Genomic DNA, 126,874 nt, shown 5'->3' with positions numbered 1-126,874 from the left:
CGGAAGTGAAGCGGTGTGCTTAACCGATACACCACCGAGGCCGTTGACATATAGTTGTAGCACAGTTGTAGTAACTAAAAGTACTGTATTATATTTATTTAGACTGTATTTACGACCAATGTGTGTGGCCAGTGATGACTTACGCCACACAGACGTGGTCGCTAACTATGGGCCTCATGAATAAGCTTAGAGTCATTCAGAGGGCAATACCGAGGGCTATGCTCGGAGTTTCTCTCCGTAATCGAATCAGAAATTGGGAGATCCGCTAAAGAACTAGAGTGACCGATATAACCCCAAGAATTGCGAAACTGAAGTGGCAATAAAAAGCACATAGCTCGTAGGACAGATGGCCGTTGGGGCAGTAAAGTCCTCGAGTGGCGACCGCGGACCGTAAGATGCAGCGTGCGAAAGCCTCCAGCAAGATGGACCGACGATCTGATCAAGATAGCTGGAAGGCGTTGGATGCGAGCAGCGCAGGACCTATCGTCGTGGAAATCTTTAGGAGTGGCTTTTGTACAGCAGTGGACGACTTCCGGGCTGAGATGGATCACCATCTCAGCCCGGAAGTCGTCATCATCATCGTCATCATCATCATCATCACCACCATCAGGTGATGATTATGATGATGATGATGATGATGATGACTATATTTGTTTAAGACTAATAATTATATATTCTTTATTATAATAAGACTAGCTATTCCCGCGACTTCGTCCGCGTGGAATTTAACTTTAATTTTCTAAAATAAAAGTAGCCTAAATTACTCCTTATTACATCAGCTACCTGCCAAAAAAGTCCCGTCAAAATCGGTCCAGCCACTTCAGAGATTAGCCGGAACAAACAGATAGACAGACAGACAAACTTTGTAAAAAATGTTATCTTGGTGTATGTACCGTATTTATATTCATTTGCATGTAGTAAAAAACGGTTATTTCAATATTACAAACAGACGCTCCAATTATATTTATATGTATAGATGTATAGATTATATATTCGAGGATATAACATAATTACTTCTAAATGGAACTCATAGAGAATCAAATAGCATATAATCTGCTATATTTCCTTGTAGTTCATTACCCAATCTCGGACATCAGAGTATGGGATCCATACAACACACGTGGAGATAATGTCACGTAACTTAAATAATCAATAAGAAGTATGTTTTGGGAATTCCCACGATAACGGAATAACACGAGTAACTGCACGCACAGTCGGACATCACTATACTACTTTACTTTACTATTTAAATTTTACAGTTTTTTATATTCTGTTAATGGTTGAGTTGAAGAGTTCTAAATTGCTTCTCAATTGTTTAGTTTGAGAATAAAGAGCACTTTTTGCTGTGACATAGTTTAGTTACTTGTTCTCTTGAATCTGTTGTTTATTTAAACTAAGGACCAGTCTAAAATCCCATTACTAACAATCCCCTTCTTAATAAAAATGCTATTAGTTTTGTAATTATTAAGTTGTAATTATTTTTTATTATTTTGGAACAGAAAATAAGACTCTTTAAGGTAAGGAAGTGCTCCCTAAAAGTTACTTTAGATCATAGATAATATAATATTACATCTTAGACTATTAGCATAGATTCTTTGTAACAAATCACTAGTATACTATAAAACTACACTACACAGTATATAGATGTGTCTCTTCTCAATAATGATTTTAACATCTTATCACGCTTGGATTTTAATAATAATAATAATAAAGGCTAGGCCCGCGTGATGGTGCACCCGCCTGCGCTAACGGTTTACGCTGGCGGGCACCAGTAGACGGTGATAAGGTGAACAGGTCAGGTCAGTTGGTGAATAGCACATTGTGACAAATTCACCAAGAATTTATCATGATGGTTTCTAGGGGAACCGCATGGAGGTCAATCTGATATGGTGCATTGCTGGTAATAGGGTCATTAGTCCATGTTACTAACAATCCCCATCCCCTTTGTTTGGACGTATTACCCCGTAAAAAGGGAGATTAAAATTCAAAATATCTTTATTCATGTAGGTCTATTACAGACTCTAATGATATGTCAAATCTACCATCAGTTCGGAATGATTTCGAGATAAGAAGAACTGACAAGAAACTCAGCTCGTATTTTTTTTTAATATTGTACATATTTACAATAATACTATTTTAATTAAATTCAAATTTGGGAGAATAGAGTGACCACCAGTATATGCTATATAAAAAAAAATCAAAAAATCTAATCAGTGTTCGCAACCTGAACAGACCAGTCCCCACAAGCAGCACCCGTTCACGAGTATGACGGATGAGATATATAATATATATATATATAAAATAATAATAATAATACACCATCAGGGCTGTTATCGATGTAAGGATAGTCAAAGATATCAATTATCGACATCGTGGTGAACGTGACACCTGACATGCCCACATTTCGCAAATATATTAGATTCCAACGTACCAAAGGGCAACCGTGCCTCAGGTTCATTTATGATTTGTTATCGGTGTTTCATTCACAGGAGAGTCAGTTATAAATAAATCCATGCCATTTTTTGATGCTCATCAGATTTGAACTCCTAGCCGTTTGAATAATATTTTAAGGAAAGTGTTACATACATTCGTATGTGTGGTTATAACGGCAGAAGGCCGAAAAAGAGATGGATGGACTGTGTGAAAGATGTTACTCCCTTTATTACCAATAAAGGGAGTAAATAACAATAACCAAGAGACTGCGAACTGGGATGAATGGAAGAGAAAAACACATTACTTCGACACTATATAAATGGGTAAAAAAGCAGATAATGATGAGATTTAAACTCGTGATTAAAATTTTAATAGAGGTAGTCTTACTTAATAAAGCACTTGTCCAAAACACTCATTTAAATAATTTACGAAATATTTCTTTATGTATAAAGATTACGTGTCACGTTGTTTGTCCGCGATGGACTCCTAAACTACTGAACCGATTCCAAATTTGATTTGCACATTGTGTGCAATTTGATCCAACTTGAAAGATAGGATAGCTTACATCTCAATTTATAGTCGCAATATTATTTTCTTCAAGAACCATAGCCACAGCAAGGCGTGGCCAGGTCTGCTAGTTGCAGGTCTAATAGATAGATAGATAAATTCTTTATTCACAATTACAGACACATAACATACATGAGATACAGAAAAACACGAATTAATAAAAGAAATGTAGGTGGCTTTATGTGCCGCAAAAGTGAAAAGGCAGCCAACTCAGCATAATGCTACAGATAACTTTGCAGATCTGATATTCTGTTGGCTCCTTACTTATACTGTACTTATTACTATAATACAAATGTTTGATGTAACATAATATATATTGTTAATCTTATAAGTTTGTATCTATAATGTGAACAATATGACACGTTATCGTCGTTTCACGTGAAAAAATTATCGAGACTCAGCTTATTGATAACGAAAATGGGTTCAGGTGTGGTCACTATCAGTGGTCCGATTGGGAAAATTAAAAACTGTTGCAATAAACTACAAGTAGGTAGAGCAGTGGTGCGCAACCGCAAAACAAAAATTTTCCGGGTCGCCAAACTTAAAGAACTTTATATAACACTAGCTTTAGCCTGCGGCTTCGCTCGCGTTAATTTATCCCCTTAGGTGTGGAATTTATCTAATTCCTTTCTTAGGGGATACCTACGTCATAGTAGCTTTATGCATACAGCGTCATAACATCTACCTGCATGCCAAGTTTCAGCCCTATCTGTCCAGTGGTTTGGGCTGTGCGTTGAAAGATCACTACGTCAGTCAGTCACCTTTGAGTTATATATATTTAGATAAAAAAATCTTTAAAAAAACATTGAATTCTTATGAGTAAATGTATAAATGTATTTTTTTATTTAATGGCATGGCAAGAAACCGTGAGTTTGATTCCATGGAAAATGGGCTGGGTGCTGGTATGGGATGCAACCTGTTCAGACACGCTGGCCCCATCCCATATACATGGAACCAACAACAGAGCTGGTGGGCTTGTGAAGCGGCCGAAAAAGAAAAAGGCTCTGAATATGATATTGTCCCATTCGGTGTCGAGACTCTTGGTCCGTAAGGTCCTAGCGCAGTAAGGATTTTTAAGGAAATAGCAAAAAGGTTGGTCGACATCACAGAAGACGGCTACATCGGACAAAGAATTAGTAGAAGGGACTCCTTTTAATAATATATTTTAGTTATTATATTATATTTTTAAGGTTTTTAGAAAATCATTTATTCAAATGAATGATTTTCTAAAAACCTTAAAAAATTAATATATTTGTACTTATATGCATAAATAAAACCATCGTTTCACAAAATTGTGTGTTGTGTGTAATAAATGGAAATTTCAGAAATAGTTACATTTTAACCACATTGATTATTTAAAAAAAAACTCTACTGTCTACTCAGGGGTCGCGACAAATTAAAAAAAAATGAGGGTCGCATATGAAGATAGCTTGCGCACCACTGACGTAGAGAATAACCGCACCTTCAATAATATCAGTAAGTTTCAATGCCAAAATGTAATTTGAACTCGACTTGAGTCATGTACCCACCTACCTAACGTGATTAGTACACAAGTAAACTGACGTGTATATACCTATGTACCTACTATACTTAAATTAACTTAAAAACTAGCAAAATCATTTACTAATTGAACAAAGTGTTGTATTAATACAACTCATTGTTCGGATTTCACCATCATGAACTCGGATGATCGCGCGTTCGATTCCTTGCACGGCACAAACATTTATTCATGAGAATGATTGTTAGTATCGGTCTAAATGTTTTCTATGTATAATATACATATATATATTAGCTAGCTTAACTGGGGTCTAGATGGCACTGTGTGAGTTGTAAAAAAAAATCACCATCGTACTACCAGTCAGAAACTAAAATACCATCCTGATCATCTGTATGAATGGCGGTCCTCCACCATCCTGTTCTAGAAACTTTTTGCCACGCACGTCCACATTGTGGAATCACCTTCCAGTAATGTTATTTTCGAATCGATACAATTATAACCTTCAACAAAGAACTTACTCCTTCATATATCGGCAACGCACTTCCTTAAAATATCGGCAACGCAACTGCAATTCCCCTGGTGTTGCGGGTGCTCATGGGCGGAGGTAATCATTTAACATCAGGTCAGCCGCAAGCTCCTTTAGTACCCTGTGATTTAACACATGGACCTTGTCAGTCACGGTTGATTGACACTGGAATACTCCAATTGGGGGTCAGTCAACAGTTTCTAATACTGAGTACCTACTTCAAATTACCATTTCTCACAAAAATGCATCAAAAATAAATTAAATATTTACGTAACTTGTTAAATATACTCAACTTAAAATCAAAGATTATTTTTAATGTTATGAAAAAACTTGTTGACGGTGTTTTAATGTTGATGTGTTAAAAAACACTTGTGATATCATCATAATGATGATTGATGATGCTGTAACATATGTTCTAGTAAATAAAGCCACAACAATTAACTATTTTTTTTTTATTTTTGAAAATCTTTATTTCTCTTCGATTCATTTTATACGTCTGCACAAATTGTCTTGTTCTCCGAAGGAACGCTTACAAGTCCTGATATTTACAGACAAACACCACAGGAACGGGGTATCAGAGAAATCCGCTTCCCCCAAATTAAAAAAAATAATATAAACATCATATAATTCCTCATTAAAAACTTCTTAGAGTTTTTTAAGAGGCATAGAGGCACTAACACCTTTAAGATAAATACAAAATAAAACAGAAGATACGTAGTGTGTAGGTACAAAACTGTGTATGTTGTGACGTGGTCGAGTGGAATGAGTAGTCATGCTCACTAAAATGTCCAGACATGTGGCGGCGTGGTGGGCCGGGTCATTGGGCTCCCTAAAATATGGTCGAGCGCAATGATGGCTGGCTCATCCGTCATACTTGTGAACGAGTGCTGCTTGTAAGGACTGGTCTGCTCTTATCACTACGACTGATTTAATCTTATTGTGTTTTTATATTTGAGCCTAAATAAATTAGTGCTAGTTGGTAGTTTGTATTCACACGTTTCGACTTGTAAAATGTGAATTTACAAGGATTGTTTAAAAGAGCAACACACAAGTTTCTTGCTTATTCTTCTTGTGATGAGACAGATTTCCGAATAAGCGGTAGATTTAAAAAAATGTTGACTATTCAAAAGTGCTTAAATTAAGTTTATTTGAATAAATAATTTTCTATTCTATTCTACAAATGGCGGTCTTATCGTTTAAGAGATCTCTTTTAGAATAGAGTAGAATCTAATAACATAAGTATTACCTTGCCGTAACACAGTTTCAACTGGCAAGGGAGATATTTGCCTTACATATTATATTTAAAAACGAGCTGTACTCGCGACTTCGTCAGCGTGGAATTATTTAAAATAAAATATTTTTTCTAAAATAAAATAGTCTAAGTTACTTTTATTACATTAGCTACCTGCCAAGAAAAGTCACGTCAAAATCGGTCCAGCCATTTCAGAGATTAGCCGGAACAAACTGACATACAAAATTTGAAAAAAATGTTATTTTGGTGTATGTACCGTATTTATATTCATATGCGTGTAGTAAAAAATGGTTATTACAATATTACAAACATACACTCCAATTTTATTTAGGTATACGTATAGATTCTGTATACAGTCACTATTAAACATTATTAACATAAGTTATACATTCGTGTATACTTGATTAGTTTTTTTTAATTACGACCCATTTTTTATAATGGAATAGATGCACCCGCCTGTGTTACGAATTTACGCTGGCGGGGTACAAGAGGAAGAACATAAGATAGGGATGCAGTCAGGTCAGTTGGCTCGTCTTGACAAATGGGTATTTACCACGATGGGTTCCAGGGGAAAACGCGTTGAGGTCAACCTAACATGATACATTGCTAGCAATGTACCATGTATATATAAGGTGTACCATAAAAAATAAATATATATATAATATAAACCTTCCTCTAGAATCACCTTATCTATTAAAAATTCGCTTCAAAATCCGTTGCGTAGTTTTAAAGATTTAAGCATACATAGGGACAGACAGCGACAGCGACTTTGTTTTATACTATGTACTGACGATAAATAATCTATGTCTAATAATGCAAAATTGGGTTTTCTTCACATAGTTGCTAGAGAAAATACTATAATACTTGTTATAGCATGCAATTGCTATAACTAAGTATATTGCTTTATGTTAAGTCAATTTTAGACATGTATTTGTTTATAGCGCACGATAAAGAGATAAGGATACACCGCTCTACATTTTATCGCGAGCTATCGCAAACATAACATATAGCTAGTAATTTTGGCTCTATGTCTGTACATTTTTTGGTAAAAACAAGAATACATTGCGTATTCATGATTTTTATTTTTCAAAATGGAATGTAATGTTTCTTTTTTAAATTTTCTTTTTCGAATAATTATAGTTATTTGCGCTAGTAAGTCATTATTTATGTACTAAAATGACATAAAGCTGTAGTATGTAAAAATCGAAATTATATTATTATATATATATATCGGTCTCCAGCATTAACTCTAATTAAAAACGTAAAACGAGCAACCACTTGTTAAACATTTCAATGTTTTGAATATCTGGAATTTAACTAAAGTAAGTTAACTTTATGAACATTGTGTTCATTAATCAAAAGTTTGGCGCAGCGTCTCTCCGCCCTCTTGTCTGCGTCGTCCACCCACCCTCTCTCTGCCCTTTCTATGTTGTACGTACCTAGAATAGATCGATATATGTTTTAGGTCTTCCTTAATACCCCAGTAATAAATGGCAACACTGAAGCAAAAGGGTCAATATTTGACAAAAATGACAAATGGCTGAACTATCTGTCACTTTCGGTACGACTACAGGAATAAACAAGCGATAAACATAAATTATTATATTTATTTAATAATAATGGATATCATATGTAGATTATGTTGTTCCACAAAATTTGTAAATAATGATATTTTTGACGAACAGAACGCTTTATACTTGAAAATGTCGTTATATTTGCCGATTAAGGTATTGTTGACTGTAATAAATCACATTTTGTTATTTTAACCTATACACGACTGAATTGTAAAAAATTTACATTGTTTGCAGGTGTTAAAAAATGATCGACTGCCTCAGAAGATATGTGATAAGTGCAGTTGTAAAGTGAATGATATTTACCAATTCTGTAACGAAACTATTGAAGTTCAGAATCGGTAAGTATAATCGTATAATGTTTGGAATATTTGGTTTGGAGTTAAGTTTACTGATCTTCCAACATCTAGTTCAAAGAAGCTTATATATCTCTTATATATCTCTCTCAGCTAATGTCTTATATGGCGTAGATAAATAGATTTCATGAACTTTTAATCTCTCTGTAAATTGTGTATAATGAACTGTATCGGGTTACCACTGTTATTGAACAATAACACTATATATCTTGAAGAAAACACCTAGGTTGCTGTGGACAGATGGTTAAATACTGACTCACAATAACTTGTAAATCTGTGTTAATTATATCACTGGTAACAGACAATAATGTAGATCTATAATGAACTAAGCATGTGAATATGGAACAACAAACTGTATTTGACTGGATTCAGTTCAACATAACATTTGATGTTATTTATCCTTCATGTTATGATTGAAGGTTTATTTTATAGACAGTGGTGTATTTAGGTAACCAAGAGCCCTGGGGCAAATAAAAAAATGCTGAGCAGTGGGGCTCTACAATACAGTTTTATTAAATGGCATATATCACTATCCATCAAATTGACAACACTGCCAATGCACAGAAAGAATTTAGGGGAATTCTGAAGGTATAACTTTTGATTTCTCTCAATTGAGTTGCCATGATTAAAGTCGGGAGAAATTAACAAAATTTCAGTTCAATCGAGGTGTAGATATTATATGTATATTTTTTTAACATCTGAGTTTGGTTCAATGATATTTAAGAATATATTTTGACATTTATTTAATTTGTAAGTGATTAATTTCTCAGTCAATATGAAGTCAGCCTGGACATGTGAGGAGTATAAACTTAATAGTATTTTTAATAATTTCAGGTTACATGCAATGTTACCACAGCTGCTGCCACCCAACACACATAGCGAGAACTCAATTGACCTCACTTTAATAAAACACAACAGCGGCTCACCCCCTCCGCCCGCATACTGTGAACAGAGTACACAGACTGATGACAAGGATAATACAGACACAAATGCAGCTCCTGCAGTCGATCACACTGAGGGTATAGTCAAGGTGAAAGATGAACCAAAACCTCCCTCTCCATCGCCTGTTAAAATAGAAGATTTCAGTACAGAATCAGACAATTATAATGATATTTCCAATGAAGTGCCTGATGTAGCATCCGATAATAGCGATGATATGTCATTAATCAATTTAAAGAGAAAGAAAAAAGGTAAGAATTCTCAAATAAATGGTCAGGTTACAGAAAAAAAGGGGAGGAAAAAGAAACCTAAACAAAAAGATTGGGAGATGCTTATTAATGTGTTGCCTCAGGAGACTGCAGTAGCAGTGATGGATAAGAATAACGAGTCAATGAAATTAAATGTCAAGAAGGAAAATGAGGATGAGGACATCCAAGTTTCACTATTAGTGGAACGGGCATCTGCCGAATTGAAAGTTTACAATTGCTGCATATGCTTCTTGCAGTTTTACAGCCGAAGCGAAATGTTGCAACATTATAGGTAAATATAGAGATCTATTAGAATATATGTAAGTTAGACTATTTTTCCGATTTACCCTCATCTTGGCCATTGTTTATGTAGAGTAAAGTACATGTACCTATGAAATTAAAGCCAATATAATACAATAAAAAAGAAGAAATTTATTAAATTGAAAGTCCTAAAAGCAGAATAAAAATGTATTTTACAGGATGAGGATATTTTGGGGACCTATGAAATGTTTGTTTTTCAGTATTAATCTATACATCTCTATATATAAATAAAATGGAAGTGTCTGTTTGTAATATTGACCATTTTGACACATCATATGAATATAAATATGGTACATACACCAAAATAACATTTTTTACAATTTTTTCCTGTATTTCTGTCTGTCTATTCCGGCTAATCTCTGAAATGGTTGGACCTATTTTGACTGTTATTTTAGAAAAATTCCATTATTTTAGAAACAGAAACTTCATCTGCATGAAATTTAACTTTAAATTTCATGCAGATGAAGTCGCGGGTACGGCTAATCCATAATAATAGTTGTCACTGTCATTTGTTACTAACATTAAATAAGAAAAAGATTATTTGTAAATGAAAGAAATCACGATATTAAATTTTCAAATCATAGTTTTCTGTTTCTTGAAATAGTTTGCTCCTATTTACATCTAAGAATAGTTGGTATATATATAAATATATAAGTGTGTGGTTAAACGGTGGTCGGTTTGTGGCAGGCAGCACGTGACGGAGGCGGAGAGTTGGGCGGACGCTCCACCGGCGCCGCCGCCGCCCGACCAGGACCCGCTGCGGTGCGTGCGCTGCAGGAAGGTACACACCGACACTCACCGGTTATGGTTATTAATCTACCTACACGTGGAGAAGGCGACCGTTAGGAATTTCAACTGGACTAGTAACCCCATTGATGTCTGACATGGATTACTACCTTCTGTGCTGGTCGACCTCCACTCGGTTACCTTGGAAACCATCATGATTTTTCCAGGCCATCAATTTCAATAGCATGCATCAAATTCATCAAATATGACATACTAAATTTGACAGAAAACATCGTGTATAGAGAAAGATAGAAACTATATGTACTGATTTACTGAAGTACAGAATGAGAAACGTATGCGTGTGTGTGATGCTGCAGGTGCTATATACCGATATATCAAAGTAACGCCCGTAGTAGTACAGAATGAGAGCCGCGTGGGTGTGTGGTGCTGCAGGTGCTGGAGCGCGGCGAGTGGGCGGCGCACTGGCGGCGGCACTGGGAGCGCGACCGGCGCCCGTACCGCTGCGCCGTCTGCGAGAAGACCTTCCGCGACCCCCACCAGATACTCAAGCACGGTCAGTATATACTCGCACCTCTACCACACGTGTACAGCTGCCGGAGCGCGACCGGCGTAAAAAACTATCTATTCAAAAGAGCAACACACAAGTTTCTCACTCATTTTCTTGCGATGAATCTGCGTTCCGAATGAGTGGTAGAATCAAAATATGACTATTCAAAAGTGCTTGTATTGAGTTTATTTGAATAAAGATTATTTCTTTCTATATTTAGTACCAAAAAGATATCAAAACTATCAAAAAACTTTCCAATTCACCTGATGTTACTGGTCCTCATGGACGATAGTACATATCATCAGGCGTGTACCAATCTCAGATGTTCCTTATACTATAAAATATTTATGAAATTGTACAATTAATTGATACTAGTATAGCAATATATAAAAAGCATCATTTTATATTACTTACATAAGTCATCACCGTTTTTTTTATTAGGAATAAGAAATTGAGGTTTAATTTTTTCTAGAAACAAACATGTTATGTTATAGGTCTCACTCACAAGATGGGCGAAGATGGTGCGGACATTATACAGCCTCTCACTAAGAGATTCATCTGTGACCTGTGTCCGGAAGGTTTTGTATATATGAAGTAAGTATATGTAAATAATTAGGCCAAAACCAAACCAAAATGACTGTTAATTTATATTCGTGATTCCAGCGAAAAAAACTAAATGATTCGAGAGATGGCCATAGGTGGCAAGTTGGATTCATAATGTACAGCAAAATGAGCACGTCAAACGTTGCTTTCACTACAACATCGACAACCCACAATATCTCTGATTACGCCATCCGTGATAACACTCCGTATGTGACTGTACGTTTGTTTGTTTATATATTAGAGTTAAGAGAAATAATGTCACCATAATTACATGAGAATCGGCAAACGTAGCGTAGGACGCTCCGCAGGCAGGCCGAGCGTCCTACGCTAGGAGCGACGACATAGATAGGGTCGCGGGTAACCGGAAGAGGGAGGGTGTGGTGTTGTGTGCCGTAGACAGCTGCTGTCGCACCGCCTGCGCGCGCACCCGGAGGCGGCGGGGCGGGCGCTGTCGCTGCGGTGCCGGGAGTGCGCGCGTCAGTTCGCGCACCTCAACTCGCTGCGGCGCCACCAGCGCGCGCACTCCGGCGAGCGGAACTTCCTCTGCAACGTCTGCGGCAAGGCGCTCACCTCGCGCGAGCATCTCAAGTTCCACATCCGCATACACACCGGCTACAAGCCCAACGTCTGCAAGTCAGTACCCTGCTCCTGCCCCCCTCCCCCGCGCTCTCTCTCTCTATCTCTCTCTCTCTCTCTTTCATGGACTACCACTACCGTCGCCATTCCAGAGAACTAAGACGTTATCCATTTTATCCTGTAATTTCGAAAAGCCGATAGATTCCCCGTCTAATTCAAACGGGGATCGATATTACGACAGCCTGAGCCGAGATTCGAACCCCCTAGCGGTGCCCTCAGACTAAAGTCGTATCCGTCAGGCGGGAGTTATCCTTCAGCCGTTCCATAAGTCCTTCCTTTGGTTTAGAATGCCATCTGCACTCGCCCCCTATCGTCCGCTGAAGCTGTAAAGACCAACAACATTAGAGTAGTCCGAAAAAAGAGTAATCTTATATATAAAATTCTCGCATCACAATATTTGTTACCATACTCCTGCGAAACAGCTTGACCGATTTTTATTAAATTTTATATGCATATTCAGTAGGTCTAAGAATCGACTACTATCTATTTTTCATACCCCTAAATGATAAGGATCACCCCTAACATTTTATTTTTATTTTTCCATCAATTTTTTTTATTATTTTATAATGTGACATTAAAAAATACATACCTACCATTACATACTTTAATAGCAGTTTTAATTTATAAGGCAAAATATTTACGGGGTCAGTTAGTAGTAAATTAATTAATTAAAAAAAATTACCATTAATGTATAGTTTTTTTTCTGTTGACCGTGAATATACATTTCATAGTAAGATGCACCTTTACTTCAATAAAAATTATTTAAATTATTTCTATATTGCTATGTAAGCTATGTAAGAGAGCAGTGGAAGAGAATGACATACTGCGCCAACCCCAAATAATGGGATAATAATAATAATAATAATCTCAGGACAATTCACACAGCGCCATCTAGACCCAAGTTAAGCTAGCTAAAGCTTGTGTTATGGGTACTAGATAACTGATACAAATACATAGACATACATATTATATATAGAAAACGACCGATACAAACAATCATACTCAAATACAAATGTTTGTACCGTGCGATAAAAAGGCCGCTGGACCACCGAGGCAATGAAGGCATTGATGATGATGATTGCTATGTAAGCTATAGTAAAACCAATGTATGTGTGCAGGACGTGCGGCAAGGGATTCGTGAAGAAGTGCAACCTGACGCTGCACGAGCGCGTCCACTCGGGGGAGAAGCCGCACGTGTGCTCGCACTGCGGCAAGGCCTTCAGCCAGCGCTCCACGCTCGTCATACACGAACGGTACGTTATGTACATGTATTCACTCGCACGTCAAATTAAAAAATCGTTTAATCGTGAAACGTGTAGGACATTTTAGCCACTTATGAACGTATTTTTTTTTATATTATAATTTTTCCCTACCGTCCAGTTCAGTATATAGATCCAATTGAGAAGAACTGGCAAGAAACTCAATTTAATATATTTTTCTTTAAAAGCCAGTTTATTTACAATGTATATTTATATAGGTGTTTGTGACGATATTACACTTCCACCATACATTTTTTTTATGTTTGGGTGGGTGGTGTAATGTGTTTACGCTCGGTCTTACCGCATCTATAAATGAAATTAAATGACCTAGGATGCAGTGCTCTTACCCAGAAGAAATCTATTCATGATAGACTTGAAGAATCCAGAGTTGTATTTCTCTGGGAACACGAAATCTGGGAGTGTGTTCCACTCATGAGTATGATTGTTTGTATTGATCTGGGGTGTTTTCCATGTATAACATAACACCCCTACATAATTCACACAGCAACATCTAGTCCGAAGCTAAGCAGAGCTCGTGTTATTAGTACTAGACAACTAATATTATTACATAGATATTTTTTAAATACCTACTTAATAAATCTACATAGAAAAGACGCGGTGTACAGGACTCCTTACATTTGGGCCGCTGGCTGGTACGACTATTACTTATTTTTAAATATTTATATTTTATATCGGTTGCTATGGTTTTGTTATTGATTCCCTTTTTACTATTCCTTGTATTGCTCTTGCTTTCATATAGTTTGTTACGACATATATTTTTATAATATACTATCCTTTTACATATTGCATCTTTAATTACCACCATCGTTGGCTGCACCGACCCCAGCGCCCTATATACAGTCCCACACACGCGGAACAATGCAAACAAACATACTCATGAATGTAAATTGTTTGTACGGTACAAGGAATCGACCCTTGATAATACCGAATTGAATCTGCTAAACCGCTAGACTATCGAGACCGTGGACGTCTATGTATATTTTGTATGTATTAAAAAAAAAGTATTTCTATCAATTATTCAATACCCATAAAACAACTTTTACTTACCTTGGGCCTACATGGCGCTGTGTGAATTCTCCAGTTATTATTTGTGGCTTAAAGTGATATTTAGCTTCAAAACTACTATGAAATTATGCATGTTACTTATGTGTCTATCTATACACACAAATTTGTTATTATTTCAATTTATACCAAAAACTTTGTGTAGATATTTACGTATACTAACGTATTTGTAATAACGTACAATAAAATTAGTAAATCGAAACATTCAATAGATTTATCAAAATATTTAATACGAATATTTATTATTTTTTAATGATACTGATTTTGGTTATCACTAGACTGGTTAGTAACCTTTGTTTACCTTTTATGTTAGTCCTAATGGAACGGAGTATTCCTCATTTCGATTACCAGATTAATAATTAATTATAGTATGAATAAATGATTTAATTATGTGTAATATTATTGGGTATGATATAATAACGATTTATACATTGTTAGCAATGAGATTTTCAAATCCCATTCAAAATAATTCCAAATATCTTTATTTATATTTACCTTCCTCTCTGCTCGGCTTACTCTATTATTACAATATATATAAAAGCATTATGTTGTTTTATTTTAATTTTTTTTTTAATCTTTATTCATGTAGGTACTATTACAGACTCTTATGATAAGTCAAATCTACTGTCAGTTCGGAATGATTTCGAGATGAGAAGAACTGACAAGAAACTCAGCTCGTATTCTTGTCAAATTAATATTATACATGTTTACAGATTTACAGATTATAATATTACAGATTAATTTTTAAATTAAAACTTGGGAGAATAGAGTGACCATTCTTAACAGTTCCTGTGTGTGTGTGTGTGTGTGTGTGTCAGGTACCACAGCGGCGCGCGTCCGTACGTGTGCGGTCTGTGCGGACGCGGGTTCGTGGCCAAAGGACTGCTCTCCATGCACCTCAAGACCACCTGCATCTAGCACGCGGCCCGACGCGCACAGGTGACGTACCTTATCACCACCTAACTACACTAGGGTGACCTCCACGGGGTTCCCCTTGGAAACCAGCGTGATAAATTCATGGTGAATTTACCACGATGAGCTAAATCACCTGACCTCATCTTCATATTAGTGTATTTACCTCGGTTAACTAACCGGACCTTATGCTCATCTTATCATCCACCACTGGTGCCAGCGTAAACCGTTAGCGCGGCGGGTGCACCATTCCATTATTATCCATAAGACCTCATGGTCTAGCGGTTTAGCAACCCGCTTAGCTATCGATGGTTGCAGCTCTATTCCTTATACGATAAACCAGTCCTGGATTTATATATATAGGCCATATAGGCCGCAGCCTAGGGTCGGCAGATTCAATGGAATTAGAGAAAATTATTATTTTAGAAAGGTATACATGGAGAGGCGGTAATAACGTGGCCTACACTCATCTATACATATAAATAAAATTGGTGTGTCTGTTTGTGATATTGAAATTACCGTTTCTTACTACATGCATATTTATAAATACGGTACATACACCAAAATAACATTTTTTATAATTTTTGTCTGTCTGTCTGTTTGTTCCGGCTAATCTCTGAAACGGCTGGACCGATTTTGACGGGACTTTTTTGGTAGCTGATGTAATAAGGAGTAACTTAGTCTACTTTTATTTTAGAAAGTTTCCGGAACAGCCAGTATGAAATAAAATCTTATGTATATTATGTTATGTTTGCAGATAGCCCGCAACGACGGCTACCGTTTGTTACGCCCACACACACAGACTGAACTAGTTACGTGATATATACACTCGTGTGTCCTCACAAATTGACAAATGTGATATAATGATAGATACTAATAATGCGGACGGAGCCAGAACATCTACCTAGTGTAGTGTACACCGTGGTTACTGAACCGTTTCACTAATAATGACATCTGTACAACTATAATGGTACTAAGAGGCATCTTACACTATCATATGCAATGTCCGATTGATATTGTAAAAAATTTGTTTTACTTATGTCAATACTACTAGTTTAAATATTTTTATGACTTCTGAATGTAATTGAAACAATTGTCAACGTATAATGATGGAAACATAGTAAGTTTATTAATTTTCCGTATGTCATATATGTAGTTTTAAAATGGATATCTGATAAAAGATACGAAATTATGCTCCGTAATTAAAAAATAAAACTATCAGACTAAGGTTCTTGAATAAAATAATATTGCGACTATAAATTGAGATGTAAGCTATCCTATCTTTCAAGTTGGATCAAATTGCACACAATGTGCTAATCAAATTTGCAGTCGGTTCAGTAATTTAGGAGTACATCGCGGACAGAAAACATGACACGTAATTTTTATATATAAAGATAAACAAAATTACACTGCTTTTATTGCTTTAACTGAGCAGTTTCATTGTTGTATTTTTAAAATTATAGGTAGGTTTTAATGAGATCAATTTTTTAAATGCAGATGTATTAAGATGATAGTGTAATGTGTCCTTAAGTTGTCGCCGTCTTGGGTACAAGTTTTGACTATTGTATTGTGCCTTATATTCATAAAATCAGTAAATTTAAGGTCACTAAAATGTCCAGACTTGTGGCGGCGTGGTGGGCCGGGTCATTGGGTTCCCTAAAATATGGTCGAGCGCAGTGATGGCTGGGTCATCCGTCATACTGGTGAACGGGTGCTGCTTGTAGGGACTGATCTGCTCTAATCATTATTACTGATTTCCTCTTATTAATTGTTTAACCAATTGTTGTGTATTCAATATTATTTCTATTTGATTATTTAATTGAATTAGTGCTAATCGGTGGTTTGTATTCACACACTTCAACTGAAATTGTAAAGTAAGAATAAAATTATCTAAAAGAGCAGCACACAAGTTTCTTGCTCGTTCTCCTTGTGATGAGACAGCTTTCCGAATGAGCGGTAGATTAAAAAAAATGTGATGACTATTCAAAAGTTCTTCAATGTAAGTTTATTTGTATAAATTATTTTCTATTCTATTCTATTCTATTCTAATGTGTCTCACGAGAATCTGATCCTAGGCCGCAGTTCGCCAGCCGGGACTTCAACCAATCACAATTCAACCCTCTCACGCACTTACACCAATCGACATCGCGCCTTAAAGTTTGAATGCCGATCCGAACAAAGTTATAATCTCGGTCATGACCGAGAATCTCGGCTACAATTAGCCGAGAACCGAGATAAGTTGGATTTGTAGCCGAGAATGCCGAGACCGAGATCTCGGTCGAGCCTTAGTAAATATATTTATTGATTTTATGAATATAAGGCACAAATAAAAAGCGTCAAGTTACTGTTACATAACCACGCTTTAGGGGTCGTCCATTAATCACGTGATCTTTTCTTAGCATTTTTTAACCCCCTACCCCTTGGTGAGACGCAGTGAGGTTAAGGACAATCCCCCCATCCCCCAACATCACGTGTATTTTTAGTGCCAGCAAAGAATCTTAATTTTTTTTTAATGTTATCCTTGAATACAGGTATAAACTGTAATTCTATTTTATTATGAAGTTAAGGTGGTCCTTAACTTCATAATAAAATAGAATTATGAATGATAAAAATGTCTAGACTAGCTTGCAGGTTGTTTTTGATTGAATAGAAAAAATAAATACAAGTGATATCTTACTACACTCCCAAGGGGGAGGCCCTTGTGATATTTTCGTGATTTTTGTCACCCCCTTTCAACCCACATGATTAATGGACAATCCCTTACTGTTATCATTCATAATAAATACGTAATGTTGATTAAAGATATTGTACAACCCTCTGGACTCTACTACAGCGTCCTCTGGTGATAATAAATAAAACAACGAGCGATGATGGATTGTTGAACTAAAAAAGGGGTTTATTTTACAAAATGGCGTACATATATACACAGTAATAGAACGAAACCATATCGCCGTCTACTTTTAACACAGCGCCATCTAGTATGTACCTCGAGTACTAAAGTTTTTATATAAATTAACAAACTTATACAGATATGTAGGGGATCAAATTGAACAGACTTATACAAAGCAAGAAAAGTTTAGGCGAGTGTGTCCACGCTATGTAGTGTTCGATCTGTCCCTGGGGAATGAAATTTGTTGTAGTTTTTTTTATTTCTGTATAGGTAAACCGAAAAAGACCAGTGGGCTAATTATGTAACTTCGTTTGCAACGATTTTCGTATGTAACGTAGTCAAAATGACGTCATCTGTCAATAATGCGATTATATTGACCCCATTTGACGCCGTCAACTAGCATTGCAACGTAAACGCAACTTTACATATCGATAAAAATTATTGCTACAGGTACACGGAGAAAATATATTCGGGGAAGTATTGATGATACAATGAATGCATAAACAAGAATGTAAAATTAAAAAAACTAACTTCAAATACAAATCATTACATAGTATAAAACAAAGTCGCTGTCGCTGTCTGTCCGTCCCAATGTATGCTTAAATCTTTAAAACTACGCAATGGATTTTGAAGCGGTTTTTTAAATAGATAGAGTGATTCAAGAGGGAGGTTTACATGTATGTATGTATAATACATGTTCACACCCGTGCGAAGCCAGGGCTAGTTTTTTTATAAAACATAAAATATAATATCAACATTTTGCTATAGAGTATAATCATCATATTGATTCATTTCTATTGCAATGATCTCCGATATAGTGGATTCAATGCGAGCGAAGCCCCCGGTAAAAGCTAGTATAAAATAATTGTATTAAAATAACAAAATGTTTAGACTATTGCTCGTTATATGCACGGAATATAATACATTTTTATACACAATTGATCTCTCCGGGGTTATCTTATAGACATGTTGTTTTTAAATGATATTTTGTTAAATTCACTACGCGTTGACTGGACACAGATAACGTTCACGTAAGAGTGCTCATTGCCGACCTGCATTATCTGGCAATTAATAAAAATTAAAAAAATAATATGCCCAAAAATTATATAAAAAAGTACTACTACTTCAGTCCGAAGGCACTTGTAATACTGTCAAATTAAATAGAAAAAGATATTTACGCTGAAAATACTAGATGAATAAAAATAAAAAAAAAATTACCAAAAAATATTTCAAAAAGTAGTACAGTCCGTAGCCACTTGTAATACTGTCAAATTAAATAGAATAAAACGTTTACTTTGGAAATTCTAGATGAATAAAAATAAAAAAAAATCATCCTCGGCTTCCTCCTTATCCCATTTATTTGTGGTCTGCAAAATATGTTTCTCTCTTCCATTCATCTCTGTTCTCAGTCATCTTGTTATTTACTCCCTTTCTCACCATATCATCTTTCACACAGTCCATCCATCTCTTGTTCGGTCTTCCTCTACCCTTATAACCATTCACATTCATATGTAACACCGTCCTTAGGATATGATCTTCATTCCTACGCATTACATGCCCATATCATAATAAAAAAAATATATAGGCCTATATATTTACTACTAAATATATATACTATATTTACTATCAAATACAATAGAAAAAGATGTTTTTCGTTGGAAATTCTAGAAGAGAACGGAATAAATCTTTATTGCTGTCTGGGTTAATTAATTACTATTAAAACTGGTTTTCTACAATAATAATAATCTCAGGACATCTCACACAGCGCCATCTAGACCCAAGTTAAGCTAGCTAAAGCTTGTGTTATGGGTACTAGACAACTGATACAAATACATATTGTTTTCGTAAATATATGCATATCATAGATAGAAAACACCCAGACCGATACAAACAAACTTATGAATATCTAATCTAATAATCGTGCGAGTAATCGAATCCGCGACCATCGGACGTAAATCGGTGTGCTAAAGCTACACCACCGAGGTCGTCAAAATTATATTATTCGTGTTGAGACCAAGTTAATAATAAAAATAACTAGCTAGAAGCCAGGTGGGTACCCGGCTTCGCACGGGTTTACATTTTATTTATTTATTTATTTAACTTTAATGCACACAATAAAATATATAGTACAGTACATTTGGCGGACTTAACACCATGCGGCATTTTCTACCAGTCAACCATAGGTGGTGCAGAGAATACATGTATTATACATATAAACCATCCTCTTGAATCACTCTATCTATTAAAAAAACCTCTTCAAAATCACTTGAGTAGTTTTAAAGATTTAATTATACATAGGGACAGACAGACGACAGCGACTTTATTTTATACTATGTAATGTTGTATATTAAACACGAAAGTTTAAACATAAGTAACTCTACAATAAGGTCCAACTGATGCCCACCAGAAGGTGATAATTGTACTAAATTCATTACAGTAATAATTTCTATCCTTACAGAAAGATCTAGAAGGATGGATCGCATGTCCTTGGACGGGAGGCGACATTTGAATGTAATATGTATAGAGTATATTTAGTATTATTTGGACTTGTTCGTAGCAAACGTGTATGTATATACAAAGTGCCTCCACATGTGATAGATACGTTTTAATTTATTTGTCCTATTAATTGTGACCGCGTCCGCGCCGCATATGATTTTAAACTGTATAATAAACGTATTAGTGTATATAATGTAATGGAATGTTTACTTTTGTGACACGGTTCAATAATATTGACAATTTTACTGGATGTTTCATTTATTGTGCTCCCCTCCACAGTTCCCGTCTTCATCTTGTATACAGCATCTCTGCAACTTAAGATCAACTCAAGATCATTTTTCATTAAAGATGTGACTGCCACTTATGATAGTAAAAATAATATCACTATCCGAAATGGTAGGGCCATTTCGGATAGTTACTTCAGTTGAGAACTGGTGACATGAACTCGTAGTTTAAAATGTAAAATAAATTTAATATTATTATTATTATTTATTTATTTTAGACAACTAGGTCCATATAAATACCTTATAGACTAACATATATATGTAATAATATTTTAAAACATATATTGAATTGTCTCTATGGTCACGGCACGGAAGACGGCAATCTGCCACGGTAGCGCAGGTACACCACACCCTACGCCCAGTAGTCCTCCTTCATGAAGGTGGGCAGCATAGTGGTAGGGACCCGGACCACAAACGCCTTGAAACTCGCGTTGTGACTGGACTCCAGCTGCCTCACCCTCAATGTCAGGTTATTCTTGGTCCCTATTATAATAAATTAGCTGTGCCCGCGACTTCTTTCGCAAGGAATTTCATCCCCTATGTTATTTCACCCCCTTAAGGGTAAAATTCGTACAAACTTTGAATGTCATATAAAATATAAGTTTCAAGCTTCTAGCTTTAAAAATAACGATACTTCCATAGAACGTTGCATCTCTCCTTTCAACCCCTTACAACCCTTTCTTCGCATTAAACAGTAGCCTATGTCCTTTCTCAGGGTCTAGATTATCTGTATACCAAATTTTATTTAAATCGGTGCAGTAGTTTCGGCGTGAAAGCGAGACAGACAGAGTTACTTTCGCATATATAATATTAGTAAGGATCTCGCACAAGCTGATATCAAAATGCATATGTTCATTATAGCTGAATGGTAATATCATTGCTATTATATGATCAACAATGTCCTGCTCCTTAGTGGCGTAATGTAGAAAATATATTTTACTATGCAAGTAATTTTTTATAGGAGTGAGGTGTACCAGCGAGTCTCTACAATCTTCTATAAGATCTTGGCCTGTCTATAACTGCAGCAAATTCTATACTAGAATGTTTATCTAGAGCTGCACTAGCATGCTCCCTGACTTGTCTGGTCAGGGTAAGAAACACGAGCGGTGAAGGTGAGTGTTGACGTATGTCGGTAAGGGGCCTCTTAGACCGGACCACCCGGGTCACAAATCCCGGAACTGCATGGAGTTTCCCTTCTGCCACAGGATGGACCCGGACACCATGAATCCATGGCATGCTAAGAACTGGCGGCAAGGCGATTGTTAGTAATGTGGTCTAATAACCTCATTGCTATCAATGTACCATATCAGGTTGATCTCCACGTGGTTCACCCTGGAAACCATCATGATAAATTTTCAAATTCACCACGATGTCTAACTGACCTGATCTCATGCTCATCTTATCATCCTCCACTGGTGCCACGCCAGCGTAAACCGTTAGCGCAGACCGGTGCGCCATTCCATGAATTCATAAAAAAAAAAAGCTAAGAAGTTTCTATCTATTTTTAATCTTGCTGTTACTGACCAGTAGTTGTGGTCATAGACCCACATGTAAAAGTACTGAAATGAACGATGGTGAATTAAAATACATGTATTATATTATTACTGTGTACACTAATAAGGCTTATATGCGAATGTGTCCACATTTCAACCATATTTGAATCCAAAATGACGTGGAATGGCAGTAATTGGTACGGCGCCCTCAAGGTATACACTTGAAAATGATGCAGTAACCACTTCCAATAATTTGTAGGCTTGCAAAAATCGGGAGTTCGAATCTGACCGAAAAAGATATCAAACTGATTCCGGTGACAAAATACGCTGGTGGCGCATCAATGAATGATTTTAAAACGAGCGTGAAGTCAGCACAGGATATCGTGGCAAAAACATTCAAAATTAACCACTATAGTTTCAAAGGGGGTTCACCTTTGAAACTAGGCGTGGAGGTCGACCTGATTGGGGATATTTCTAGCGACGAGGTAATAGGCAATCACCCGGGGGCTCGCGTAACAACCAAAGCAAACTTTAAACAACCACTGTGTCAGTGGTTGTTTAAAGTTTGCTTTGGTTGACATTTTGCCTAGGGGCAAGTTGCAAAAACTTCCAGATATAAGCATTTTAACGCAAATTAACAAAATTACCAACACTATTTTTCTATTTGACTATTTCAAAGTCAATACAGTGAAAAAAATAACAAATAACATCTTTTATATATTTATATTTTTGTAAAATTAGCTTTAAATATTTTTAGCTAATATATTTTTAATTTAGTTAAGAAATTTTTCAAAAAACAACAACTTACAATACAATTTTTAAAATGGAATTTGAGTTTTTGCATTTAGACTACTGTTGCAAACTAGGGCACCGCAGGTCTAACTTTAGACCATAGACGAATCACGGTTTAGACACACAGTTTACTTCGTTTTGTAATAAGGAATACTTTGGTCAATGGTTTATTAATAGTGCTTAACCAGGTTTATCTTTTTGTAATAAGACAGTAGAGTACGAGGGCATTTCTCTTGCGACTATTAAATTAACTGCGGCGTCCGTCTGTGTCGCAGTTTAACAGCTGGTTGAAACAAACGTGTGACCTGCCTTCAGTATAACCCTGCCAAAATGAGACTGCATCAATTGCGAACAAACTATATGTAGTGGAGGTGTATTTGAACAGTTGATTGGCGTTGACGAGCGAGGTCGAATGTTAGTCAAATATCTAACAGAGAGACGGTAGTGTGGTGTCGCGAGCGGAGTCACTTGTACGTACGTTCCGTTTTGTTTGTGGGGTGCGGTGCTCGGTTTCGGATCCCGATCATTTATATAGAGTCAACCTTGACGTTGTTTTGACGCGTTTGTGTCCAAACACAATGTAAGTAAATATTTGTTCAACTTAATAGTAAAGAAAATAATAATATTGTGATATTTAATTAATTAAAGTAGTTTTACATATGTAAACATTAATATAGTACTTAAATGATTTTAGTAGTAACTTCATCGTCTATACATATATATTTTCTTTTAAAAATTTATTATTTTTAATATTAAGATATCTATAACATAGTAGTGCTCGTGTAAAAACGAGTATGTACAACGCATGTTCGTTATAGGTACAACGCGATGTAAATTAACATGAGTGTAAACAGATCGACAGTAAATTCTACTAATATCTACATAAAATTATTATTTATTATTTACAATGGATATAAAAATAATAAACAAAACTGAATTAAATAACCTTACCTACAGCTGATCAGAATCCTTTGCACAGAACAGAAGATTTTTATGTATGTACATACGTATTATTTTGGTTATCACTTTAAATTAGGCGGGAGGAGAGCGTGATTGGCATTTGTTATTTTTATTAATTTTAATTTATTTTCAAAACAAAAAAAAAGTAAGAAAGAAAGAAATAATCTTTATTCAAATAAACTCATTACAAGCACTTTTGAATAGTCATATTTTGATTCTACCACTCATTCGGAACGCAGATTCATCACAAGAAGAATGAGCAGGAAACTTGTGTGTTAGTCTTACAAATTAATCGGTATTATTGTTTAACCTGTGTATTCTTAATCATTACATTGTATAAAACAAAGTCGCTGTCCACCCATATGTATGCTTAAATCTTTAAAACTACGCAACGGATTTTGAAGCGGTTTTTAATAGATAGAGTGATTCAAGAGGAATGTTTATCTGTATAATACATATACCCGGCCAAAGCCGGGGCGAGTTGCTAGTTATATTATAAAAGCGAAAGTTTGATAGTATAGATGGATGTTTGTTGCTCTTTCACTCAAAACTACTGAACAGATTGTTATGAAACTTTACAGTAATATAGACACCGCGGGCATAGCTAAAGTGCCTAAATAAGCAATTACCTACGCAGGTCATGAATGTAATAGACACCTCTGTCCAGGAAAAGAATACAAAACATCGTACAAACAGCATTTGGACCATTACGTTTTGAGTATGTGTTGTGAACAGGTAAATTACAGTATAATGCTATACAGATTATGTAGATAACGTATTATGTCAGGATATTCATCATTAGAATTTAATGACGGCTGACAGTGATCATCATTATTATTATTATTATTAGGGTTATTACGATATAATAATATTTTAAGACAATTCACACAGCGCCATCTAGTCCCAAGCTAAGTAGAGCTTGTGTTATGGATACTAGACAACTGATATAAATACATGGATACATTTTTTTTTGTAAATAAATACATATTATACATAGAAAACACCCAGATCGATACAAACAATCATACTCATGAATACAAAATATTTGTACCGTGCGAGGAATCGAACCCACGACCATCGGGTAGTAAAGCAGTGTGCTAAACCACTAGACCACTGAGGCTGTCAAATATGTGCCTACACTTGTAATATTTCTGTTGACACTTGAAAACCTTTCATTAGTTTACGTCGCCACTAACATAGAATAGAATAGAATAGAATAGAAGCGTAGATTTAAGTTAAGTGTAAAATCAGTCTACGTCCCGACCACGCGACGACTGTACGCGTTATAAATAAGCCTTGTAGGATACTACCAATAAACTTAATAATGTACAATAAATGGTACAATTATTTCACCTGTATACTCACTACTGTATACATACTACAATAAATAATATATTATGTAGCGACACCTCATCACAACATATATAACGCTACAGTGATGAGGATAACCACCGCGCCACAGATATATACTCTAAGTATAATATGTATTTATTTAAAAAAACTGCATCCATATATCTATAACAGTTGTCTAGTACCCATAACACAAGCTCTGCTTAGCTTGGGACTAGATGGCGCTGTGTGAATTGTCTTGAGATTATTATTATTATTATATTACAATTTTCATGTATTGAGGATCATTACATAGTATAAAACAAAGTCGCTGTCGCTGTCTGTCCGTCCGTAAGTATGTTTATTATTTTGAAGTAATTTAGCAGGCAATTTTATTCTATATTTATACACACTATTAATATTTATATATTTATTTATATTTCCAAATTATGAAACTTATCAGAGACGAATTTTACTTATTAAAAAAACCAGACAGCAACCAGAGAGCATCACTCTACATTCTACATATATCAAACATAGACTAATAAAGTTGCCATATAAATAAATGTGTGGATTGCTTTCTCAGCAATGTTTAAAACTACGCAATGGATTTTGAGGCTTTTTTTTAATAGATAGAGTGATTCAAGAGGAATGTTTATATGTACACCCGGGCGAAACCGGGGAGAGTAGCTAGTCATGGTATATAACAAAGTCGCTGTCGCTGTCTGTCCGTCTCTATGTATGCTTAAATCTTTACAACTACACAACGGATTTTGAAACGGTTTTTTTAATAGATAGAGTGATTCAAGAGGAAGGTTTATATGTATAATAGATGTACACCCGGGCGAAGCCGGGCGGGGTAGCTAGTATACAATAATTTGTACGCTTGCGGAGTACCTGTAGAAGATGAGGTAATTAGGATGCAGAATAAGTAATAATAATAATAAAAATCTCAGGACAGTACACACAGCGTCATCTTGACCCAAGTTAAGATAGCTAAAGCTTGTGTTACTGGTACTAGATAACTGACATACAAACAAACACATGATACATTTTTTATTGCAAATACATACATAATATACACAAACAACACATCCAAAACGATAAAAAATTTATAGTGAATACAAATGGTCGTACAGTTCCCCCTCCGATCGATCCCCCGTCCAATTCAAACGGGGATCGAAATCGACGGCCTGAGCCAAGGTTCGAACCCCTAGCGGTGCCCTCAGACTAAAGTCGTATCCTTCAGGCAGGAGTTGGCCTTCAGCCGCTCCATAAGTCCTTCCTTTGGTTTGGAGTGCCATCTGCACTCGCCCCCTAACATCCGGAGAAGCTGAAAAGGCCAGCTGCGGCCAACTGCATTAGAGTAGTCCTCAAAAAAAAAAAGGTTGTACTGTGTGAGGAATCGAACCCCCAACCCTCGGAAGTAAGACGATGCGCTAACCGCTAGACCACCGAGGTCTCCTAATTTCTAATTCATGTGTAATAATTCACGATGTTAATTTATTTATATGTTACTTGAATATTTTTCCACGAGTCGTAAGTGGCAGGTGTCTGCAACTGTTGTTATCAACGAAGGTCTCAGCCCAACAACAATTACTTATGTAATGTTATCAGTAGGTATCTGTTACGTACGTACCTACACTGTTATGTAGTCTGTACTATTACTAGATAACTATTTATATTTATTGTTTGATAACATTCAATCCACGACTTAAGGCTGCACGTCCCCGATCACTCTCCGCACAAAACGTGGTACTATGAAGTTTATCTATATGTACAGATGTACACATCTCTACATATAAATAAAATTGGAGTGACTGTTTGTAATATTGAAATTACTGTTTTTTACTACATGCATATGAATATAAATACGGTACATACACCAAAATAACATTTTTTTACAATTTTTATTTTGTCTGGACCGATTTTGCCAGGCAGGCTATATTTGGCAGGTAGCTGATGTAATAAGGAATAACTTAGGCTAGTTTTATTTTGGAATAATATAATATGTTGCAAAATTCCTCACGGCCGAAGTCGCGGGTACAGCTAATCTATAAATAAATTAAAAACTTATGACATATTACCACAGATAACATAATATTCTTAGCAATCGTGCATTCCATTAGTTGTACAGTCAGGGGATTTCAAATTTCAACACACATTTTAGAAAAATAAAGTTAAATTCCACGCGGACGCAGCCGTTGGTACAACTAGTCTACAATAAATTATTAAACACTATGACATTTTGTCTACATGATAAGGCAATATCGACGTTTTGCATTATTCAGAGTTTCTTTAAAGTTTGTTTTAGAAATATACGTAACTCAAAATAACTTCTCAAAATGTACCTTCAGCTCATTCGTGTGAATAATCCAAAATATTGATTTTCACCAAAAAAAAAGTACATTTAGTTCATTCGTATTCAATCCAAGACAATATAAGAATATGAAACAATATACAAAACATTGGAATTATACTGAATTTTTAGAATAACAATTAAAAAAAAAACTTTATATTTATTGTAATAACAGTGTAAGCCGAATAGAGCGAAAGGTAAATATTTATGCTAAATTTTCTATTGAAAGTATTACTATCGCGTTTGGTGAGGAGAGACACAAGGTCTCTGAATAGAGATAGAAGGAATACTGTATAATATCTCCTCCGATCGATCCCCCGTCCAATTCAAACAAGGATCGAAATTATGACGGCCTGACTAGAGCTTCGAACCCCTAGCGGTGCCCTCAGACTAAAGTCATATCCGTCAGGTGGAAGTTGACCTTCAGCCGCTCTATTCAGTCCTTCATTTAGTTTGGAGTGCCATCTACACACGTCCCCTATCGTCCGTTGAAGCTGTAAAGGCCAACTGCGGGTTTTAGAGTAATCTGAAAAAAAAAATGAATATCTACATCGTGATAGTATTGAGTGGACACACTCCTCTTAAGGGCTCTAATTAGACTTAGGCCTTCTGATGTTTGTCGCGTGTTGATGACACTAGTTTCCTGAATTCAATAAAGGGCAAACGCAGAAGCGTATTGGCCTTGGCGGGGCCCCGTATAAAAATTTGTTTGGGGTAGAAACGTAAAAGTTTCTCACAAAAGAAGAAAAATGTATAATTTAAAAAAAAATATGCATCGTTTTCAAAAGTTATCTTTCTATCACTTTTTCCAAAACTTTTACAAACAATTCAACTTAAAATACACTCTCCTAGGGTAGGGGTACTCTTCCCGGTCGATGCAAAATTTTTCTTCTCCGCTCACTTTCGGAACCTGGTCCCTCGTCTTATGGCAGCCGCCGGCGCTCTTATCTGGCTGCTGCCAAACGTGAAGGGCCCGGGAGAAGGTCCCCACCGCCTATACCTCGACGTGATGCGGTCCATGGCTCTGTACGGGGCCCCCATCGCCGGGGTGGTCTTGAGGGAGGCAGCCCTCCAATCCAATGGCCCCGAAGGTGAGTGCGTGTGGTTTTTGGTGAGTAAGTCTCACACACCGCCCCGCGCTCCCACCGGCGGGGTGACGGTCTTTTGAAGATATTCTATATGTAAAAAAAAGGATAGAGAAAAAAGGTAGGAGTATTCACCTCCTCTTGTAGGATTGCGGGTAGTAACTGGATGAGAAGGGCTGAAGATCGTGCATTAGGAGAGGCCTATGTCCAGCAGTGGACTGCAATTATCTAATTTAATTTTTACTTACCCACGTTGGGGCCCCGTGGGCCGAGGGCCCCGTATACTTGATACGGCAGATACGATGGTAAATACGTCCCCGGGCAAACAGCAAATAATACTAATGATTTCATTGCTGGTAGTGTATTGACGACCTCGGTGGTCTAGCGGTCTAGCACACCGCTTTACGTTCGCGGGTTCGATTCCTCGCACGGCACACACATTTGTATTCATGAAGTATGATTGTTTGTATCCGTCTGGGTGTTTTCTATGTATAATGTGTATGTATTTACGAAAAAAAATCTATGTATTTTTATCAGTTGTCTAGTACCTATAACACAAGCTTCAGCTAGCTTAACTTGGGTCCAGATGGCGCTGTGTGAATTCCATTCAAAGGGGGAACGCTGCCAGTATCGGAACCTTGTCTAAAGGGACTTCTTTTAATAATATATTTTAGTTATTACATTATATTTTTTAAGGTTTTCAATTTTAGGTTCTTAGTTGTACAATTAAGTTATGTAAATAAAAATTCAATAAATAATTATGTTGATATTAATTTAAAAAAAAAAATATATTCACCGCCAATATAATAAAGAATCAGTCTCGTAAGTGTCGTGTCATTATAGCATCCTAGTTATCAGTTGTGCATTATAATTCAATACATACAATACAATCCATCCTTACAAACTTTCTCGTTAATAATGTTAATAGTCTAAAAACAAAACTACTTTTTTTTAAATTCCATGGCAATTGGATGAGCCGTTAAGTCCAAAGGTAACAAACAAACTAACACATTTATAATACCACTAACATATAGTAAGAGCATTACTGTAATGCTCTTACTATATGTTACTAATATATTACTAACTAGCTGTACTCACGACTTCGTCCGCGTGGAATTTAACTATATTTTTATCAATTATAAGTAGCCTAAATTACTCCTTATTAAATCAGCTATCTGCCAATAAAAATCCCGTCAAAATCGGTCCAGCCTTTACAGAGATTAGCCTGAACAGACAGACAGACACAAAAATTGTAAAAAATGTTATTTTGGTGTATGTACCGTAGTTATATTCATATGAATGTAGTAAAAAACGGTTATTTCAATGTTATAAACCAACACTCCAGTTTTATTTATATGTATAGATGTATGTATTTACCATAAGTGAGTAGATATTAAATCAGTGATGAGTGTGATTAGTTCAGGAGCTCAGCATAACAACCAGATACGTTATCATATTTACGAGCAGGAACCACTTTTTGGACGCAGCTTGTTGTTGTGCGTACGATCCGTAAACACATAGATTACAATTGTTATATATATATATATATATATGTATATATGCTAGCTGTCCCGGCAAAACAACGTTTGCCATATAAATTTAAATCGCTATTAAAAAATAGGGGTTGGAGATAGAATTTCGGTTGTATTTTTTTATAATGAAACATAATAAAAAAAAAATTCCCAATAAATTTAAAAATAACGTTAGGGGTGGACAACCCTTATCACTTAGGGGTATGAAAAATAGATAGTAGCCGATTATCAGACCTACGGAATATGCATATAAAATTTAATAAAAATCGGTCGAGCCGTTTCAGGGGAGTATGGTAACTAACATTGTGACACGAGAATTTTATATATGTATAACTAGCTGTCCCGGCAAACGTTGTTTTGCCATATAAATTAATAACGCTATAAAAAAATAGGGGTTGATGACAGAAGGGTGAAAATTTAGGATTGTATGTATTTTTGTATGTTGTATCATAAAAAAATAGAAAGTAAAAATTTTGTTTAAAAAATAAAATAAAAATTTAGGGGTGGACGACCCCTAACATTTAGGGGGATGAAAAATAGATGTTGGCCGATTCTCAGACCTACTCAATACGCTCACAAAATTTAATGAGAATCAGTCAAGCCATTTCGGAGGAGTATGGGAACGAAAACTGTGACACGAGAATTTTATATATAAGATATATATCATGCAGGTCATTATACATTTATTTAAATTATATATTTAATTATAAACAAAAATAGCAATCGCCAAACTGAATCAATATTAATTACAGCTGTCGAAATGATATCTTACATAGCATACAATAAAGTCGCTTACCGCTAGCAATAGATAGAGTGATGCAAGAGGAAGGTTTATATGTATAATATATGTACACCCGGGCGAAGTCGGGATGGATAGCTAGTTAAAATGAATACGAAGGAAATCTTAGAACGAAAGCGATATTTCTGAATGGTGTTGGTATATAGATAGTGACAATAGTCCTGAACTATCCGAGCAGAACCGACAGTGGTCTAGTATCTAGTCCAGGCCAATGTAATATGATTTGTTACCCCATAATCTTGACACAGTATAAAAAGAAGTCACTTCCGATGTCTGTTTGCTTATGTCTTTTAGACTACTCAACGGATTTTAATGCAGTTTTTAGCAATAGATAGAGTGATTCAAGATGAAGGTTTATATGTATAATAGATGCGTGTAATAGTATAGAACAAGCCGAGAAATTCAAAGATTTATAGTCGCGAAGCCAGAACGAGTTGCTAGTCATCATTACATAGTATAAAACAAAGTCGCAATGGCTGTCTGTCCGTCCCTATATATGCTTAAATCTTTAAAACTACGCAATGGATTTGAAGCGGTTTTTTTAATAGATAGAGCTATTCTAGAGGAAGGTTTATATATATAATACATGTACACCCGGGCGAAGTCCGGGCGAGTAGCTAGTAATATATAAAGTCCTTACAAATTTTATAAATTCTTTCACGTATATGAAACTCCACTATGAATGAGCAACATGGTTTTGAATTTTGTTAAAAAAAATTGAGTGCGATCAATTGAATCCGTGTGAAACCGGGACGAGTCGTTAGTATTCTCTCCAAGTGTCAGAATTTGTTGTCTCTATTGTGAGTCTTTTATATAATTTTACTAGCTACTCGGCCCGGCTTCGCCCGGGTATACATGTATTATATATATAAACCTTCCTCTTGAATCACTCTATCATCATCATCATCTGCTTCTTCCTTATCCCATTTATTTGGGGTCGGCGTAATATATTTTTCGCTTCCATTCATCCCTGTTCGCAGTCATCGCGTTATTTACTTCCTTTCTTACCATATCATCTTTCACACAGTCCATCCATCTCTTTTTAGGCCTTCCTCTGCCCTTATAACCATCCACATTCATTTGTAACATCTTTCTTAAAATATTATCCTCGTTCCTACGCATTACATGTCCATACCATGATAGACGATTACTCTTCAACCTCTCTGATACCGGTGCCACTTTCATACTTCCTCTAATCTATTAATTCTTTATCTTATCCATTCATTGAATCACTCTATCTATTACAAAAATACGCTTTAAAATCCGTTGCGTAGTTTTAAAGATTTAAGCATACATAGGGACGGACAGACAGCGACAGCGACTTCGTTTTATACTATGTAGTGATGACTATTGTATTATAACGTTATTCGGTTATATCGAAGAGATAAAATAGTATGTAGGTACTGATATTTATCTTGTGTGTCGCCTGACATTTCTAACATTTGCGACTCGGTAAATGAATGTCAATTGGGCGATATTGGTGTTAAACAGCGGCTCCATCGAAACATACACGCCGCGATGTACAGACGGACAGTCTCGTATTGATCTATTGACGTTTTTTTTTCGGACTACTCTAATTCTGTTGGCCGCAACGTTTACAGCTTCACCGGACGATAGGGAGCGAGTGCAGATGACACTCCAAACCAAAGGACGGACTTATGGAGCGGCTGAAGGCCAACTCCCGCCTGACGGATACGAGTTTAGTGTGAGGGCAGTTCTTAGGGGTTCGAACCTCGGCTTAGGCTGTCGTAATATCGATCCCCGTTTGAATTGGACGGGAGATCGATCGGAGGGGGCTATTGATGTGACGGGACAATGTATATAGCAACTGTAACACATATGGTCTGTTTACGATACAAACACTGATTAGACTATTGCTTTAGCAATATCATATGCTGGTGGTCACTCTATTCTCCCAAATTTGAATTTAAAAATGAATCTGTGTTATTGTCTATGTCTAACATAAATCTCGTTTATGAACAACTATTGCCATGCCTGCTCGTCATTCAAATAATCAATTCAGATCAAAAATTTATTCATGTAGGACATTTTAGCCGCTTATGAATGTTAAGTTTTTTATATTAATTTATTTTTGAATACAGGATATTCTCATGAACGAAATCTGACTATGTATAGATTCTTTATTCAATACAAGCTACTCGTACCGGCTTCGCACGGGTCTACCTGTATTATACATATAAACCTTCCTCTTGAATAACTCTATCTATTAAAAAAACCGCTTCAAAATCCGTTGCGTACTTTTAAAGATTTAAGCATACATAGGGACGGACAGACAGCGACAGCGACTTTGTTTTATACTGTAAAATAATGATTATATTATATAATTCCAGGTAACTATTATTTGATACACTACCCTACTTTGTAAAATATATAGAAGATTTCATCGCGACACGACCACGACTTATATATTTTTTATTAGAGCTGAAAAATAAGAGTTACTGAACCGATTTAAATGAAATTTGGTACGCAGATAGTGTAGTAAAGAAATATTATTATTATTTCGATTATTAACTTAGACATTCTAAGTGTGTCGTGTTAGCGATGAAATCTTATAGTTTCGTTGATTATTTAAAGTGTTTCCACTCAGTAGTTTTCCCATGACGCGAGCATAGATTGTATACGAGTCAATGAATTCGGTCAATGAATATTTATATTTTTATTGGTGATCGATATAGACAGATTCATTTGATCTTAAAGATCATTAAGTCTCCCTCTCTACCTTGTAGTCTCGGGGGAATATATATTATTTCTTTTGGCTGACTTATCTAATGTTTTATGGGCATATTTTTTAAACCAACATATAATATATGTTATATATTGTATGTTTATGTACATTGTATTGGTGGTAGTATACTATTGTTGACAGTATATTGTAATATTTATGTGTAATTATTAATTATTTATAGTTACTCTATGACCTCTTTTAGAATTATTATTTGCACAATAGCTGTTCCCGCGACTTCGTCCGCGTGGTATTTAACTTTATTTTTCTAAAACAAAAGTAGTCTAAATTACGATTATTAATCAGCTACCTACCAAAAAAATCCCGTCAAAATCGGTCCAGCCATTTCATAGATTAGCCGGAACAAACAGACAGACAGACAAAAATTGTAAAAAATGTTATTTTGGTGTATATATACCTTATTTATATTCATATGCATGGAGTAAAATCGGTTATTTCAATATTACAAACAGACACTCCAATTGTATTACATGGATAAACGAATATAAAAACTGCTAGTGACTCTCATTGTAGGTCTAACATAAAATAATTAGTTATAATTTTTGTAATATGTTGTATGATGGTTTTGTATGCGCCAAATAAAGTCACGTCGTGCCGTCTGCACAAAATCAGTAATTCATTCTACGGTAATTGAGTAAGATTTTATAATAAACTGCCAGAATCTGCACTAAATCTGACAGAGAGGCAATTCAAATCTTACATTAAACAATTTTTGTGTAAAAAAGCCTATTACAGGATAGACGAATTCATAGATGACATATCAAGTAAATATAATTATTTACTATACTTACTTATAAACTAATGTTTATTAGCATACAACGTTATAATTTAATTTTCTCATTGCTTTCTTCATTTAATTATTTTAGAAATAAATGAAAGCGTAGCGGTTTTTGTATTAATTGTCGCATGCATTCTTATGTAAAATGTGAATACTATAACTATGTAATATTATGTTATCTGTGCTATAACTATCAGATGGCAATTGTGAGTAGGTATGACGTAGTCTAGTGTTTTGAGTAGTCATGCTCACTAAAATGTCCAGACATGTGGCGGCGTGGTGGGCCGGGTCATTGGGCACCCTAAAATATGGTCGAGCGCAGTGATGATTGGCTCATCCGTCATACTCATGAACGGGTGCTGCTTGTAGGGACTGGTCTGTTCTGATCACTATGACTGATTTCCTCTTATTAATTGTTTAACCAGTTGGTTATATATTCAATATTTTTTCTATTTGAGTACTTAATTAAATTAGTGCTAATTGGAGGTTTGTATTCACACACTTAAACTTAAAAATGTAAAGTAATAATAAAATTATTTAAAAGAGCAACACGCAAGTATCTCGCTCGTTCTTCTTGTGATGAGACAGCTTTCCGAATGTGCGGTAGATTAAAAAAATGTAATGACTATTCAAAAGTGCTTCAATATAAGTTTATTTTAATAAATGATTTTCTATTCTATTCTTAAATATATTTTTCTTTTTTCTTTTCTTTTCAGTTTAGAATTTTCTTTAATGTGAAATGAAGAATTTTATTATTACCTATAAAATATTGTAGTTTAATAACTCTAGTATTTTCTATAACAAGCGAATCAATTTACAGTTATTGTCGGGACAATTGCAATCAATTGGAGAGTTCACGATATAGATTTCAATAAGAATCATCAAAAATAGGTCAGTTGACGGAGCGGAGATCGCTTGTAACAGTAGCCATGATCTGAGTAAATACTATGATATAGATATACATGTTAGAGATGTGTCAACTCGAGCTACTAACTCGAGTTGCACATAATTCGAGTTAACTCGAGTTGAATTCTGCCAACTCGAGTTGGATGTATTCAACTGGTAAATAAATGAATCAAGTGAAAGAGCGAGAGCATGATACTGTCATCGAACTGACAATGACATGAAATTTTCCGATCATTTCATATCATACAATTTTCACTCGTCACAAATATTTCACTATTGATTTGAGGTTGTTATCATTTTTATTTCGCATATTCGTCCGATTATGTTAAGATTAAAATGATTATGAGTTCTATAAGTCCTTCTGCGGCTTTAAAGTGCCATTTTTACTCGCCACCTATAAGAACGGTGAAGCTTTCAAGGCTAGCTGCGCCCAAAAACATTAGAATTGTACGAAATAATAAAAAAAGTTTTTTATTAGAATTTCAACTGGAGTTAACTCGAGTCGTGTTTATTACAAGTTAGCACATCTCTAATACATATACATATATATGATATTGTTTGTAACGCCATGGCGCCGGGGCTGTTTACCGTGGGCTTCCTCGCACGAATAAGTGTTTTTGTAGGAAATTCAGAAAATCTTCTCATAGTGGATGCATATTGTCTACGTAAGATAACAATGCTATCTATATTTGAAACTAGCTTTTGCCCGCGGCTTCGCTCGCGTTAATTTATCCCCTTAGGAGTGGAATTTATCAAAATCCTTTCTTAGGGGATGCCTACGTCATAATAGATTTATACATACAAAGTCTTTCATCCCATCAAGTTTCATACAAACTTTCATTCCCTATTTTATCCCTTTGGAGGTAGAATTAATAAAAATCTTTTCTTAGCGGATGCCTACGTCATGACATCTACCTGCATGCCAAATTTCAGCCCGATCCGTCCAGTGGTTTGGGCTGTGCGTTGATAGATCACTATGTCAGTCACCTTTGAGTTATATATATTTAGATAGATAGATATTGTTTTTAACACCACGGCGCCGTTTACCGTCGTCTTCCTCGCACAATAAGTTTTGTGTTTTTGTAGGAAATTCAGATAATCTCATCATGTCTGTCTGTCATCTTAAAGTTGTTTTTTCAACTTATTAGTTTCACTGACTTTATTATTTCCTATTAACATATTGACTTCAGCTGCGATTTGATACAGCAGAAGTTTTCGTGGGGCTAATTGTGTTTCACTCGGTGTTTATTATATACTTTTCATTTAATGTTAGAGGTAGACACCTATATAAATACCTATGCATTGTAAATAAACTGGCTTTACAAAAAAAGTAATTCAATTGAGTTTCTTGCCAGTTCTTCTCAATTGGATCTATATATCGAACTGGACGGTAGGGAAAAAAATTATAATGTGAAAACTTGACGTTCATTAGCGGCTAAAATATCCTACATGAATAAATGATTTTTGAATTTTGATTTTTACTAGCTGTTCCCGCGACTTCGTCCGCGTGGAATTTAACTTTATTTTTCTAAAATAAAAGTACAATATAAATTGTAAGACTATACAATACAATAATAAATTGTAAGACTTTTCAAAGAAATAACGAAAAGGTTAGTCGACATCACAGAAGACCGAAGAGCTGGCAGCTACCTTGGACAAAGAATTAGTCCAGCCATTCAAAGAGGGAACGCTACCAGTATCTTTGGAACCTTGCCCAAAGGGAGGGGTCCCTTTTTTAATAATATATTTCAGTTATTATATTATATTTTTAAGGTTTTTAGTTGTACAATTAAGTTATGTAAACAAAAATTTATTTAAAATGCTTATACCTATGTCATAAATAGAGATTATGTTATAAAGTTATATATTATGTGATAAATATTTATAGGTACAGATATAAAGCTCACACGTAGTGCTATGATGGGAGCTTCGATTGATGTGTACGCATTTTGGCAGTAAACACATAACTCCTGGTGTGTACTCCATATAGTCTCGATAATTGGACTGACCACGCAGGAGGCACTGTGGGTGTGGCTGTGATCACATTTGTATAGTCGCCCTGTGTCTGCAAGCAAGAGAACTTTAGGTCGCACAATACTGTCTTTACCATAAGGGCACACGGGGCCCGTGCCCAGGGCCCCCATTCTCAGGCCCCCCCCCGAAGGACTGACAATATTTCTCCCACATATATTCTCAAAAGATTTTTGTTTGTGTTTCGGGCACAATGCACCTTTTTTACAAATCAGCAATGTTCTTATACGGTCGAGCGCAGTGATGTGATGTGAGTGCTGCTTGTAGGGACTGGTCTGCTCTTATCACTACGACTGATTTAATCTTATTGTGTATTTATATTTGAGCCTAAATAAATTAGTGCTGGTTGGTAGTTTGTATTCACGTTTCGACTTGTAAATGTGAACTTACAAAGATTTTAAAAGAGCAACACACAAGTTTCTTGCTTATTCTTCTTGTGATGAGACAACTTTCCGAATAAGCGGTAGATTTAAAAAAAAATTGTTCACTATTCAAAAGTGCTTAAAATAAGTTTATTTGGATAAATTATTTTCTATTCTATTCTATTCTATGCCTCTGAAGCTATATGAGTATTTTTTTACTTTCCAAAAGGACCCCGTATTCTTGTATGCTCAAGGGCCCCAGCCTAGTTTAAGTCGGCGGTGAGGTAGGTTCAGATCCGGCTCGAAGGACCATTTATTGTAGGGGCCTTTGTTGCGGCGCAGTACATTTGTATTTGGAATTCGATCCTACCACTTTATAAGCAGGATCTAATAATTGCATAGAAATTATACTAAGTAGTTCAGTCCGTATGTATTTTGTATTTAGACTATTTTTATAAATTACTTTGCTGTAAAATAGTTTTTTATATAATATACGGAAAATATAATCATGAAACTATTCCTGTGAAAAAATTGATATCACGGAAAATAATAATAATTATTTTTTCTTATATTTTTACTTGAAGAATGTTATAATATACCTATCTCATAATATTCTGTAAGTAAATACATCTATACACAAAAATAAAATTGGAGTGTCTGTTTGTAATATTGAAATAACCGTTTTTTACTACATGCATATGAATATAAATAACCATAATAACATTTTTACAATTTTTGTCTGTCTGTCTGTTCCGGCTAATCTCTGAAATGGCTGAACCGATTTTGACGGGACTTTTTGCCAGTTAGCTGATGTAATAAGGAGTAACTTAGGCTACTTTTATTTTAGAAAAATAAAGTTAAATTCCAGGAGTAAGTTGCGGGTACAGCTAGAAAGATTATTCTATATATATTAGTTCACTCGATTTTTATTGTGTTAAGGCTCTGTTTAGCGCAGACATGTGAGTGCTAAAGATGATACGATGAATGTATTGCAAATAGAAGTAATTACATTAACACCCTACTGTCATTCCGATACTGTGAGGTTATTGATCCGACGTGAAATATTCGTTCCAACTGTACCTACTAAGAAAACTGTACAATTGATGTATGAACTTCGCACTGCTTGTACAGTTCTCTACGCGTTATGATTGTGTGATGAATAAATTCAAGATTGCAGAAAAACTATGGCTTCTCATGTATTTAAATTAAATTGATATACAGGGAGCGTCGTAGCATAGTGTTTTTATATATTTATTATTCCAATATTACAAACAGACACTCCAATTTTATATATATGTATAGATTTTAATTGACGATAATGGAGTGGTGCACCAACCTGCGCTAACGGTTTATGCTGGCGGAGCACCAGTGGAGAATGATAAGATGAGCATGAGGGTTAGTTAGCCCATCAAATGCACCAAGAATTTATCACGTTGGTTTCCAGGGGGAACCGCGTGGAGGTCAACCTGACATGGTACATTGCTAGCAATAACATCATCAGTCCACATTACTAACAACCCACTTTCCCCCCACTCTAGTGGTTTAGTTTGGGTAAATGTTGAGAGTTCAAATGTAGATGACACAAACAATACTGTACATAAATGTATATTTTTAATACTTCGGTTATTAAAACAGCAAACTAAATTCATAGTTGGCTGTCATATTAGATTCAAATTCAATATCAATAATCATTTATTCATGTAGGACATTTTAGCCGTATATGAACGTAATTTTTTATATTACAACTTTTTCCCTACCGTCCAGTTCAGTATATAGATCCAATTGAGAAGAACTGGCAAGTAACTCAATTGAATATTTTGTTTATTTTTTTATTTACAATGTATATTTACATAAGTATCTATGTCTAACATTAAATGAAAATCCTGTGCATGAACAACTATTGCCATGCACGCTCGTCATTCAAGTAATCTTTTAGTGAGTATTGGGCTTTGCCCAATAAATATGATGTTTTGAATTTATTTAAGGGTACATTCAGTATATCCTTATGTATCTTATTGTAAATTTTTATACCTATTCCCATAAAAGACCTGTTGTGGACTTCATAGTGGACTCAATAGCTTCCTTTCATGTATAAAGAACCGACATATAAATATATATATTCATACATATACAATATTATCCACCACAAGACCTATCGACTTTTTCTAAACGTTACTTGGGGACAGCAAGTTTATCTTTAAATCTAGTATTAATAACAACGATCTTAACCATCTTAGAAGTTTGGAGCGGGAGGAGAAAGGTCACCTTGCCCAGTTCCTGGCTCGTCAGTTGACCGCGGAGTATGGAAGTGAGCTGGAATATTTATCATATTGTATGTAGTATTCCGCGAGGTTATCTATATGTTAAACGGTGATATATTAATATATATCAGTTGACCCCACGTACAAACAAAAAATATCGATATTTTATTTTATACTAAACGTGTACTGAACTGTTTTTATTCTGTAAATGTATAATAGTTATATCAGACAACAAGGAGGTGTATCTATATCTATACTGCTGATCTGAGTAATGGAGTGAATGGAATCTTATTCACTTTGTAATTTAATTTAATGAATATTATTTTTGAATAGAATAGAATAGAAAATCATTTATTCAAATAAACTTACATTGAAGCACTTTTGAATAGTCATCACATTTTTACTTCTGCTTGTTAAATAGGCCGGCCATTTTATTACTGATTATTATGTCTGTTTGTTTGGTTACCACATTTACCTAAGCTAGATTATACAGATTTACCTAATTATAATCTATACATATAAATAAAATTGTAAAAAATGTTATTTTGGTGTATGTACCGTATTTATATTCATATGCATGTAGTAAAAAACGGTTATTTCAATATTACAAACAGACACTCCAATTTTATTTATATGTACAGATTATGTTATCTGTGCTACAAGTAAACTATAGTTGAACGTATTTTACAAGTACAGCGTCGTGATTTTTTTTATAACGATGATGGCAATTGAGCATACGGCCCGTCCGTTGGTAAACGATTACCGGACCGTACTGTCGTCCATTCTTAATGTTTTTAATCAATTGAATCCTAACAAACTGCGTGCTAGACCCGTACCTTGAAATAACCAGTTTTTACGTTTGTACGTTGTTGTAAACACAACGATTGCGTCCGTACAGGGACAGATGGTCAGTAAAGATTAATTATTGTTTTTTTATAAATTAGATTAGATTAGTAAAAGTTGATTAAACCGTTGGTTTAATCAACTTTTACTTTTTTCGTAATATTATGTATTTTTTTTCTGTTTTTCCCCTCGTTGTCATATTTTTCTATCCTTTTCCCTTTTTCTTGACATCTAAATCTAAGACATATTATTCTATGGCTCGTTCGTTTTTAACAGGTATAGAAGTTAATACCATTGACTTTTGGCATCTGCGTTTCTTATTAGTTTTTGAAGCAGCCATAGTTGGTATTGGCCATATTGCGTATGGCGAAATGGTAACTGTTGCTGAAGATAAATTACCCATCTCTTGTACGTTAGACTGTATAGAGGTCGATAGTACTTGGCAGGTATGTTCTGTCATAGAAGAAGGAGCTGGTGTACATAATGAAGGCATATTAGTATGGCTGCTATGGCTGGCATCAAATTTTGTAGCAAACTGTGAAATATTACCTTTTTATTAGGTTTAAAGCGGATAACTTATCCGCTTTGCCCAAAACGTGTATTTCTAAGCATACCTACTTTTCCTAACATTTAAATACAGGCTCAATATAATATTAATATCACAAATAATACTATAAAACATTGTTAATCTGCAAAACAAAATCATTCCTGGGTTGGCTAACAGTAAAAACAAATGAAATGAGAACAAGCCTGATCGAAAACCTCAACGATGGAAATGCAACTGCCCTGCGTTTTACAAAAAATATATGTGCAAACATATTATTGGATTAGTCATACACTTAAAGCTGGCCCCCCTCGCCCCACAAGCAAAATGTGCTTATCGGCCAGAAATTTTATTAAAATATATTGATACTACCTGTGGAAATTAAGATCCTTGGGGGAGGCATATCTCTAGTTAAGTAGTAGCAATTTTATGAAATTATCTAGTGACATCACATGATTTATTGGTGATCTCTTTCAATTAGTTTACTTCAATACTTATTAGAACCATTTGTAATATTATGTTATCTGTGTTAGAACAAACCTATTATAATACATACAAAAACATTTATTTGCTACTAGACCCTATATCTCCATGGTTTTAGTTGATTTATTATGAAATTGATTTTAGATTGTTTACCTTTTGATTGATACCCTTTTTTATCGTATAGTTTTACTGCCTTGTCGCCCTTCAACAAGTCACACATCTAACAAAGTCAGTTGCTGTCCTCTCAAATAAATGAGACAAAGGATAGTTATATAATTAGTGTAATTAGTCAGTGGGGGTAGAGGATTGTCAGTAGTGTGGATTGACGACCTCATTGTTACCAATGTACCAATGTAATATATGTTTGTGAAGTTGACCTCCACGCGGTTCATCCTGGAAATCATCACGATAAATTCCTAGTGAATTTGTCAGGATGGGCTAACTGACCTGACCTTTTGCTCATCCTAGAGCCAATGGTGGATCATTGGCTCTCCACCAGCGTAAAACGTTAGCGCAGACGGGTGGACCATTTGCTTTATATATATAATTCTCGTGTCACAATGTTAGTAACGATACTCTTCCAAAAACGGATTGTCCGATTTTTATAAAATTTTATATGCATATTCAGTAGGTTTGAGAATCGGCTACTATCTTTTTTTTATACCCCTAAGTGTTAAGGTGTTATTTTTATGGACAACTTTTTATTTTTATAATATAGCATTAAAACACATACGACCCTAAAATTTTCACCCTTCTGCCAACCAACACTTATTTTTTAATATTATTATTAGTATTTAAATTTATATATTAAGACAACGTGTGTACACATTAAAATAAACTGTCATGTGGACAGGCCAGGTTTTTAAAAATATGTTAAAAATGTGTATACTTTTGAATATAGTGTTCCAGACACTTTGACAAAAAGATTCACAGTTAAATGTAATGAAATATTAATTTATTGAAATACTGTTATCAGCAGAGGCATGTCTGCAGCAGTGGACAGCGCGCTGGACACGGCGGGACTCTCGCGGACATCGGACACCTCACTCAATGGCCTCGACACGCAGCCAGGTGCCAGCGACGGCAACTGGGAGCAACATTTCCTACCACCACCACTTAGATTAGATGACCATGTCAGGGCACAGAAGGTTCGTAAGTTATTAAGTCTAAACAATTGTATTTTGATTCCAATTACGTATTTATATTTTTTTTTATAGACGGTCTTGGTTGTCTATTTTAACACATCGCCGTACTTCCGATGGTCGCGGGTTCGATTCCTCGCACAGCGCAAACATTTGTATTCATGAGTATGATTGTTTGTATCGGTCTGGGTGTTTTCTATTCGTAATTACATACGTATAATATTATACTGTACAAAAAACGATGTATTTGTATCAGTTGTCTAGTACCCATAACACAAGCTTTACTTGGGTCTAGGTGGCCCCGAGTGAATTGTCCTGAGATTATTATTATTATTATATGTATACATCTGCCAAATTCGCATTTGCCGCCCCCAAAACTTGCCCAAACCAAGCATTAATGATGTTGTCCTCTCATCCAGTAATATAACTTGATTAAAAAGTTTAAATTAATTGAAAATAACTCGAGACGAAACATTTATGTCAATCAAACACATTGCTAGCTTGCATTCAAATAACTCAAGACTCATTGGTAGAGATGTGTCAACTCGAGTTGTGCTTAATTCGAGTTAATTCGAGTTGAATTCTCTCAACTCGAGTTGGAAGAAATGCCGGCTTTTAAGATACAATCCCTTGTTTGGGACATTTTCGAATCGCCAGTGAATGGACGTGTAAAATGTAAGAAATGATCGGATACATTTTAAATTAAAAAAAACTGTTCTTTACAGGTAACTCGAGTTACCTGAATTTCAACTCGTGTTAACTCGAGTCATGTTTATTACGAGTTAGCACATCTCTACTCAAACGCATTGTTCAATGATCACACAGGCCTGTCCGCAATACATCTAACAGTTAATTAAAGTCATCAGTCCAATCAATTCGCGTACATCGCTAAATTGTTATGGATAGCACTCTGATTGATGACTGACAAGCAATGTGCCGTGTCCTCGTTCTCTGTTCTGCGCTTAAACCATACTCAAAGTACGATAAATAGAGCACAATGGACGAAGAAGTGCCCCTCTTCGATCGATTCCCCGTCCAATTCAAACGAGGATCAAAGTTACGACGGCCTGAACCAAGGTTCGAACCCCTAGCGGTGCTCTCACACTAAGGTCGTATCCGTCAGGTGGGAGTTGGCCTTCAGCCGCTCCATAAGTCCTTCCTTTGGTTTGGAGTGCCATCTGCACTCGCCCCCTATCGTTCGGTGAAGCTGTAAAGGCCAGCTGCGGCCAACAGCATTAGAGCAGTCCGAAAAACGAAACCTATTGGCTCTTGACTGTTATCAACAATTTATCTCCCTAGTACTAGATATTACTAGCTGCCCCACTGTTTCACCCGCGTTTTCAAAAATATCTTTTGTTGTAAATTTTACGTAGCGAATAGTACGTACGTAGCAACTTTAGTGTTGGGTTGCAGATCGAGTCCCGTCTGTCGGAGCTGGTGTTATCTGGAGCGACGCTGCGCCGCATCTCGCAGGTGTTCGAGCAGGAGATGGAGCGCGGCCTGAGGGGGGAGCCCTCCAGCTTGCAGATGGAGAACACATACGTGCCAGAACTACCCAACGGCACAGGCAAGTGCTCTTTCATCAAACAAACTATTTTACCATCCCAGGACATTTGTGGGATTGTTGCGCTCCGCAAATCGTTTCAGTTTTGCCATATTCTAACTGGTTTGTTCTGACCCACCTATTCATCGGAAATATTTGCTTCTTGTTGCTAGAAAAAATATATGATTTTTTTATTTTGTATATTTGTTACTATTAATATATGATTATAATAGTGGATAAGACATTAATTTAAAATTATGACATTATAGATTATTTAATTTTAATATATTCAATATTTGCATGCCCGTAAATTGGGGCAATTAAACAATTGCCAATAATATTATTACCTGGACATTTTACAGAATATCTAACTGTATAATACGATAATAAATTTCATTTCATTTAATTGCGTATAATATGAAAAATTTTACGTTCATATACGACTAAAATGTCCTACATGAATAAATTATTTTTGAATTTGATCTAATGATTATTTTTTCGTGTAATAATATACATAATTTTTTTTACACTTTCCATCATCCACGTCGCATAAAAACCGTTAAATCATTCAACGTTTAAGTTAATAGACTTAAAACTGATATATCTACTCATTACAGTTAAAATATATTATGACCGAATTATTTGGGGCATGCATTTTCAATAGTGTTATAAAATAAAAAAAAAGTTTAATATATGTATAGTTAATATATGTATATAATACATGTTAGATAGCTAGTAAATTAGCTATCTAACATGTATTATATACATATATAAACCTTCCTCTTGAATCACTCTATCGATTAAAAAAACCGCTTCAAAATCCGTTGCGTAGTTTTATAGATTTAAGCATACATACGGACAGACAGCGACAGCGACTTTGTTTTATACTATGTAATGATTGATATTATTAACATACGGACAAATATTTGGTGACTTTTGTTATTCCCCTTGGTGGGCTTGTGTAGACACAATGGTGGAATTGAACGATGGGTTGACTTTCAGGCATGCTTTTGACATTGGCCTGGCACTGTTGCCACTGTTGATGTTTTCTTGTTATGTATCATCATCTTGTTATGTATATGTATCTTTTAAAGTGATCACAATATTTACTGGTACTATAATGATCTGACCACAACCACTTTGTATTGCAGAAGAAGGCCTGTTCCTGGCGCTGGACCTGGGCGGCACCAACTTCCGCGTCCTGCTTCTGGAATTACAGAAAGGGCAGCTGGTGCGGGAAGATGTCCAACATTACAAGATTAGGTAATTATATACATAAAGGAATACTTACTTAGCATCCCGTTACACTTGTGTTTACGCGCGTTATTAAACCTCGATTACTCTCTCATTAACTTCCAATAGATGGCGTTAATTGTTTATATTGTAACTAATAAAAATATGGTGGATTGTGAAACTGAGAGTGAGAGTGTTTGAAAATAAAAGAGTTTTAGTGGCAAAAGATCGACAAAGAAACATTAAATATCGTTTTTTTTATACTACTATGGTGGCAAACAAGCATACGGCCCATCGGATGGTAAATAGTTCCGTCGATGGCATCCGCTGCGATTGTAAAAACCGTAATATAAAATTCCTTCTTGAAAAACCCCATGCTGTAGTCTCGTGGTATAATCGGTAGAACACACAAAGCGAAGTGAAGGCTCGCCTCAAACTAAGCTACCAGCTACCAAAAAAAGGTATATGATCTCTCTTAGAATCATTATTTGCACACTAGCTGGCCGTAGGCGTCATGTCGGACAATTCCTCAGAACACAGTCCGTTGTATAATCGGTAGAACACACAAAGCAAAGCGAAGTCTCGCCTCAAACTAAGCTACCAGCTACCTGCCAAAAAAAGTCCCGTCAAAATCGGTCCAGCTATTTCAGAGATTAACCGGAACAAACATACAGACAGAGAGATACAAATTGTAAAAAATGTTATTTTGGTGTATGTACCGTATATATATCCATATGCATGTAGTAAAAAACGGTTATTTCAATATTACAAACAGATACTACAATTTTATTTATATGTACAGATGTATAAATTTCTATTGTACAATAAAGTATTATATACAGATAAACAAACCTTCAATATATATATTGCAGCTCAGCGCTGCGACTAGGACCTGGCGAGGACTTGTTCAACTACCTTGCAGACTGCGTGCACGACTTCGTGCGGTCAGTGGGGATGGAGAATGAAGCTCTATCGTTAGGTATGTAACTTTTTAATTATCATCACCATAATCATTCATCATCATCTATAGGAAAAACTATTATTGGGAGACTTTATATGTACAACGTAATAGAACCGGAGACAAGGTTTGTTAGAATTATTGTATGTTTGTCTGTACTTTCTAATTTGATTTGTTACTTCACAACCTCGAGGACGTAGCTGAAAATCAGTATTTTATTCCTTGAGTGATTCTCCACACTGAGCTATGAGCCATTTTGTATTGCTGTGGCACATACATGTAGGTTTACCCATCTTCTATCGCATTGGTTTAAATTATCTGTGTAATATATTATTTGTAACTAGGTGTACACGCGACTTCGTCCGCGTGGAATTTAACTTTATTTTTCTAAAATAATAGTAGCCTAAGTTATTCCTTATTACATCAGCTACCTACCAAATAAAAGTTCCATCAAAATCGGTCCAGCGATTTTAGAGAAAAATTGTAAAAAATGTTATTATTTTGGTGTATGTACCGTATTTATATTCATATGAATATAGTAAAAAACGGTTATTTCAATATTACAAACAGACACTCCAATTTTATTTATATGTATAGATGTATAGATTAAGCCTACATGTTGGTATTGGTATGTAATATTATATTATCTGTGGTAATATACAAATAAAATATCTTCCTTTCTTTCTAATTCAATAGTGTCACTTACTGATCAATGTTCAATATCACTTGCAGGTTTCACATTCTCGTTTCCCATGCGGCAGCACTCGATCTCATCCGGGGAGCTGATCACCTGGACGAAGAGCTTCAAGTGCAGCGGCATGGAGGGCGTGGACGTGGCGGGGCTGCTGCAGCGCTGCCTGCACGCGCGCGGCCTCCGCGTCACCGTCAGGGTGCTCCTCAATGACACCACCGGCACCATGATGGCCGGCGCACACATCAACCCTAATGTCGGGGTGTGTAATTCTTACTCAATTCACCCACTAAAACTTGGTTTTTTTATATAGATGATATGGGGTTGCATTTTTACTTTGTAGTCTACCGCGGACCCTTAAGGCCCCCTTTGGGCCGCCGGGTACGTAAGTTCATTACCCGGACATACTGCTGGTACTGTTGGACCACCCCAGCGTCGATCTTTTTCACCTCAGAGGTGAAGTCGACTACATGACGTAGCCGGTAGAAGGAGTGGTGGGGCATTTTAGGGATAAAGGTAGCCAGGTCGCCGAGCCGGCTAGTGCCGCCACCCTGTCGCGAATGACGCGTTTCCACGATGGAGAGAATGTCGCGCGACAGTCTCTCCATCGGACTGATCTTATCCACGGAATGGTGCACCTACTTGCGCTAACAGTATATATGCCTTTGCGTTAGTTATAGACGATTTATGGCGTGATGGTCCGTGAACAGCTCTTTTCGTGGCTAACAAATAAAACACAAGAGAATTTATTGGCAGTAGTCCGTATTGAGCCGTCTAGATGCCTTCCGTCTCTTGTCAGCAAGTCTTTGAAGCCAGACATCATCGTAAACTTTTCGTTCTTCCATTACACGTTTACACTAACCTGTTCTATTGATTGAGCTTTTCCCAGCTAACGGTATAGGTCATATATATTAGCCCAACATCTAAAACTCTTCTTGCATTATCACTGCACTAGTTATCAGCTGTCACAGCGGAAATAAGAATAATAAACAATATTGTAACAACCTCGATGGTCCAGCAGTTCAGCTTACCGCCTTACATCCGATGGTCGCGGATTCCTCGCACGATACAAATTTTTGTATGATTGTTTGTATCTGTCTGGCGGTATTCTATGTATATTATGTATGTATTTATGAAAAAATATATTTATGTATTTCTATCAGCCTAGTACTTATAAAACAAGTTCTGCTTAGCTTGGGACTAGAAGGCACTGTGTGAATCCTGGATAATAAAATTAACTGACTAACTATTCTGTGTGTGTGTGCAGATCGGCGTGATCCTGGGCACGGGGTCGAACGGGTGCTACATGGAGCGCGCGGCGCGCGTGCGGCACTGGGAGGGGCAGGGGGGGCAGGGGGTGCAGGCGCGCGCGCAGGACGTGTGCGTGGACATCGAGTGGGGCGCCTTCGGAGACAACGGCTGCCTGGACTTCATCCGCACCGACATCGACCGCGAGGTGGACCGCCACTCGCTGCTCGCCACCTCCTTCACGTACGACACCACACACTACTCTACCAGGAGCGGATCTACCTGAGGGCTTTTTGGGCTGCAGCCCAGGGCACCGAGGATACAAAGGGCCCCCAGTCCCTACTGAAACGATTTTTAGAATATATGTGTTAAAAACATATCCTAAGATTGGTAACCCGGAGATCAATCGACCCATGCAAGTGCGCGTCTATCGAAAGAAACGGAGAATTTCTGGTCGCTTGTTTTTGGTCGGTGTATTATTTTAGTTGAGAAATATATTTAGGTAGAGCCCTTAAGTAAATTTAGCCCAGGGCGCCACAAATTCACGATCCGCCCCTGTACTGTCCTCGTTAGTAATGGGGAATAATGTGGCTGCATGGCTAGCAATATTTCATGCCGGGCCTTCTTAATAACTGCCTTCAAACGACACATTCTTACACGTGCAATCACGAGCGCGCCTGATTTAGTGCGAGAGAGCCAGCGCGCGGAATCGTATGTGATTGCATTTTACTCTTTAGTGATCACTCCTGTTTTAAAATTTTAATGTTTATTCCACAGATTTTAATTTCTTTTCTAAAGACACCTTTAATTTTATAAATTATCAATAACTCTGTATATTTATGTAATATTTAATTATTAAAACAAGTTGCTAAAGCACGCACGATTGATGAACGCGGTAATGCGCAAGCGCACTCTTTCTCGTTCTCTTTGTCCCTCTCTATTTAACAAACACATTCTCTCCTGTGTGTATGCGTGTCGTGTAAAGGCAACTAATGTATGATGTGCTGACTTTATCCAGTCATTACCCACTGGTACCCCGCCGGTGCTTACTGTTAGTGCAGGCGGGTGCACCATTCCATATTGATTAATACAAACAAAACTCGTTGTATTATTACGATAAGAAATTCCCGTCACTGTTATAATACAATAATAATTATCTCAGACACAAAAGTAATTCAAAAAATACTGTTATAAATTGTGGGAAGCTAGTATCTGAAAGAGATGTAACCTTTAATACAGATTACCAGGCCCCAACCGATTTATATGAATATAGATTTAAAAAATTTTATCAAAGTTCTACTGTTAAAAAGTCACCTTTTCTGCATATTTAACTGTGTCTAATATAGTAATCTGAATGAACCTCACGTACAAGCTTCTGTGCAATATTTGTAGTACCTTATAGTATGCATATAGAGTTTTATTTTATGTAAAGTAGTGCGCGTCACCTATAAATTAACTCAGCCTTCATAAAGATTGTGTTCGCGTCGGCAGGGAAAATTAGGTATCTGCTTCGAAATGGGTACCATTTCGAGAAGAGAGAAGATATCAGGCTACATCTTCATGTCCAATAAGTGAAAGTTACCAATTGCTAATAGACTGTCATATGCAAAATCAATTGAGTGGGGTAGGTTTAATCAATGTTAAGTCTGAAGGCATTAAAATTTTCATTTCACCGATGTGCCTATGGACCGTAGATAATTTAAAATTTATATTAATTACAATGTTAAGTCTGAAGGCATTAAAATTTTCATTTCACCGATGTGCCTATGGACCGTAGATAATTTAAAATTTATATTAATATATTCATTATTAAAACACTAAAATTCTAATTCAATTGAAATTCAGAATATCTTTATTCATGTAGGTCTATTAGAGACTCTTATGATATGTCAAATCTACCGTCAGTTCGGAATGATTTCGAGATGAGAACTGACAAGAAACTCAGCTCGTATTCTTTTCAAATAAATGTACATGTTTACAATAATACAGATTCATTTAAATTCAAATTTGGGACTTACTAATTAATAAAATGTACCTATGATTACACTCGCAGCGCTTTCTCGGCCCGAACACCAATCTTGATAGTTCAGTCTTATACTTATTACACATATGGTCGTATAAAGTTGTCAGATTTTTTCAGCCTATAAGGGGCAAACTTATAGGCATTTTTTTTGCCTATTTAAGCAATAGACAAAAAAATACGGGAATTTAGATTTTTACCTGGGACAAATAAAAAACAAAATTATATAGTGACATTCTTTATTTTTTTATATATTTTTCTGAGGAGCAAGTCAGCTTTAACATATTTTTATTGGTTTTAACATATTTTTAAAAATCAATACAATTATAATCGTAACTAAAAACGGCCATCAGCTCGCTTTTTGTTAATTAGTGGTACGGACGTTACGTTCGTGAGTATTTTTGTCTAGCATAAAACAATCGATTTAATACTAAATAACGGAGCACGGTTCGAATACGGGACAGAGCCAGTCCCGCCGGGACATTTTAAACTGAGCCTAAAATACGGAACCTCCCGGGAAATACAGGACGTCTGAATAGTACAGTGCTAGTTGTATAGTACAGTGTTGTGTTGTGTTAATGAACAGTTTCGAGAAGTACATCGGCGGCAAGTACCTGGGCGACGTGCTGCGCTGCTCGCTGGCGGCGCTGGCCCGCGAGGGACTGTTCCCCGCCGTTCCTCCGCCGGGCTCTCTGCTCACCGAACATCTCAGCCTCTTTGAAGAGTCAGTATTATGTTTTCTCTATCACAATTAGTTACACACAATAACAACACACTTTTTAAAAGGATAACATCCAACTTTTGCAGCGAGTTGACCACGCTGGTATTTAACCATGTGGTGTCACGTTAGAGGACAGGGGTTTAGTAGAAAAGAATAGTATAGAATAGAAAATCATTTATTATTATTATTAAACATAAACTTAATTTAAGCACTTTTGAATAGTCATAATATTTTTATTAATCTACCGCTCATTCGGAAAGCTTTCTCATCGCATGAAGAACGAGCAAGAAACTTATGTGTTGCTCTTTTAAATAATCCTTGTAAGTTCACATTTTTCAAGTCGAAACGTGTGAATACAAACTACCAACTAGCACTAATTTATTAGGGTCAAATATAAATACACAATAAGATTAAATCAGTCGTAGTGACAAGAGCAGACCAGTCCCTACAAGCAGCACTCGTTCACGAGTATGACGGACTGTAAAAATAAAAAATAAATATGGGGAATTAAATCTATTTTATTTCATAATACTTTAAATGGAGTAACCAGACATAAAAGTCCTGATTTTGGAATTCGGTTCTGGGAACGGGCACCATATGTAGTAATCGGAGCTTTTACTGGCCTGAGACCAGATGGAGCACAAGTGTAGGAGTTCACCAGTTCTCCGGGATCTCCGCCTCTCTTGTTACTTTTACATTCAGCCGCTTCCCCTGCCACTCGCGCTGCCGGAAATATTGCCGGGCGACGACTGAGCGAGAGGGCGGAATGTAAAAACACGCTGCCACTGACAAACCGACAATCGAGGGAGCGCCGGGCAGCGCGAGTGGCAGCGACAATGGCATGGGAAGTGTTTCCACTCGTGTTTACACTCTCGCGCTGCTCACTTCCCTGCTGTCTGCTGCCTGCTTCACTTCAAGGGGAATGTGCATGTTATTAACTCATGCCCCACTATTAGTTAATAGTGGTACTAGGACCTGTATTTGACCTGTATGTAATCGATTATGTAACCTTCGAGACAGTATATTCCTTGCTATAGGCTATCAATGCATCTGTAGTAACCATGCTTGGTGGTTATATAAGGGCAGAGGAAGGCCGAAAAAGAGATGGATGGACTGTGTTAAATGATATGGTTAGAAAAGGAGTAAATACTGAGATGAATGGAAGAGAAAAATATATTACGTCAAGCCCAAATAAAGGGGATAAGGAGGAAGCTGAGGATAACGAGTCGCAGTAATAACCACTTAGAGCAGTTTTATCTATACATATAAATAAAATTGGAGTGTCTGTTTGTAATATTGAAATAACCGTGTTTTACTACATGCATGCGAATATAAAACGGTACATACACCAAAATAACATTTTTTACAGATTTTGTCTGTCTGTCTAATCTCTGAATGGCTGGGCCGATTTTGAAGGGACTTTTATTGGCAGGTAGTGGTATTCTAGAAAAGTAAAGTTAAATTCCACGTGGACGAAGTCGTGAGTACAGCTAGTTTGTTTGTAAGTAAAGTGTCTGTATTCTGGTTCTTGACGTGTGGTGTGTCTTCTGTGTGCAGCGAGGCGTGCTCGGGTCGCTGGTCGCGCACGCTGCACGTGCTGCGGGCGGAGTGCGGCGCGGGGGAGGGGGCCGCGGCGCAGGGGCGGGGGCAGGGGGCGGCCGTGGGGGAGGAGGACGCGCGCGTCGCGCAACACGTGGCGCAGCTCATCTCGAACCGCGCCGCACAACTCGCCTCCGTCTGTGAGTACCCCAACTGTCCTCCCTGATCACGTGATTACTTCCTGGTGACACTACCACTATGTTCGGACAGACCTGACTTACAGAGGACAAAGGCCTAAGCAACCGCGCCTAACGCGCCTAGAGCTCGTAATCTTTAAAACAACCAAACGCAAAATATGAGAGGATTGAAAAATAGGCCAGGAATTACTATGATGCCTAGGACCCAATTTGGCCATCACCACTACTTCATTCTTATGTATTCTTCCTCCATTGGCACTCTACCAGTTAATATTGTTAGCACTGGAATACATTAAGGAAGTACTATGTTGTTTCCGGTTGAAATAATAATTTTAGAACAATTTACACAGCGCCATCTAAATCCAAGTTAAGCTAGCTAAAGCTTGTGTTATAGGTAGGTAGGTAGAAAACACCCAGACCGATTCAAACCATCATAACTATGAATACAAATATTTGTGCCGTGCGAGGAATCGAACCCGCGACCTTCGGAAGTAAGGCGGTGTGCTAAAACGCTAGCCCATCGTGGCCGTCAAATGATATGTCAGTAGAATTACTGGGTGTGGGTGCGTAAAACCTAAGCTGTCATGAAAGGTCTCTGTGGACTGATCCTCCGCTCCCGGGTCTCCGGCAATAGGCGTTTCGTTGGGATACCTTAAAGTTTTTAGTGAGTAGGAGTCCCGAAGTACCCGCTTTCCACCCCCGGGGTGGGGGAGGGGTCATGAAGGTATTTCTCTATGTAAAAAAAAGGTCCCATGTGCATCATTGAATCATAAAGTGAACAAATTTCTACATGTTAACGATTTTAACTGTCCTTAGCCAAGAGAGAAATAACACATTATTTTCTAATATTGATTATTATTATATATATTGTATAAGTGTGTTTGTTCCATACAGGTATATCGGTACTGATCCGGCGCATGGACCGGCCCGTGGTGGGGGTGGCGGTGGACGGCTCCGTGTTCAAGTGCCACCCCCGCATCCGCCCCCTCATGGACAAGTACATCGCGCTGCTCACTCCGCAACACAAGGTAAGCCTCATCAAACACACCACACAAACAAACAAACAAACAAGCGCACAGGACACGTGGAACCTCTACCGAATGTATTTAATCAAAATAGTTCTTAATTCGCGGAAGTCAATTTCACTACTCGATGGATTTATTTTATTTTGTTTAATTCCGCTACAATTAGCATGTCTGAGACCACAAATATTCAGTGCGGAAACTTCACTACCGTTACGACCTTCACTAATGGTGATCAAATCCCGACAGTTATTGAGTCTACATCCATATTGCGACACCTGTTTTACCACTGAATGAGGCCTGATGGTGCGTTGAATACAGTTCTGATATAGCTTGGAAGCCAAGTGTTGACTCTTCGGCGACAAAACCGCGACTCTGCCGAATGTTCACCAGGGGCATCAGGGCTAAATACATACAGGGCGTTACAGCCAGCTGACTATATTTTATCTGAAATGTACAGATTTACCCATCTGTTAATAGCAATTTACAACTGTTTACAAGTTTACAAGGATGCTGCTCCACAATTCATACTAGGAACCGCAGCTGATTTTCAGTAGGCCATCTTAGAAGTTTTGGACTGTGAAAATATTGGTCATCTTGAACTGTTCCTGGCTCGCGAGCCATTATTACTAAGTAACTGTAGCATGTAAATGTTGGATTTCTACCGATATAGAACCAAAATGTAGCTATAAAATGACTGTAAGTGTGATATAAATCAAACAATGGACAGAACTAAATGTAAAAGTAAATACTTATAATGTGAAGATACGTGTACAAACGGTTGTAAGACAAAAAAGACAAAAATGACTATAATATATGACAATTCTATAAAGAAAATACATTCAAAATTGATAGAAAAATAAAGATATAAAAATGTGCAAAGAGTTTGCAACAGTAACCAGTAACCGGAACTGCTCCAGATGTGACGACGCCAAGCGCATGCGATTATTTCGTAGGCGTTGGACGTCATTAATAAGTCGTAATGGCGAAATATTATAGAACAGCCGATTTACGAAGTGACAAACTTCTCGAATGGGTTGCAAAATTCCATTCAAGACGATTGTCACTTCCTAACTCGGATCTGATAGGGATATTCAGTGGAGATACAGCAGTAAATACAATTTATTCCTGATTTCACACACACAGTCGCACGCACTAGTAACGCATAACTGTTTCTTAGCAACAAGAACATTACTTTTAAATGTGATCGATTATACTTTTACTACACAATCAATATGCCTTATGGTATCTGTATGTAATATTATCATATCAGACACTTTAACCATTGTGGATAATTTAGACTTGAATCTTTGTGTGTGTCCTCAGTTCGTACTGATGCCAGCTGAAGACGGTAGTGGCAAGGGATCAGCACTGACGGCGGCGATTGCAGCGCGGGTTGCAGCCACCAGCTCCTTGTAGCGACCACGCCGCCTCGCTACCAACACAACCGTCTGTTGTGACTTGTACATAGGTTAGAGTAGCTTCAATATGCATCATGACTAGGACACTCACTGGACACTGCAAATTGAATAAACACATGGCAAACTTGGGCCTGTGCACAACAAATATCTGGAGATTTTGCCAAGCTGAAGAGCAAACGCCACACATCATCCTATGTGGTTGTAGCCCACTCATGTATAAACGAAATATCTACTTTGGAAAGTTTATACTCTATCCTGAGGAGATAAAAACCATCGCTCCTAAGAATATCCTTCAATTCTTGTCCCTGAGAGGTCTAGGTAACGAACTCAAAAAAGGACGAGCACAATAGATCTAGGTCGCAGTGCTACAGGTCTAAGTACCTAAAAATAGCCCAAACCCTTCCATAAAAAAATTAAGTAGCTTATTACGCGAATATATTAAATAGAGTGAGAATAACAGAAGAAATAGAGATGGAATGAGAAATGTTGTGGAGGGCAACCTCTTGTATATGGCGTCTATTTAAAAAGAATGTTGTAGACGTTGTTGTATATTGTTTAACCTGAGCATAGTTGGGACGAGCCACTAGTGTATAAGTTTTTTTTTCGGACTACTCTAATGCTGTTGGCCGCAGCTGGCCTTTACAGCTTCACCGGACCCTATGCAGATGGCCCTACAAATCAAAGGAAGGACTTATAGAGCGGCTGAAGGCCAACTCCCGCCTGACGTATACAACATTAGTCTGAGGGCACCACTAGGGGTTCGAACCTCTGCTCAGGCCGTCGTAACATCGGTCCCCGTTTGAATCGGACGGGAGATCGATCGGAGGGGACTAGTGTATAGGTATAGATAACAGAACTAAGGGGCTTCATCATAATATATTAGTTACGATTGGTTGAACATATGTATTTGGTAGGTAGCAAATATATAAAGAGTTGTGACAAAGATGAAATATCATTAGAATGAACATTGTCGATTCTCGTTTATGAATATTAATAAACATGATAAAAAATAATGAGATTTATATTCGACTAGCTGAACATGCGACTTCGTCCACGTGGACTGTAACTTTATATTTCTAAAATAAAAGTAGCGTAAGTTACTCCGTATTACATCAGCTACCTGCCAAAAAATGTCCCGTTAAAATTGGTCCAGCCATTTCAGAGATTAGCCGGAACAAACAGACAGACAGACAAAAATTGTAAAAAATGATATTTTGATGTTTGTACCGTATTTATATTCATATATCGTGCGATTCGTAAAACAACGTTTATTATTAGTAACGGTTATATCAATATTACAAACAGACACTCTTATTTTATATGTATAGATATACAGGATATACTTATTATAAGATGTGATAAGTGATAACCGCTCAATTTGTAATGTAATTGTTTTGCACGAGAGTGAGAATGTTTTAAGTGTAATTTTTGTTCTTTCATCACATCATGATTTATGTTATATTGTGTTTTAATATTAAGTTCGTTTTTTAATAATATTTTTTAATTGGCCGGTATGAATTTTGATATTATTTAAATTATTAACCGGGCCTTAACACGAATAATTTTATGGCAAATAAATACCTTTATTTACCAAAAGATTATTTCGTTGAACAATCTTGTGACGGTAGATGAAAAAAACTACTGTCACCTGCCTACAATGACAGCTGTTGCTTCAGTCAGCTCGTAACCACGGCTAGTGCAACCTAGTCGAAACGTCGAGAGAGGTAAAATACCTTTTTTGCCATAAAATTATTCGTGTTATAACCCGGTTAATAATTCAAATAATGTATATTAAACACGAAAGTTTAAAAATAACCGTTTCGATATTGTATTTAAGTAATGTAATATTAATTATATAAATTCATATTTATGTGATATTTAGAAGTATACTTAGATGTATTTAGCATATCGTTCGTGAACAACACAGGGTTATGTTTAGGACGTCGCCGTTAAATATTATAGGGTTAGTCTATTTACCTCAAGTGTGTTAATTCATTTTTTTAATACACCCAGTGGCGTAGCTATCTTGGGGCTAGGCGGGGTAGTGCCCCGGGGTCTTCTCAGCTCAGAAGGCCCTCGAACCCTTACCAAAAAATAGCGATTGAACTGAACTTTTCAAAATTGCTCCCATTTTCAAAATAAATATGACAGGTTGCAACCCGATTTTAATGATGGCAACTCAGTTGAGAGAAATTCGAAAGTTACACCTTCGGAGTTCCCCTGAATTCTTTCTGTGGGTTGGCAGTGTTGCCAGTTTGACGAATAATGTATGACGTAAAGATATATAATGACGAATTTTAATAAACATTTTCAGCAGTGGCCCCATTTTTTTATTTGACCCAGGGCCCGTGGTTACCTAACTACGCCACTGAATACACCTAATCTGTTTGTTAACTTCGAGATCACAGGCTACAACTACGATTTATGTTAATGGTTTTAAAGACATATCATTAGGAAATTGTAGTTTTTGTTGTATAGGACTTACATATAATTATAATCCTTTTCTTTTTACCAGCATCCCCGAGAAAGAGTTCCCTTAGGGGTCCCTTAATCGTACTCGTAGAGTATGAAAAACACCCCCTTAATAATCGTAATAAAACTCGTAGAGTATGAAAAATACTTACGGGGTCCCTTAATCGTACAGTATGAAACACTGTCCTAGATCATTGTTGATTTGCATTGTAGATATACATATAATACTGTGCCATAAATTAGTCGTGTATTTGCCAGATATTTTACGACATATTTTGCCTATATGATATTACGAATTAGCTAAGCAGATTATATACACTATTTTTGATACTAGGTAGTACAAATCATTAAAAAAGAATAAACCGCCAATGTCTAATCGGATTTGTGCAAATGCTGTGATTAGATTTAGTTTAATGATAATATTATAATAATAATTATAGTTATTAAAATTTATTAGAATATATGATTATCTATCTATCTATATATGACTGTCAAAAATTAATATATAAACATGTACATATTTAGTAAGTAGATACGAGAGAACTGTGTGCGAGCAGACAAAACCCGACAGGAGTTTTGCAGGATAGTTTATTATAATAATGTAAAATTTGAAAAATAAAGTTTTTTATCTATCTATCTATCTATTTATTGTATTATTATGAACATACATACATACGTGCGCAAACACTCGGGACCGTTTGTCATCTTGACGACTTCAATGTTTATTTGATGATTGCAACAAAACCTATCATTCAAATTGATAATAATACTCTCAGGACAATTCACACACATCCACGCCATCTAGACCCAAGTTAAGCTAGCTTAAGCTTGTGTTATGGGTATTAGATAACTGATACAAATACATAAATTTCGTTTGTAAATAAATACATATTGAACATAAAAAACACCCAGAACGATAAAAATAATCATACTTATGAATACAAATGTTTGTGCCGTGCGGAGAATCGAACCCGCAACCATCGAAAGTAAGGCGCTGTGCTAAACTGCTGGACCACCGAGGTCGTCAAATTATACTATTTATATCTATATTGTACCGCAAATGTATACGAATATTCCTGATAACATACAAACTGACACTAATATAATTTGCATTTATTATGTTAGTAATTTGGTATTAGGGCTGTGATATACACTGTCACTGAATCAGCGAGGCAAATATAAGCCTGTTATAAACTGTATGCATTTAAACAAAAGTTCAGCCACTCGGCTAGTTGTAACTCTATGTATTCAAATTCAAATTCAAAAATAATTTATTCATGTAGGAAATTTTAGCCGCTTATGAACTTTTTATATGATATTGTTTTCCCTACCGTCCAGTTGAGTATATAGATCCAATTGAGAAGAACTAGACCAATTATGAATGTCAAATATACAAATTAAAAAATAATTTATTCATGTAGGACATTTTAGTTGCTAATGAACGTCAAATTTTTTATAATATTTTTCTCAACCGTCCAGTTCAGTAAACTCAATTGATTACTTTTTTTAAGCCAGTTTATTTACAATGTATATTTATATATGTGTCTATGTCTAACATTAAATGAAAATCCCGTGCATGAACTATTGCCGTGCACGCTCGTCTATATGTCGTACCATTGTTTTGATGTAATGTTCATTTTTATGTGCAATATTAATTAAATAATGTTTATATAGTGTCTATATAACGTTATATTACTGATTGTTATGATAACATAATACTATTTATTAATTATATTTACCAACTTTGTACAAACTTTACTGATATACATATATGTTATTATTTTAAATAAATATGTTAATTAAATTGTTTTATAAAACATACGTTTTTTATTTACAATATCTCATCACATGTTCATTAATTAGAGTAAGTGACTGCAATAATTAATCATCGTAATCGGCCATTGTGGCTTTATTATTGTTCCACTTGTAGTATAATCTGTAAACACTGTAAACATTACTCTGTGGCTGATCAAGACTCTCTTAGTCATATTTACTTTACTCTTTGCTCTTACCTTAACGGCGAGGATGTCGATTAGTATACGGTCAGACTGATGGTAAGTAAATAAAAACATGAAGTTAATATAAAATATTTTAATACCAAGCATTATAACTAATGTAATAATAACAAGTAATACTTAAAATAATATATTTTGTCTAAAATGTATAAAATTAACTATAACATTGTAGGATTGCTGTTTGCTTTCCTCTCTCGTAGTACGAGTACATCATTTAAATATATAAAACATTCCTTAGGTTAATTAATATATAAATATTTCTAGGTTGTTTTTAATACAGACATATAATTAGACTATTACCACTATTACTAAGGTAGGTATCAAACCTATGTACCTCACATTCTAAGTATATAAGGTACAAAGAATTGTCTGAAATAAATAAATAAACGCCTACATATACATAGTAGGTAAATGTACATAACTAGTTGCACAGATAACATAATATTATCTATTTATTTATATATATATAATTTTTTTTTATAGAAATTTATATTTTAAATATTTTGCTCTATATTTATATATCTTTTTTTGACATTTCTCATTTATATTAGTGCACCGTCCACAATCTTTCTCTGCACCACTCATAAGTATATAAGGTAGATAACGCCGCAAGGTGTTAAGTCCGCCATATGTACACATTGTTTATGTGCATTAAAGTTATATAAATAAAAAAATATAACATAGCAGTAGTTATTAGTGTATTAGCACTATTAGTAACTCATTTTGTTTAATTGACTATTGTTTTTTAATTAAATAGGACCAAAAGTATTAATAAATAACTATATATTTGTATACAAGGAGGTTAAGTTAAAGTTATAGATATTATTATATATATTTTTGCAAATATATAATATAATATGTTTTTTTAACACTAAATCTACGATTATAAAATAATTAATTTTAATTTAATACAACAATACAATGTTCCTATCACAAGTATAATAAGTAATAATAAAAAAATAACTAAATTAATATATTTTTTTTATAATTGTTTTTACTGTATGTAATAAAATAGTTTCAAAGTATAAAATTATTCTAAATTAGACATAAATCATATTTACATATCGATATTCTATAATTATATATCTAGATTGGTGTATAACATTTTATACATGGCTGTCTATCAAGGACATATGTGTCAGGTGTCAGGCCAATAAACACATATTACTTATAGAATGTCATGCCAAGTTTATATGGAGAGTAGGGGAGAGATTATTCAGATACGCTATTCCATGATCATCAGAAGATAAAATCTTGTATGTGATTATAATAGCAGTATGCAGTCGTTTATTAACTTAACATACTGGTAACATTTTAAATATTATTAGGTAAGACATTGCAACTCAAATAACAAAATTATAATACATTATATGCTCCTTAAATGTGATAAATTCCTAAATTATAATATAGCTAGTGACACTGTGATGTAAGTTGAACTAAGAACAACAATAAAATGTTGCCACATTGATTTATATTTCATGAATGGTACGCTTAGTATGATGAATGTATTGAATTTTACGAGTGATCCTTTAATTTTCTGACTTACAAAGCTTTACACAGATTTCGGTTACATGTATGAACATGTCACGATCACTGACTTGTAATCATGGAGCATGTATGGGCATCATTTATAATGTAAAGAAATTTTGTAGGCATACATAGATTTTTTTAAATTACTTTATTAAAAAAACACTCAGGTTTCGTATAGCTATTTTATAATTTTACAAGCTACTCGCCCCGTCTTCGCACAGGTGTACATGTATAATATAAATAAACCTTCCTCTTGAATCACTCTATCTATTAAAAAAACTTATTCAAAATCCGTTGCATAGTTTTAAAGATTTAAGCATACATAGGGACGGATAGACAGCGACAGCGACTTTGTTTTATACTATAATATGTAACGATTATATGGAATACGTTTTGGTTCCTCGTAGTACCATTTAATTCAGATCATACGTCCACCACGCGGCAATGTTTGAGAATTATTGTCTCTACCTATTGGTAATCAGTAGATTCTGAACTGGGATCAGCAGTACGACGAGTCATCCTCTGTGGCGCGGTGGCCGTTCACGAAACCTCCACCTTCTCCCGGACTTTCCGCAGGATATTCTGCAGCTCTGAAGACGTAGTGGTCTTGTACTGAAATAATTCATTGGTCTTTATGGCATTTTACCGAAAATTATATATACATTAGTTGGGTCAAATATTTGACACACATTTGATTTGACACGTTGAAACACATTTAATTTAGTCAATGAATGTATAGCATCAACTAAGAAATCCAGGCCTCGTCAATGAAATGGTCGGGAGCCAGGGGCGTAACTACCGCCGTATCTGATATAAATGCCAATATAGGGGCCCCCGGAGGGGGCAATGGCGTTTTCTCAATTTTTTTTATTTCGCAAATGACAAAAGTAAAAAAAAGCAATTTCTTTTTTACCTGTATCTACTATAAATGATTTAATAAATCAGTTTGCCGAAAAAAGGCGAGGAGAGTGTATATTTAATTTGAATTGTTTGTAAAGATTTTGGAAAAAGTGACAGACAGATAATTATGATGAACAAATATTTCTTTTGTGAGAAATCTTTACCTTTCGTAAGGGCTTCCAAACAAATTTTTATACGGTGCCCCGCCAGGGCACGCTACACTTCTATCGGAGCCATGTAGATATAGATTGTGTGAAATAAATGTAAAAGGGTTTGTATACAAATTATATTTAGTCATAAAATATTTCACTCTTTCAATAAATATTATAAATATGAACATATTAAAAAGATCGATTGGTTGACGATATCTGATTGTGCATACTAAACATAGGTACCTGTACTAATCCGGATCTAATGATCCGCACAAAATTAATATATAATCATATTAATTGCCTAAATAAGATAAGATTTTTTATGATTTATCTATATAATTCGGGTTATCTATGTATAATTATTGTCGTGTTTTGGTCTGTACGGTAAAATGGAGAGTGTAGCTTGTTTCTCAGGAGTGATAATGCATAAAAATATATGATAATGCATTCAGCATCAGCAATTCTCAGCACAGAATTAATGCTAGATGGATAAGTGGCGGCAGGTACGGCGACGACGTGTGGCTCACTTGTTCTCCTTAAACTTAAGGGAAAATTTACAACACCATGATCCAGCCTGCTGTTTTTTTTTTCGGACTACTCTAATGCTGTTGGCCGCAGCTGGCCTTTACAGCTTCACCGGACGATAGGGGCGAGTGCCGATGGCACTCCAAACCAAAGGAAGGACTTATGGAGCGGCTGAAGGCCAACTCCCGCCTGACGGATACGACATTAGTCTGAGGGCACCGCCAGGGGTTCGAACCTCAGCTCAGGCCGTCGTAACATCGGTCCCCGTTTGAATTGGACGGGGGATCGATCGGAGGGGTCCTGCTGTCTAGAATAGATCAGAGTGCTGGCCCGTAAATGTGACGGATGAAAGACGACTGCATCCAACTTCAATGCGAATCGTATGGATGTGTGGCGTGACACGAATGGATGAGATCATTTTGTTTACGTTTATCATATTTGCACCGACAACAATTATTCTCTGCACCACCTATGGTTGACTGGTAGAAAATGCCGCATGCTGTTAAGTCCGCCAAATGTACTGTACTATATATTGTATTGTGTGCATTAAAGTTAAATAAATCAAAAATAAATAAATAAATAAGATATAGAATGAATACATTAGAGGAAGTATGAAAGTGGCGCCGGTGTCGGAGTGGTTGAAGAGTAATCGTCTGTCGTGGTGTGGACATGTGATGCGTAGGAATGTAGATAATATATTAAAGAAATTATTACATATGAATGTGGATGGACTGCATGAAAGATTATATAGCGAGAGAGGAATAACATATTACGTCGGCCCGAAATATATTGGATAAGAAGTAGGGGCGTGGGCCGACGGGCGTCCTCACCGTGCTGTCCACTCACCCCGGAGACGTTCCGCTGCACCAGGATCTGGCTGTAGAGGCGCTTGCCCTCGTCGGTGCCGAGCACGGCCTCCAGCTGCGACCGACTGTACGAGAACAGCTGGAACCCGGGCACACGCAGTTTGCGCTGCGCCAGCTGACTGAAGCCTTTCGCTTCCAGCCATTCTCCTACTTCTTGCGGGTTCGATTTCTGTGGATACATTTTTACCATGAAGTTTACATAGAAGTATGTTTGGCTTTACGTGACAGTCAATCTACGATCCATAATTACTTAATTTTAAATATTGGCTTCCTTAAAATGGAATAAATCGAGTGCAGATTACAATACACCTTCTAAAAGTCATTCTTAGTGTCCTGTTCTATTTATCTAACACTAGCTGACCCGCGCAACTTCGTCTGCATTTCGTTTTCCTATCTTTTGCGATATTTTTCATTGTAGCTCTGCTCCCATTGGTCGTAGCATAATGTTATATAGCTTGAAGCCTTCCTCGACAAATGGACTATCCAACACAAAAAGATTTTTTCAATTCGAGCCAGTAGTTCCTGAGATCAGCGCGTTCAAATAAACAAACTTAAAGCTTTATAATACTAGTATGGATGATTATGTTTCAAACTGTTTTCTTGTTCAATTCTACACTAACTAAGAGTTTACAATTTACATATTCCCATTTAAGAAGAGAGGAAGACCTAAACAGTTCTCACCTGGTGAATGAAGATGTCCGGCGTCTTCTTGATGAAGTCGAGCTTGTTCTTCCTCTGCTGTATCTGTGGCAGCACAATTTTCAACTCATCGTTCAGGTCGCTGTTGGTACTCATTACCGATTTCCTCGCTGCGGCAAACAAGCAATAACGTATTTTAAACAAACATGTCATGACGCAGTAAGAGTGGAATGTGACATCACTGTTTTTGATCTCCGCGTTGTCTTCTGACTACGATAAAATTTAATTTATAATATTTCTTTCACGTAGGACCTTTCGTTCACTTGTGTGTTTTAAGTCATATTTTTTTTAACATTATCCCTACCGTCCAGTTAGAACAATAAAGAATAGAGTTATAAAGAATTAATACACCAATGAAAGAAAAATACTAGAAATACAACACTATAATAACCGACTATACTGGACAGCTTCTACAGACTTCTTTTGTTATGTGAAGATATGTGGGAGATGATAAATAAGTAACTAAGTTGTGGTTACGATTTAAGGTAGGCTCTACATCTGGGGTACAATCGCAGATATGCATCCAGAGATTTATAGATAACTAACTGTTCCTGCGACTAAAAATAAAGTTAAATTCCACGCGTACGAGGAATTTAACTTTATTTTTCTAAAATAAAATTAAACTAAATTACTCCTTATTATATCAGCTACTTGCCAAAAAAGTCACGTCAAAATTGGTCCTGCCATTTCAGAGATTACCCGGAACAAACAGACAGGCAGACAAAAATTGAGAGAAATGTTATTTTGGTGTACCGTATTTGTATTCAAATGAATGTAGTTAAAAACAGTTATTTCAATATTACAAACAGACACTCCAATTTTTTATTTATATGTATAGATGTATAGACTATCTAACCCGTGCAACTTCGTCTGCATTCCATTTCCCCACCCTTTGCAATATGTTTCTCTACAGCTCCGCTCCTATTGGTCGTAGCGTAATGTTATATAGCTCAAAGCCTTCCTCGACAAATGGACTATCCAACACAAAAATAATTTGTCAATTCAAACAGTAGTTTCTGAGATTTGCGCGTTGAAACAACCAAATAAGCTCTTTAGTATTATAATATTGGTCTAGATTATGGCGGGTACTTACATTTGAGCGTGTCACTCTTGGCGGAGGCTGCGACGGGTGCGGCGAGGGCGGGCACGGGGGGCGGGGGCGGGGGCGGCGGCGGCGGGGGAGGCGGCGACGCCTTCTCTGTAAACACACCACCAACACGCACGTGTCAACACTGATTCACATCGCCTGATAGGTGACGTTGTCTAATTAATTATTAGAACATTACTATTATTCAACTGCATCCCAACAGGAGAGGCATCTGGAACACGACTATATATTGTGTGATAACATAGTTCAAAATGAGACCGATTCTGATGACTCTTTATCTCTCTCATTGAAATTGGTTTTGTCTTAATATATATTTTTTTAATAATTAATAAAACTAATAATATTAAATCATATATTATTCATACACTTGATGTTAATAATAATAACACAAGAATGTTAGCAACAAACTCACCATGTGGTCAGCAACAGCATGATGACGTCACAACACAGCACACACACACACACATCGAAGCGAAGCACACAACACACCCATAGGAAACCAATAAGTTACACACCGACGAACATTATTATTAATCAATTGCGTCTGTACATATAATGGAAATTTGATTTATAATTGTATATTAATGTTTCTAAATTTATAGAAAATCCCGTTAAAAAACATCCCAATAAAAATGTTATAATTGTTTATACACCGCGGTGTTTGTTTTCTAAATTGTTTATTTTTATTTTTGTTTGTTATTAATTTAATAATGGTACGTTGTATCACTACACAGTATAAAACAAAGTCGCTGTCGCTGTCTGTTCGTCCTTATGTATGCTTAAATCTTTAAAACTACGCCACGGATTTTGAAGCGGTTTTTTTAATAGATAGAGTGATTCAAGAGGAAGATTTACATGTATAATACAGGTACACCCGTGCGAAGCCGGGGCGGGTAGGTAGTATTGAATATAAGTAAATATGAGGAGAAACAATCGTCCCGCATTCCGGCATTTATCAAAATTATGAAATATTGCGGCAGCTATTATCTATATAACCATTTGTTAAATATAAAATAATCTTTACGATCCCTACGTGTGTGTTTTTTAATGAAAATATGAAGATGTTTTAATAAACTTTTCTAAATTGTTGAAGTCGGTTTTAGATAAATAATTGTTATATATATTTTTTGTAACAAATCGGAGGCCCGGCCTGCGGCTATGGTTGGGGACGCAAGAGTGACAAACAAATCAACAATAGACATTTTGATGAAACTATTTAATGTATAAAAATATTCTACAATATAAACACGAGCACTATTCATTTGTGGGCGGAGTGGGTGCGCTCGTGTCCTTCAGCAGAGACAAACACGCACATTGGCGGCCTCTAGGGGCCTCTAGCGACCACTAGTAGAGTCTAACGGCCTCTAGCAGCGCCTAGTAGAGTCTAGTTACGTGTATCGTGCGTGCTTGTGTCGGCGTCACAACACAGTCCACCCACTCCGATAATATAATATAATTATATATTAAATTTATATATTCTGAACTATACTCAATATAATTCACATAAACATACGAGTATATCCATTACACATCTTCATATTATATTAGGTATTAAAATATTTAAATGACAACAATGTTCCATCGTGACGTGATCTAACTATAAACCTCTGCTTGTACCTAACTAATGCAGACTGCCTGCTATTTGTAAATGGCGTACAGATCTATCTAACAATAATTTATTTCATAACATATATATTTCATAGTCGTTATAGAATTAAATTAAATCAGACTTGGAATACAATTGTTGTAACATACAGATGTTGTTCGGAGAGGAATCTATACTAAATAGACCTTGGCAACGTGAGAAGATAAAGAATTGAGCATAATTTCACATTAAGATGTTAACAAAGTATGGACGGTATCAAATGATCGATGCACACATATGACATTGTCACAATTAACAACAATCGGTGACATGACATCTCACAAACGCTACATTTAATGACACACACACACACACAGAGCGCGGCGCGGCCCACACACACAGAGTGTAGTGCGGCCGCACACACAGAGCACAGTATTCGGTCAACATTCAATATTTTTGGTAAATATTCTCAGTTATTTTGTAATTGTTCGTGTAATAGTAATCCTCTAGACAGGAGTATAGTTTAGTTGATATACAAATGAATAGAGTATCGAGATTCTCTCCTGAGATTCCAGTCTATAGAAAAGAGTACGTATTATAACTCAGTAGTTTTGTACTGAAATTAGTTTGCTTAGAAGTAAACATAAACAATTGAGCGATGCGCTGTATGTCTACCTCTGTTACACTATGTTCTAAACTGTTTTTAAGATTATCTTCATATAAAACATTGTATGTGGTGTTATGTTCCAGTCACACGTGTACTATAGTCTGTTTTTTAATCCCGGAGAATTAATTGACAGGTGTGAATGTCAAATTTTCAAATAATGTTACCACCCATAGCGGGGTAGTGATAAGTGGTAAATGTACCTGCGATACAGATTTGTTTAATCGGAAACTTTTATTATAACATATTATTAGTATTAGTTTTTAAGCTTTAAACGACGTTTCCAAAACAAATTTTTAAATTTACGTACAATATACTAGTGTTTACATTACTATCTTCGTATACACTATAAAAATACATTTTTGTCGTTTTGCGTACAAATAGTAATTTTTAAAGTATTAAGCTACAAATCAACATTTTTTTCTTTTAAACAGCTAAATAATTTGAATAGGTGTTTGTTTTATGACATATGACACTAAAAAACGTCCCATGTTTTACAAAAACGGCAGTTAAATAAACACCCACACATTATTTCTGAAGAACCTATAAAAATGGATCATTAATATAACTTTCCGATAGTGCCACAGCCCTATTTAAAAAATGCGAAATCCTGGCAACGTCGGAAACGCCAAAGTTGTCTCCGGGATTAAAAAACAGACTAAACGGATTGTGTGACGGCGTGTGTGAGCGCATTTCTACGTCACGTGTACAACAGAGTTAGGCCGTTATAAATATCTAATTACAACAGCGGACATAAATTATGACTACACATTGCGTATTAACGTGAGGCGCGTGAAATAAGCACTTTGGTAGGGGGCTGTACGGTCGAGGGGCGAGGGGCGAGGGGCGAGGCGGAGGGCGCGGGGGGCAGGGGGGGCTGCCTCCGTCCTGAACCCTACAGCTACGTCCGTTGGCACATTACTACATGAAAGACCGGTAGACCGAGGTTTTATTGATGTAATTCTAAAGTCTTATCTGTTTATTATTTCTGCTTATTTGAGGGTTTTATTATAAAAGTTGTGGTTAATGGTACAAGAGTTATGAAGCACTTACGTATGTAGGTAATGCCTGCAATGTTCATAATAGTTAATTTACGTATATTATATAATACGGGTTTACTTAGTCTAAAAAACAGTTCAGTTAGAGGTCTCAACGTTGACTTTGTCACAAGTGACAGAAGGTAATAATATACTGTCCCCCATGTCAGGTAATGTGCAAACGGCTAAGATATATTTCTGAGAATCCCATCGATTATGGTGAAGGTAACAGTGAAGACGACACCGCCTAAAAGTATCTGAACTCGCCCTTTTTACCGAGCCGCTCGCGGCGTACCCAGTCGGCGCCCCCTCCCCCTCCCCCGCCCCCACCCCCGCCGCCCCGCTCCCTGTCCCCGCCCCCTCCCCTGTCCCCGGCCCTGTCCCCGCCCCTGTCCCCGCCGCCCCCGGACCCGGCTCTACCCGTCGCACCTGTAGGACTGCTGCCACCGGAGCCTCGGCCGCCGTTATCCTATAACAAACGAAGTCATTTCTTATCCAATCAAGGAAATTCTTCGTGAAAAATGTAGTAATCAAATTGAATCTAATAGTTAATTTATATTTAATAAAATTTCCGATTACAATGAGATGATGAGTGATGATCTATCTTTCATCAGCTGTGTCAGTTAACGCCCGAAATCAATAACGTTTAAGACATTAAGACATTTATTGTAGTCTTTATCTTGCATTTACCACAGATGGTTTGCAACGAGTGTAAAGCGAGTGCAGATGGCACTCCAAACCAAAGGAAGGACTTATGGAGCGGCTGAAGGCCAACTCCCGCCTGACGGATACGACTTTAGTCTGAGGGCACCGCTAGGGGTTCAAACCTCGGCTCAGGTCGTCGTAATATCGATCCCCGTTTGAATTGGACGGGGGATCGATCGGAGAGTATGCCTGTAATGGCGTTTATAAATAATCGTCGCCGCCACCATGCGGCGGGCCGGAGTCCGTACCGTGTGCGTGTAGTGGTTGTGGTGCGCGTGGTGCGTGTAGATGGGGTTGGGGTAGAGGTGCGGCGAGGCTGGCGGCGGGTGCGCGGCCGCCACGATCGTGTGCGGCACGTGCGCCGCAACGCCGCGGCGGTTGCGGGCCTTCCACCACTTGCGGGAGTCGTCCAGGACCTGCGCGCGCACACCACATTGTGTGTAACGTGTCCCTCAACACTGGTGGGAGTAGCATCAGTGAGAGCAATATGTACAGTTGATACGATAACCTGTCCAATAGTCATAAGGCTATATGTATATTTATCTCGTTGAAGTATTTACAAATGATATACATACAAGAAAACGGTCTCGGTGGTCTAACACACTGCTTTACTTCCGATAGTCGCGGGTTCGACTTCCCGCTAGGTGTATACATTTGTATTCATGAGTGCGATTGCTTGTATCGGTCTGGATGTTTTCCATGTATTAAAAAAACTCTGTATTTGTATCACTTACCTAGTATCTAGAACAAAAGCTCTGCTTACCATGGAACTAGAATAAGCTGTGGTTCAAGGTTAAAAAAAATCTGAACCAATTTTGATGATTCCATATTTTATAAAATAAATTAAGTATTGAGTTCGTTGGCAATCCATTTAGCTTTCTACTGTCCGTGTGTGTATACTAAACAACCCGTAGCACTTGCTCTGCTTCACATAAAACAGAGGAAACTCTCACTGGAAATAAGTTTATATTTTATTTCTGATATTAGCGCGTTCTCGTTCAGCATCCATAAAATAAAGTATCGGCTCAATGGTAAAGAAGAATTGTTTAGATTTAGTGTGTTGTGTGTTGTGTGGACCTCGAGGTACTCCCCGCGCGCGACGGTGAGCTCCTTGTCGTTGTTGGCGGTGCGCGGGTAGGTCACGACCACCACGCGGCCGCCCCGCGCCGCCACGCTGCGCGCCCACGCCTCGCCCGCCTCGTCTGACGACACAAACCACATTATTTACTGTTATCAATAACAACATTCGTACAAAATCATAAAAATATCAGCTATCTGCCAAAAAAAGTCCCGGTCGGTCCAGCCATTTCAGAGTTTAGCCGGAACAAACAGACAGACAGACAAAAATTGTAAAAAAAAATATTTTGATATATGTACGATATTTATATGCATATGCATGTAGTAGAAAACGGTTGTTTCAATATTACAAACAGACACTCCAATTTTATTTATATGTATAGATGTATAGATTAGTGTTAGCATTTTGACCTTATGGTCACTTCTCTAACTTTAACCCGTCCCACGTTTCGTCACTGAAGTAATCACTGAACTATTTGGCTGTGATAGAGAGAATGTAATTAATAGTTTTTAGATAGTAGTAGGGGGCTCACCGTCGTCGCGGTCGCCGCGGTAGGGCTCCCGGTCCGGGGAGGACGCCGCCGACCCGGAGTCTTCGTGACCCACCACTCTTTGATTCCTACAACACAGACATGTGTTTGTTTAGATGTTGTGTTTAGAAAGACATGGCCGTGGAACACAAGTCTTATTGGCCAGAAATAAAATTATCTGAAGAATAAGATATGACAGGGTATTTATTCTGTATGTATGTATATAAGATAAGAAGATTTCCTCCTCTGATGATGCTGATCACTAATTGTTTGAATATATGGATTTATTTCAAAACGTTATTCTTCTGCTCTGATAATATTAATGTTTTTGGTAGTCTTACAGAAAGAAAATATTAGCTATAATTTATTGAACATCTATGACGACCTCGGTGGTCTAGCGGTCTAGCACATCGCTTTGGTGATCGCGGGTTCGATTCCTCGCACGGCACAAACATTTGTATTCATGAGTATGATTGTTTGTATCGGTTTGCGTGTTTTTTATGAATAATAAAACAGTTATTTAGTACTCATAACACAAGCTTTAGCTAGCTTAACTTGGGTCTAGATGGCGCCGCCTGAATTGTCCTGAGATTATTATTATTATTATCTATGCAAAGAAATCAATGGGCTATTATTATTAATAATTATGTTCTGTGATATATTAATGTGAGCACACATATAAGACATGGCGGCAGTGCACGGTACCTGGTGTAGGGGGCGTACTGCTCCCCGTACATGTCGGGCTCGTCCCGGTCGTAGGCGTAGGCCGCGGGCCCGGCGGGCCCCGCCGCGCCCCCGTGCGCCCCGTGCGCCCCGCCCCCCGCGGGCCCCGCGGGCCCCGCGCGCTCCCCGCCCCGCTCCAGGCCGGCCGCGGGCCCGCCGGCGTCGCTGCGCCGCGGGGACGGCCTGACGTCACACACACACACACACACATAGACACACAAAACGAGCAAACGACCACAATAAACATGACATTACTCACAGATTACACTCACAGACGATGCACCACTACTAAACTACATGACGTGACGCGACAGCACTCGCTACACCATTTTTCCCTCTATCTTATTTTTATTCATAAAAATGTAAATCGTCTAATACATTTTAGCTAACTTGTGATTTTCTTATGAATTCTTTTATAAATTTGAAAGTAGGTGAGGTAAAGAACAAACAATGTAATAAATAGAATATGTTTGAAAACAAAATTACATTACGCATTAATTATAATTAATGTTACCATCTGTAGCGGGTAGTGGTGTACCTGCGATACCAATCTGTTTAATCGGAATTTAACAAATAGTTAAATAGTTTTAAAGCTTTAATGAGGTTTCCACGATAGTATTTTTAATTTTACGAATATATACATACTAGTGTTTGCATTACTGTCGTCGTATTACACAGCATAAAAATACATTTTGTCGTTTCCGAACAAATAGTAATTTTTACAGTATTAAGCTACAAACCAACATTTTTGTTGTTCCAAACAGCAAAATATTTTAATTAGGTATTTGTTTTATGATACATGTCACTATAAAAAGGTAAATTTAAAGCAGACCATGATACTGTTGTTCTATTTTGTGCTTGAAATTAAGAAGCAAAATACTTAAATTGCATCTATTCGGATGTTATAAAATGTTTGATTTAAATAAAATAATATAATAATATGTCTCTGTATTACGTACTATGTAGGTACGTAATCAATTGATGAATTTCAAATGAATACCTATGTTTATCCAGTGATAATTAATAAAAAGAGTTTATTGTAATTAAATACAATACGAACATATAATATTTCATTAAATTCATATCAATTGGAGTTGATTACAGTGAACAGACATCTACCTGTCCAACTATATCTGACATTCACAACTAACCCAATTAGATATCAGTGTTAAGTATTACAAAGTATTGGTTCAAAGTACTCAAGTCTGCAGCTGGCACTTCATTGATAAAAATCCTTATTTAAGATAGATTAAAAATTTTGGAACAACTGTTTGAGAGCTACCCATAAACAGATCGTTTAAATTTGTAATTATAACTGTATATTATATATATAAAATAGCAAAATTATCTTGCATAATGATGCATGTTATATTTAGTAGTTGTTTTGTTAATGTGCCGTTATCTTGGAACACACTTTCCATTTCCCATGGGAACACTCACGTATCTACCGCTGTTGGCGACAGACCTCTATTTATGGCTCTCTCTTATTTTGAACCATGTTTTTTATTTACCATTGTGGACTTGTATATTTTTCTATTGCTATTTTAAATGTGTCTACTAAATATCCTTCATGAAGGAGGACTCTTGGCCGAAGGGTGTGGTGTCGCCGTCTGCCGTGGCAGATTGCCGTCGACAGTGCCTTGACCACACAGTCAATATCAATATAATAGTTTTAAAATATTATTACATATGTATGTTACTCTGTCAGGTATTTATAATATGGGTCATGTAGCCTGAATTAAATAAATAATATATATATATTGCCCTAAGACTGGTAAGTTATTTATTTATTTTACCCTACTACCTGCCCGTGCCAGTCGTATTAACGACCCTTTCAAATGATTAAATATATGTCACAGTCACAAAAGCACAATAACAAAGTACCAACAAAAAAATAATAATGATGTGAATGTAGTGTGGTGTGAACTGACCGTCTGAGGGGCTGGTCGTCCACCTGGTAGTCAGGCGACCAGCCGTCCATGAACACGGGCTGGTACGGAGGGATCACCGTCTTCCATTGCTCCCTGCAAACAAGGAAACAAAGGACATTCGTGAATATATTACATCATTGTATAATGGAATATTTCAGTTACTAATGCAAGTTAGTATTCACTCAAATCTGAATTTAAAACTGAATCTGTATTATTGTAAACATGTACAATATTAATTTGAAAAGAATACGCTGAGTTTGTTGTCAGTTCTTCTCATCTCGAGATCATTCCGAACTGACGGTAGAATTGATACATCATAAGAGTCTGCATGAATAAAGATATTATGAATTTTTGAACTGAACTATAATATTGGTGTTTCGCAAACAGTTCCATATTGATTATTTGTAGTATTAATGTTTTATCTTATCTTTTTAATTAAATTTTATGAATACATAATATAAAATAGTGTCGTATAAAATAAATATGTTATCTGACACACGCCTGTTTGAGGTTTGTTAAGTTTACAACACTCAAGTGTACTAGGCCTACTATCTGTGTCATAACATACTAGTGTGTGCTCGTTTCCTCACTCGTTACAATGTTGTATTCCAAAAACTAATAGTCGAAATAGATTTGTCAGCATTATGAATTTTAAATCTTTACAAAAACATTACTATCATTTACTTTTTATCTTTAATTTTGTAATAACCTTTTTTTACAAAAGAAAATGTTTGATACGACATTTGAATTTTAAGATAGACTGGCAGTTGTTGTAAAACCTATGTAATTATCATAAAACGAATTAGTAAGTTTAGTTAAACGGCATTTAGGTAAAAGCAGTTTGTTATTTTTACATTAGTACAACATATACGTAACGTATAACGCTACCTCTTTTAAAACTGTTAATATTTTCCAGGCATTAGTGATATTTTCGGAAATGTATTGAGAAGCAACTTTGAGGAACATTTGATTCCTGTTTTTGCAAAAACAGGGAACATATTCCATAAATGTAAGTTTATGTATATGCATGTGCAATTATAAATAAATAAATAAATTGAACGAATGACTCTGTTTTGCAAAATAAATACTGTACTTATATTAGCTGCTTTACCCCATAACAACTACCATACCACATAATGCTAAAGAAATAGCTAAAGTAAATAAGTTTAATCGTGGCCACGTCGGTTAATGTCTAATTCTGCTTACAGCATATGCGACAGAACTAAGTCGACTCGCAAATTCAGAAATATTTTTGCTATTGCAACATGAAATCTAATGTGATACTTAGAAAAACATAGCATCGTCAATAATATTTATAAGTATCATCGGCAAGCAGAACTATGTCAGCTATCTTTTCTACTCTGTAAGTAATGTAATTTATGTGAACTAACAATAAAATTGGACCTAAAATAGAGCCCTGAGTAACACCCATTTTAATATTAGTTCATTCAATCGTCCGAATAAGATTTCATCGTGATAATGGCTTCATTACTAATATCGTAATGAATAATCTATAAGTTTCGTCATCAATGTAAATTCTGAGACCGGTCCCAACAGTGTAATGGTGTACCTGGGAATGAGCCAGGCGTCCCCGAGCGAGTGCCAGAGCTCGGTCTCCTTGCTGGTGACGCAGTTGGCGAGGAGGTTGAGCGCGTCGCGGGAGAGCAGCGGCTGCACCACGCGCGCCGGCAGCCGGCCGTCCGCCGCGTCCTGCGCCGCGTCCACGATCAGCGCCAGCGGCGTGAACAGGAAGTGCACCAGCTCCGGCGCGTTCGGGTCGTGGATGTGCGCGCGCAGCCGCGCCAGCAGGTTGAACGACAGCTTGAACTTCTGCAGCACGTCCACGAAGTCGCGCTCGGGCGGCGGCCGCGTGCGCAGCGCCAGCATGCCCTCCCCGGCGCCGGCTCCCCCTCCCCCTCCCCCGCCCCCTCCCCCGCCGCCGCCCGAGGACCTCTTGCCGCCGCGCGAGCGCCGCCGCCGCTCCAGCTCGCGGGACGCGGCCGCCGCGTGCTGCAGCCGCGCGATGAACTTCTCGATGTCGTCGAAGCAGCGGTTGAGGATGGCGATGTCCTGCTCGTACAGCCGCTCGGAGCCCGTCGACGACGCGTCGTCCCGGTCCGCGCCCGCCCCGCGCCCGCCGCCCAGCTGCGCCGACATTTGCTGCGGACGAACGGTTGCGTTTCATAGTTAGCGGTCCCTCCCCGTGACCCCACGCCGGGCCCCGTCGTACCGAGCCCCGTCGTACCGAGCCCCGTCGTACCGTGCCCCGTGGTACCGAGCACCGGACGCGGCGATACGGCCGGTGACTGCGGAGTAGCAAACATTGATAACGCGGTACTCCGCGACGGCTCACAACAAACAGATTTAATCGGGCCAAGTATATCTATTTATAAATTAGTAGATTATATCTTTGAAAGTTAACTTTAATCGACAAGAAAACGACGAGCGCGATTAATTAATGAAAATAATATAAAGATGTACAGAATTATGTGCGAGTTCATATTTTGTCTACGAGATCGGCGGTGTCACCGCACTTATATAATTCACGACACGACTGCATCGATATGTATGCGTATACAAATGCACTTTGGTACGTGACCGCGTGAGTAGGACGCGTGTGGGTGTAACTCACGTGGAGCACGGCCTCCCATTGCTGGCGCGTGTACGTGTGGTAGAGCCTGGGGACCGGTGGTATGATGGGCATGGTGCCGCACCTCGAACTACACTCGACTGAGCGACGGGCGGCGCTGCGGCCGGACCGCCGCCGCTATCTCGCCACTAATCTTTATCGAGCTGATTACTACTATCTCATTTATTATAATTACCATACGGCCCTAATATTGAAACTGAATAACATAAAATTTTATGACTTGGCTGAATTCTAACCTCAAATAGGGGTAGTAATATATAATAATATAGAGGTGGTTATAACATGGTCTAGAAGAGAACGAGGCTCGTCGCTCGATAAGTATGGCGGCGAGCGGCGAGCGGAACGGTAGCGGCGGAGGAATGTGTTTGTTTTTATCAGATGCAAGATAAACTAGCGATATGTAGGCTTACTGCTATCAATTATTGATTTCTGCACTATACATATTTTGGAGATCACGTCATGTTTGTTTCACGAACCTTGAATACGTATTACTAAAACCGAATCTAATCGCCACTTGTAACAGTTCTGGCATTACAAGGTTCAGGAGGCTCAATAAATATCTTTAACTAGATCATCGTGAAGGTGATATTGGTATGAGGTGCCAAAGCACATTACACGCAATATTTATCTGTCACTGTAATATCCACTTCTAACTTCTAAAAAGAACTACTCTACAGCTCAGGGTATCCATTTCAAAGTGTCTAAAAAGAACAGGTTGGGTGAACTAGTCAAAAAAGTTACATCTTATGAATATTGTTTGGTATTAAAGTGGCGTTGTTTTGAACTCAAACAGTGAACGTTATTTCCAGAGGTAGGTTTCTAATGTACGTATCACTAATCGCTAGTAACGTATAAAACACTCTACTTTTAGTGATTTTCGTTCCTATGAGGTGTCAACATGCCTACAAATTTTAATCATGATGTTGTCGTATTGATTTATGAAGGTGGAACACAACCTTTATAAGTTGTGGTGTTAATTTCGCGCATACATACTGACGGACAGCTGTACGTCAAACTGTTTCCGCTGCCTATTACTATACTTATCTTTAGTACTGTATAAAACGGTTGTTGTTTACTTTATTGCTTTAGAATTGTAACTTATGAATCACTGTGAAGATACTACAGAAAGAAAAGCGACAAATAGTTCTCACCTGCCTGCGGGGTCTGTCCATCTCGGTCTCTCTTTCTCTTTCCCTCTCCCTTTCGCGATCTATGATGAAGTCGCGGCTGGCGTCGCTGGCGACACTGTTCCCAATGCCCCTGCACGTCACAGACACAATGTTTACATAGAAAATAATTGTCAAATGCTTATATATTGCTTAACTCTAATAGTTCCGTTGAATTATTTCACTGAACATCATAATCGCAAAACGTGTGCCTATCAAGTATAGAAAACAGATCACTTGCAACATGAATATATCCTCTGAGAGAGACGATACTATTGACTGTTAATAGAGGGAATACGTCGCTACATTATCGCTGATAAGTAATCTTACCAGGAGTACGCGGAGACGGGCGGGTTAAAGATCCGGTGGATATATATCATGAGCGAGCGACATCTCACGCCACACTACGAGAGCAGACGTACAGTACAGTACGACCCAGCATCGTGCACTCAACATGCACGATAAGATTACCGTTGTAGATAGAGTACCACATGTCCTACTTTATCTTATATGTCGATCGTCTCTCGAGTTATTTCGTAATACAGTGCAGGTGTATTGAAGTGATTGATATCTACATTCATTGTACACAAAGTTGGCGAAAAACTCACATTTAAATTCATATTCAAAAATATTTTTTTATATTATAATGTTTTCCCTGCCGTCAAGTCAGTATACAGATCCAATTGAGAAGAACTGGCAAGAAACTCAATAGATTTACTTTTTTTTATTTACAATGTATATTAATATATGTGTCTATGTCTAATATTAAATGAAAATCAACTGCATGAACAACTATTGCCACGCACGCTCGTCATTCAAGTAATCGTTTGGTGAGTAGGCTTTGCTCCATAAATATGATTTAACAGATGTTTTGAATTTATTTAAGGGTAATTCCAGTATATTCTTTGGACTACGAACGATAAATATAATCATTTTATAAGAACGCCTCGACACTACTTAAATGTTATAAATTAGCTTGCCTACATATTAATTACTAATGTGATCGATATGATTAGACGTAATTAATGTTCCTTTGTACTATATATACTTGTAAATATATTTGATAAAAATAAAAATGTAAATCTGAGATTACTACGGGACTGAGCTGTAGGCTACCTACAACAAACAGTAACAGCGTTACCAGGATGTGGAGACAGGTTGGCGGGAACGACTCTTTATATTAAAAGTCACAGAGATATAATGACGGCGTTACGGAGAAGGAAATGATCGTCGGGTAGTGGTCACGTTCATTTCAGGACCTTTGACAAGGTCTAAAGTACAGAGGTCTCCGACTGGAGTGGTCTGGACCACGGTGTGGAGGACTAGCTGAAGCGATAGATTCAAATACTGCTCTATCATGTACATTAGTAGACGAACATTACGTGAGCGACAGTATTATTGTCCATAAATATAGTACATATATAGTAATAGATTATGTAATAAATGCACAGATAACCAGAAAATATGTTAATTCTCAAGATTTACAGAACAGATGCAAGGGTAGTTAAAATGCGTTTTATTGCGTAGTTTGTTGGTAAATTAAACTTCTGATATTCTGTTCTAGTAGCAATATTTGACGGAGATATTCAGTGGATTATATACAGCAGCAAATATAATTTATTCTCGATCTGATTCAGTTACGTGCACGTTACATATCAACTTTTACTTAGCAAGTTTTTGTTCTAAAATCAATGTGCCTAATAATATTTACGTAAAGGTAACGGTAACACTACTGTAGACTTATTGAGTTCATTTGTCAATTGTCTGATATATACTTATTGTGACAAAGGGACGGCCGGCACACGGGTAACGTAGGACCTTGGTTTTTGAGGTTGTCGGATGTCAGAGTGGGGAGGGTCTCACTTGAGCGCGTTGAGTTCCTCGACCAGGGTCTGCGCGCCGACGTCGTGGCACTGGAATATGTGGAGCTCACGTCGCGGCGGCTGGGCGTCGGCGGGGTGCGGCGCGGGGCCCGGCGGCGGGGAGGGGGCGGGCGCGCCCACCACGAACGCCAGCACGTTGTTGTACAGCTCCGCCGGCTCCGGGGACGTGAACGCGGTCGGGGAGTGAACCCACGACGCGGGGAACCGCTCCATTATTGACTGCAACCAACACACACACCTCATCATCATCATCTCAGCCCGGATGACGTCCACTGACTGACGACACACACACACCGTCACAGATTACCCACCACAGCGCCATCCTAGTCCCAAGCTAAGCAGAGCTATGGGTACTAGACGACTGATATGAATACATAGATACATTTTATACATACATAGAAAACATCCAGACCGATACAAACAGTCATACATGTGGGGCAACTCAGTAGAAATGCATAGGGCATTTAAGATACAAGAGAACTGCATCAGATCTCTCTGTTGTGCCAAGACCCGGGATAGTTGTAAGTCATTATGCAGCCTATATATAATATATATATATATATAATATGTATCACATATCCCGTTTTATTATTATTATTATTAGAAACATTTGTACCGTACGAGAAATCAAACCTGCGACCGTCGGAAGTATGACCAAAGACGCGGTATATCTTATATCATACATCAAATTATTCAGAATACAATTAAATTTAATTTACTTTGAATAAATGTATAAAAATTCGATTTTATTCTTCGCACGGTACAAACATTTGTATTCATGAGTATGATTGTTTGTGTCGGTCTTGATGTTTTCTATGTATAATATGTATGTAATAATATATACATAAAAAATATCTGATATAAATACATCAGTTGGCTAATACACATAACAGAAACTCTGCTTAGCTTGAGACTAGAGGGCACTGTATGAATTGTTTATTAACATATCCACTAATATTATATATATGTCTAACATATTCAACATATTGAAATTTGAAATCCCCTGACTGTACAACTAATGGAATGCACGATCGCTAAGTAATATGTCATAAGTTTTTAATTTATTTATAGATTAGCTGTACCCGCGACTTCGGCCGTGAGGAATTTTGCATCATTACTTTATTTTTCTGAAATAAAAGTAAACTAAGTTACTCCTTGTTACATCAGCTACCTATCAACAAAAGTCCAGTCAAAATCGGTCCAGCCACTTCAGAGATTAGTCGGAACAAACAGATAGACAGACAAAAAATGTTGTTTTGATTTATGTACCGTATTTATATTCATATACATGTAGTAAAAACCGGTTATTTCAATATTACAAACAGACAGTCTAATTTAATTTATATGTACAGATATATCAAAACATTCTTTAGTATCTTATTATAAAACTTAAACTACATTCCCTTAAAAGCATTATTAACTTTAGCAAACAATACTTGAGAAAAGCAAGATTATATTCGTGTCTAGTTTTAATTAATTTTATCGTAATATAAACTGTAATATTATTATAAACGTACCCCGGTCTCGTAATCCATGACTAGCACCCACTGTCCGTCCAAACACAGCTGCATTTTCTGACTCCATATTCCTGAAATACGACGTAGTTTAGTAAAGTTAATTCAATGTCTAATTAAACAGAAGGATCAGCAACATTTTTTTTTATAGTACGATGGTGGCAATCAAGCACACGGCCCATCTGATGGTAAATGGTTACCGTAGCCTATGAACGCCTGAAACACCAGGGGTGCCACGTGCGCGTTGCCGACCCTTAAGAAACTTTAATATTCAAGAAGGGTTGAAGCTCTGCCTCCAACATTATTTTTTTCTTGATTTCAGGAGCTATGTGGATGGACCACAGTGCTAATTATGGGTACTCGTTGTAAAAAACTTTTGTACACCTACATTTATTGAATCTGTTCTCGTTTTGGTTCGTATGTTGCACTGTTTCCATTCCAAGAGGCTACTCTTCTTTGGGCCGTTGTGTGTGTAGAGTCAAGGCTACTAGAGGAGCCAGCCAACTTCCTCCCAGAAGCGCAGAACCCATCTGGTCTTTTTTTGGTTTACAGGTGGAAAGTCATAAATGTTGTGTCGTCTATAGACATGAATAACATTGTGTGAAGCACAGCAGAAGAACCAGATACGAAATAAGAAAAGAACGATCAAAATCGGTACGGTATCGACATTCCATAAAAATTTAGTTCGAAACAAAAAAATACAGTCTCATTGAGAATGTCCTTCTTATTTTGAAGTACAAGAGAAACGCTAAACAGCACATGTAGTTGTGAGTTCTGAGGGTGGTACTGACCGTTAGTTTTCTCCAACTGTAGCAGCCTCCGCATGCCGTCTGCGGGGTACACGATGCCCGTCTCCCTGGTGACCGTGAAGGTGGCCAGGTGTTCGAGGACGTAGGCGGCGCGGTCGCCGCCGCCCCCCGGGCCCCCCGCCCCGCCCCCCCGCAGCCCCGCTATCTCCTCGAACTCGTCGAGCGCGCGCTGTGCGCTGCGCGACGTGCCGCTGCCCGCGCTCCGCAGCGCCATCTTGCTACCGCGAATGTCACTCGCACACATCCATCACCATCGGATATCTTCTTATTGGTCGTGACTGTCTGGTTATCTGAAATAGACAATACAAATACGCGTTAAATTGTATAACAAGTAACTGTACGTTTATTCTATAAGAGCTATTTTAGGCCAGGAAATAGTGATGCATTTACGAAGCTGATCTAAGGTGAACAACCGGTGGTGATGCGGTAAGAATACAATATGTTTCAGCTGTTACGTTCAACAACAGTCGACTGAGAGAGCATACTATAATACACTAAATGACAAAAAGAAACTCTTAACAAATCTTTGTAGTAAAATAATTGGCTAACTTCTTAACAGTAGTCTATATTTGTACATATAATAATATGTGTATATGTTTTAATGAATGATAATGGAATGATGCTCCTGTCTGCGCTAACGCTGGCGGGGCTCCAGTGGAGGATAATAACATGAACATGAGGCCAGGTCAGTTAGCCTATCGTGACAAATTCGCTAGGATTTATCATGAAGATTTCCAGAAAGAACCACTTGCAAGTCAAACTGATATGGTACATAAGGTATTAGCAATTAGGTCATCAGTCCACTTTACTAACAATCTCCTCTCCCTTCCTAGGCTAATATTATATATTGTTATGGTCGTTATGATAACAACAAGTTACGTGGAGAGATCTCAGCGCTTCGCTTTCTTTGCTTACTGTTATGAAAACAAGGAATGTATTGTTACTTAACACACCGGGCGTTACAAAACGTATAAAACAATAGGAAAGGTAAAATTTTGTGAAGTGAATTTACGCAGTGGCGTTCAGGCAGACATATTAGAGTTACGTTATAAGGAATAAAAAAATTACAATAAGATACCAAAGAATATACTGGAATTACCCTTACATAAATTCAAAACATCTGTTAAATCATATTTACTGAGCAAAGCCTAACACACTAAACGATTACTTGATTGACGAGCGTGCATGGCAATAGTTGTTCATGCATAATGTTAGACATAGACACCTATATACATTGTAAAAAAGTATACTTTAAAAAAAAGTAATTGAATTGAGTTTCTTGCCAGTTCTTCTCAATTGTATCTATATACTGAACTGGACGGTAGGGAAAATATTATAATATAAAAAAAATACGTTCATAAGCGGCTAAAATGTCCTACAAGAATAAATGATTTCTGAATTTGAATTTGAAACGTAGTTATGTGATACCGGACGTGGTGCCGACAGCGATCAGTGCGAAACTTCGTGCCACTAGCACGTGGACGTGCCGCGCATCACAACCACCACCCGCCGACCAGTGGCAGGGGGGGGGGGGGGGGGACACTGGCGACCACACCACGGACACTGTCACCGAGTGGACGCGACGCCATCTTTACTACATCACATTCATTGACACGTCACAGTCGGTGTGGTTTTTATTTAGTAGTCGATCAGTATATATATATATAATAGGAGACCCGTCCACGCGTGGCTGTCTTAAAATAATATTGCGTCAATAAATTGACGTCATTTACTTGAGATGTAAGCTATCCTATCTTTCAAGTTGGATCAAATTTCACACAATGTTCAAATCAAATTTGCAATCGGTTCAGTAGTTTAGGAGTCCATCGCGGACAAACAACGTGACACGTAATTTTTATTTGTAACGATTGTACATCGTGATTCTGTCATGTAGTCGTCTCACAATTTAATTTTAAACTTAATGATAATCATCCTTTTTAAACTACATCATGGCCTTCAAAAGTAAGGACCCTTACTATTTGGGTCTGACTCTCGCAGGTACCGTCTATATACGACTGAAACAACAGGGATGTTGTAGATCATGCACTGTCTCATGGCGGAGCAGTGGCGTACATACGTGAGGCGAGTACAGAATGTTAATGAGGTAAGAGCTGCGCGTAAGGACAAATAGAATGATAATCGGCACTCTCTGCTTTCTTTAAATATGCCAGCGTAGCGGGTTCTGTGTTGATTGCCGCATGCATCCTCATGTAAAGTGCGAATACTGTAACTACCATATAGTAATTTTAAGTAGCTGTGACGAGGTCGAGTGGAATGAGTAGTCATGCTCACTAAAATGTCCAGACGTGTGGCGGCGTCATGGGCCGGGTCATGAGGATCGCTAAAATAAAGGCGATGGCTGGCTCATCCGTCATACTCGTGAACGCGTGCTGCTTGTAGGGACTGTTCTGCTCTTATCACTACGACTGATTTAATCTAATTGTGTTTTTATATTTGACCCTAACATATTAGTACTGGTTGGTAGTTTGTATTCACAAGTTACGACTTGAAAAATGTGAACTTACGAGGATTATTTAAAAGAGCAACACACAAGTCTCTTGCTCGTTCTTCTTGTGATGAGGCTTTCCGAATGAGCGGTAGATTAAAAAAAAATGTTATGACTATTAAAAAGTGTTTAAATTATTTTTTTTTAAATAAAATATTTTCTATTCTGGCTAGTCCGTGAGGCGCTGCCGTGAAGATAAATAGAGGACGTGGTAGTGGTGCGGTCTTTATAAATGTATGTACGACATATGCATGCCACTAGGGCCGCCTGACAAACCACTTTCGTATCTTCCAACTGCGGAACTGGTTTGTTGGGACTACACTGACGCGAGCGCCGCGCCGCGCCGCCACACCAACTATTATACATTGGAATGTATTTTCATTAATACACTTATTATTATCTATTACAGTTTAGAAATTATCAAAAATGTTCTCGTTTTTCAATTCAACACACAAGTTTCTTACTCATTCTTCTTGTGATGAGTCTGCATTCTGAATGAGAGGTAGAATAAAAAAAATGTGACTATTCAAAAATGCTTATATTAAGTTTATTTCAATAAAGATTATTTCTATTTCAAATGTATTTTGCGCGAGTTAAATGATTACATCGTCAAATACGATTGAATGAAAAAAAGGAAAATATTGTAGTATAACTATTTATGACTGGAGAATATGTAGTATAACTATTTATGACTGGAAAAATGTATATAATGGTAAGATGGTAGACAGTGAAGAGATATCATATATAATTTTGTTTTTATACTTTGGATTATAGAATACAAGAAAACTTCAAATATATTAATATAAAAACAGTTTCTTAAAAGAAAAAATGAGCGGATAAATATATGTCTATAATAGTAGTAGTGGGAGCCCGCGCGGCGCCGGCGCCGGCGGTGTTCACTTGTAGGGTTTAGATGCTTGGTATAATATGTTATCTGTGCTGGCCACACAGCGCCGCTTGTTTTATTTTTATTGCATTGCTTGGAAAAAAATAACAAAATGAAGTCTTACTACCTATTTATGTTGTTTGTAATATACTTCTGAGGCAATAAAGAGTAAGTAAATAAACAAATAATAAAATAAATTCATTAAAACATTGATTGATTTTGTTAATTATTTCTCAACCAAGTTTGTTATATTTTATATCTCATATATGCCCTGTCCTTGTTGTCAGTACTTATACATAGTATTTGCATTTTCTGTACTTATAATAAATCTATAGAGAGGTCAATTCTGTACATGAAGTATATTTCCAAAACAACTATCATGCCAAAAATGCAATCAGTAAAATTTTTGTATGTCTGTCTGTATGTTCGTTATAGAAACAAAAACTACTCGACGGATTTTAACGAAATTTGTTACAATGGTATTCTTCATACTCCTGGGCAGGTTATAGTATACTTTTCATCACGCTACGATCAATAGGAGCAGAGCAGTGAAGGGAAATGTTAGGGCAACACATCAAAACCACTGAACCGTGAGGAAGGACATGGGCTACTTATTTTACGAAAATCAACGGAACGACAGACGAAGTCGCAGGCAACAGCTAGTTTTTTAATATAACAATATAGTACTTGTGATGGCAGTTCATTACAAAGGTTCTTTTGTAATAATATTTAATTTGTTTCACCGTATTCTTAAGATATATCTTTCTAATACACGCTACGTTTCAAATTGCGTATTTCACCGCGGTGTTAATATCCTCCCACGGCCCGCGTGCCCCCCGCCCCCCGCCCCCCGCGCCCCCCTCACCACCAAACAAACACCACACGAATATAGAACGGCATGGTGCGAGCTGTGAGTGTGTGTGTGTGTGTGTGTGTGTGAGTCATGTGTGCCAGCCAACACTACGCACGAGTACAGGCACGGCCGCCTTATCACAAAACAATTACACTATCGCGAACACCAGAGATATTTTTTTCTAAATATTCTGATGGACAGAGTTGACATAAAAAAAATTGATTATTTAATTGAATTAGTGCTAATTGGTAGTTTGTATTCACACACTTAAACTTAAAATGTAAAATAATAATAAAATTATTTAAAAGAGCAACACACAAGTTTCTTGCTCGTACACACAATATCGCGCATTCAACCGGACGCCTGCGCGCGCGTCCGGGCGCTCCACACCGGCGCCCCCGGGCGCCCCTCCGATCGATCCCCCGTCCAATTCAAACGGGGATCGATATTACGACGGCCTGAACCAAGGTTCGAACCCCTAGTGGTGCCCTCAGACTAAAGTCGTATCCGTCGGGCAGGAGTTGGCCTTCAGCCGCTCCATAAGTCCTTCCTTTGGTTTGGAGTGCCATCTGCACTCGCCCCCTATCGTCCGGTGAAGCTGTAAAGGCCAGCTGCAGCCAACAGCATTAGAGTAGACCGAAAAAACAAATTCTTGCTCGTTCTTATTGTGATGTAATGATTATTTTATGTTTATTTTTAATTATGGTAAAATAAGTTTAATTATATATACATTTTATTTACTCTTTTTTTTCGTTTGTTGTTTATATTGTATTTTTAACATTGCACTGAATAAAATATTTTTCTTTCTTTCTTTCTTTCTTCTTGTGATGAGATTAAGTTTCCAAATGAGCGGTAGATTAAAAAAAATGTGATGACTATTCAAAGGTATTATTTGAATAAATGATTTTCTATTCTATTTTATTCTTACGGTTACGACTTTAGTTTACGACACAATCCTCTTGTTGTTATACCATCAAGTCGTGTATATGTGTGTGTGTATGTGTAATGTGTATGTATAGTATCATTTGCTATTTATAAATTGTACGCACAAGATATATATTTACTGTTATAACAAAACATAAGATTACTTATTTTTTTTTTGTTCTGTCTATTTTGCCACATTTGCAATGATTTTGACAATTCCTTATACAAATATGTTTTCACTGTTTCGTTTAGATTGGTGTTTGGGTAAAGAAACAAATACAAAGACACACGACCATATCGTAAATTACTGATCTAGGAAACATTGTGGTTTTATCGCGACCAAAATTTCGATGAATATAATTTTCTTCTGTATTATATTATCTGTATACAGCGGAACTGCTTGCATCGAATGTCAATCAGCCTACGTTCACCCATAAAAAAAAATTTGTAATACTTTTTTTTTTGTGGATAAATGAATTTTCTGAATTTATTAATTATTCACAGGCATATGTAAAATATTTTTGAAACTCTTTATAATATTATATAAAAATGCAATAATAATATAACAAGAATAGAAATAGAAATAATCTTTATTCAAATAAACTCATTACAAGCACTTTTGAATAGTCATATTTGATTCTACCACTCATTCGGAATGCAGATTCATCACAAGTAGAATGAGCAAGAAACTTGTGTGTTGCTCTTTTTAATAGATGTTTTTTTATGTAAATAATTACAGTATAACAAGTAAGAGGCATGCGTTAATCAACATAGAAATCGCTACGCACTCATTATTAGTGTTATAATAAAAAGTACAAAATAATTTGGGAATACCCAGCCACACAGGGTGTTAACATCATTTAATCAGGTCGCGCGCGAGTGATCCGATCCGTTCCTGTTAAAGACATCAACGCGAACCACTGCGCCTCGAGTATTGTTTACGGGAAGAAATCATTACGAGTAAGTATTGTGTGAGTTCATAGTTCCTTGTTTCATATAATACATATAATACATATTATGAAAGTACTAACTCTTTTTTTTAAATAAAAAGTATCCCATGTTCATTCTAATACCTCCAAAAACATGTGTACATTACATTTATAATATTACTAGCCACCCACCCCGGCTTTGCACGGGTGTACATGTATTATACATATAAACCTTCCTCTTGAATTACTCTATCTATTAAAGAAACAGCTTCAAAATCCGTTGCGTAGTTTTAAAGATTTAAGCATACATAAGGACAGACAGCGAAAGCGACTTTGTTTTATACTATGTAAGGATGAAGAATTAAGGATTCATGCGAATATATTGAAACAATAAAATATTAAATTAATGAAATATGTAGAAAAATCAGCTTTGTATACCTATATAAGTATTGAAACGTTCGAGTGAATATATATTATTTTATTTTATATACATTCGTTAGTTATATACGTACGTATATAAATATTTCTTTTTAATTCAAATATAATATTGTGATTTTGCATGTTTTTAACATAGATACATATTGTGTGTACAGACAGTACATGTAGAAACGGGGGGGGGGGGGGGACACACCGCAAACACCTGATACCATGCATGACTCATGACATATATTTTATAAGATACGAGATCGTACAGATTATACGAGCGTCGCGGTGGGTACCGTAGGGAGGTGGCCTGTTTCAATTAACGATCTATCTGATGGTAGGTGGCAAAAGTCGCGTCGCCGAAGCTGGTAAAGTAAATGCATTTAGATTTCACAGAGTTATCCGATTTTGAAGACTGATGATTTCTTTCAGGTGTAGTAGTATTTAGAAATATAAATAAAATTGAAGTGTCTGTTTGTAATAGAAATAACCGTTTTTTACTAAATGCATATGACTATAAAAATACAGTAGGTACATACACCAAAATAACATTTCTTACAATTTTTGTTTCTTGGTTCCGTATAATCTCTGAAATGGCTGGACCGATTTTGACGGGGCTTTTATTGGCAGATAGCTGTTGTAATAAGGAGTAATTTAGGCTATTTTTTTTAAAGAAAATTAAGTTAAATTCCCCGTGGACGAAGTCGCGGGAACAGCTGGTATAAAATAATTTTGATGAACATGAGGTCAGGTCAGTTAGCCTATATATTATGATCTCCATGGAGAACCACGTGGACGTCTACCTGACATGGCACATTATTAGCAAATAGGTCATCAGTCCAGCCAGTCAGTTTACTGACTCCCCTCTAAAATAATTTTAACAAGTTTCTAATTTTATTTTAATGAACGTATATGTACGAGTACATATTTTAATTACGTACACATTAATATGTTGTAAACTACGCTTGATTAACTACAAAATACCTCAAAATAACGTTAACTACAATTATATGCGAGTGTAGTGTTCCGCTGGATATTTATTGAGTGTTACATAATTACAGGAAAGTATTAACTCATTACAAGTAGCAGTATTGTGATCGGGGTCGGCATTTGAAATCTACTGCTACAATTAAATTAAATCGGTGCCTTTTATTTTTAAGTAAAAATAAAAATCTCATTATATACTAGCTGTTCCCGCGACTTCGTCCGCGTGAAATTTAACATTATTTTACTAAAATAAAAGATTTTTTCTAAAATAAAAGTTGCCTAATTTACTCCTTATTAGATCAGCTACATGCCAAAAAAAGTCTCGTCAAAATCGGTCCAGCCATTTCAGAGATTAGCCGAAACAAACAGACAAAAATTATAAAAAATGTTATTTTGGTGTATGTACCATATTTATATTCATATTCATATAGTATAAACCGGTTATTTCAATATTACAAACAGACACTCCAATTTTATTTATATGTATAGATGTATATACATATATATATTCAAGTATTCAAGTACGGAATCCTTGCGGTGTGACCTTACTTGTAAGTACATACCTCTCAATTGATGCTACAACGGCAGCGCACTCATAGCTATCTAAATAATATTTGACGGCCTCAGTACTCTAGCGGTTTAGCACACTTCCGATGGTCGCGGGTTCGATTCCTCGCACGGCACAAACAAAACGATTGTTTGTATCGGTTTGGGTGTTTTCTATATATAATATGTATGTATTTACAAAAATATCTATGTGTATGTATCAGGTATCTAGTACCTATAACACAAGCTTTAGCTATCTTAACTTGGGTCTAGATGGCGTTGTGTGAATTGTCCTGAGATTATTATTATTATATTATTATTAATTAATTAATTGATTTAATATTAATAATTAAATAACTAATGTTCTAAATACAGTTTCAACACATATGTGACTTGTGTAACACTCCCGCTGCACACAGCATCCACTCATCTCATCGGCACATTCTCAGAGCGCGGCACGATTATGTTAAAATGATTACATTACTAGTTTTTACCCAAGAGTTGTTGCGTGCGTACACGGACAATATTTACTTTTATTAACTGTGGGATAAAAAGGTGTCTCCGTCCATACTAAATGCTGGCGTGTACCAAACCATAATACAACAGATAGCGAAGTCATTCGTGTCTCTTACACGAAGCAACAAATGAGTAGGAAGAGAAGGGCCCAGTACCGTACCTTGGGAGAGGCCTATGTCCAGCAGTGGACTGAAGCGGGCTGATGATTTTCCTCCTCATTGTAATAACAATATCTATATTGCAACATTACTTTATTTTTCTAAAATAAATGTAGCCTTACTAAGTTACTCCTTATTACATCAGCTACCTGCCAAAACAAGTCCCGTCAAAATCGGTCCAGCCATTCCAAAGATTAACCGGAACAAACAAACAGACAGACAGACCAAAATTGTAAAAAATGTTATTTTGGTGTATGTATCGTATTTATATTCATATGCATGTAATAAAAAAACGGTTATTTCAATATTACAAACTGACACTTTAATTTTATTTACATGTATCGATTGAATGTGATGATAGTTGCAAATTAAAATAAATAATTATATATTTTAATGATTGTGACAGTACAGTACTGTAGCAACAGAGACTGTACACAGGTAAGGTATATTAGTAAGTATGTAGGTAATTATTGTAATCTATATGCAGCTACAGATAATACATGACACAGGGCAGGATTAGCGAGATGATATGATTCTGTAATCGTTAAAACTAACGTCACTCAATTACTGTTAAATATGATTCACTTTTAATGACTGCAAAGGAAAATATATGTAATACACACCTACCAGCACCCGCTCTAATATTTATTATATATAAAGACAGTATGCAGTTATTAGCAATAGATATATGGTGAAGATTTCAATATATATAATATACACATATTATATTACATAGAAGCCGAGGGCACAGTTACTTACTAATAAGTTATAGTTAAAACTAATTTTGTTACTAAATTTAGACAAATAACAAATTAGAAAAAAAATATATAACAATAAGATTAAAGTACCTACGATTACATTGAGGCTGTTTCGGAGCAGACGGACACAAATGCAAATAATACAATGATATCACTTGTTTGCTCGCTGACAATTATCACAATCGCAATCTCTAATATTGAGACATAACATAAACATAAGGATTACACACTCGTATGCGTCCTGTAACCTGACACAAATTAACATTCTATTTCACAATAAATACTATTTTCTATATAATAAATATATAAATATCGAAGTGTGGAAACTTTATATAATAATAAAGTTTCCACACTTCGATATTTATAATACTTTTTGTATTATCCATATTTATTCGTTACATCAAGTTCTATATTGAATAAATGCTAGTGTCGAAGCTCACACTCTGTGTATTATATCTACATAAATGGATCACTGTAGTTTTACCTCGAGATTTATTTTCTTCCGTTTGCATCTATGATTTCTTCCCCCACTTCCCCTAATCGTCTGTTACGAAATCCTGAGGTCACGTAGACCCCACCAACACGAGGAACGTGGAATGGAAACACACTTTTATTCCATCACACGGCGACGTCCAATTTTATATTGATTGTAATAAAATTAAACTTTTTTTATCGTATTTAAATTAATATTTTAATAAATGCATCAACGTATTTCCGTCTATTGTAATTAGCAATATTTTTATCGTATCGAGCAAATATCTTATCAGATATGTAATCGCTGCTTGAGAAACATATTTTACATTCGCTGACGAATACTTACCTGCAAGTAGGTGCTCGTTATCAGTAATAATAATGATAATCTCAGGACATCTCACACAGCGCCATCTAGACCCAGGTTAAGCCATCTATAGCTTGTGTTATGGGTACTAGACAACTGATACATATACATCGATACATATTTTTTCGTAAATAATATACATACATATTATACCATAGAAAATACCCAGACCGATATAAACAATCATACTCATGAATACAAATGTTTGTGCCGTGCGAGGAATCGAACCCGTGACCATCGGTCGTAAGGCGGTGTGTTAAACCACTAGACCACCGAGGTCGTGAAATCAATTAAATACTAGTTCTAATACGTACCTACTACACCACTATGTACTTGGGTTGCTTTCCTGTTGTTTAATATTCTCACTCGTACACCAGAGTGGAATGCGTCCACTTCTAATGACTGTGAATAGCATACCAACAAACTGGTTTAATTATCATATTGATACCTATATATTTATAATCAGCTCATTACGATTTAGTATCTATTTTATTTTACAAAAAGGAAAGTAAGAAATAAAATAATAGCTCCAGAGAGAACTGTGCGTGTACACTGTATAGTGTTGTATGGGAGGTGCGGGGCGCTGTACGTGATCCTATCACACAATATTGGTAGACTAGGGTTGCCAAGCCCAAATTAAAAAAACCAGAATTGAAAGTTCAATAAACAAGGAGTATACAGTTTAAAAACTGAACGCAGTATCACGCAGTGTGGCAAAATTAAAGTAATTAATATAATCAGGTATCTAATAAGAATATTTGATATATACAGATATACACAGTTGACAATCAGTAATTAAGAGGCGCGCATATCTTAAAAACCCAGCACGCTGACAAACAACTATTCAGGACTTGCCAGGACACTTCAAGAACTAGGACAGGTCCTGGGAAAACAGGACGGTTGGCAACTCTACGGTAGACGGCAGTTCGATGCACAGTTCTAGTACTATTTAAGATATTGGTTTTAGATTCGATCCCTTCTAGAGCGTTCTCTTAAGGACCTTAGCACACAGCCTCGCCTTACGATGGGCGCGGGTTCGATACAAATGATACAATGCGAACATTATTCCTGATCATGACGGTTAGCGTTTGTCAAAAACATATTTGATTTATTTGAGTTAGTCGGCTACTACTTATTGGTTAACTAAATGGGGCTCTGGTCATGTATGAATCTAGAACCTTCTCGGACATCTAAGTATATTTTACTTTTTATTTACATAATTATTTGAAATTTTAAAAATATTCCAGCCATTTCAGAGATTAGCCGGAACACACAGACAGACAGATAAAAATTGTAAAAATGACGACATCGGTGGTCTAGCGGTCTAGCACATCGCTTTACGTCCGATGGTCGCGGATTCGATTCCTCGCACGGCACAAACATTTGTATTCATGAGTATGACTGTTTGTATCGGTCTGGGTGTTTTCTATGTCTAAAATATATGTGTTTACGAAAAAAAAATCTATGTATTAGTATCAGTTGTCTAGTACTCATAACACAAACTTTAGCTAGCTTAACATGGGTCTAGATGGCGCTGTGTTTGTGAATTGTCCTGAGATTATTATTATTAATGTTATTTTGGTGTATGTACCGTATTTATATTCATATGCTTACTTAGTAAAAAACTGTTATTTCAATATTACAAACAGACACTACAAGTTTATTTATATGTATGTATAGAGTATATTAAAATAAAACACTAGTAAAAGAGAAAGTGGTATCATTTATATAACATTTATGCTGATGGGGTAATTATTTAATTCAATTATTTATGTTCAGCATATCGATCGTAATGATTGTATACGTCATATCATAGTACTATAGTGATTGATCGAGCTAACAAAGTAAATTTATTAATATATAGTATTTAATATAGTACAATACTTGATAACTCCTAAACTGTGTGATTATTTTATGTGTCTAAATACAATTAACAATATCTGTCTTAGGATCTGTACCTATACTGAACTGGACGGTAGGGAAAAAATTGTAATATAAAAAAATACGTTCATAAGCAGGACGGGGAAAATTTTGGGGCACTTGATACGACACGACGAACTAATTGATAACATTATCGAAGGAAAAATACATGGAAAGAGAGGAAGCGGAAGACCGAGACACAGCTACATCAAGCAAGTTAAAGAAACAGTTGGAGTGGTGTCGTACCAACAGCTACAAAGACTGATAGGAGATCGTGGGAGGTGGCGGGAGCTCCACCGACAAGAGCACAGCTCTTAAATTATGAATGAATGAATGAAGCGGCTAAAATGTCCTACATGAATAAATGATTTTTGATTTTGAATTTGAATTTGAATTTAATTTGACAGCCAACTATTAATTTAGTTTGTTATTTTAATAACCGAAGTATTAAAAATATACATTTATGTACAGTATTGTTTGTGTCATCTACATTTGAACTAAGGAGTAACTTAGGCTACTTTTATATTAGAAAAAACAAGTTAAATTCCACGCGGACGAAGTCGCGGGTGCAGCTAGTACATATATATATATAAACATATGTATAGGTAAATAACAATGTGTGTTCAGTACTGTACCGGGTAGGTACGGAAAATCACGGATATTGATGATTAATAAATAAATTGATATTGATTACAAATATGTGTACAATTACAGTACAGTACATGTGGTATGCGATCGGTGATTATCACTGATAAATATTATATCTCACTAAATGCGAGGTCGTGATTTACATAGCGCGGCCGCAACAAACACAAACATCTACATATATATATATACATTTGATACAATATTTAAAGTGATACTACATATTCAAACTACATACATATAATATTAATATTTCGTTATGACTGCCTATCAAATAATATCAAATCAAATCAAATCATGCAAAATACAGTGCTTATAGGTGTATACAATATTAAATATAATATCCAGTGTATTTTTAAATATGATTATAATCTAATCTTATACATATGTATATAAAATCCTCGTTTCACAATGTTTGTTATCATACTCCTCCGAAACGGCTTGACCGATTTTTATGAAATTTTTTATTCATATTTAGTAGGTCTGAGAATTGGCTACTATCTATTTTTCATACCCCTAAGTGATAAGGGTTGTTCAACCCTAACATTATATTTGAATGTTTTGGTAATTTTTTTATAATGTGGCTTTATAATGTGTTCTATCACCAACCCCTATTTTTTATTAGCGATTTTAATTTATATGGTAAAACAATGATTGCTGAGTCAGCTAGTTTTTATATGTTATTATACTCATGTGATTCCAATTAGTCAATAATTATATTATTATTGTCATATATAATTATTATAGGATATGCATTAAATTACTAAGTTCAATCAATTCTTCGACACTATTTTTAACAGTGTACCAATAATCTGGTTAACAAAGACTGGTAGATATATTCATTGTACACACATACAAACAAACAACTTTTGAATTTATTTATTAAAAAAACAATAAGTATAATAAGATATAGAATTTACGTAACATTTTTTTATTGTTTCGCTGAATATGACCTGAACATTCGTATTGTTGAGTATTTTTAAATCTGTTTGTTTGTTTGTAAACTAAAATTTTAGGCGAGTAACAAAATCAATTAGAATTAGATACTACTCTGTATGTATACTGAATTATATTATAGCAAATAGTTCTGAATGTCTGTTTGTTACTCAATCATGTTCAAATGTAGGTTTGTATAAAAACTTTATATACATTTTATGGTAATGAGTAGCGGTGAAACCGCGGATAACAGCTAGCTATATCTAATTATAAATACTTGAAACGATTTGATAGGCCGGTTATCAAACGGATACACACACGTTAGGTATTATGTAGTCATACAAATTTATATAGTATGATTCATGCACATGGAAATTTTAGTTAAAGAAATAATAAGACATACATACAAGTGTTGTTTTGATTTGATGTCGCGTGATGGAGCTGGTCACAGGTCAGAGTGGCCCGGTTACTTGGTCAGATGGTCAGGGTCAGGGTTATGGTTTTTTTTAGTGGATGATGATGGAATGGTGCTCCCGCCTGCGCTAACGGTTTACGCTGGCGGGGCACCAGTGGAGGATGATAAGATGAGCATGAGGTCAGGTTATTTGGCTCGTCATGACAAATTGACCAGGAATTGATCACGTTGGTTTCCAGGGGGAACCGCGTGGAGGTCAAGGTGACATGGTACATTGCTAGCAATAAGATCATCAGACCACATTACTAACAATCATCTTTCAAGAAGAGATATTTAGAAAAAAATATTAAAAGAGACCAGTTTTGTATTAGTTATATATGATTACGACGGTACTACCATGTTATCAGTGGTATATATATATATATATATATACCTTCAGCACGCGGCACACTGCGCTATTAATGACACGTTTGCAATAACGACAAAAATAAACCCGCGGCGGCCCTGCACCATGGAATGTTGGTGGTGGTTGAGGCTACCCCCCCCCCCTCCCCCCGGGGGGACAGGGGTTTGATAGTAATGTGCATTAATGATGTTATTGCTAGCAATGTGTGGTCAGGTTGACCTCCACACGGCTCACCCTGGAAACCAACCCCCTCCCCCCTCCCCCTCCCTCCACCGCGGCGTGACGTCGCCGTAGGCGTCAAATCGCGCAATAGTAATTACCGCCGGCTGGAATGTGATCCGACAACGCAATGGCGGAATACATTCCGAACGGTTACGACGCGACGAGACGAGACGAGACGCAACGCCCGCGACGTGAATACATGGCAGCTAATGAGGTTCACGTGGCCGTCCGACCTCCTCTACCTGTAGCACGCCGCGCCGGCCGCGCCGGCCGCGGGGCACCACTGTACACAGCACGCACTATAGATTTACTATTCACACATACTTCATATAAATTAACATATCCCAATAAGATTTTGTCACGACCAGAACTGAATTCCAATACTTTTCTACTGCGTTCAGACACATTTATAAAATATCTTACTGATACATATTACAAACACGAAAGTTTGTGACTATGGATGGATGGATGTTTGTTATTCTTTCACGCAAAAACTACTCAACGGATTTTGATGAAACTTTACAGTCATATAGCTTATGCAACTGAACAACACATAGATTATATTTTTTATTGAAATTTTCCGCGGGTGAAACCGCGAGCACAGCTAGTATTTTTACGTGAATGAGTAACAAACTTTCATGTTTATAATAATACTAGCTACTCGCCCCGGCTTCGCCCGGGTGTACATGTATTATATATATAAATCTTTTTCTTGAATCACTCTATTATAAGAACCCGCTCCAAAATCCGTTGCGTAGTTTTAAAGATTTAAACATACATAGGGACGAACAGACAACGACAGCGACTTTGTTTTATACTATGTAATGATTAAGATTTACTTATAGTGACGATTTGAAACCTATATTCGTAATTTTAATGTACAAGATTGTAATCAGTAATCAGGCTTCGTGGTGTTGAGATGTATGAACTCTGAGTAGTGGGTGAGGCGAGCATGAGTGGAATGTTAAACACACAAACAACATGTGTGTTGTGTATATATGTATATATCAATAAAATTAAAAAGAGTCTCTGTTTATAATATTGAAATAACCGTTTTCATGTAGCAAACATGCATAAGAATATAAATACGGTACATACCACTAAAATAATATTTTTTACAATTATTCCGGGTAATCTCTGAAATGGTTGGACCGATTTTGACGGGGCTTTTTATGGCAGATAGCTGATGTAATAAGGAGTAACTTAGGCTACTTTTATTTTAGAAAAATAACGTTAAATTCCACGCGGCCGACGTGTACGTAACGTAAGTAATTATTTAGTTTACAGCCGCCTACTTGAGATCAGTTTGTTCTAAAACCACATCACATCAGTGACATAACGTGCCTACATATGTATTTACGTTACGTTCAGGTCACACACCAGGTCAACTGTTGTGTCTAGATCACAATGTTTCGTCCTTATTCTTACTAATAATGTGAGAGTAACTCTGTCTATCTGTCTGTCTCGCTTTCACCCAAAACTACTGTACCGATATAAATGAAATTTGATCCACAGATAGTCTAAATCTTGAGAAAGGACATAGGCTACTTCTTGAAGCGAAAAAAGGGTTGTAAGGCTTTGAAAGCGGAGATGAAAAATTGTCTGGAAGCATCGTTAATTTTAGAAGATAGAAAATTATTTTTTGTTCTCTAGCAACACACAAGTTTCTTGCTCGTTCTTCTTGTGATGAGACAGCTTTCCAAACGAGCAGTAGATAAAAAAAATTGTATGACTATTCAAAAGTGCTTAAATTTAGTTCATTTGAATAAATGATTTTGTATTCTATTCTGTCTTTCATTGGATACATTACAAAAAGGTACAGGTGATGTAATTAAATAGTTATGAGGAAGCTCTATTGTGTGTACCCGCAGCCTCCAGACACTGTCCCTGCGTTCCAAGTATAGTTACTAAGCAAGCTATAGGTATACCAAGCAGCTGTAAAGTGTGGGCTTCGTTTTTAGATTAGTATGTTATCTAAGTTAATTTATAATGTCGCTCACCAGTCACCACACGCTTATCTATACATATTTATAGGTCTCGTGTTAAAAATTGCAATAACTATTTTTAGCTACATAAGTACCGTGTATTTCCTCATAACTCATAACAGTCACAAATCTGACGTCTGCCTTTCAGTTACTGATGGTTAGGTCATTACTAATGATATATTTTTGTTGATTTGGGTATTTTATGTTATCTTTACATCTATACATATAAATAAAATTGGAGTGTCTGTTTGTAATATTGAAATAACCGTTTTTTACTATATGCATATGAAATAAATACAGTACATACACCAAAATAACATTTTTTATAATTATGACTGTCTGTTTGTTTCGGCTAATCTCTGAGAATGGACCGATTTTGACGGGACTTTTTTTGGCAGGTAGCTGATGTAATAAAGAGTAATTTAAAATACTTTTATTTTAGAAAAATAAAGTTAAATTCAACGCAGACGAAGTTGCGGGAACAGCTAGTGTTATATATTAACTTATTGTTACCAGTTATAATTATGCTGAATCATAACAATTATAATTAGAGAAGTAATGCGGGGCTACAAGTGTTGGGAAGCTGCGTCTGTCTACTAGGTGATCCACACTGTTAAATAGAAGCGATCCACTCCACATCATTAAAGAAAGCCAAACATAATCAATTACAACTATCTTCAAAAAAATATTCAACAGTTTCAGCTGTGAGATATATCAAGTTTGTGTGCATGTACCATTTCTGGTGTAGAACATCTGACTGATTGCTGTGATGTCAGAATTATTGAACAGTGTCATCAAATGTGGATCGTTTTGCTCAGTATCTATATACGAGCATCGTCCTGATTTATAGAATTTAAAAATACTCAATATGTTAATGTTATGTAATTTGTTAATATGTAGAAAATACTAAAGATAATTCAAATTAAATCATTTATTCCTGTAGGACATTTAAGCCACTTATAAACATCAAATTTTTTACATTATAATATTTTCCCTACCGAATTGAGAAGAACTGGCAAGGAACTCCATTAAATTTTATTTTCTTAAAAGCCAGTTTATTTACAATGTATATTTATATAGGTGTCTATGTCTAACATTACATGAGAATCCCGTGCATGAACAACTATTGCCATGCACGCTCGTCAATCAAGTAATCGTTTAGTGAGTAGGCTTTGCTCAGTAAATATGATTTAACAGATGTTTTGAACTTTTGCAATGAAACCAGATATGTACGAGTATATCAACTACAATCTAGAGATGTTTTATAACAAATGTAGACAACTGATTCCAGCTGCATAAGAGATTAACATTTGATTTGGTCACACGAGTGCAATAATAGCTTGTGAGTAATGTATGTGAACGGCAGGAAGAGTTCATCGTCTGTAAGTACAGCGAGCGGTGGCTGCGGAGGGAAACGTGATGCAACGAACACTCGATGACTAACGGACGAACATCGCCAGGTGTCCATCCTTATATCTTCTTATTGTGATAACGATAAGCTATCATTCTCGAATATTCCTTTATTAACTTCATTAACGATGTACATTATGTGGAAATTAATACAATTTATAGAATAAAATAAGTTAACATCACGATTTGAGAGCTTCATCTCAAATTAGCAGTTACATACATAGTCTGCTGTAGAGTCAGTGTAGCTATTACAGTACGTCTAAAAATTGTTATTTCAATGTACATTATAAGTCTTTACAGTTAATAAATAGTTCTTTAGGTCTTTTTTTAAATATTATATTATTTTCTTCTCGTTTTATACTTTCGAGGATTTTATTGTATGTTAAAATAGATCGGTAGTAGGGACCTGCTCTAAACATTTCTATTTTGGTTTCTGGGAGTGATAGTTTGGTGTCTGTTATTATTTTTAAAATTAAATTTAGATAAATGATTGCTAATAAATGTCAATCTCCAATATATAGATCGATGGTACAGTAAATATTTTAGATTTTTGGAAATATGTTTTAATACTTTCAAATCGTTTTATTTACTTTTACGCACATTTACTTTTTTTTTGCAATCTGGTAATTATGTTTTAATAAAAAAAGAAATAGATTATAAAATGCCGCAAATATATTAAAAATATATTATTAGATCGAAAGAAGTACGAAATATGACAATGTATAGACAAGTGACTGTTAATATGCAGCCACTAAAAGTAAAATACAGCTAAAGTCATGTGCTTCAACTACAATAGTCACCAGCAATAGTAATTAATATAAGAAACTGTAATCAATGATGTGAGTATATATTAGGGCTACACACCACAAAAGGTTACTGAGGTCACACAATACTCGTTTAGAATGGTTCGTAATATAACGGTGTCCGTGTACCTACTACTCGACACCGATGTTGTTTACGTTGATTGTTTGTTTGTTTGTTACAAACACAACAACAAACACAAAGTGACGTTGACACCAAGTTGCCTTCAAAGAACAAGTGTACCTTATGGACCAGAACGACATTCTGCTACATCGGTTATTATAGAGAGACTGATCTCATTCAGCACTAATATCAGCAAAATACGGATTCATGATAAATTAATCAGCTCTGTATGCTGTCCTGAATCCACTAATGTTATATTTATAGTGTATTGTATTGTATTCTGATTTCTGATGAAGCAGATCACAAGGAATATGAATATATAATTACAGTCACGTTCTAATGGCTCACTTCCACAGCGACTTCCATTCGTGGCCTGGACTGTTAGTCGTTGCTGCCACACATTGGTATCGAGGCCGGCCTTTATGATTTGCTAGCCTTTGTGATGGCTAAAAACGATTTTATTCAAACTCATCAGCATTCATATTGGTATGTTGAACATCAGCGAGAATGCGGCCCGTGAGTACATACGAAGCGGAGCAACGACCGTGCGGGAGCTGTCAGCGCCGCGCCATCTAGCGGCGCCGCCGCCACACCGCGCCACCGCCGGCCGCCCGGCCGGGACTACCTTCCAATGGTGATCTTTCCCAACACTAGCACATTACCAATTAGAATATTGTACGACACTAATTTCCAACTATTTCATAGATTAATTGGTACCTACATTAAATCTACAGTTTTTACCTGTAAAAGCTACCATATGCTGAATAATTTCGATCTTTTAATTACAAACAAAGACTCAAAACACTGCGAACAGACGACTGTACTTGTATAGAGGAGCATATAGAGGGGCACCTCGGTCAAAACAGTTACCGATGTATGGACGATTTGTATACAGTTGTGTGCAAATTATTTCCGAAATATGACTAATGATCTAAGAATCAAAAGGAAAAGTGTTTGCACAGCTCTCTCGGCTCGGCCTCAATCCCGGTGAAGCAGCAATACATGGCATGCGCGGGCGCCGGCCGTGACGTGTCGCGCCTGAGATTACAACTACTCCCTGGATTGAGATCCTTGGGCTGTTGAGTGTCATCACGTCCCTACAAGGAACTCACCTTGGAGTGTTTGAATCGGGAACGTGTCACTACAGTGTCTCGACGTCGTGTACTACACTCGCGGCGTACTTCGCGCCACAACGGCGACTCGGTGTGCACTGAAGGTATGTCGTGCACGCTGCCCGCCCCCGCCCCCACCCCACCCCACCCCACCGCACCGCGCCTCGTACCTGCGCGGAGCAGAACCTACACACAGGTGTGGCGATGACGTGAGGGCCGGTGGGAGCCTTCGGCTGCGGGCGGGGGGGAGGCGGAGGGGGAGCGAGCGCGGCCGAGCGCGGTGCGGCGCGGGCGGCGCTGGTCAGTGTCGGGCTGTGCGCTGAACCGACCGCGCGTCGCATACGAAGCGAGCCATGTCCACGAACGGATCGGCGGCTACCGAGCCGCGGCTGTGCCACGTGAGGAAATCGCCTAATTTCGATGGTTACGGGTTCAATTTACACGCGGAAAAGGGCAAACCGGGCCAGTACATCGGCAAGGTCGACGAAGGATCTCCGGCGGAGGCGGCGGGGCTGCAGCGCGGAGATCGCATCCTTGAAGTGAACGGAAACAGCATCGTCGGCGAAACACACAAACAAGTAGTGGCGCGGATCAAGGAGCGGCCGGAGGATGCGGAGCTGCTGGTGGCGGCGCCGGCGCCCGGGGACCCGCTGCCCGACCTGGACGCGCCCGCGACCGCCCCCTCCCCCGCCGCCGACCGCTCCCCCGCCGCCGCGCGCCCCCACCAGCGCCAGGACAGCCCTCCGCCGGCGGACCCGCCGCGGCTCAACCTGCAAATGACCGCGGCGGAGATGCGAGCTCATCTCGCCGCTAAAAAGAAAGTCGACCCCAAGAAAGTACCGATGGACTTGAAGTCCAAATTTGACATCGTTAAAAAACTGTGATCCGGGAGTGAGGCGCGCCGTGTACTGTGTCGTCCGTGGTTGTTGTTGTGGTCGCGTCGCGTGCAGTGCTCTGTGCGGTTCGGGCCAGAATCGTGTGGTCCTCTAGGTTTACGGCGACGTCGCAGGTCGGCGGCGCGTCGTCGTTGACAGTGCGACGTACAGGTACATGTGTGGTGGCCGGCTGGCCGGGGCGGTGCGGGGTGGGGTGGCGCCGCCGCGCAGCGTTGCCAGCTCTCGCGCCGTGACACCGATAGTTTCCACACGATCGTCACGTAAAGTACACAAAATGGGAGTGTGACATCAATAGCGCAACCGCAACCGCGGCGCAGGTCGGCGCGCGGATCCCACACCGCCACCACGCACCTCACCACCGACCCGCCGTCTACCGTCTGCCGTCTGCCGTCTGCCATCTACCGTCTACCGCTCACGTGATGCGTGTTCCATCACACGGTCGGTGCACGATGTAACAGTACCTATTCGGTACTAATGCAATGTTGTATAATAATTGTATGCCTATTTTAAATTGCCATTGATAAAATATGTACATACCTAGATACGTTTAATGGTAAATAGAAAAAAATATATTGTATTTGTTAGGTAGGTAGGTACCTATGTAATGTATATGAGAATTGTTTAAATTTTAAATACTTGATTATCTAAATGTGTAGTTTAGAGTTATTTACCTTTGTAAGTGCAATCTTTTATTGTTGAATCATTGATGATGAAATAAATGAAATATCTAAACGAGCGAACACGTTGGCTGTATAATTTATCACATTGTTATCACCCGCGCGTAGATATATCTATCTATCTACATCACATACGTGTGCGTGCATGTGTGTGTGTGTCGTCGTAACCTCGCGTTTACCCACCTACCTGTGTCGATACCTGCGATTTGATTCGAATATTTTAATGTGTGTGAGAGCTGTTGCTGGCTATAATCGACTCTTATACTATATACTTCATAAGGGTATTTATTGTATGGGTATATGGTATAGTACATGGCCTGACTCGGTTGGTCAAGTGTGTATGTAATAAGTAATACAGTTGAATTTTACAATTAGGTTTACACGAATCCTCATTCTGTATATTTACAGCACATTGTCTAACAGTGTCTCAGGACGATGTACACAGCGCCACTCAGTCTCAAGGTAGGCAGAGCTTGTGTGATCGGTATTGAAAAAGTAATGTAAATACACAGATACTTTTTTTCTAAATACATAATATACTATGAAAACATACAAAAATATTTATTATCGACTAGCTGCACTCGCGACTTCGTCCGCGTGGAATTTAACTTTATTTTTCTAAAATAAAAGTAGCCTGAGTTACTCATTACATCAGCTACCTGCCAAAAAAAGTCCCGTCAAAAAAGGGTCCAGCCATTTGTCGGAACAAACAGACCAAATATTATTTTGGTGTATGTACTAATACAGTAGTATTTATATACGTAACAATATGCATGTAGTAAAAAACGGTTATTGCAATATTACAAACAGACACTCCAATTTTATTTATATGTATAGATTATGCTGATGTGCTGATCGCACGTGAATGAGGACCTCTTCAATAATGGTATACGTTACACTTTCGGTTTTCGGAAGTACGAGCATCTCTGCTTACCGCTGCTGAAATTGCTTCTTATTCGAAATGTTCGCCTCTTGTGTACTCTATTCATTGCTATACGATCCTAACTACCTGAGTATCCTAATAACAAATTTCATTTACCTAAATGCAGACATTTCTTAATATTATATTATCTGTGCCGTAACCTTCGTTCATTTTGGATTTTTTTTTATTAGCATACAAACAGATTACTATCAATACAATAATATCATTAGGAGCGTGTAGTTCGGTACAAAACTGGATTATAATACAACACTATGTATGACTGAAAGATAAATTATATAGACACATTCAATATACGCTAGTAAAAAGTAAACTAAATAGAAAATAGTATAATATATAACTACGTAATGCTATGTCTCATTATGTTAACAGAATTTTATTTATGTTAAAAAAATAAAATTACTTGTATTGTACAAACTTAATATCTAAATCTTTCACATTACTATCCATAAAATACTTGAATGACTTACCTCCTGACCAAATCCACAACGACCTGATTCACATTTAAATCTAAATTACGACAACATCTTTGCCTGAACCTGAATAATTTCTTTTCTAATGTCACAGTTAAATAGCATTCTTCTTACTTAGGTACGCATCTGAACATTCACTGTTAATTTTTTGTATGTATTTTTAAATATAACTACAAACTCGTACAGTTTGTAGTTATATTTATAAATACTCAGTATATTTGTTTGTTTGTTTAATGTTAGGTATTATACATATATGATTAGATTATGAACTCGGTTAATATGAATCATAGGTTTTTTAACGTTGTTTATTTTAAATTGTAATCATTTTTTTTAAATGCACTGCCCACATAATTCTCTGTTTGCCGTGTGGTTGACTGGGAGAAATTGTCTCAAGGTGTTAAGTCCACCACATGCATATATATTTCTGCATTTATGCAATAAAACTTTAATAAATAAACAAATAATACGTTTGTATAGCTCTATGTATGGAATATATAATGGGCGTTTGTGGAAACAATTCAAAAATTTATGACTGTCCAGTCATACTCAGGAATACAAATGTTTTTAAAGTTTGTGCGAGGAATCGAACCCGCGAAACGTAAGTAAGGGTTGTGATAAACCGCTAGACCACCGAGGCCAGCAAAAAAATCTATTGTACTGTATTACATGATAAAATTGAATACTGCAGATATTACTGTACTATATTGTTACAATACGTGCCGTTGCCGCGTTGTACTGATTCAGATAAACCGCAATTAAAAAATTGTGTAATAAAAAAAAACCCAACGTCGGCAGCAGTCTTTATAACCGACCACTGTAGCCCACTATACTCTGGTGAAGTGAAGTAAAGTGAAGTGAAGTGGTGACGTACACAATGATTCACAGAAATTATCGATAGAACCTTGAGCGCCGACAGATCCGACCTACTCCACGCCACTCCGCGCATACTTAGGTACTGTTCACTTCAATATTATTCAATATATTCACTCTGTACAAATGTATATACTTATTTATATTCTGATGGATGACACCGCGAAAGTGTTTACCATTACATTATAATACTTGATTTACTCAAAAACATATTTACTCACTTTCAACAATTACGTACATTCCTACAAACACATTTAATAGTTACACTTGTAAACATCCCTCCGATCGATCCCCCGTCCTATTCAAACGGGGATCCATATACGACGGCCTGAGCCGAGGTGCGAGCCTAGCGGTGCCCTCACACTAAACTCGTATCCGTCAGGCGGGAGTTGGCCTTCAGCCGCTCCATAAGTCCTTCCTTTGGTTTGAAGTGCCATCTGCACTTGCCCCCTATCGTGAGGTGAAGCTGTAGAGGTCAGCTGCGACTTATAAAGAATAGTCTTTAAAAAAAACACAGATTATAAATAATGGAGTGTGTGTACAGTTAAATACACAGATTACACACACGGTATTAATATTGTGCTAACAAAACATACATATAAATATATTTAGTTGATTATTCATGTGTGTGTTCACACACACAGGAAAGAAAGAGGTGAAGAGATACCAGTCGTACCATTTACATATTTACTATTTTTACAATTATTATATATATTATTGTGACAAGAAGGCGATAATATGACAAAACATACATATAAATATACATAAAACTATAAAACCAATACGATATTTTCAAATATTGAGACACCGGGTGGGTGTAGTGGTCTACATATATAGTTTCGTGAGTGGAGAGTGGAGACGACCTATACCATACAATACTATTTTATTGTGAATGTCAGTTATGTGTTCGTTGTCTTACAAATCAACATATTTTGATTCACGTAGGTCTATTACAGACTGTTATGATATATCAAATCTAACGTCACTTCGGAGTGCTTTCGAAATAAGAACTGACAAGAATATTACCTCTTATTCTTTTCAAATGTTCCTGTACATGATTACAAAAACATAACTGAGTGAAACACAAAAACTTCTTTTACAACCCGAGTCCCGACTGAATGCTTATAAACTTTGGTACATACATACATATATACATTAGGGATGAAAAAATATTCACAGTACTATTGTATCTGTCAATCAATTTAGCACTGTATCGCCGAAGCCACGACTATAAACTAGTTGTTTAATATTTCTAAATATGTATTAGGTGGTGTTTGTCGCTGTGTCGCGCGACGTCGCGCCGCGCCGCTCGCCGCTGCCGCCGGTCGGTGTGAGTGCCGCCGCCGCCGCATGACCGACCGAGTAGTGCGGGCCGAGGCCGCGTGCGGCGCGCCTCACCATTCAATGGGCGACCTTCATATATGTACACGAACATCAGTATCATCGCCACACCGTGCACCGTGCACCGTGCACCGTGCACCGTGCTCAACTGACCATTCCTGTTCGCGAAACTATTTTATCTACAAACAGACGTGACCAAGGCAAGATACATCTCGGAATACATCTAAAATAGAAATAATCTTTATTCAAATAAACTCATTACTAGCACTTTTGAATAGTCATATTTTGATTCTACCACTCATTCGGAACGCAGATTCATCACAAGCAGAAAGAGTGAGAAACTTGTGTGTTGCTCTTTTGAATAGATGTTTTTTTTATATAAATAATTACAGTATAACAAGTAAGAGGCATGCGATAATCAACATAGAAATCGCTACGCACCCACTATTAGTGTTATCAGATAATGTTGTCAGTGCTATGGAATTTAAGTTTTTCAATAAAAATAAAAACATAACGTCATAGTCGTAGAATATAGGCGTCAGTGTTCTACGACTATGACGATAAGTTAAACTAAGTAAATACAGTGCAAGCAGAGAGTAGTGGGGGCCACGGAATATAAAATGTTCAATTCATTTGACTACACTTTCAATAGAAAGTGATATATATTGGATAGTAGTAGCTACTGTAATGTGTTACATTAACATGTCATCGACTGGCCACTCGTCACGTGCCAGTCATGGTAACAGAACTCACTTCACTCACTACTCAGATACTCAGCACACGTGACGATGATATAGTAAATATTGTTATAAGTTTGTTACAAGTAATTTCCAACATATATAGATGTGATGCTCTCGTACAAACCTGTCACTAATATTATGCTGTGGATGCACTCTTGCACTCTTCAAACTAACAGTTGCCGACTGGCCGGTACTGTTGCTAGATACATACAATACAATACAAAATGTATTTAAATAGAAAATATATTTTTTAATTGCATTTGAAATACATTTAAAAAAATATATTTTTATTTTATTTTTAAAAAAATATATTGTTGCATTTTATTTTTTTTTTTTTAAAGAATTAATTGGTGGACCCACCTGCGCTAACGGTTTACGCTGGCGGGGCACCAGTGGAGGATGATAGGATGAACATGAAGTCAGATCAGTTAGCCCAACGTGACAAATTCACCGGGAATGTATCACGATGGTTTCCAGGGGGAACCGCGTGGAGGTCGATCTGACATGGTGCATTGCTAGTAATGGGGTCATTAGTCCACATTACTAACAATCCCCTTCCCCCCACATACATACATCTATTGTGCTCGTTTTCCAGAGTTCGCTACCGTCAAGGACAAGAATTGAAGGATATTCTTAGGAGTGATGATTTTTATCTCCTCAGGATAGTGTAAACTTTCTAAAGCAGTTATTTCGTTTATGCATGAGTGGGCTACAACCACATAGCATGTGTAATGACGTTACCTCTTAATTTTTTTAAAATGTTAAATGTCTTGTCTGTCTGTAAAGCACACAGTTAAAGTGATATGATAAAAATGTTTCATACTTACCTATTTTTACGTGTAAATCTTTTTAAGTTCTCGAATGGCAAACTATCTTCTGGCCGGTGGTAAGTAACGCCCCTACTACTATTCACGCGTTTACATTTTGTAGAACTGAGATATGATCAGGCCCCTCTTCACCACTGGACACACTGGGCACGTGCCCAGGGCCCTGCGATAGATTGGGCCCCTCTACTCTAGTCTAGTCCCTACTCCACTACTAAACTATAACCGATAGTTATTCTTAATTTTACTACCATATATCATATACCAGCTGCTTCGTGGTCGGCTGAAATCAGTAAGACATACTTACCCAGGCACACGAGTTTGGACAAAGCTTACCTGATGGGGTTAGCTGTTGTTAGTTCTCCTATTTCGCTATAATTCTATGGGACAATACATACAATACATCTATTGTGATCATGACGGCCTCGGTGGTTTAGCGGTTCATACCGCCTTACTTCCGATGGTCGCGGGTTCGATTCCTCACACGGCACAAACATTTGTATTCATGAGTATGATTATTTGTATCGATCTGAATGTTTTTTATGTACAATGTTTGTATTTACGAAAAAAAATTTATGCATTTGTATCAGTTATCTAGTACCCATAACACAAGCTTCAGCTAGCTTAACTTGGGTCTAGATGGCGCTGTGTGTATTGTCCCCAGATTATTTTAATTATTATTATTTCGATAGGCATTCTTTTCGGTACATTCCAGTATTAATTACTTTTACAGAACTGATGTTATTGCATCTGTTAAAAACGTATTACAACCACAAAAACCAGTACCACCGAGTCGTAATGGCGCGCAATTATAATTCATGTTCCTTAGGTAACATTGGTCATTTTAATGTACAAGTACGGTAATTGTATTTTCAATTCATTGTTAGATTAATACGTACATGTATACATACATACATACATACAGACATATATAAACGTGACACTAACGACGCGACGCGATCGCTTGTGGTAACAACTGATTCATAAACATTCGTGTTGCATTAATCACAACAATGATTATTCAAAATTACTTAATTATATGCACAATACATAAAATACAAGTTAGCGATCAATTGTGAATATAAATAGCTTAGTAATGATGTGAATCATTCATTATTATTGTGAGCAATTCATTTTTATGCTGTTCTACAAATGTTTCAACTTAAATACAGCATTACCATTCTATTATTATTTCTGTTATAAATCTGCCTGAAAGAAGATTTTAATGTCATATAAAACATAGCCTTTGTAAAACAACTTACTATAAAATTGAAGTGTTTGTTAACGATAATAATGTTTTTATAGAGAAAATTAAAATCCATAGCGCTGACAATATTATCTGAATGCACTAAAAATGAGTGCGTAGCGGTTTCTATGTTGATTATCGCATGCCTCTTACTTGTTATACTGTATTTTTTTATATAAAAAAAAAATATCTATGAATGAGTGATGAATCTGCGTTCCGAATGAGTGGTAGAATAAAAAAATGTGACTATTCAAAGGTGCTTGTATTAAGTTTATTTGAATAAAGATTATTTCTATTTCTATTTCTATTCATTCATTCATGATATTTGCCATTGGGTAGTGGGAAGTGGCACTCATGTATCCGTTATGTATGTTCTGTACGTACGTCTGTTTGTTTCTGGATGTACCTTGTGAAGTTTACTACTTCGAACAATTATTAAAACAATAATTCAAAGTGATAAGTGAACATAGTTAATACGCCTAATTAGCTACGTTTATCTTACTATCACGTAGACATTTAGTGATTACAGATCTGTATATACCCACCACCATATCATAACAAACAATTCAATATTTGAACCGGCCGTATCGAAACGGTACGAAGGTCATTTGTTATGTTATATCTACAATTTTTAATGTCATACACTAGTCAATAATTTAATACTTATTTTTGTAAATAATTGGCTAGTTGATGTAATAGATTGCGGTGGTGAATACTAAATAGAGCTCAACAAGTCTACAGGAGGTTGTCGTTCTATCTCACTCAACCTACTTTGAAAAAAACATTTTAATAGGCCGCTGCTGGTGCAGTGTTTTTTTTTTTATTGTATGACATAACCAGCGCGCGCAGCGACCTTCACGCGGTCCGCCTTTAAAGACATCGCCGTTATACTGATTTTGCCACGGCGGACTGAGTGATCTGATTCAGTTCTCATCCTATCAGCCTCCGCTGGTATAATAAATAAATAAATAACTCTGGACAATTAACACAGCGCCATCTAGTCCCATGGTAAGCAGAGCTTGTGTTATGGGTGATAACAACTGATACAAATACATACTTAGATATTTCTATTTCTTTTTTTTTTTTGTATAAATACATGTATAATATTCATAAAAAAAACCCAGACCAATACCAACCATTATACTCATGAATACAAATGTTTGCACCGTGCGAGGAATCGAACCTGCGACCATCGGAGGTTTCATTCATACAAAAAGGTGGACAGCGGAAATGAAATGAAATGAACAGCTCAACCAACGCAGCGACGCAAACCAGAAGCGAACCGACGCGACGCGACGCCGCGCTGGCCTCGTGTAGTGGTGCGGCCACTGTGCGGCCTCTGTGCGGCCCAGATCTGCATCGGGTCGGTACTGCCCAATAAAAAATGGAAGGGTACATAATGTGTCAGCGGGCGAGAATTGAACGTGTAACAATGGCTTGTTCAGGGTTACTCATTCATTATGGTGCTATCATCATTTTATGGTTGGCCGTCGAAAACGGTGACTGCGCCGACAAAAGCCGTGCCGTTATCTGAGATGATTCTCGGCATCCTCTACGAGCAATCGCCATGCGTCTGCGGAAAGGCTTCCTACGACTCCAAATGAACGGCTCTGATGGTAAGGCATGTGAATAGAGCCGCGTTTTTCTCGTCTGAGCCAACGGCAACTTCAACTGCCGAAGTAATCAAGACCGCAGAAGGAAAACGCGCGCTGATGATGGGATAACCTATCTTCAGGAAGATCACCAAATTGAGGCGTAGATGGGAGAAGCTTCCTAATCCTACAGAAACTGCATTGTTTGGCAACAGACCTGACACTTGGGCGTAAAGCTATTATATAAAATTTGCCGCGCAGGAAGTTAACGACGGTCTCGATATTACCATGACCAAATTTCCGATGATAGTGATCGAGAAGGAGTTTTATAATTGGATGTCGACCGTCTAAAACAATAGGGTTAATGTCCTGCGCGGGAGCATCTAATACAGCACGAATTCTTCCATTTAAACGGATTAAACCGTCCTCCCAACATCAACACAAGACCTCTAAGCCTCCCTTGATTAGTTGGGGGAAGACCCGCGGTAAGACTCAAGAATTCGTGTTTAAATGATTCCAATTGAGTATATAAAAAAAGGTGCCTCTCGGCCTCCAAGATAAAGAGGTTTCAAAACTTTGAAGGAGACCTTGGAGGCAGCACTCTTTAATTTTGAATTTGGAGGTTTTTTCAAAAGCGACCGAAATATTTTAGCACAATGATGTGCACGAGCGGTTGCTCTAACCAACCGAACCCAACGACCGAAATGATCGTGATTCGCTACGATCGGAGATGGCATTTCCGGATGTTCATTCACTGCAAGCTGGCAGCTTCATCAATAGCCGCTAATTCAGCCTCTAATTCTAAGTTAGCTACCATACGGTCCCGATCGGCGGCGGCTCGCTCGCGCTCGGCGGCAGCGCACTCCCGCTCTCGCTCAGCGGCGGCGCGGTCTCGGTCGGCCTCGAGCTCGGCTAAGCGACGTGCATGTAGTGCTTTTGCCACAAGACGTTGAGCTCGGAGTGAGGTCGATGAATGATGGGAGCCGCGATGTGAACCGTGGGGATTAATGACACGTGAAGCGCTAGCGGATACCTCTGAAGGAGGGATATCTAGATCCGTTGGGGCGCTTTGTGCCGCTGCCATACCTCTTGTCAACACCATTTGTTGAAATATTCGGAAATAAATTATATAAATTTTTGTTGTATATAAAATATTTAATATTAGCTGGTAATTACACCGGTAGAAGGACCAATATTGCGGCTGGCAACGGCAGTGAGATAGGGTAATATAAATAAAATTACTTACCAAAATTATAGATGTATTTAGTGGTAGCGTATATGACACAATGTAGAAAAACAATATAATAAAAAATATATGTCAAAAATTGTATATAAAAAATATATGGTTTAAAAATAGAAATATCTATAAAAAGAGGTCTGTCGCCAACAGTAATAGTACGTTAATATTATCATATCTGTGGTGATAGGCACCAGGCTCCTTTGCCAGTAAAGTATCGAGTCAGGTTCTACGCTTTCCCGCCTGGAAACTGTGCAAACAATCATCGATAATTTCCAGTGAATTCGCAAATGATCCAAATTCAGCAGCTCTTTCTACCATCCACCACTGGTGGCCAGCTAACATATACCGTTACTGCAGGCGGGTGCGTCAATCCATTATGACTCATTAAAAAATCTACTAAAAACAAGCACTACCACGTTGTACAATAATTGATACATGTATCAATTCTATGCATTAATTTTATTTCCCAATATGATGAGAACTATGCAATACAACATACATAGACTCGAAGTAAAGTCCTATAACGCCAAAAAAACACATTCTTATAGCTTCAATTGTGAAATGCTTTTAATTTGCAATTGCATCCTGTATAGTCGAGAAATTAGTAGAAATTATGACTTGGTCATAGACATTACTAAAGTTTAGTTGAACTATGTCATATTATGTTATCTGTGGTTCAACTATTTACTTTTGAATGCTGTACAAAACAAGATAAGATTGATAACAATCCAGTTGAGATTACAGTTCACAAATAGAGTTGCAGCTATATTTAAGATGTTTCAATGTATACAAACAACCTTCGTACATTACGATGGAGAGAGGTATTTCACCAAAACTAGAAAAATGTACAGCACATCTTTATTTTTAGCTTATCCTTATTACTATTATATTCTTTAGAAATATTATTATATATAATAATTCAAATAAAGCAATCGGTAGCAAGCTAATACTGTATGTTTAATATAATGGATAGTGAATAAACTTGTTAAATTAGTGCAAAATGTAGGTTAAGAATTTTAGGAAATACATCTCCCAAAGAGGGCCCATATTATATTTTTCAATAAACGACTTTCAACTACTAATTATTATAATTCGTTTACTAAGTCATACATTGCGTCGTTTACATGAATTGTTTGTAGTTGATTACATCCATTACTCTAGATGATGTGACATATCTACAAGTGTACAGGTGTAAGAAGGGACACCACCAGTTTATCGTCGAGTTTACAAATAAGCTACATTATTATAATGCTGATAAAGTTCTCGTACAGCGCAGGAACAAATATAATTGTTTGGCCGCTGAGTCTAAATCCAAGCGGTCGGTGGTGCGTGGTGCGTGGTGCTGTAGTAAGTAGGTACAGCAGCGTGGTGTGGTGTGTGTGACACGCGAGCTAGTACTCGCCAGTGTTGCAACACGAGGACACGTCCACTGATAACTAATCACACACAGCGTCCAGCACCACTACCTACCTACTCACTTGAATGAACTGCGCGGCCATTGTAATACACGCGACGTACATAGATAGCTACCAGGTAGGTACACTGACGTACCTACGAGTATGTACTGAAACAACCTGAAATAAAAAGTATTGCTCCATAATTTGTAAACACCAAAATATAATACTTATATTCAGAGAGTAGTGTAAGGATACCAAGCAAAATATAAAAACCAGAATTGAAAGTTCAATAAACAAGGAGTATACAGTTTAAAAACTGAACGCAGTATCACGCAGTGTAGCAAAATTCAAGTAATTAATATAATCAGGTATCTAATAAAAATAATTATTAATAATAATCAGGACAATCAAATAATCAGGTTTTTAATAAAATGGATAAAATTACACTGTTGAAAATCAATAATTAAGAGGCGCGCATAATATTAAAACCCAGATCGCTGACAAATAACTTTTCAGGACTTCCCAGGACTCTTCAAAAACTAGGACATGTCCTGGGAAAACAGGACGGTTGGCAACTTTAGAGTAGTGCATGGGAGTGCTGCAGTACTCTTGAAATCTTCATCTTTCCACCAAATGAGGTCCGTGGTTTAGCCAAGGTCGTGGTGAGGGAGACACAGTGGTGTGGTTTACAAGTTCACTTCACTATTAATTAAAGTGAAGTCTGTTTAATATACATAGATGGAACACTATAAACAAATATAACACATGTTAGCAGTCAACACGTCCCACCTAATGCTAGTGACAAAATAGTTCCACAAAAATAATTACACCAACAGTTTAACATGTGGAAATGCTTTTAATTGTATATTGGCTAACTCGACACATATTTCCATAGTAAAGTAATGCTGTCTGTTTATCTGTTAGCAGAGATCCCAATCTTCCGCGGCAAGTCATCGCCTGCGTCACATATCATGTGTGACTTCATATCAATGTAATTTATTACTGTTTTAATTGAAGGTGTTATCGTTTCCTTTTGTACTATACACTTATTTCATTAATAAATTAACAATTTCTTTTTTTTATACAAGACACGGTTAATTCTTAATATAAAAGTCTCGTTTTTTTTTTTTTTTAAGTTAAACAAAAAACCTTTTTTTCCTTTAGTCTACGTTAGTTTCCTCAAAAAATAAATAGTATCGAAAAAGATCTGAGTATTATCGGAATGAGTAGGTATCGGAACATCCCTAATTAAAACCACAAGGTCCTAAGGGCACTATAAACCAAAACACTACACTCGTGTATATAAGGTTTATTGGTAGGTTTCAAATACATATTAATTTTTTTTCGGACTACTCTAATGCTGTTGGCCACAGCTGGCCTTTACAGCTTCACCGGACGTTAGGGGGCGAGTGCAGATGTCACTCCAAACCAAAGGAAGGACCTATGGAGCGGCTGAAGGCCAACTCCCGCCTGACGGATACGAGTTCAGTGTAAGGGCACCGCTAACTATGAACTTCGCTAGCTTTGAACCACGACTCGGGCCGTCGGTCGCGTCGTAATGTAGATCCCCGTTTGAATTGGACCGGAGATCGATCGGAGGTAATTCTCGTGTGTGGGTATCTGAGTAGTACCTACATGAATCAATACTGTGGAGTGTGGGCAGCCGTGTGATGAATCATAATCACGTGTTCATGAGCTGTACGCTGGATGCTGTACGCTGCTGCTGTGTTTTTTTTTTTGGTGAAGTTGAGAGAGTGGGAAAGTTAGTTTTATATTGGTACCTACGCTACAAATCTGGCACGCATGTGATGATACTGCTATACTTGTTCGTAGCACAGAAAAGATGAGTAGCTATGTAAACAGTCTATATAATATATACATCTATACATATAAATAAAATTGGAGTGTCTGTTTGTAATATTGAAATAATCGTTTTGTTTTTTCTACATGGATAATTAAAATAATAAATTTTCCTACACGCATATGAATATAAATACGGGACATACACCAAAATAACATGTTGTACAATTTTTGTCTGTCCGTCTCTTTGTTCCGGGTAATCTCTGAAATGGCTGGACCGATTTTGACGGGACTATTATTATTAGCAGGTAGCTGATGCAATAAGGAGTAACTTAGGCTACTTTTATTTTAGAGATATTCATTTATTTTAGATTAATAAAGTCAAATTCCACGTTGACGTAGTCGCGTGTACCGCTAGTATATAATATAGGTATGGGCTCATAATTGGCGATCTATCATCGCGTCCGTTAGCAACTTTCAATGCAAACATTACAACACGACAACACAACATTATCTAATACTTATTAGATATCACTATTGGATTTGGTTTATCAACATTTGCAATAAATAATAATAAGTACATACCATATAAGATAATACTGTGTGTAATAAGTACTTATTAAAACTAATGTTAGTGTATGATAATAGGGGGCTCTGTTTATATGTTGTATATATTACTTTATTATAATAAAAGTAATTTTCAGACACATATAGTTATGCAAAATGATATAAAATAATTAGAAATCAGGAGTGCAACACTTTACCTTTATTTTTTTTTTATTATTAGTTTTCCCGCGCAAATGCAATGCGCCACAGACTCAGAATATTGCACGGCGCGTAGGATTCAGAGCAGTAGGATCAGAGCGCATCATGGCAGTGTGCGCTATGTTAATATACATATATAATATACTATGAGTGTTAAGTATAACACTAACAATGACAAGAAAAAGAAATTCATTACAAGCACAACCGATAGATATTTCAGTAAACGTGTTTCTAGTTATACAAATATATGAATATACATTCGATCGACTCGCGAGCAAAAGTATGGAATCACTTACTTGGAATTCATTCAGTTAAAAATAATAAATTTTTTTGAAATGTTATTATTTTTAATTTTAAAGGTTAAACTGTTAACTTTAAATTGATACCAATACATTAAGATCACCAGTATTTAAGAGACTTTAGCTCGCGACTGCATATTCATATATTCTGCCACTCAATCAGAAAGCAGGCTCATCACAAGAAGAACAGGCTCGAAACTTGCGTATTGCTCTTAATTTACATGAATCGACAAGTTTGTGTCCAGAGGGAAGTATAACATTAAGATATTAGATTAGAATAGAAAATCATTTATTCAAATAAACTTAATTTAAGCATATTTGCATAGTCATAACAATTTTATTTTTTTACCACTCATTCGGAAAGCTGTCTCATCACAAGAAGAACGAGCAAGAAACTTGTGTGTTGCTCTTTTAAATAATTCCTTGTAAGTTCACATTTACAAGTAGAAACGTGTGAATACAAATTACCAACCAGCACTGATATATTAGGGTCAAATATAAATACACAATAAGATTAAATCAGTCCTAGTGATAAGAGCAGACCAGTCCCTACAAGCAGCACTCGTTCACGAGTATGACGGATGAGCCAGCCATCATTGCGCTCGCCTTTATTTTAGCGATCCTCATGACCCGGCCCACCACGCCACCACATGTCTGGACATTTTAGTGAGCATGACTACTCATTCCACTCGACCTCGTCACAGCTACTTAAAATTACTATATGATAGTTACAGTATTCGCACTTTACATGAGGATGCATGCGGCAATCAACACAAAACCCGCTACGCCAGCATATTACAAGAAAGCAGTATGAAAAAGAAATGATAACGTTGTCCGCAAATAAATTTATTTTTGCTGGATATTGCTGTCATCTATAAATTCATCTATCCTATAATACGCTTATTTTTTTTTTTTTCATAACATTTGTTTAATATAAATTTTGAATTGCCTCTCTCTCAGATTTATAGTAGATTCTGGCAATTTATTATAAAATCTTACGCAATTACCATAGAATTAATTACTAACTTTGTGTTATTTTTATAGAATACTAGCTTTTACACGCGGCTTCCCCCGCGTTAATTTATCCCCTTAGAGGTGGAATTTATCCTTGCCTACGTCAAACATCTACCTAAATTTCAGTTTCAGATAGACCACTATGTCAGTCACCTTTCATGTCAGTTATATATATTTAGATGTGTGTGTACAATAAAGAACAATTAATCTATCGTAATAAATAAACATTCCATATCCCAACTCTGGACTAATAATTTTTCCGGTCACCGTCCATACACCAAATAAATATTATAACTTAACACAACTAAATAAATATAAAACTATAGATACATGCGCCAGTTGATATTTGAAATTTAGTACATAAATATAGTTACAGAATGATGTAGTTGAAATTTAATTACGCTTAGAAATGATTTCCGCCATCGCCGCCCAATATTTACAAACAATTTGTTATTTATTTGTTATTATTTTCAATTGACTGCGAAATAGAGGAGGTTCTCAATTAGACAATAGTTTAGTTGCTGCGCTGGTGCGTGCCCGCTGCGTGGATGGCGTTAACTTTATTTATTACTGTACTGTAGCTGTGCCCGCGGCTACAATTACAATGTAAAATATAACCTATGTGTTATTCTTATGCATAAGCTATATTACTGTACAGTTCCATCAAAATCCGTTCAGTAAGTTTTGCGCGAAAGAGTAACAAACATCCGTACTTTCGCATTTATAAAATTGAAAATTCAATATTATCTTTATTCATATAAGTCTATTACAGACTCTTATGATATGTCAAATCTACCGTCAGTTCGGAATGATATCGAGATGAGAAGAACTGACAAGAACCTCAGCTCGTATTCTTTTCAAATAAATGTTGTACATGTTTACAATAATACACAGTCATTAAAATTAAATTTTGAGAGAATAGAGTGACCACCAGCATATGCTATAGCAAAAGCTTATAGCACAGATAATATAATATTACATACTTATAGTCTAATCAGTGTTCACAAGCAGCACCCGTTCACAAGTATGACGAATGAGCCAGCCATCATTGCACTCGACCATATTTATAATATTTTTAATAATAAGATACTACACTCTTAGAAACAATAACATTTATAATGATTTTGGTAAGTAGATAGTACCTCCTGTAAAAAAAAATAATAACATGTAGTTATCAGTGTTGGGTAGCGAAGAAGCGGGTTTACTATCAATTAACAGCTTTTATAACTTTACAGCAATTACGGAATCATCATAATTCATACAAATCGAGGTCGTGAATTTACATAATGGCGCGAGTGTGTGTGTGTGTGTGTGTGTGTGCGCTCAACAACGGCCAGCCAGTACCTGATTGTTTCTGAGTAAAATCCTTATTATTTAGGTATATTACGATCATACATAACTAGATACATTCAGCATTTGACGTTCGGACGTAGGTATACGACAGTAAACGACGGTGACTGGAGGATAACATCGAGCGGCTGCACATATGTAGAGGTGTGCTAACTCGTAGCTCGTAAACACGACTCGAGTTAACTAGAGTTGAAATTCAGGTGACTCGAGTTACCTGAAACATAGATTTTTTTTTTTTTTTATTTTCTTTTGTTTGAGCTATTCTATTGTTGATGGTTGCAACTGACCTTGACAGCTTCACCAAACCATGGGGGCGTGTGGAAAAGGTCTTATGGAGCGCATTCATGGCAGCAGGTCAACTCATCCTATATGAGTGTCTTTTTTTTTTTTTATTATTATTATTATTGTTATTTTTTTATAATATTTGATAACTAGCTGGTATTTCCTACATATTTAAAAATAAATCCGAGCATTTTTTTTTTATTTTTTTTTATTTTATAATTAATTTTACACATCCGATTCGAAAATAGTAAGATAAATTATGGGAAAACTTCATGTCATTGTAGATTTAATTTGGTCGATGCAATGGCGGGAGTGCATACTATCACCAACCCTACGACCGAGTCGCGCTCTCACTCTTTCACTTGATTCGTTTATTTACCAGGAGAATTCTCCCAACTCGAGTTAACTTGAATTTAGCTCAACTGGAGTTGACACATCTCTAGATTCACTTGCGCACGCGCGCGCATTCCATCCACGCACGAGTACACGACAGGATCCGAACCGGTTATGGAGCACATACTTACCACGTTTAGGTCTGAAGTATTGTTAAATCAAACAAGTGCTTTTGATAACGACATAATATACACGTTGTTTAGAATTAAAATAAATACTAATTCCGTGGTCCGTGGTCCGTGGTCCGTGGTCCGTGGTCCGTGGTCCGTGGTCCGTGGTCCGTGGTCCGTGGTCCGTGGTCCGTGGTCCGTGGTCCGTGGTCCCTTGTCCGTGGTCCGTGGTCCGTGGTCCGTGGTCCGTGGTCCTGTCTACACGAACGTACCTACTGCATCAACAGTTTCGCAGTTGAGTCGTTACTATAATCTCACCGGTCGGTCGGTGTCGATGTTTGTGAGGGAAGTTACCTCCTGCCTGTCCCCACAATAACAGACTAAGTATAGTGGTGTACAAGTAAACAACGTAGAATAACAGACAGACAAGATGACAGAACAATATTCAAACATACTTCGTCTGCCATAGGGGCCGTTCAACTATTACGTAAGCAGATTTATTACAATTGTTTACCACTCCCTCCATCCCCCTTGTCAACAAAAGTAAGCAAAGTTCTTACCCCCTCCCCCTTGCTAGCAAAAACTTCTTTTTTTTTTTTTTCTTAGCATAGACAATGTGCCTTTCGCGTGAAAACTACCAATGACGTACTCATCATCTAAACTCCCCTAACCCCCAAGACATACAAAACAAGAAAAGACCCCCCGCCCCCTCTTAGTGCTTACATGTAATACTTGAACGGCCCTATACCATCAACAGTCATCAGTCATCGATTGCAAATTTCGTTCTAACAGTGGTGCGTGGTGATCGGAGCCGGTGCCGGTGCCGGACGGCGATGAGCAAACATGAGGACCGGTTCACAGCCGCCGCGCATCCTCACCACCGAGGCCGCACCAGTCAACCACCGCTGCACCACCCGTAACGACATCATGTACTATATTAGAAAACATACTGTTTTCATATAAAATATGTAGATGACAATGTGATTATGCAACCAATACAAAACAACTGTAGGTCGTCACTAGTAGGTCGGCTATAGTGGCGTCGAGTACATTACAGTAAAGCAAAGGTATATAAATAAATTACAAAATAAGATACCAAGCGTTGCGTATGTTTATGTAAATAAATAACACATGTTGCCTGTATGTATGTATGTATGTATTATAGTTAGTGGTAGTAAGTAGGTATCTAAGAAGTCATGCACAACAGAAACATTTATGATACCTGCTCGCGCCATTTATGAACATATCGAGTGGTAGTGGTGTGGTATTATTCCCTGTTGCGGGTAAATGATACGATGTTGTTGGTCGAGACGATGTATGTATATTACAGATGGTAATAAACTGACAATATGTACATAGAAACAATGATCTTATATACTAAATAACAATAGGAAAACGTAAGGTGGGGTGACACAGTTTAGACACGGCAGTGCTTAGTACACAATATTTAATTTGTCGTACTAGACATTATTAAATGCAATTATTATTTTGATGTATCCAGGTAACTGTGTCCCATATTCCCCATATCCTTTTCCATTTCCCGCGTACAGTATGACAACGGAGGTCGCCCGAGGACCTCGTCTACTAACGACTAACGGTCACAACCGAATGGCGACATCTCGTCATTCATGACTATAATATATTGATGATTAACAATAAGTAACTTTGTGTGTGTGTGCCTGTGTTAAACTTAGTATTCTTAACTAACTTAGCTCTACAGTCGCAGGTACGTACTGTGCACCCCCTTATTTCATTCCATACAGTCCACTTACCTCATCCGCTATCCCCCATTTCCCCAATACCCTTGTGTCAGCCTCCTTTTAATTTAATATTGAAGTATTATATTTAACAATAAATACAGTCCTATTAATATATAATATTGTAATATTATCTTATCTGTTATTATACTCGTTATACAAAACAGAAGTCTTTGTTTAATTATTTTAACTAAAGTTTTCAGACCACTTCCACGAATTTGTTGTTCATCACCAGCCCACTACTGGACATACCTCTCTCAAGGCACGCCACTGGGCACGATCTTCAGCCCTTCTCAGCCAGTTACTACCCGCAGCTCGCTACTAGCTCGTTGAGCGACTTTGAGTTGGTGGACCAATCGTAACCTCAATGACCACGTTTCGGCACCGTAAGTCATAACGGGAAGGACGCACTGGTTACAAACCTTGGTCGGGTCGGGTTGGGTTTGTGGTAGCGAATATGTTAATTTCTAAAAACTACAAACAACACCCAACGAATCTATGGATAACTACAGTGGCCCTGTAAATTAAAAAAAAAAAAACTTCTGTCGTTACTCTGTGTGACATCATTACTGCCGGAGCTAATAAATTTCATTTGTAAGTATGAGCACTATAATTATAATATGCGTAGGCGTCGTGTGTTTTACATATATGTATAAAGATATTTACGATACAAAGATAACACAACGCAACGCAATCACACACCGCGCCGCTATCGTACACAGCTTATCATATCAAACGATATATTCAAACAATACACGCACAATTACTGTAGGTATTTTACAATTAGTTATATAGTTATATATTAAACACCAACATATTATATATGTAATGTTCTACTATGGTTACCATCGGTTGTCGCTCATATACCTACATATATGTATACAATCTTACAACCCGGCTTGTCAACGTGAATGAGTATGACCATCCTCCAAGAAAAACACAAATAAATATACACGCACGCACACACACACACACACACACACACACACATGCGCGCGCGCACACACACACACACACACACACACCACCACCGCGGCACTCTCCTCCGTCGTTCGTCAGTCAGTTGGACGTCAGCTCTGTCTACTCACTCCGTCGACCGTCGTTGTGGACGAAGGCAAGAGTAGTAGTGCTGCTTTCTAAGTGTCCGTTACTCCGTGCGACTTGGCATACGCCCAGGCGGCTTAAACACAGACACAACCCCTAAACACTGACCCCGTCTGGCGCAACGTACACACAGTGGGGTGCCGTCTGCCCAACGGACAGGTCGGACGGTCCTTCTTGCGCGTTGTTGTATCAAACGGCTAAAAGCGCGGCCAGGAGAGCCCGCGCAGCCCAGCATGGCAACATGGCAACAGGGCCCCAACAACCAGCCCATGGCCATTCCAACCTCGTGGTTATACTGATCGAAACGCAGGAGCAAGACAGACAAATTATTTAATCTATTTCCCTCGTCCCTAGAGCATTTTCTCCCAGATTACCCACAGAATACCTGAAATAAGTAGATACATAGTCTAGGAATGCGCCAATGCATAACAGATGGCGCCACTAACAACTTTAGAACGCGATGTCGTTTCGTTGCAGCAATTCTCCTTGACTCCGAAAGATCAAATCAAAAGACTGCCCCCCCCACCTCATTCAACACGACCCACACATGCACCGTCCCCCACGACGCCCCCCCACAAGCGTACACTAATAACATCGCACACCACACCATTCCACCAGATTACCCACACAATACCTGAAATAAGTACATACATAGTCTAGGAATGCGCCAATGCATAACAGATGGCGCCACTAACAACTTTAGAACGCGATGTCGTTTCGTTGCAGCAATTCTCCTTGACTCCGAAAGATCAAATCAAAAGACTGCCCCCCCCACCTCATTCAACACGACCCACACATGCACCGCCCCCCACGACCCCCCCCCACAAAGCGTGCACTAATAACATCGCACACCACACCATTCCACCAGATTACCCACAGAATACCTGAAATAAGTAGATACATAGTCTAGGAATGCGCCAATGCATAACAGATGGCGCCACTAACAACTTTAGAACGCGATGTCGTTTCGTTGCAGCAATTCTCCTTGACTTCGAGAGATCAAATCAAAATTCTGCCCTCCCCCACCCCACCTCATTCTACACGACCAACACATACGTACACTAATGACATCGGACACCATACCATTCCACCAGATTACCCACAGAATACCTGAAATAAGTACATACATAGTCTAGGAATGCGCCAATGCATAACAGATGGCGCCACTAGCAACTTCAGAACGTGATGTCGTTTCGTTGCAGCAATTCTTGACTCCGAGAGATCAAACCAAAACTCGCCCCCCCCCCCCCCCACGTCATTCAACGCGACCCACACATGCACCGCCCCCCACGACCCCCCCCACAAAGCGTGCACTAATAACATCGCACACCACACCATTCCACCAGATTACCCACAGAATACCTGAAATAAGTATATACATAGTCTAGGAATGCGCCAATGCATAACAGATGGCGCCACTAGCAACTTTAGAACGCGATGTCGATTCCTTGCAGCAATTCCCTTTGACTTCGAGAGATCAAATCAAAAATTCTGCCCCCTCCCCCCCCCCACCTCATTCTACACGACAAACACATACGTACACTAATGACATCGGACAATAGATCGGACAATAGTCGCCAATGCATAATAGATGGCGCCACTAACAACTTTAGAACGCGATGTTGTTTCGTCGTAGCAATTCTACTTGACCCCGAGAGACCAAATCAAACCTCCGGTTAGGTTAGGTTAGGTTAGGTTAGGTTAGGTTAGGTTAGGTTAGGTTAGGTTAGGTTAGGTTAGGTTAGGTTAGGTTAGGTTAGGTTAGGTTAGGTTAGGTTAGGTTAGGTTAGGTTAGGTTAGGTTAGGTTAGGTTAGGTTAGGTTAGGTTAGGTTAGGTTAGGTTAGGTTAGGTTAGGTTAGGTTAGGTTAGGTTAGGTTAGGTTAGGTTAGGTTAGGTTAGAGAAGGTTAGGTTAGGTTAGGTTAGGCCCCCTTAGGTTAGGTTAGGTTAGGACAGGTTAGGTTAATGACATCGGACAATAGGCCAGGTTAGATTAGGCCAGGTTAGGGTTAGGTTAGGTTAGGTTAGGTTAGGTTAGGTTGAGGAGGCCCAGGTTAGGTTAGCTTAGGTTAGGTTAGGTTAGGTTAGGTTAGGTTAGGTTAGGTTAGGTTAGGTTAGGTTAGGTTAGGTTAGGTTAGGTTAGGTTAGGTTAGGTTAGGTTAGGTTAGGTTAGGTTAGGTTAGGTTAGGTTAGGTTAGGTTAGGTTAGGTTAGGTTAGGTTAGGTTAGGTTAGGTTAGGTTAGGTTAGGTTAGGTTAGGTTAGGTTAGGTTAGGTTAGGTTAGGTTAGGTTAGGTTAGGTTAGGTTAGGTTAGGTTAGGTTAGGTTAGGTTAGGTTAGGTTAGGTTAGGTTAGGTTAGGTTAGGTTAGGTTAGGTTAGGTTAGGTTAGGTTAGGTTAGGTTAGGTTAGGTTAGGTTAGGTTAGGTTAGGTTAGGTTAGGTTAGGTTAGGTTAGGTTAGGTTAGGTTAGGTTAGGTTAGGTTAGGTTAGGTTAGGTTAGGTTAGGTTGGGGCGTGTGGTCGGGCAACCTCCTAGTATGGGCCTGCCATTGGGAGGCTTCCCCATCCTCGTGGATACGTCCGCGGGGAACGGTGGCCGAGCAATGGTTTGGTTCTGGTACGCCCCGGGCGGGATAGTAGTCGTTCCTTCGGGATACGGCTACTATGTCGGCCAGTAGCCCGGCAGGTTGGGCGTGTTCGCGGT

General features: G+C 37.3%; 4 protein-coding genes across 4 annotated transcripts; 3 read left to right on the top strand and 1 right to left on the bottom strand.

The window, feature by feature from the left end:
• Window positions 1–7,837: 7,837 nt before the first annotated feature.
• On the top strand, window positions 7,838–17,195 carry LOC131842516 (zinc finger protein 570-like). The gene is made up of 10 exons (XM_059191069.1): window positions 7,838–8,003; window positions 8,085–8,188; window positions 9,038–9,682; window positions 10,399–10,492; window positions 10,891–11,011; window positions 11,500–11,599; window positions 12,005–12,241; window positions 13,363–13,497; window positions 15,405–15,525; window positions 16,256–17,195. Exons 1-9 carry the CDS (start codon window positions 7,896–7,898, stop codon window positions 15,502–15,504), a joined length of 1,644 nt encoding a protein of 547 aa, XP_059047052.1. The 5' UTR covers window positions 7,838–7,895; the 3' UTR covers window positions 15,505–15,525; window positions 16,256–17,195.
• Window positions 17,196–23,912: 6,717 nt separating this feature from the next.
• LOC131842587 (hexokinase-2-like) lies at window positions 23,913–56,527 on the top strand. The gene is made up of 11 exons (XM_059191164.1): window positions 23,913–24,033; window positions 43,466–43,637; window positions 45,045–45,198; window positions 46,326–46,437; window positions 47,280–47,386; window positions 48,098–48,318; window positions 49,324–49,547; window positions 51,911–52,048; window positions 53,603–53,784; window positions 54,676–54,809; window positions 56,130–56,527. The coding sequence occupies exons 2-11, from the start codon at window positions 43,473–43,475 to the stop codon at window positions 56,220–56,222; spliced, it is 1,530 nt and encodes a 509-aa protein (XP_059047147.1). The 5' UTR covers window positions 23,913–24,033; window positions 43,466–43,472; the 3' UTR covers window positions 56,223–56,527.
• Window positions 56,528–62,278: 5,751 nt separating this feature from the next.
• LOC131842508 (epidermal growth factor receptor kinase substrate 8-like) lies at window positions 62,279–103,158 on the bottom strand. Its single transcript, XM_059191058.1, has 16 exons — window positions 103,065–103,158; window positions 82,748–83,055; window positions 81,960–82,030; window positions 80,423–80,661; window positions 78,545–78,653; window positions 76,314–76,903; window positions 74,744–74,836; window positions 72,795–72,995; window positions 72,093–72,178; window positions 71,560–71,684; window positions 70,758–70,898; window positions 70,198–70,246; window positions 66,477–66,581; window positions 65,366–65,493; window positions 64,665–64,853; window positions 62,279–62,853 (listed from the first exon to the last, which is right to left on the bottom strand). The coding sequence occupies exons 2-16, from the start codon at window positions 83,007–83,009 to the stop codon at window positions 62,782–62,784; spliced, it is 2,460 nt and encodes an 819-aa protein (XP_059047041.1). The 5' UTR covers window positions 83,010–83,055; window positions 103,065–103,158; the 3' UTR covers window positions 62,279–62,781.
• A 211-nt stretch (window positions 103,159–103,369) lies between these two features.
• Window positions 103,370–104,112, top strand: LOC131842594 (Na(+)/H(+) exchange regulatory cofactor NHE-RF1). The gene has a single exon (XM_059191170.1). The coding sequence runs from the start codon at window positions 103,418–103,420 to the stop codon at window positions 103,946–103,948; it is 531 nt and encodes a 176-aa protein (XP_059047153.1). The 5' UTR covers window positions 103,370–103,417; the 3' UTR covers window positions 103,949–104,112.
• The last annotated feature ends 22,762 nt before the right edge of the window (window positions 104,113–126,874 follow it).

Source organism: Achroia grisella, unplaced genomic scaffold, assembly GCF_030625045.1.
Source record: "Achroia grisella isolate CSIRO2021 unplaced genomic scaffold, CSIRO_AGI_Agris_v1 utg241, whole genome shotgun sequence".
NCBI lineage: Eukaryota > Metazoa > Arthropoda > Insecta > Lepidoptera > Pyralidae > Achroia > Achroia grisella.
This window is presented reverse-complemented; position numbering and strand designations above follow the sequence as displayed.

What these genes read in the sequence shown, in the direction of transcription:
- LOC131842594 (XM_059191170.1), top strand. Translation starts at nt 103,418, where the DNA reads ATGTCCACGAACGGATCGGCGGCTACCGAGCCGCGGCTGTGCCACGTG.
- LOC131842587 (XM_059191164.1), top strand. Translation starts at nt 43,473, where the DNA reads ATGTCTGCAGCAGTGGACAGCGCGCTGGACACGGCGGGACTCTCGCGG. An exon ending in AGAACTACCCAACGGCACAG is followed by an intron (nt 45,199 to 46,325) that starts GCAAGTGCTCTT and finishes TTTGTATTGCAG; the next exon opens with AAGAAGGCCTGTTCCTGGCG. An exon ending in CTGCTCGCCACCTCCTTCAC is followed by an intron (nt 49,548 to 51,910) that starts GTACGACACCAC and finishes GTTAATGAACAG; the next exon opens with TTTCGAGAAGTACATCGGCG.
- LOC131842516 (XM_059191069.1), top strand. Translation starts at nt 7,896, where the DNA reads ATGGATATCATATGTAGATTATGTTGTTCCACAAAATTTGTAAATAAT. An exon ending in GGTGCGTGCGCTGCAGGAAG is followed by an intron (nt 10,493 to 10,890) that starts GTACACACCGAC and finishes GTGGTGCTGCAG; the next exon opens with GTGCTGGAGCGCGGCGAGTG. An exon ending in GAAGGTTTTGTATATATGAA is followed by an intron (nt 11,600 to 12,004) that starts GTAAGTATATGT and finishes TGTGTGCCGTAG; the next exon opens with ACAGCTGCTGTCGCACCGCC.
- LOC131842508 (XM_059191058.1), bottom strand. Translation starts at nt 83,009, where the DNA reads ATGTGTGCGAGTGACATTCGCGGTAGCAAGATGGCGCTGCGGAGCGCG. An exon ending in GAGGAACTCAACGCGCTCAA is followed by an intron (nt 78,654 to 80,422) that starts GTGAGACCCTCC and finishes TGTGACGTGCAG; the next exon opens with GGGCATTGGGAACAGTGTCG. An exon ending in TGGACAGACCCCGCAGGCAG is followed by an intron (nt 76,904 to 78,544) that starts GTGAGAACTATT and finishes GTTCGTCCGCAG; the next exon opens with CAAATGTCGGCGCAGCTGGG.